At 33.9% G+C, this 144,179-nt stretch overlaps 11 protein-coding genes and 1 long non-coding RNA gene across 17 annotated transcripts; 4 read left to right on the top strand and 8 right to left on the bottom strand.

The window, feature by feature from the left end:
• Nucleotides 1-47,711: 47,711 nt before the first annotated feature.
• On the top strand, nt 47,712-50,051 carry LOC25489717 (stilbene synthase 4). The gene is made up of 3 exons (XM_013605872.3): nt 47,712-47,974; nt 48,714-49,289; nt 49,391-50,051. Exons 1-3 carry the CDS (start codon nt 47,797-47,799, stop codon nt 49,816-49,818), a joined length of 1,182 nt encoding a protein of 393 aa, XP_013461326.1. The 5' UTR covers nt 47,712-47,796; the 3' UTR covers nt 49,819-50,051.
• An 8,107-nt stretch (nt 50,052-58,158) lies between these two features.
• Nucleotides 58,159-59,932, top strand: LOC25489716 (chalcone synthase). Its single transcript, XM_013605871.3, has 2 exons — nt 58,159-58,364; nt 58,766-59,932. The coding sequence occupies exons 1-2, from the start codon at nt 58,205-58,207 to the stop codon at nt 59,782-59,784; spliced, it is 1,179 nt and encodes a 392-aa protein (XP_013461325.1). The 5' UTR covers nt 58,159-58,204; the 3' UTR covers nt 59,785-59,932.
• A 2,959-nt stretch (nt 59,933-62,891) lies between these two features.
• Nucleotides 62,892-68,745, bottom strand: LOC25489715 (PHD finger protein EHD3). Of its 3 annotated transcripts, XM_039831650.1 has the most exons (7): nt 68,617-68,745; nt 67,330-68,210; nt 66,142-66,321; nt 65,709-66,044; nt 65,240-65,329; nt 65,101-65,145; nt 62,892-64,252 (listed from the first exon to the last, which is right to left on the bottom strand). In XM_039831650.1, the coding sequence occupies exons 2-7, from the start codon at nt 68,095-68,097 to the stop codon at nt 63,377-63,379; spliced, it is 2,295 nt and encodes a 764-aa protein (XP_039687584.1). In that variant the 5' UTR covers nt 68,098-68,210; nt 68,617-68,745; the 3' UTR covers nt 62,892-63,376. The 3 variants fall into 3 exon arrangements, with proteins under 3 accessions (XP_039687584.1, XP_024635041.2, XP_024635042.2); XM_024779273.2 differs by having other exon boundaries at nt 67,330-68,713; XM_024779274.2 differs by having other exon boundaries at nt 65,709-66,041; nt 67,330-68,713.
• Nucleotides 68,746-70,666: 1,921 nt separating this feature from the next.
• LOC25489714 (BTB/POZ domain-containing protein At4g08455) lies at nt 70,667-72,241 on the top strand. Its single transcript, XM_013605869.3, has 2 exons — nt 70,667-71,098; nt 71,515-72,241. The coding sequence occupies exons 1-2, from the start codon at nt 70,793-70,795 to the stop codon at nt 71,968-71,970; spliced, it is 762 nt and encodes a 253-aa protein (XP_013461323.1). The 5' UTR covers nt 70,667-70,792; the 3' UTR covers nt 71,971-72,241.
• A 3,657-nt stretch (nt 72,242-75,898) lies between these two features.
• On the bottom strand, nt 75,899-76,772 carry LOC25489713 (probable calcium-binding protein CML44). The gene has a single exon (XM_013605868.3). The coding sequence runs from the start codon at nt 76,643-76,645 to the stop codon at nt 76,151-76,153; it is 495 nt and encodes a 164-aa protein (XP_013461322.2). The 5' UTR covers nt 76,646-76,772; the 3' UTR covers nt 75,899-76,150.
• A 2,956-nt stretch (nt 76,773-79,728) lies between these two features.
• LOC25489712 (UDP-sugar pyrophospharylase) lies at nt 79,729-87,838 on the bottom strand. Its single transcript, XM_013605867.3, has 17 exons — nt 87,640-87,838; nt 87,465-87,569; nt 87,214-87,330; nt 86,807-86,947; nt 85,817-85,907; nt 85,092-85,219; nt 84,944-85,015; nt 84,753-84,817; nt 84,241-84,301; nt 84,038-84,155; nt 83,382-83,506; nt 83,000-83,076; nt 82,549-82,654; nt 82,311-82,370; nt 81,706-81,786; nt 80,842-81,081; nt 79,729-80,242 (listed from the first exon to the last, which is right to left on the bottom strand). The coding sequence occupies exons 1-17, from the start codon at nt 87,685-87,687 to the stop codon at nt 80,075-80,077; spliced, it is 1,803 nt and encodes a 600-aa protein (XP_013461321.1). The 5' UTR covers nt 87,688-87,838; the 3' UTR covers nt 79,729-80,074.
• Nucleotides 87,839-88,934: 1,096 nt separating this feature from the next.
• On the bottom strand, nt 88,935-90,438 carry LOC25489711 (NAD(P)H-quinone oxidoreductase subunit M, chloroplastic). The gene is made up of 2 exons (XM_013605866.3): nt 89,870-90,438; nt 88,935-89,268 (listed from the first exon to the last, which is right to left on the bottom strand). The coding sequence occupies exons 1-2, from the start codon at nt 90,326-90,328 to the stop codon at nt 89,083-89,085; spliced, it is 645 nt and encodes a 214-aa protein (XP_013461320.1). The 5' UTR covers nt 90,329-90,438; the 3' UTR covers nt 88,935-89,082.
• A 466-nt stretch (nt 90,439-90,904) lies between these two features.
• Nucleotides 90,905-95,158, bottom strand: LOC25489710 (probable receptor-like serine/threonine-protein kinase At5g57670). Its single transcript, XM_013605865.3, has 10 exons — nt 94,676-95,158; nt 94,502-94,599; nt 94,042-94,294; nt 93,222-93,944; nt 92,882-93,130; nt 92,624-92,787; nt 92,452-92,531; nt 92,195-92,342; nt 91,968-92,117; nt 90,905-91,557 (listed from the first exon to the last, which is right to left on the bottom strand). The coding sequence occupies exons 1-10, from the start codon at nt 94,830-94,832 to the stop codon at nt 91,315-91,317; spliced, it is 2,265 nt and encodes a 754-aa protein (XP_013461319.1). The 5' UTR covers nt 94,833-95,158; the 3' UTR covers nt 90,905-91,314.
• A 4,015-nt stretch (nt 95,159-99,173) lies between these two features.
• LOC112419780 (uncharacterized) lies at nt 99,174-99,793 on the bottom strand. The gene is made up of 3 exons (XR_003009829.2): nt 99,702-99,793; nt 99,496-99,601; nt 99,174-99,378 (listed from the first exon to the last, which is right to left on the bottom strand). It is a non-coding gene; the product is annotated as an uncharacterized lncRNA (long non-coding RNA).
• Nucleotides 99,794-111,504: 11,711 nt separating this feature from the next.
• LOC25489709 (glutathione S-transferase TCHQD) lies at nt 111,505-114,171 on the top strand. 2 transcript variants are annotated; one of them, XM_013605864.3, is made up of 4 exons: nt 111,505-111,657; nt 112,439-112,580; nt 112,674-112,747; nt 113,148-114,171. In XM_013605864.3, the coding sequence occupies exons 2-4, from the start codon at nt 112,539-112,541 to the stop codon at nt 113,740-113,742; spliced, it is 711 nt and encodes a 236-aa protein (XP_013461318.1). In that variant the 5' UTR covers nt 111,505-111,657; nt 112,439-112,538; the 3' UTR covers nt 113,743-114,171. The 2 variants fall into 2 exon arrangements, with proteins under 2 accessions (XP_013461318.1, XP_013461317.1); XM_013605863.3 differs by having other exon boundaries at nt 112,439-112,747.
• An 8,345-nt stretch (nt 114,172-122,516) lies between these two features.
• Nucleotides 122,517-137,526, bottom strand: LOC25489708 (histone-lysine N-methyltransferase ASHH2). 3 transcript variants are annotated; one of them, XM_024778587.2, is made up of 19 exons: nt 137,302-137,526; nt 137,029-137,090; nt 133,509-136,934; nt 133,120-133,342; nt 132,540-132,706; nt 132,315-132,394; nt 130,952-131,083; nt 130,747-130,863; nt 129,655-129,747; nt 128,259-128,336; nt 127,863-127,919; nt 126,256-126,991; nt 126,123-126,178; nt 125,452-125,531; nt 125,223-125,305; nt 125,029-125,108; nt 124,381-124,460; nt 124,001-124,046; nt 122,517-123,796 (listed from the first exon to the last, which is right to left on the bottom strand). In XM_024778587.2, the coding sequence occupies exons 3-19, from the start codon at nt 136,858-136,860 to the stop codon at nt 122,702-122,704; spliced, it is 6,555 nt and encodes a 2,184-aa protein (XP_024634355.1). In that variant the 5' UTR covers nt 136,861-136,934; nt 137,029-137,090; nt 137,302-137,526; the 3' UTR covers nt 122,517-122,701. The 3 variants fall into 3 exon arrangements, with proteins under 3 accessions (XP_024634355.1, XP_024634356.1, XP_024634357.1); XM_024778588.2 differs by having other exon boundaries at nt 133,509-136,915; XM_024778589.2 differs by having other exon boundaries at nt 133,120-133,339; nt 137,302-137,525.
• A 2,283-nt stretch (nt 137,527-139,809) lies between these two features.
• Nucleotides 139,810-142,419, bottom strand: LOC25489707 (agamous-like MADS-box protein MADS9). The gene is made up of 7 exons (XM_013605860.3): nt 142,095-142,419; nt 141,949-142,015; nt 141,463-141,524; nt 141,262-141,361; nt 141,124-141,153; nt 140,850-140,894; nt 139,810-140,132 (listed from the first exon to the last, which is right to left on the bottom strand). Exons 1-7 carry the CDS (start codon nt 142,355-142,357, stop codon nt 140,079-140,081), a joined length of 621 nt encoding a protein of 206 aa, XP_013461314.2. The 5' UTR covers nt 142,358-142,419; the 3' UTR covers nt 139,810-140,078.
• Between the last annotated feature and the right edge of the window lie 1,760 nt (nt 142,420-144,179).

The following is a 144,179-nucleotide window of genomic DNA, read 5'->3' as shown; positions in this document are numbered from 1 at the left end:
AGTAATTCAATTGAGTCCAAAACAAGGATCGTCCTACCAACAGAACTCATATGAATTGCACGCATATTTAGTTATGACGAGCATAAAATTGTTATTACGAAAAATTTTGTTCATGCGTCGAAAGAGCGAAAATGATATGTTACAGATTAAAATAAAAATGATTTTGACATTGAATAATTTAGAGCTCATTTGTTATAGCTCATGTAAGAAAAAAAAAAATCACTTTTAAAAATAAAGTTATTTTTAAGAGTATTGCATCCGATTGTTACAGTTTCTTAAAAAAATCTGAATTTAAAAACAGTTTCGAATGAGAAGTTGTTAAGAGCAACTTCTCAATTCTCAAAAAATAGATTTTTTTAGAGGAGAGAGAAAATATGAAAAAATAATTTTTATAATAGTAAACAAACGCAAAATAGATTTTGATTTTTCATAAAATCTATTTTATTTTATTTTAATCTGTAACAAACGAGCCCTTAGAGATTATTGAGATTATTTTTTTAGAGATTTTATAAAAAAATTAGTATTTATTTTGCGTTTGTTTATCGCAGTAAAAATCATTTTTTTTAAAATAAATATTTTAGTTTGTTTGGCCACATCTTGGGTTTATATAGATTGTAGGTAGCGTTGATAATAGGTCAAGCCGGCCATCAGGGGCCTACGGTCTGGCTTATTTATGAAAAAGCTTATTTAAGTAAATAGGTCAGACATAGGCTATTAAAAAAAGCTTACGAAGCCTGATAGGCCGGTCTATTTATGCGTATTATTAAAATATAATTTATATTAGACTTTTTAAATAGGCTTTGAGGTCTTATGGTAAAATAGGTTTTTAAGGCCTTATAGCAATAGACATGCCTTACAAAGAAATAGGCTTTATGGCCAATTTGGCCTATTTAGAAGTACACAAAATTGAATATTTAATTACTTTAATATGGAGTATGCCTGTAAATAGGCTTTCAAGCTAGGTTAGGATTTTAAATAGGTCAAGTTAGACAAAAAAAAATAGGTCTATGAAAGGTCATAAGCCAGGCCTAGGCTTGCAAAAAAATTCGTAGGTCAGGCTCAGGCCTATCATGACCCGGCCTGACCTATTCCCATCCCTAATTGTAGGGTAAATTACTTTAATAGTCATTTACCTTATTTATTTGTAACAGTTTTGTCCTTTATCTTTTTATTTTGTCCCATTCGAATCCTTTATCTCTTGAAATGTTTGCAAGTTAGTAATTTTTTTCATTTTTATTAAAAAACATTGATGAGGCTAGTTACATATGATTATTAGGGTTGGTGCTTTCTATGTTTTGATTTGAGACACTAAAATTTGGTGTTTTGATTTGAATTTTATTGGGTTTGATAAAAAAATATGACGATGGTGAAGATGATGAGCATATGAAAAAGATGAATATCTGTTTCTTTTTATTTTCTTTAACAATAAAAATTATTTATGATAAAAACTATTATTAATAATCATAAGTGGCAAGCCAACTTGACACTTTTTTTAAATAAAAAAAGAAAAAGAAATGATTAACTTGTACAGTTCTTAACATATAAAGGATTTGAACGGAATAAATAATAAGATAAATGACTCAAGTGTAACAAATAAATAAAATAACAGATTTGAACGGGACAAAAAAAGATAAATGACTAATTAATAATTACAAATAAATAAGATAAATGACATCTGAAGTAATTTTGACATGGTCTATTTAAAGTTTGGCTCAACTTAACCCAGATATGTAAAAAAGATAAGTTCAAACTTTTTTAAATGCATATTTACTTAAACATGTCAAACGTAGATTATCTGAACAATATATTAGGCATGTCAAATAGACATTGTAATTGCAGCGTGTACAATCTATAAAACTAGAGATTAGTCTGTTTAGGTCATGCCTTGAGAATGATCTCAAGGTGGGTATTTATAGCCTTTTTTGGGCTTGTATTCGCGTGACTTACGCCCTAAGTAACTTAGAGCCCAAGTCACACCTTATAACGCTTCTGGATGCTTCTATAAGCCATTTGAGGCGATGATTGGAGAAGGGTGCGCCCTAGGGCTTTTTGGCCTCTACGAAGGGATGGTAGGCTCTTAATGTTATATTGGCGGTCAACAACCCCCAAGCACGAGTCTTAGGATAAGATGAAGTGGTTCTAGCATTTGATCCGGGCGTAATTAGTGTGTTGTTGGGCGAGGTCTACGAGATCGCCCGTTTTAATCTGATGGCTGACGTTTGATGATTTTATAGTTTTGTTGATGTGTTCGAATCTCTTCCAAACTATGGCACATGTTCCAATCAGTTTCGGAATCGTTTAGGGTTCCCAAGGCGACATTTATGATGGGTCCATTAAGTAGGTTACTTTTTCAAGATTGTTCAGGACGGGGACTTGAAAGATGAACCTTGAGCGGCGTTTATGTTTGTAACTTATTTGTAGCTTGATTTTGTAACTCGATTGTGTAACTTTTATCTTGTAATGACTTTAAGTAGGGGAATCCTGCTTTTTATTTATGTTAAATGTCTCCTTGCTGTGTTTATCTCTTTCCTTGCTATTTTTTTTATTCTAATGACTCCTTTGTTTATGCCAAGTATTTTCTTGCCTTGTTCTTCTACGAGTCTTGTTTTTCTCTTTCTCCTTCTGAGAGAAGGAGGCTTCCCCTTTGGGAAAGGCGTTTACAAGATTCGTTCTAGTCTTGCTCTCCTTCTCCTTCTAAGACAAGGCGGCTTCCTTTTTGGGGAAGGTGTTTACGAGATTTAGTGTTAAACTTGCTCTCCTTCTCCCTATAAGAGAAGGTGGATTCCTCTTTGGGGAAGGCGTTTAAGTTTTTTATATTCTTTTTGCTGGGGAAAGTTCATTAAGTGCTATGGTATTATTTTGATGAAGATGACGCTTTGATGTAAAACTGCAAACATAAAATTTTAGAAAATAAGACGCTGAAATTGAAAAACACAAGAAGGGGGGGTTGAATTGTGTTTTCTTTTTCTCTTAAAAAATACTTCTTCTGATAAAACTTCAGAAGCAGTTTGATTGCTTCTGATGAAATGATCAGAGTCAGATTGCAGCGGAAAAGAACAGAGCAGAGAAAAGAAAGACAAAGACACAGGCAGTTATCCTGGTTCCTTCCACAACACGGAAGTAGTCCAGTCCCCCTTGCACTTCCAAGGAGATTTCACTATAATCACAAGATTACAACTGCTCAATACTTTCTAAGTATGAGACTTCACAAAACTATGCTCAAGCACACACGCAAGAGTCTTCCAATGCTCAAGCACTAAGCAAGAGACTTCTAATGCTCAAGCACGCAGGCAAGAGACTTCTAATCAAACAAAAATACAGAGAATTGAGTTTGAATTGAACACTTGATATACAATCAGTGGTGTTCACAATACAATACAGAAAAGACTCTAGACTTTGAATTTCTAAGATGTATCAAATCAGTGCAGAAATTCAGTGTGCTTTGTAGAATCAAATTGACAGAGTTTTGGCGCTTTTAAACTTATGTATCTCTATATACAATCTTCAAGTCTTCACTCCTTTATATAGAGGCGTGAAAGAGACGTTGAGATAATCAGCACGTCTAAAGAGTCGTTTGAAATCCTTTGATTATCCACCAGTGATCCTTTGCCTGATTTGGGTGTAGTCCTTTGAAGAATAAGCTTCAAATTCATTCCCATCTTGAGTGTACAAATTCTGCAGGCATGGCTGTTGTTTTGTCTTGTAGCGTAGACAGAAAACAGAGTAGTGGAGGTAGTGGTTGTACACTTGTACTTTGTCAACTCTATTAATGAGAGACAAGTGCTCAGTGCTATCCATATATCCGTTGATACCTCCCTTTCAATTCTTTGTTCTTCTTTGATAAGACTGAATTGAGAATCAGCTACTTTGAATCTTCAGTTTGATTAAAGGATCAAATGTAGCTTCTGGTGAAGATATTGCTTCTGATGAAAACTTTTGCTTCTGATGACTTTCTGCTTCTGATGACGTCATCTCTTCAGGAGCAGTTTAGCTTCAGGAGCAGTTTTCTTCAGATGCTCAGAATTTCTTTTTCTTTCCATTGTTCTTCCAAGACCTATTGAAATAACTTGAGTAGCCTTTGGTCCTGTACACTTGAACAATTATTAGTAATAACCAATTGACAATTTTTAATACCTTGTTATCATCAAAACTTAATAAGGTTCATTGTGAAACACATTTTGTTCCAACAGACGCCTCGTTAAAAACCTGCAAAACAACTCTCAAAAATAAAATAAAAAAGGTTAGGATAACTCCGCGTTTTATCTTCGTGTCTGTAATGGTGGGATTGTTGCTTCCATATGCTTTCATGGTTTTATTTTCGAAGTGTTGTTTGGGGAGCTCTATTTTAATCTAGCCCATGACGAGCTTGTTCGTATCATGTTTATGATTTATCTGAAACATAACATTACTTCTGAACTTCAAAGTAACCAATATAAATAAAGGAGTCTTAATTGTATGCAATCATATTCAATGTGAACTAACTACTCTTTGTTCATGATTCTTCTGCTCAAATTTATTCTTCTACGTGGGTCCATTTTCTCTTTATTCTAGTATGTCCATTATTTATGTTTTTACTAAACAATTAGTTCAGTTCGCAAAGTAAATGGTACATGAAAAAGGTTATCAGGAAAGAGTGATGGGTCACTTGGACCTTTTAATATCAAGACTTTCCTCACCAGAATCCCTTCCATGCGACCTTTTAACAATAGTACACTTTACTTTAGACAAGGGTTATCTAGAGTAGCTTTTCTTCTATTAAGTTGGTACTACCTCTTTAATTATCTTGTGTTCTCCTTAACTTTCTTTTTCTACTAAATTGTAACTAACTCGCCCACTTCATTAATTTTACTCTTTTTTCTACTCACTTGACCATCAGAATAAATGCAAAAGTATTGTTGCTAAAATTACGGACTAGAGAAATGATATTTGAACATCCATTTTTTGATAATTTTTGTGACAACTTTCTCTCATACTCACGTTATTTTTTTACTTTATCTCTCTATTATTTTGGTTTTCGTGCAAATATCCATTTTTTCTTTGTAAATTATGGTTGTCCCATAATTTTGAAACAAATGTATTTGTTTGTTCAAATAACACTCCTCCAAGAAATAATAACAAGTGAAATCAATTAAGCCAAAACTAATTGTCCATATATTATGCAAAACTTATTGGTGACATTTCACATGAGAAGGTATAAAGCTTTTCCACCATGGGAAAGTTTTTTTGACCATTAGATCAAATGAAAATCACAACATTATCATACTTGTTATCATGGTTTTTGGGTGCCAAGCCATTAATTGGACTTGAACCTTTTGACCGTTGATATCTCTCTTTTTTCTTGGGAAGGGTAAAAGGAGAAAAACCCTTGAGTTTCCGAATTCGGGGGTCGTTTTCGCTACGGGAAGGTGTTAGGCACCCGGAGCGATTATGGTATTCCATAAGAACCGCTCTCCTAAGTTTATTTCTACGCTTTAGTTTTATTGCTTATTTGTGAAAAAGAAGGTATGATTAGTTAAGAATGGGGGGTGAGAAGAAGTAGAATTTGATTTTATTTCGGCTTGGATGAGTTTTGACTCATTGCCTACGTACCGTTTTACGGGATCAAAACCGGCGTAGTTCTTGCTCAAAGATGGTTTTTGTTTTTATTGGTTGATTTTAGGTTTGAAAAGAGATTTTGAAGAATAGAGATGAGAGGCCTCAAGGGCATTAGATTTAGCAAAAAGTGAGGCTTGATTAGTGATTAAAAAGAAAGTCTAAATGATTAAGATGAATTGAATTTTTCTTAAGAAAAAGAAAAGGAAAAAAAATGAAGTATTGACTTCATATTTATTATGAAAATTTTTGAAGTGAAATTCAATTGTTTTTTTTTGAAAAAAAAGATGGATTTTCTCTAAGTGTTTAAAACCTAAACGCTTAATTAACCATACAATCCTATGCATACATCTAAGGTGAGTGTGTGCGTGTCGGTGCGTCATAGTGTCCATAGTCCATATTACAAAAATTGCCTAAATACATTCTATGGCCTCTTTGCCAAGCTACAAACCAATGATAACAAATTACATTACCAAATGAATTAAAACTTGCAAAAAAAATAAATGCTAAGCTAAAGAAAGTGGAGAGAGTGGTGGAATGCTATGAAATGTATGGCACATGAGATGAAATGGTTAGTAATCATAAAGCACACAATAGTAGGAAGTAATTAAAAGGAAATGCATAAAGATGGCAAAGAAAAAGTAATAAAGTGGTAATAAACCTAAAAGACATTTGATATGATACCTAAAGATGCTAGTGGCCCATAATCATCACATCATGGCAATTTAGAAAGAAATTTTGTTTCAAGCCATGACATGCAATTAATGGAGGCATATGCATGCAAAATATCACACCAAGTTCATAGAGAAATTTGCCACTTTATTCCTTAAAACTAAACTTGTTGCTTGCAAAACAAGAAATTCATAAAATCATATTCAAAAACAGCAAACAAAAACACATTTCCAGAGGCATATTCATCATCATATTAGGCATCCTTTATCCATGTCATAATATCAAAATGTCAAGAACAAAACATAGCAAAATGCATACCAAAAGTGTAAAAACACATGGAATTAGTTCATGCCACTTTAACATCTTTTTTTATGCAAGAAACACCATAGAAATGCCAAAAATATACCAAGAAATAACCAGGATTTTTAGGATTTTTTTTTATAAAAAAAGTGAGCAAGAAACAGGTGCAAGTAGCAAAGAAATACGGTGCAAATAGCAAAAAAAACAAAAAAACGTGAAAGAAAACTAAGCCCAAACCCAAAGCCCACACTCAAAACTCAGACTGCACAGGAGCCACACGATTGATCTAGGATTCTGAAACCCTAGATCAAACGGCCAGGAATCAAAGGGGACTGGACCGGAAATAAACCGGTCCGGTTCACTGGCTATATAAACACAAAGGCTCCGGTTTTTTTCATTTTTTCCTCTCCTTCTCTCTCTTCTCTCATCCTAGTGAGAGAAGCTCCCACTTCTCTCTAGAAATCCGGTTGTCTTCTCCGGCATGGCTTAGCTCCTCCGGCGCGGTGGCCGGCCACCTCCAGGTAGCGGCGCCGCCGCCGGAAAAACTTCCTTGCTCCGATTCAAAATTTTTTTTACGTTTTTAAACATCCTTTTTCGTGCTATTCATGAATCCGAGCTTGGTTTTTTGAAAAAGATTTTCAACCGGAGTAGATCTAAGTTTGAAGTTGCGGTTTTGAATGAAGTTTTTCTTTGTTCTTTGTGCTTTTTGGCTACGTGCTTCTAGAATCCTACATGTTTATACTTGATTCTCCTTTTTATCCATTTTTTGCGAAAAAAAAGGAAGTTTGAGTTTTACCTGTGGTTTTCTTGGTGGTTCCGATCCGGATCTTCAAGGAAAGCTTGATTTTAGTCTTGTTCCGTTGATTCTGGTTTGGTTCCCTGCTGTTCTGATCCGCTCTTCTTCTTCACAGGTTCGGTATATGGATTTTCGTCCCTCTTCTTCGTCTCCGGGAAAGCCTCTGCGATCGTGCTGGAGTTCGCCGCTTTCAGTGGTGGACTCGCACTCGAATTGCAGAGCAACGATTCAATGATGATGATTCCTTGGCGAATCTCTGAGAATCGTGGAAAATTCAATGAATTTCTTGATGATTTTGTGATTCTGGTGATTTAGGGTTTTTGATTTTTCTCTGTGTTCTTGATGATTTCTCTGTGATTCTGGTTTTGATCTAACTGACAAGAGAGAGAAAAATTGATTCTGTTTTTCTTCTTTGGTGAAGTGGCGTGTGATTAATTGCTTTGAATCTGACTCACTGTTTATATAGTTGACATGTGTACACTTGAGCCAATGGATTTGTGACATCTGGACATGGAGAAAAATGGCACGGCCTTGTAATTTTGGACCTTGAGGACCTCCCTGCAATTTTGTAAAATATAGGACTGGACTGCAATTTTAAAAACAGAACTAAAAAAATAAAAAAAATATAAAATTGGACAATTTGGACTTAAATGTAATTTTAACAAAATTAAGGGGCTAAAATGCAAAGTAAAAAAAAAAAAAATGAATTAAAATTTGTAATTTTGACCAAACGTAAAGTGAAACAAAAATAAAACTGACAAAACGGACTAAAACGAACCAATGGCTTAAATGAGGTACTTCAAAGTAACCTCCCTATGCCAAAATTTCGTGTGAAATGACCAAAATGCCCCTAGGGCTAAAAACGACCTAAACAGATTGAAATTGACTCAACACTGACTCAGACGCAAGTTTGAAATGAATTTTAACAAGGTTTACTGATGAAATGTAAAAAACAATCCGAAAAGACTCAGAGATAGTCACAAGGATAAAAATGGGTCCCACTGCAGGAAATGGCCAAAATACCCTTCTGTATGACTTTTTGCAAATTTTGAAATAAACTGTAGAAAAAGCAATGCAATGATCCAGAGACACTTTTGAATGACTTACAAGACAAGTAAAGACATTTTGAAAGGTTTTATGCAAGAAAAACATAGGTAAAATTGTGATTGAAAATACTGCGAGGCAGAGACAAATTGAACTGTGCAGTTGAAATTTGATAATTGACAAAGTTTGAAATGAAATTGGGCCCAGTATTTTTAGGTCCAAAAACAGGGTATAACAGCTGCCCCTATTTAAGTTTCTTTGTCTGGAGAGTCAAGAGACGGAGTCTTTGGCTTGACAGGACGAAGATACTTAAATATTAGCATTTGCACTGTGTTTGGACGTAAAAATACGCCTACCCACTTTCAAATAATATGCATGCCATGCATCATTTGGATTATGAATGCAAGTCCTCATGGGGATTGGGATTAACAAAAAACGTCGTATCCATTGCGGGATTGGTAGACGTTGACAAAGATAGTGAACGGCAGAGTAACGGGAAACTAGAAACAAGTTGGACAGGTACAAGCTGTTCTTGGATTCGAACTAGCCACTTGACCGGGGATGAAACAAACAGACAACTGCGAGTTGTTCTTATGGATTCGAACTGGTCACTTCACAGGGGATAGAGGTTACTGGACAAACATGAGTTGTTCTTATGGATTCGAACTGGTAACTCACTTGGGGATATTGGAAAGTGGACAAACATGAGTTGTTCTTATGGATTCGAACTGGTGACCCGACTGGGAAAAAGAGAAAATTGGCAAGTACGAGTTGTTCTCACGGATTCGAACTGGTTACTCGACTGAAAGCAAGGCAAATAGACAGGTGCGAGCTTGTTCTTGGATGCGAACTGGTTACTCCACCGGAGACAAATACAAAATAGACAGGCGCAAGCTGCTCTTGGATCGAGCTAGCCACTTGAGCGAACAGAAACAGATAGACGGGTACAAGCTGCTCTTGGATTGAGCTAGCCACTTGACCAAACGGAAACATGTTAACAGGTACAAGCTGCTCTTGGCTTGAGCTGGGCACTCGACCGATAATATAAGCAAATTGATAGGTACAAGCTGTTCCTGGACTTGAACTAGCCACTTGACCAAACAGAAACATATTCACTGGGGATTAGTTTTTTGACAAAATATAGATTGAGATTGACTTGACGTCGATTTGATTTGAAAGGTAGAAATTGACCGATATTATTGGCTCACAAGGTTTTGACAGAGAACCTGACATGGGTATTGAATTGAGACTGATGTTGACATTGGAAATGCGATATGCATGGATGATATAACAGTTTCATTAAATGCATGGGCACGTAATATGCATGATTATGCATGTATGAATGCTTGTAATGCATGACTGTTGGCAGTTTGTAGGTACGACTTCACGGGGAAGACAAGACATCAGAGTATTGGGCACGTAGTGGCTCGTGCTATGTTACACATTCTTGGAAATCCTCTTTGGAGATGACGTCGTTGGGAGACGTGTCGGAACCATAGCTGAGGGCAGGTAGATATGCAACTTGCTGGAGATAGAATCTTGGAAGACCTGACTGGGGAAAATGTCGTTGTGCTGGGCATTTCAGTGCTGGGTATGTTGTAGACATTGCATATGTGGTCAATGCTTTTTGCATGTTATATTCTTAATTCCATTCATTTTTGCATCCCATTTTTGCCTGGATCGCCCTTTCGGGTTTTCGATCCACCGGGGAAATAAATTCTTTTCAATGCCCCATTTTTGCCTGAACTGCCCTTTCGGGTTGTCAATCCAGCGGGGTGCTCATTTTTGCCTAAGTCGCCTTTTCGGATTTTCAACTTAGCGAGCTCATTTATTTTCATGCATTTTTATTCTGTTTTTTTCATTCTTGCCATTGACCACAGACTATCCTGGAGGAGAACCTGCCTGTAACATATATTGAAATAGACATCAACATACTCTCGTTCATGCATGTTTCATTTGAATGTACCCTGTTGCTCAGGTTTGCTTTTCAAAATAGACAAAAAGTTTTCCATTTTCAAAATGTTTGTTTCAAGCGTTATCATTATCAAAATAGAAAGAAAATGTTTTGTATATAGCTTTGAAAGTAGAAGAACAAAATAGAATTTTCAAACAAAAGCAAAGGCTCAAATTGATGTATAAGAGTGGTGGTCAGCCGAAGGCGTGACTCCACGGATTCACAAAGCTTGGAAAATGGTAATTTTATTGGTTGGTGGTACATTGAACACAGTAATCATGATATTTCCTAGAAACTTTGAATTCGCAAGCATAGGAGTTTTTGATGAAGATGGTCATTAACGGCAGCAGATGCCCCAAGGGGGACGGTGGTTGGCCAGATATAGTTACTTGCCTTTTGTTTCAATCTCATTTTTGCATGAACCGCCCTTCAGGGTTTTCGGCTCATCGAGACGCTCATTCTTGCCTGAGTTGTTTACAATCTCAGCGAGCTTTTCATATTTGTTTTTTTTTTGTCCCTTATTTTTGCCTGGACCGCCCTTTCGGGTTTTCGATCCACCGGGAAGCGCATTTTTGCCTAGGCCGCCCTTTCGGGTTTTCGACCTACCACGCTGTTCTTTTCACATTTCTAGGCGAAGTATTTCTTGACTATATCGGCGTTCACTGGATTTGGAAGTTCTACACCATCCATGTGTGTAAGGATTAAAGCGCCACCGGAGAAGGCCTTCTTGACAACATAAGGACCTTCATAGTTAGGCGTCCACTTGCCCCTTGGGTCGGGTTGCTGGCTTATCCTCCTTTTCAATACAAGTTCCCCTACCTTGAATTCTCGAGGATGGACTTTCTTGTCAAAGGCAGTCTTCATTCTTGCTTGATATGACTGTCCACGAGCCATGGCATCCATACGTTTTTCTTCAATCAAATTCAACTGATCATACCGGCTTTGGCACCATTCAGCCTCAGATAACTTTGCTTCCATAATCACACGGAGAGATGGGATCTCCACTTCCAAAGGAAGAACTGCTTCCATACCATATACAAGAGAGAAAGGGGTTGCCCCGGTTGAACTGCGCACTGTAGTACGGTAACCATGCAGAGCATAGGGTAACATCTCGTGCCAGTCCTTGTAAGTGGTTACCATCTTCTGGACAATCCTCTTGATATTCTTGTTGGCGGCCTCAACTGCACCATTCATCTGAGGTCTATAGGGAGAAGAGTTATGATGCTCAATTTTGAATTCTTCACAAAGAGCTTGCACCACATTGTTGTTCAGGTTGGTACCATTATCGGTAATAATCTTGCTGGGAACACCATATCGACAGATGATATTGTTCTTGATGAACTTAGCTACCACTTGCTTGGTCACATTGGTATAAGATGCTGCTTCAACCCACTTGGTGAAGTAGTCAATTGCCACTAAGATGAAACGATGACCATTCGAAGCCTTCGGTTCAATCCTTCCAATCATGTCGATGCCCCACATTGAGAACGGCCATGGGGATGACATAACATTGAGAGCGTGCGGAGGCACATGAATCTTATCAGCATAGATTTGACATTTGTGGCATTTTCTGGCGTATTGGTAGCAATCATGCTCCATGGCCATCCAGTAGTACCCTGCTCGTAGCAACTTCCTTGACATAGTGTGCCCCGTAGCATGGGTCCCGAAGGTACCGTCATGTACATCATGCATTAACTGCTCTGCTTCATGTTCATCAACACACCTTAACAATACCATGTCATAGTTTCTCTTGTACAGAATATCTCCATCTAACAGGAATCTACCGGCCAATCTTCTCAGGGTCTTCTTATCTTGTTTGGAAGCACCCGGCGGATACTCACGGCTCAGCAAGAACTGCTTGATGTCATAGTACCAGGGTTTATAGTCAACCACATTTTCACCAGCCTGATTGATCACATCCCCAATAGCAAACACATGTGAAGGTCTTTCAAGGCGTTGCATTTTGATTATTGGCACATCATTCCAATGGTTTACTCGAAACATGGAGGATAGAGTAGCAAGAGCATCAGCCATTTGGTTCTCATCACGAGGAATATGGTGCAGCTCAACCTTTGTAAAATATGTCAGCAAACGTCTCGCATAATCACGATAAGGGATCAACTTAGCATGGTGTGTCTCCCATTCTCCCTTTATCTGATTGATGACGAGCGCGGAATCTCCATAGATGTCGAGGTGTTTGATTCTCATGTCAATTGCTTCCTCGATCCCAAAGATACATGCTTCATACTCAGCCATGTTGTTGGTACATTCGAACAGAATTCGGGCGGTAAAAGGAATGTGATGCCCCTGCGGGGATACAATGACTGCCCCAATTCCTTTACCATAAGCATTGACAGCACCATCAAAGATTAAACCCCACTTGCTATTGGGATCTGGACCTTCATCAATCAACGGTTCTTCGCAGTCTTTTGATTTCAAATACATGATCTCTTCATCGGGGAAATCAAACTCAATTGGTTGGTAATCATCAAGAGGTTGGTAGGCAAGATGATCGGCAAGAATGCTACCTTTGATTGCCTTTTGAGTTTTGAACACAATATCATATTCAGACAAAAGCATCTGCCAGCGTGCAATCTTTCCAGTGACGGCAGCTTTCTCGAAGATATACTTTATCGGATCCATTCTGGATATCAACCAAGTTGTGTGATTCACCAAATAATGACGCAGGCGTTTAGCGGCCCAGGCCAAAGCACAACAAGTCTTCTCAAGCATTGTATACCGAGTTTCGCAGTCGGTGAACTTCTTGCTTAGATAGTAGATAGCATGCTCTTTCTTTCCGGTTTCATCTTGTTGACCAAGCACGCATCCCATGGATTCATCAAATACTGCCAAATACATGATCAACGGCCTTCCTTCCACGGGTGGGACAAGGATAGGTGGTTCCAGCAGGTAACTCTTGATGCTATCGAAAGCTTCTTGGCATTCATCATTCCATACAACAGGCTGATTCTTTCTGAGTAGCTTGAAGATCGGCCCGCAGGTTGCGGTCATGTGAGATATGAATCGGGAGATGTAATTCAAACGTCCCAAGAAACCTCTGACTTGCTTCTCTGTCTGTGGAGCTGGCATTTCTCGGATGGCCCGGACTTTATCAGGATCGACTTCAATGCCCTTTTGGCTGACAATGAAGCCTAATAACTTTCCGGACCTGACACCGAATGTACATTTGTTGGGATTCAATCGCAGCTTGTATTTTCTTAACCTTTCAAACATCTTTGTTAAATATTCAACATGCTGCTCCTCATCTGCTGACTTCACAATCATGTCATCCACATATACCTCAACTTCTTTGTGAATCATGTCATGAAACAGAGTGGTCATTCCCCTTTGATAGGTAGCACCAGCATTGATTAGGCCGAATGGCATCACTTTGTAGCAGAAGGTCCCCCATGGAGTGATAAAAGATGTCTTTTCTCTATCTTCAGGAGACATTTTGATCTGATTATAACCAGAAAAACCGTCCATGAAGGAGAACACCTTAGATTGAGCAGTATTATCAACAAGCACATCAATATGAGGTAATGGAAAGTTGTCTTTTGGACTGGCTTTATTCAGGTCTCTGAAGTCAACACACATCCGGACTTTACCATCCTTCTTTGGCACAGGCACAATATTGGCAACCCATTCAGGATACTCAACTGTCATTAGGAAACCCGCATCAATCTGTTTTTGAACCTCGCTCTTAATCTTGAGAGCCATATCGGGATGAGTCCTTCTCAATTTCTGCCTGACGGGAGGGCATTCAGGCTTGGTAGGGATCCGATGCTCCACGATCATAGGGTCTAGACCTGGCATATCTTCATAGGACCATGCAAAAATATCTGGATATTCCCAGAGGAGTTGGATAATCTTCTGCTTAACCCCTTCCTCTAGAGTAGCACCAATCTTGATTTCTTGCTTATTTTCCTCGGTACCTATGTTAATAAGCTCAATCTCTTCCTGGTGAGGCTGAATGGCTTTCTTTTCTTGCTCAAGTAACCGAGTAATCTCATATGGTATGTCATCACCTTCCTCATCTTCAGCTTCATATACAGGGAATTCAAAATTTGGAGGAACCGTAGGATTACTGTGTTCAACGGGTTTGTCATGGTTCAACCTGCATATAATGATTGGATGATTTTAGAAAGAGTTTTTTTTTTCATGCAGATCTTTGAAATTAATAAGAAAATACAGACGTTTTGGTTTTTTCTGGCATTACCATTGTTTCCAAGGGAAAAACACTAAAAAAAAGTAGTCGTGGAAGAAACGACAAAATTTTATTAATCAACGGCAATGCCGAAACAAACATGCCCTTACAGAAAATATCACCCTCGCTTTGGGCAGAGCGAGAGGATTGTTATTTTGAAAACAAAGCACTAAAGCAACAAGACACATTACTCAGAAACATGCATGATTGATGGAATGTCAATGGCATCCCAATCTGTCGCAATGCCTCCTGGTGTAACAAATACAGGCCTGAGACCAGATCCAGTGGCTTCTTCGGAGATAGCATTAACAAACCCAGCACTGTGGAAGACTCCCGAGGAAACCCTTGATGACAGGGAGAACCCGAGACCTTCTTTACGCTTGTTCTCACAGAGCTGTATCACCTTGCCCCAGCCGGCAGTCTGACCCTCTTGGATAACCTTCTGAGCATCTTTCAATGAAGCCATAGCAGCCCCAGCTTTCTTAGGCTCTGCACCTTCAATGGTCAAACCTTGGAAAGCAGTCCCTTCAGCAGACCCTGCTTCAATACAAGAGAAAGAAGTCAGCTGGCTGACTAAATATGCTTCTTCACCATGGATTGTAACGAGTTTTCCATTCTTCACAAATTTCAACTTCTGATGTAAGGTGGAAGTAACCGCACCTGCATCGTGTATCCACGGTCTTCCCAGCAGGCAACTGTAGGATGCATTAATGTCCATCACTTGGAAAGTAACCAAGAAATTCTCAGGGCCAACGGTTATTGGCAAGTCTATCTCCCCCAGCACATTCTTTCGAGATCCATCAAAAGCTTTGACCAAGAAAGTACTTCTCCTCAAAGGGGTCCCACGGTAGCTCAACTGATCTAGAGTTGTCTTGGGCATTACATTGAGTGAGGAACCGGTATCCACCAACACATTTGATATCAAGTCTGATTTACAATTTACCGAGATGTGCAAAGCCAGATTGTGACTCTTTCCCGCTTCCGGCAACTCTTCTTCACTGAACCAGAGGTTGTTACAAGCAGTAATATTTCCCACTATGCCACCAAACCGATCTACCGTAACTTCGTGGTCAACATATGCCTGCTCCAGCACTTTCAACAAGGTATTCCTGTGAGCCTCAGAGCTCAAGAGTAATGACAAGACAGATATCTTCGAAGGAGTCTGCAGCAACTGATCAACGATCTTGTAGTCGCTCCTCTTTATTATCCTCAGAATCTCATCTAAATTTGAATCCTCTATAGATTTGCCTGACTGGTTCACATCTGTAGCAATGGGTGAAACAACGGTTGGAGTTGCTTCTTCAACTGGCGGAATGGTCGGTGTAGCTACTCTCTTCTGAAATAACGGCGGACGGACCTTCCCGCTTCTTAGTGCTGCAGAAGTCCCTTCGGCAATATTGCTTACTGTGGCAAAGGAGGCTAGAGGCACCTCTACTCCATTTTCTATTATAGTAGCATTGTACTTGTATGGCACTGCCTTGTCCGAAACATAAGGAATTGGTCCTGGCAACCTTATCACCAAAGGCTCAGCACACTTCTTCAAAGGTACACTCTTGACAGGCGGATCGTGAAAAACTGGCACGACCACGCAAACATCACTGACAGTCAGAAGATTATCATTCATCAAGCTTTGGATGTCGTCTTGAACAGCATGGCAACCCAAAGGATCACGGAGGCATCCTAGACACTTGGCATGATCATGGTTGAACAGAGAAGCTTTGCACAGCTTGATGTGCAGAGGCACCAGAGGGGTTGCGACGTTGCGGACATCAAGTCTAGGAGCTTCCTCACACACTTCGATCATATTCACAGCGGCATGATTTGGTAGCGGATTGTCGAGGACATGTGGAACATTATTCTCAAAAGTCAGCTTCCCTTGATCGATGAGCTTCTTCACGATATACTTCAAAGCATAACACCCCTCGACGTCATGACCTAAGGCACCCTGATGAAAATCACATTTGAGATCAGACCTGAACCTTGGAGGCAACGGATCAGGTGGAGGCTTGCCCTGTCTAGTTGTACAATGCCCTCTCTGGAGTAAAGTTGGAAGCAACTCAGCATATAACATCGGTATCGGAGGGAAAGTAGGCCTAGCTTGCTGATTTTGTTGTTGTTGTTGTTGAACCGGTATCTGTTGTTTCATCTGTTGGGCAATTGCATTGACGGGCACTTGAGGTTGACCCGGTGGCAGAGGGTACTGATGATAAAATGGCGGGAAGAAAGGATGCTGAGAATACGGCATATATGGGTATGACGGAGGCATTTGAGCTGCATTGATAGGAGCAACAGTAGCCATTGATTGACCGGCTCCAGCTGATACCATCCCCACTTCAGTTTCTTTCTTCTTGTGGTGTCCATTACCATACCTCTTCGATGCGCTCACAGAGGATTCAGCTTTCTCAAACACAATGATCCCATCCCTGACGGCTTCCTCAAGGCGGGTTCCCATGGTGACCATCTCCGAAAAGTTGTTCGGGGCAGCGATGATCATCCTCTCAACATAATCTTTCTTCAACGTCTTTAAGAACGTCTGGGTCATTTCTTCCTCATCTAAAGCAGGAGTGATACGGGCAGCCGCCCCTCTCCACCTTTGCGCATATTCACGGAAACTTTCCTCCTTCTTCTGAGATAGGGACCTGAGAAACTCCCTATTTGGCCTCAGTCGAGTGTTAAACCCATAATGGCTCTTGAAAGCGGTGGCTAACTCATCAAAGGTATGGATGTCATTCTTACTCAAACTAGTATACCACTCTGCGGCATCCTCCATCAGACTATCCTGAAAACAGTGGATCATAAGGGAATCATTGTCTTTGTAATTGCCCATCTTCCGGACGTATTTGATGATGTGATTTTGAGGACAAGTTAGCCCGTTGTACCGGTCGAAGTCCGGAATCTTGAACTTTTTAGGGACATCCACTTTTGACACTAAGCAAAGGTCTTGAGTTTTGACAGAGTCTGCATTCCCTCGGTTGGCCTGGATTTCGTGACGGAGTTCTTTAGCAAGTTCCTCCATCATCTCTTCCATAGTCTTGGTTACGGGGATGCTTCTGTGCTGTGTGTTGATGTTAATACCTTGAGGCAGAGTGTGTACCAGAGGCTCAGTGACAGCTGCTGTTGTTTGTGGCAAAGTAGCAATGATGGAGGCGGCATTTGTTGCAGGGATCAGAACATTGTTAGCAGTGCCCGAGGTGCTTGCTGTAGCAACGGGAGTGAAGAACGGTGGAAGCCCATACGGAAACCCCACTGGCATAGTAAAGCGGTTGTCTGCAGAAGTGGTAGGGAGCACGCTTGTAGTTGTAACGCCCTCTCTAATTATTTGATTAGTTTAAATGAGTTTAGAATATACTTATATGATTTGTGTGATTTATATGATTTATTTTGATAAGTGATATTTTGTTATGATATATGTTATATATATGTTATTTGATTTAAGAAATATATATATGTTATTTGATTTAGAAATATATATATATATATATATATATATGCTATTTGATTTAGAAATATAATATATGTTATTTGGTTCAGAAATATACATGATTTGTTGTAGAAATATATATAATCTGTTATAGAAATATGTATGATTTGTTCTAGAAATATATGCCATTTGTTATAAAAATATATACATGATTTGTTGTAGAAATATATGTCATTTGCTATGGAAATATAAATGATTTATTATGGAAATATATATATGTTATAGAGATATATTTGTTATTTATTATTGTTATAGAAATATTTTATATATATATGTATATATTAGAATAGAATATTAATATTTGGATTTAAGAGAAAAATAAGTAGGTTAAGGATTTATATAAATAGGAGAGACCTAGTTTAGAAAAACATAACGTACGTACGACTGCTTTTGGAGAAAAGGGAGAAAAGCCAAGAGAAGAGGGAGAAGACCTAGAGGAGGGCTGCGATTTTGTGTATTAAGGTAAGGGTGAGACTAACTTTGCAATTCTATTAAGTATGTGAATCAATGGTTAAGTTTAACATGAATTAAGATGAGTTTAAGAAGAATCGGAAATTAGGTCAAATTGATAGAATTGATGATTAAACAGTGGAAACTTGTTAAAAAGATGTAGAAACTGTCCTTAGACCTTAGATAATGATTAAGATGAATTAAGGAATCGAAATTAGGCTTGAGAAAGGATTGAATTGGAGAAAACGAAAACTAGGTCAAAACCTTAGAATTGATGATCAAACGGTGAGAATTGGTTTAATTAATGTAGAAAGTGTCCCTAGACCTTAGATAATGTTTAGGATGAATTCTGGAATCAAAATTAGGCTTTGAACCATGTTGTGTGTTGGATTTTTGAGAAAAACCCTAGTCTGCCCGTGCTTCTGTTCATCGCTCGCCACGGCGAGTGATGATCCTCGCCTCGCGAGTGATGAACTTCATCGCTCGCCACGCGAGCCCCTTTCCTTCGCCTCGCGAGTTGTTTGGTTCAACTCGCCATGGCGAGCAACCTTCCTCGCCTCGCGAGCTTAGGCAGAGAGCATGTCATATTTTGTGTTTCGACCTTTTTAGTTGGACCTTGGATGCCTTAGAGCGCCTGAACATACCTAGTATTGATTAGGATTGAATGTAGGATCAGATTGAACCCAGAACAACACTAGTTTGGGAGATGAGTGGTACTCGCCATGGCGAGTAAGAACTCTCGCCTCGCGAGCACATCCAGAATTGAGTGCTTTTGAGGAATTTGAGACCTGAGTCGTTTGAATGGATTAGGAATGGAACTTTAGGTACTAATGAGACCTATCTAAGATGTTAACTGTTATTTGTGAAGCTATATTGAAATGCTAAGTGTTTATAATGTGATTTATTGATTGATTGCATTACTTGAATTATTATTGAATGATTAGGAAGTTGTTGAAAATGAATTGATATTAAGTTGTTGATATGATCTGATTATGCTGCTATTGTTATTTAACTAAGTTGCATGAGTTGTTGTTGATTATCATTTGATATTGTTATATCCTGAGATGTTTATGTGTCGCCTATGTTGCTGTTGTTGGTTATGTGAAATATTTATATGCCTTATGTGGAAGATGTTTGATGTTTAAGTTGTTGATGCTTCACATTAATATTGTTATGTTGTGAATTGCAATTGATATATTGATATCTCTCTATTGTTGTGTGATTTGACTGTGCTACTGCTGTTATTTAACTAAGTGCATGATGTCTATATATATATATATTATGAAATGATGACGTTTAGCTCCAAATTATTGGATGCATGATGATATGTTGATTACGATGATTACGGTGTCTTGTTGTTAAGAGTCCATGCATAGCATATCATTGAGCTTAGTCCTCACCACGAAAATTAGGAGCTTTGTCCTCCGCACGTTTTATAGGAGCTTTGTCCTCCGCACGATTAAAGTATATTAATACTTATGATGACGATTGGTACCACATGCATATAAGTGTCTAAGTTGCATTGTCGCATATGTCGGGTCAAGGTCGTTGTTGATGAATTATCATTCATGAGTTGTTAAGTTGTCGATGAATTATCATCCACGAGTTTGTCGAGTTGTGTTCTACCTATGTGTTGTTAAAGAAGTACCTACGAAGATTATACGATGTGAATTATATGATGTTGACTAAAATATTGCTATGTTGTTTAACATGTTGATTATGATATTGTTACGTTGCTATGTTGTTTAAGATAATGATTATGATATTGTTAAGATGTTATGATGTTGTGTATAATTGTTACTATTAAGTGATGAATATGTTGTTAATATTATTAAATGAATATTATGTTATGTTATTGATGATGATCGAATGTTGTGATTACTTGGTAATTGTTTATCAAAGATGCTATGATGTTTAAGATGATATTGTTTAAGATGTTTATGTTGAAGATTTATGATGTTGATTTTGGTGTTAGTATGTGTTGATTATATTTTCATAAGATGATGAATACGTTGTTGTTATATTAATACAAGAAGATGAATATGTTGTTGTTATATTATTATATTATGAAGAGATGATGTATATATAATTATTATTATTATTATTAAGTGAATATCATGCTATGTTGTTGTTATATTATTATATTATGAAGAGATGATGTATATATAATTATTATTATTATTATTAAGTGAATATCATGCTATGTTGTTGTTATATTATTATATTATGACGAGATGATGTATATATAATTATTATTATTATTAAGTGAATATCATGTTACGTTGTTGTTATATTATTATAAGAAGATGTTTATGCTATGATGTAGATAATTATTATTATTAATAAGAGATGATTATATTGTGTAGTTTAAGTTATTAGTGATGATGATTACATGATGTTATCTATGAGTTGTTAAATGTACTTGATGATGTTTATGTTAAATTGATAAGTTGTCTTTTATTAATGAATTGATAATGAGATGTTGATGAATAACTATTATTATGAATTAATGATGTTGTTATGTTGTATATGAATTAGGATTAAGATGTTGTTATGCTATATATGAACTATGACTATGATGTGATGATCTATGTTTGTTACGATTTGGTTAATATGTGTTATATGATGATATTTATAATGTGATGAATATAAAGTAAATGATAATTAGAGGTTAGTTGGATTGTTAAGAATTATACATTAAGAAGTATTACTGCTAATAGATGAAGTTATTTGTGTTGTTAAATATAATTATTGAATTATATGCTTGATATTATTGTTTTGTGAAATCTCACCCCTTCTGCTTGAAAATGTTGCTCTTCGTATGAGTAACTTGCAGGTATTACTGATTAGTAGGAGTGGAGGCTCAAGTGTCTTAGGTGCTCTGATACGTAATGGGATGGGAATTTTATTGTTGTCTTTCTATTCCTTACGTATTGTTTTAAGAAGAATTATGACTATGTTTTTAGAATGGATTTTTATGACATAATTGTAAAGAGGCTTTAGTGCAAAAGACCGTTTTTAGTTATTAAAGAAATTCCGCTGCGAAGTATTAAAGACTTTTTAGTTATTGAATTTTAAAGAATAAATAGTTATTTATACAGTTTATGATTTTAAGAAAAGAATGTGACATTCCGTTTAGGTGAATTACTCTGATTAAATAAATGAAATTTTCACGTTGGGAAAACGGGGTGTTACAATTGGTATCAGAGCTGGTCGGTCTGTCCGGCCAATTAGAAGAGTCGTGTCGAGTTTTAGTAATAGTTATATTACTACCTTTATGCTGTTTGAGTAGTTGTTGTTGTGTTTCTGGTTGATAGTTATGTTTATTATGTGATCATGTTTGATTGACTGACTTTGATGTGCATTGCATGTTTTGTTGATGTTTCTATTTAACTATATATGGTTTAGTATGGTTATACAATAATTGAGTTTGTTTCTTGTGTGCTTGAATTTCGAGGACGAAATTCTTTTAAGGGGGGGAGAGTTGTAACGCCCTCTCTAATTATTTGATTAGTTTAAATGAGTTTAGAATATACTTATATGATTTGTGTGATTTATATGATTTATTTTGATAAGTGATATTTTGTTATGATATATGTTATATATATGTTATTTGATTTAAGAAATATATATATGTTATTTGATTTAGAAATATATATATATATATATATATATGCTATTTGATTTAGAAATATAATATATGTTATTTGGTTCAGAAATATACATGATTTGTTGTAGAAATATATATAATCTGTTATAGAAATATGTATGATTTGTTCTAGAAATATATGCCATTTGTTATAAAAATATATACATGATTTGTTGTAGAAATATATGTCATTTGCTATGGAAATATAAATGATTTATTATGGAAATATATATATGTTATAGAGATATATTTGTTATTTATTATTGTTATAGAAATATTTTATATATATATGTATATATTAGAATAGAATATTAATATTTGGATTTAAGAGAAAAATAAGTAGGTTAAGGATTTATATAAATAGGAGAGACCTAGTTTAGAAAAACATAACGTACGTACGACTGCTTTTGGAGAAAAGGGAGAAAAGCCAAGAGAAGAGGGAGAAGACCTAGAGGAGGGCTGCGATTTTGTGTATTAAGGTAAGGGTGAGACTAACTTTGCAATTCTATTAAGTATGTGAATCAATGGTTAAGTTTAACATGAATTAAGATGAGTTTAAGAAGAATCGGAAATTAGGTCAAATTGATAGAATTGATGATTAAACAGTGGAAACTTGTTAAAAAGATGTAGAAACTGTCCTTAGACCTTAGATAATGATTAAGATGAATTAAGGAATCGAAATTAGGCTTGAGAAAGGATTGAATTGGAGAAAACGAAAACTAGGTCAAAACCTTAGAATTGATGATCAAACGGTGAGAATTGGTTTAATTAATGTAGAAAGTGTCCCTAGACCTTAGATAATGTTTAGGATGAATTCTGGAATCAAAATTAGGCTTTGAACCATGTTGTGTGTTGGATTTTTGAGAAAAACCCTAGTCTGCCCGTGCTTCTGTTCATCGCTCGCCACGGCGAGTGATGATCCTCGCCTCGCGAGTGATGAACTTCATCGCTCGCCACGCGAGCCCCTTTCCTTCGCCTCGCGAGTTGTTTGGTTCAACTCGCCATGGCGAGCAACCTTCCTCGCCTCGCGAGCTTAGGCAGAGAGCATGTCATATTTTGTGTTTCGACCTTTTTAGTTGGACCTTGGATGCCTTAGAGCGCCTGAACATACCTAGTATTGATTAGGATTGAATGTAGGATCAGATTGAACCCAGAACAACACTAGTTTGGGAGATGAGTGGTACTCGCCATGGCGAGTAAGAACTCTCGCCTCGCGAGCACATCCAGAATTGAGTGCTTTTGAGGAATTTGAGACCTGAGTCGTTTGAATGGATTAGGAATGGAACTTTAGGTACTAATGAGACCTATCTAAGATGTTAACTGTTATTTGTGAAGCTATATTGAAATGCTAAGTGTTTATAATGTGATTTATTGATTGATTGCATTACTTGAATTATTATTGAATGATTAGGAAGTTGTTGAAAATGAATTGATATTAAGTTGTTGATATGATCTGATTATGCTGCTATTGTTATTTAACTAAGTTGCATGAGTTGTTGTTGATTATCATTTGATATTGTTATATCCTGAGATGTTTATGTGTCGCCTATGTTGCTGTTGTTGGTTATGTGAAATATTTATATGCCTTATGTGGAAGATGTTTGATGTTTAAGTTGTTGATGCTTCACATTAATATTGTTATGTTGTGAATTGCAATTGATATATTGATATCTCTCTATTGTTGTGTGATTTGACTGTGCTACTGCTGTTATTTAACTAAGTGCATGATGTCTATATATATATATATTATGAAATGATGACGTTTAGCTCCAAATTATTGGATGCATGATGATATGTTGATTACGATGATTACGGTGTCTTGTTGTTAAGAGTCCATGCATAGCATATCATTGAGCTTAGTCCTCACCACGAAAATTAGGAGCTTTGTCCTCCGCACGTTTTATAGGAGCTTTGTCCTCCGCACGATTAAAGTATATTAATACTTATGATGACGATTGGTACCACATGCATATAAGTGTCTAAGTTGCATTGTCGCATATGTCGGGTCAAGGTCGTTGTTGATGAATTATCATTCATGAGTTGTTAAGTTGTCGATGAATTATCATCCACGAGTTTGTCGAGTTGTGTTCTACCTATGTGTTGTTAAAGAAGTACCTACGAAGATTATACGATGTGAATTATATGATGTTGACTAAAATATTGCTATGTTGTTTAACATGTTGATTATGATATTGTTACGTTGCTATGTTGTTTAAGATAATGATTATGATATTGTTAAGATGTTATGATGTTGTGTATAATTGTTACTATTAAGTGATGAATATGTTGTTAATATTATTAAATGAATATTATGTTATGTTATTGATGATGATCGAATGTTGTGATTACTTGGTAATTGTTTATCAAAGATGCTATGATGTTTAAGATGATATTGTTTAAGATGTTTATGTTGAAGATTTATGATGTTGATTTTGGTGTTAGTATGTGTTGATTATATTTTCATAAGATGATGAATACGTTGTTGTTATATTAATACAAGAAGATGAATATGTTGTTGTTATATTATTATATTATGAAGAGATGATGTATATATAATTATTATTATTATTATTAAGTGAATATCATGCTATGTTGTTGTTATATTATTATATTATGAAGAGATGATGTATATATAATTATTATTATTATTATTAAGTGAATATCATGCTATGTTGTTGTTATATTATTATATTATGACGAGATGATGTATATATAATTATTATTATTATTAAGTGAATATCATGTTACGTTGTTGTTATATTATTATAAGAAGATGTTTATGCTATGATGTAGATAATTATTATTATTAATAAGAGATGATTATATTGTGTAGTTTAAGTTATTAGTGATGATGATTACATGATGTTATCTATGAGTTGTTAAATGTACTTGATGATGTTTATGTTAAATTGATAAGTTGTCTTTTATTAATGAATTGATAATGAGATGTTGATGAATAACTATTATTATGAATTAATGATGTTGTTATGTTGTATATGAATTAGGATTAAGATGTTGTTATGCTATATATGAACTATGACTATGATGTGATGATCTATGTTTGTTACGATTTGGTTAATATGTGTTATATGATGATATTTATAATGTGATGAATATAAAGTAAATGATAATTAGAGGTTAGTTGGATTGTTAAGAATTATACATTAAGAAGTATTACTGCTAATAGATGAAGTTATTTGTGTTGTTAAATATAATTATTGAATTATATGCTTGATATTATTGTTTTGTGAAATCTCACCCCTTCTGCTTGAAAATGTTGCTCTTCGTATGAGTAACTTGCAGGTATTACTGATTAGTAGGAGTGGAGGCTCAAGTGTCTTAGGTGCTCTGATACGTAATGGGATGGGAATTTTATTGTTGTCTTTCTATTCCTTACGTATTGTTTTAAGAAGAATTATGACTATGTTTTTAGAATGGATTTTTATGACATAATTGTAAAGAGGCTTTAGTGCAAAAGACCGTTTTTAGTTATTAAAGAAATTCCGCTGCGAAGTATTAAAGACTTTTTAGTTATTGAATTTTAAAGAATAAATAGTTATTTATACAGTTTATGATTTTAAGAAAAGAATGTGACATTCCGTTTAGGTGAATTACTCTGATTAAATAAATGAAATTTTCACGTTGGGAAAACGGGGTGTTACAGTAGTCACCTGTGCAGCTGTGGTTGTAGGGATAGCTGTAGCTGATTGCTCTTGAGCAGCTAGTAGAGCAGTCATGACGTCATTAGCTTTAGCCAATTCCTCTTTTAGAGAGACTAACTCGGTGCGAAGCTGAGCGTTCTCTTCTTCCATAGCCCTTTTCTTTCTTCTGTATTCTCTGGTTCGATCAATTCTATCTGGTTCGTAAACTCTCTGAGCACGAGCCACTTTTCACACTGCGGCAGAGGAACCAGGAGATAGTGAGCACTTGGAAGCCTTTGTGACCAATGCATGATGCATATGATGCATGATATGCAAATGCGAATGTAAAAGACTTATTTTTTTCATCGAAGGATTTTAAAACAAATTAGGAATCTTGCAAATAATCAAAATTACACAACATTTTCAACAAGGTAAACAAATAAAGCTCTCAAGCATAGGAAGTAGTCGGAAGATCATCGGACTCGGAATCTGAATCACAGTATCTGTCAAAGAAATCTCGTCGTCCTCGAGCTCTCTTGGAATCCCTCATAAGCAGCTCGTCTTTCTCTTCCAATTCCCTCCGGGCCTTAGCTAGTTCTTTCTTCAACATCAGATTCTCATGAGTCTTCTGCTCATCTCTACCATCCAAAGTCATGATTAGATTCTCGGCTTGATTGTACCGAGCTTTCCACACTTGCTTCTCACGACTCTCCATAGCTAGATGCTCCTGATACATATCCTGAGTTGCGGGAAGTAGAGGTAAAGGCATAGACGGAGTGGATGAAGACACGTATCTCATAGCTGGATAAGGCATACCAATCTCCTCAGCTCGATCTATCACCCACTGAGTATAGGCCTCATGAGCGACACCGGATCTCGCACCTAGATGCTTCACACTTTTCCTTCGAACCTTGGACCAAGCATCCACGAAAGCTTTCCTTTGTCCGGTGGGAGCATTCATGTAGAAGAAGAACTCTGGAGATGTGGCAAGATTGATGGGCTTCGACTTCATAGGGAAACCGAACTGTCTCATAGCAAGCTCGGGGTTGTAGTTGATTCCTCCACGGGTACCAAGAAGAGGTACATTGAGAAAGTCTCCGCAACCCATAATGATTTCCTTCACTTGAGCGGCAGGAGTGAGCCAGACAACCTCATCAGGAGTGAGAGCCATAATCCGCTGAGAGTAGGACCAATTTTCCGAGTTGTCATGGAAGGAACTCGGAAGGTGCGAAATAAACCACCTATACAAAAGAGATGTGCAGCAAAGAATATATCCACGGCCCTTGAGAGTCCTGTCATGGATGGCGTGGTAAGTATCCGCTAGCAAAGTAGGAACCGGGTTCTTGGAATGAAAGATCTCGATAGCATTCATGTCCACGAAGTTGTCGAGGTTCGGAAAGAGGATGAGCCCGTAGATAAGCAAAGCAAGAATAGCCTCGAGTGTATCCTGACGAGTAGTACCGAGATTAGCCTGATCAAGAAGATACTTCGAAGTGAACCCCCGGATGTGAGATTTGGTAATAAGATGGTTGGAGACGTCGGAAGTCTTGAGGTAGAGATCCTTAGCAATAACCAGAGGGGTAAGAGAAGCCCCGGGACCGGTGAAAGGCGTCTTCTCGGCTATAGGTAAACTCACTAGATTGGAGTAAGCCTCGAGAGTAGGAACCAACTGGAAGTCCGGGAAAGTGAAGCAACGGAAGCTCGGATCATAAAATTGTACCAGAGTGTGCACTAGCTTCTCATCTACATCGGTTCGGAGCAAAGTAAGCAAGCCCCCATATCGGAGTCGGAACCCTGTTTGACTCTTGACCTTGAGTGCCAACTCTCTCAAACTAACCAAATCCACTTCCTTGAACTTGTAGCACTTAGTCTTCTTCATACCTGTGATTATTTACAAAAAATTCTCATTTGTTTAAACCCTTCGATGCATGAAAAATGTTTATGCATGAATGCATGTATGCATGATTGTGTTGTTTAGTTACAAAGTGGGTTGAGGTTCAAAGTAACGGATGGACACGGCGTCCGGTGAACTAAGGCTTTGGATAGTAGTAACCAAGGTTCTAACACAGTTCCCAAACTGCAACCTCTCTCACATATATCGTGGTAGTACAGGACAACACCCGTTCCATGATTATTTGTGAGAAGGTCTAGTTTGAGTGTAGTATCGCGTGACGACTAAAGTTTGAGACAACACTCAATTTAGCCACCGCACTACGTCCTAAAAAGGCTAGGATGGGTTTGGTAACTACGGTTCATAGCTTCGTCGAACAATTGAAAGTGAAGTGCCTAAGCATGACAACACACGCCGACAATATCACCTTCAAAATGCCTCAGCTATGTGAGATTGATCGCATAATCCAATACACGAGGCAACCCCCGGATCGAATTGTCGATTATATCTCTACCTAAACATAAGTTCACTCAGCCCGGGTATAGGACTTTTGATATTCTCACCCCACACGTCAAATGAAAATAAACAAGTATTCACATATGTAAGCAATAAAATAAAACATAAATGTAAACTAAGGAAAACTAGGCGCGACCCGCTAAAAAGATTCCCCAGTGAAGTCGCCATTTCTGTTATCATGGTTTTTGGGTGCCAAGCCATTAATTGGACTTGAACCTTTTGACCGTTGATATCTCTCTTTTTTCTTGGGAAGGGTAAAAGGAGAAAAACCCTTGAGTTTCCGAATTCGGGGGTCGTTTTCGCTACGGGAAGGTGTTAGGCACCCGGAGCGATTATGGTATTCCATAAGAACCGCTCTCCTAAGTTTATTTCTACGCTTTAGTTTTATTGCTTATTTGTGAAAAAGAAGGTATGATTAGTTAAGAATGGGGGGTGAGAAGAAGTAGAATTTGATTTTATTTCGGCTTGGATGAGTTTTGACTCATTGCCTACGTACCGTTTTACGGGATCAAAACCGGCGTAGTTCTTGCTCAAAGATGGTTTTTGTTTTTATTGGTTGATTTTAGGTTTGAAAAGAGATTTTGAAGAATAGAGATGAGAGGCCTCAAGGGCATTAGATTTAGCAAAAAGTGAGGCTTGATTAGTGATTAAAAAGAAAGTCTAAATGATTAAGATGAATTGAATTTTTCTTAAGAAAAAGAAAAGGAAAAAAAATGAAGTATTGACTTCATATTTATTATGAAAATTTTTGAAGTGAAATTCAATTGTTTTTTTTTGAAAAAAAAGATGGATTTTCTCTAAGTGTTTAAAACCTAAACGCTTAATTAACCATACAATCCTATGCATACATCTAAGGTGAGTGTGTGCGTGTCGGTGCGTCATAGTGTCCATAGTCCATATTACAAAAATTGCCTAAATACATTCTATGGCCTCTTTGCCAAGCTACAAACCAATGATAACAAATTACATTACCAAATGAATTAAAACTTGCAAAAAAAATAAATGCTAAGCTAAAGAAAGTGGAGAGAGTGGTGGAATGCTATGAAATGTATGGCACATGAGATGAAATGGTTAGTAATCATAAAGCACACAATAGTAGGAAGTAATTAAAAGGAAATGCATAAAGATGGCAAAGAAAAAGTAATAAAGTGGTAATAAACCTAAAAGACATTTGATATGATACCTAAAGATGCTAGTGGCCCATAATCATCACATCATGGCAATTTAGAAAGAAATTTTGTTTCAAGCCATGACATGCAATTAATGGAGGCATATGCATGCAAAATATCACACCAAGTTCATAGAGAAATTTGCCACTTTATTCCTTAAAACTAAACTTGTTGCTTGCAAAACAAGAAATTCATAAAATCATATTCAAAAACAGCAAACAAAAACACATTTCCAGAGGCATATTCATCATCATATTAGGCATCCTTTATCCATGTCATAATATCAAAATGTCAAGAACAAAACATAGCAAAATGCATACCAAAAGTGTAAAAACACATGGAATTAGTTCATGCCACTTTAACATCTTTTTTTATGCAAGAAACACCATAGAAATGCCAAAAATATACCAAGAAATAACCAGGATTTTTAGGATTTTTTTTTATAAAAAAAGTGAGCAAGAAACAGGTGCAAGTAGCAAAGAAATACGGTGCAAATAGCAAAAAAAACAAAAAAACGTGAAAGAAAACTAAGCCCAAACCCAAAGCCCACACTCAAAACTCAGACTGCACAGGAGCCACACGATTGATCTAGGATTCTGAAACCCTAGATCAAACGGCCAGGAATCAAAGGGGACTGGACCGGAAATAAACCGGTCCGGTTCACTGGCTATATAAACACAAAGGCTCCGGTTTTTTTCATTTTTTCCTCTCCTTCTCTCTCTTCTCTCATCCTAGTGAGAGAAGCTCCCACTTCTCTCTAGAAATCCGGTTGTCTTCTCCGGCATGGCTTAGCTCCTCCGGCGCGGTGGCCGGCCACCTCCAGGTAGCGGCGCCGCCGCCGGAAAAACTTCCTTGCTCCGATTCAAAATTTTTTTTACGTTTTTAAACATCCTTTTTCGTGCTATTCATGAATCCGAGCTTGGTTTTTTGAAAAAGATTTTCAACCGGAGTAGATCTAAGTTTGAAGTTGCGGTTTTGAATGAAGTTTTTCTTTGTTCTTTGTGCTTTTTGGCTACGTGCTTCTAGAATCCTACATGTTTATACTTGATTCTCCTTTTTATCCATTTTTTGCGAAAAAAAAGGAAGTTTGAGTTTTACCTGTGGTTTTCTTGGTGGTTCCGATCCGGATCTTCAAGGAAAGCTTGATTTTAGTCTTGTTCCGTTGATTCTGGTTTGGTTCCCTGCTGTTCTGATCCGCTCTTCTTCTTCACAGGTTCGGTATATGGATTTTCGTCCCTCTTCTTCGTCTCCGGGAAAGCCTCTGCGATCGTGCTGGAGTTCGCCGCTTTCAGTGGTGGACTCGCACTCGAATTGCAGAGCAACGATTCAATGATGATGATTCCTTGGCGAATCTCTGAGAATCGTGGAAAATTCAATGAATTTCTTGATGATTTTGTGATTCTGGTGATTTAGGGTTTTTGATTTTTCTCTGTGTTCTTGATGATTTCTCTGTGATTCTGGTTTTGATCTAACTGACAAGAGAGAGAAAAATTGATTCTGTTTTTCTTCTTTGGTGAAGTGGCGTGTGATTAATTGCTTTGAATCTGACTCACTGTTTATATAGTTGACATGTGTACACTTGAGCCAATGGATTTGTGACATCTGGACATGGAGAAAAATGGCACGGCCTTGTAATTTTGGACCTTGAGGACCTCCCTGCAATTTTGTAAAATATAGGACTGGACTGCAATTTTAAAAACAGAACTAAAAAAATAAAAAAATATAAAATTGGACAATTTGGACTTAAATGTAATTTTAACAAAATTAAGGGGCTAAAATGCAAAGTAAAAAAAAAAAAAATGAATTAAAATTTGTAATTTTGACCAAACGTAAAGTGAAACAAAAATAAAACTGACAAAACGGACTAAAACGAACCAATGGCTTAAATGAGGTACTTCAAAGTAACCTCCCTATGCCAAAATTTCGTGTGAAATGACCAAAATGCCCCTAGGGCTAAAAACGACCTAAACAGATTGAAATTGACTCAACACTGACTCAGACGCAAGTTTGAAATGAATTTTAACAAGGTTTACTGATGAAATGTAAAAAACAATCCGAAAAGACTCAGAGATAGTCACAAGGATAAAAATGGGTCCCACTGCAGGAAATGACCAAAATACCCTTCTGTATGACTTTTTGCAAATTTTGAAATAAACTGTAGAAAAAGCAATGCAATGATCCAGAGACACTTTTGAATGACTTACAAGACAAGTAAAGACATTTTGAAAGGTTTTATGCAAGAAAAACATAGGTAAAATTGTGATTGAAAATACTGCGAGGCAGAGACAAATTGAACTGTGCAGTTGAAATTTGATAATTGACAAAGTTTGAAATGAAATTGGGCCCAGTATTTTTAGGTCCAAAAACAGGGTATAACAATACTCTCTCAACACTATATTCTTTTAACACTCTTTCACCAATTTCTCTCTCCTTTGTATCTTCCTTCACGCATCACACTAGTACCACCACCAGCAACCTCTCAAAATTCAATTCCAAGAGCTTGAATCACCATTTTGCAAAACATGAATATATGAATATCTTATTTACCGTTTCTAGCATTTCAACGTGGGTGTGGGAGGTTTAGATTTGTTCCTCTTTGCTGGAATTTTCTCACTTCCATAAACACATAATCACAAATTTCATCTTCCTCACAGCAATTTCGTTTTCCCCTTTCTAATTTTCATTACAAGTAATTTCGTTTTCCCCTAAGTTCTATTCTTATTAATTAAATTTCAATAAAATACTTATAAAATCAAATCAGAAGTATTTAAAAGAAATTTAGAAGTGGTTATAGTAGGGCTCAATGCCTTAAAAAATACTATACATTTACTCCCCCTTTTGTCATCAACAAAAAGAATAGAAACAAAAGAAAGAGTATCAGAGCAAGCAGCATTAAAAACAGTAAATATCATCAGAGTTAAAGCTTGTAAAACATATTGAAGGTGAAAAAGCACAAGATCCAGAAACAATGATAATATATATAAAGAAAGATTAAGATACAAAGACACAGCTACTAAGAACAAAAGTAAAAAACAAGCTAGAGTTGGGTGTGCAACTAAGGTTGGGCTTGCTTATACAACTGTTCTAAGAGATACTTGATCTGATCATCCTTCTTCTGAAGTAGCTCATCCTTTTCCCTCATTCTTCTTTTATATCCAGCCTGAATTCTAGCAGCCCTTGTGATGTACTCTTCTTCTGGATAGAAAGGAGTGATGTCCAGCAGAGGCACAAAATTCAGCTCTTTCTCCTTAGCTGCTTCATGCATATCATCCAAAAGCTTCTTCAGCATAGCAGAGTGAGATGACACACATTTAGTTCTAAGCTGATCCAGCAGCTCATCAAAGCTCTTCTGTAGATCCATCCATTGATCATAATAGTGAATAGGAGGTACAGGAACTGTTCTGCGAAGAATCAGTGCCTGAATCTCATCACTAAGTCTGATCAGTTGTTCCTCTATATACTCAGACTCCAGGATATGGTCAGGGATGGGTGAAGGTTCAGTTTGAGTTGTATTTGATGTGGAAGGTTGGTCAGAGGTTAAGTCTATTATAGTGGGTGAATCTGGTTGTTGTTGTTGTTCTGTTGTTTGGTCAGAAGGTATATGTTGGTCAGAAGTTGTTTGGTCAGGAGCAACTTGTTCAGAAGCAGTTTGCTCCTGAACAGTTTGCTCAGGGATGGTTTGGGTTTCTGTTTGGGTTTCCAAGACAGTCTTTTCAGAAACTGTCTTAGAGGCCTTAGTGGGTGTTGGTTGCATTTCACCACCTAGATGTTTTTCTAAGTTGTGAAGGGTTGAGGATTCTTGGTGTTGGGGGTTTCTGAAGTAGTTGCATCTGAAGCTACTTCAGAGGCTTTTTGTGGAGATTGGTTATTTGGTGAGTTTGTTTGGGTAGGCTCAGGTTGTTGTATACTAACAGGTTCTGGAGTATCTGGATATAGTGGATGAGTAGTAGGCAAATTGAATTTCTCACAAAGTTTTATCCTATTTTTTGAAAATTCTATTTGAGTACTCTCATAGTCAAGTGTTCCAAATTCTGTTAGTTTGGTAGGTTTGGTTTTTAGAAGCTTGTCTATATGTTGGCTAAGGGGTTGGTCATCTGATTCTGTGGATGATGAAGAGGGTGAAGAGGGTAGAGATAGAGACTGAGTATTAGTTGGAGCTTTAGATGGATTACCTGAGGACTGAGCTTCTGGATGAATTGCTTCTGGAGCTTTTGAAACTGGTTCTGATGAAGTTGCTCCTGAAGCTTGCTTATTCTTCAAGGCTTGAGAAAGCAGAGTTGCTCCATACTGAACTGTTTCTTGCTCTAACTCAGAAGCTAAAGCAGCAATGACAGGAGTAGGCACATACCCTGCAGCCTTGAGACGCTCATCCCTTTCTTTTTCATACAAAATCTTCATCCTTTTCTTTTCTGCTATCTTGGATGCAGAAACCTCCCTAGCATACTGCCTCATTTCTTCAGTCATTTCGAAACTGGGCATGACTATGGGCTCAGAAGTTGCAGTCCTTTTTGCCTTCTTGGGGCTTGAGTCTTCATCCCAGTTCTCTTCCAGTTCTTTCAACATTTCTTCCCTTCTTCCTTCAGCTGTCTTCAGATTTCTTGTTAAATAAGACCTCTTCCTTTTGATGGTCTGAAGAGCAGCTTCTCTTTTATTTTTGGGACTTGAAGGCTTTTCAGAAGCAGCTTGATCAGAAGCAGCTTGTTCAGAACCAGTTTGTTCAGAAGCAGGCTGTTCTGCTGTTTCTTGAGTACTCCTTGTCCTTTTACTGATAAGAGGGACATCATCCAAATCCTCCACTTCCTCAAGAATGGTGGACATAGCAGATTTCTCCTTCTTGGCTTTCTTATGCTTCTGAGCACCCACCTCAGTAGCATCTTCAGCAAGGTATTCTTCCTTGGTGATCTGCTTCTTTTTAGATTTTCTGCCTTTGGCCACAGGCAGATCACCACCATACATTTCTTCTGGGATATCTTTCAGGCTGATTTTCTTGCTGTAGCTCTTGTAGTAGTCCAAGATGTAGGCCCTCTGCACATCCAGGGGATCTTTCTTGCAGATGGGAATGTGATGAGTGACTAGATCAGATATGACATCAGATTCATGCATATCTGTATCTAGTTTCCTGCATGTTGAAATCAGCCTCATCTTGACTAGAGTTGCCCCATTGATTATTTTTCCTGTGACTGCTCCCAGCTTCTGATTATCATAAATGCCCACGTCTTTCAGGGCACTTAGGAGTCCTCCTTCTTGAAAGATTATGGAGAACAGCCTTCCATAGGGAACAAACTTCCTGTTCTCCATCTGGCTCTTCTTGAGTTCCTTGATCATGTATTTAAACATATACTTGGGAACGTTCATTGTTGTTTCCTGAGAGATGGTGTGATGCAGAAAGACTTTGTGACCAAGTGAAGGTTGATCATTTCCTCCAACTTTGGGAAAAATGTTTTCATTCTGGATCTTCAGCAGCATTTTCTTTTCCATGCTTAAGGTGCTGTAAGGCTTAGCATCCTTTGATCCGTAGATAGTGTTGTTTACTATTTCCTTCCAAGGGCTTGTTCTGGGGTTAGGAATCTCTTCTCCATCGTATGTCCCAGAAGCATCTCTCCTCATAGCTTGAGCAATCACTTGCTCATTGATTGTTACAGGAATCCCCATGACGTTTGATCTAATCTCAGTCCCAGTGAAGGCGAGTAGACCCATTTCTTCTCTGGTTTTTCCCTCCAAAGTAGGATCAACCAGAATCATCTGAGCTTCTTCCTGTTTAGCAGCAACTTTGTCAAACACTGAAGCTCTTACCCAGAATTGTCTGACAAGCACTTCATAAGTAGGACCGTTGAGAAGACTGAAGTAACTCATTAGCTTCTGCTTCTTGTAGAATCTTACCAAGTCGCACCCATGGTGAGTTAGAGAAGTGAAATCCACAGGATTTTTCGCTTGAATGATTAGCTCCCATTCCTCAATAGACATAGTTCTTCCTTTGATTTCATAAGCAGGAGTATCTATATCCATATTCGATGAAGAACCACCAGCAGAACTTGAAGATGCCATTGATTTGAAGTAGAATTAGGGTTCTAAGGTGTTTTGAGAGGTTGAGAGAATGTGCTTACTTACACAGAGGGTTGAGAAGAAATTAGAAAGTGTTTGTTGTGAAGTGAGAAGTGTGTGAAATGACTTAGTGTTTTTATTAAAACGTTTGTAATTCAGAAGGGACAAACAAACACAGCATTAATGACAAATTGGGGGCGCGTGAAAGTATGTTAAAAAGCGAATAAAAACATCATTGCCCTTTTTGTTATACTCCAATACAAATAGACCACGTCAGAGACTCTTCAGAAAACTACTTTTTGGGTAATGGGACAGCTGTTACATAAAGTAACTACCAACGTTCCCACTAACCAAGCTATTCAGAAGCAAAGAATAACTCTTCTGAAGTTTTAGTGCTGACGTCATCTTCAGAAGCACATTTTCCTCAGAACCTCAGTTAAGAGCTTCTGATGAACCAAAATGCTCCTGAATAAACTTCAGAACCAAACTTCTTATTCAGAGGCAAGCAATTTTTCAATCAGACACAAAATGCATGTTCAAATTTTTCTTAATAAAATCAAATCTTTCAACAGACAAAGGTTTTGTAAATATATCAGCCCATTGATGTTCAGTATCAATGAATTGTATATCTAAAATTCCTTTTTGAACATAGTCTCTGATAAAATGGTGTTTGATTTCAATATGCTTGGCTCTTGAATGTAGAATTGGATTCTTTGACAAACAAATAGCAGCAGTATTATCACAATAAATGGGAATACTGTTAGCATTGATCTGATAGTCTTCCAACTGATGTTTCATCCAAAGTAGTTGTGTGCAACAACTTGCAGCTGAAATGTACTCTGCTTCTGCTGTAGACATAGCAATAGTTGCTTGTCTTTTGCTTGCCCAGGATATCAGATTCTCTCCCAGGAATTGACAATTTCCACTGGTTGATTTTCTTTCAATCCTATCACCAGCATAATCAGCATCACAGAATCCAATCAACTTATAATCTAGGGATTTCCTATACAGGAGTCCAAGATTAGTTGTTCCTTTCAGATACCTGAAGATTCTCTTAACTGCAGTTAAATGAGATTCTCTAGGATCTGATTGAAATCTTGCACACAAGCATACACTGAATAAAATATCAGGTCTAGATGCAGTGAGGTATAACAGAGAACCAATCATACCTCTGTATAGCTTCTGGTCTACTACTGTTCCAGTATCTTCTTTGCTTAAGGTGCAGGTTGGATGCATTGGAGTGTTCATCACTTTACACTCTTCTAGCTTGAACTTCTTCAGAAGCTCCTTTGTATATTTTGTTTGATGAACATATACTCCTTCTTTACTTTGGTTGATTTGAATTCCCAGAAAGAATTTCAATTCTCCCATCATACTCATTTCAAATTCATCCTGCATTAACTTAGAAAATTCTTTGCAAAGAGATGCATTAGTAGAACCAAATATTATATCATCAACATATATTTGCACAATCAAAATATCTTTCTTAAGAGTCCTTCTGAAGAGTGTTGTGTCAACTTGTCCTCTTTCAAAATCATTTTTAATTAAGAAATTACTTAGTCTATCATACCAAGCTCTGGGAGCTTGTTTCAAGCCATATAGTGATTTCTTAAGTTTATAAACATGGTCAGGATGCTTAAGATCCTCAAACCCAGGAGGTTGTTTAACATACACTTCTTCTTCAATGACACCATTAAGAAAGGCACTTTTGACATCCATTTGATATAATATTATGCCATGATTAATTGCGTAGGATAGAAGTAACCTGATTGCTTCCAATCTTGCAACTGGAGCAAATGTTTCAGTGTAATCAATGCCTTCTTGTTGACTGTAGCCTTGAGCAACAAGTCTGGCTTTGTTTCTGGTTACTTCTCCTTGTTCATTCAGCTTGTTTCTGAATACCCATTTTGTTCCAATAATGTTCTTCTGAAAAGGTTTGGGTACCAGATCCCACACATCATTCCTTTGGAATTGATTTAGCTCTTCTTGCATAGCTAATATCCATCCATCATCTGTGAGAGCTTCTTCAACAGTTTTAGGCTCAATTACTGAAAGCAGTCCTATTAATGACTCTTCTTGTCTAAAATGTGATCTTATTCTTCTAGGACTATCTTTGCTTCCAATGATTAGCTCCTCAGGATGTGAAGATTTGTGCTTGAATTTAGGTTGAATAACCTGCTGAATGTTATCTTGAAAGTCCTCAGAAGCAATTTCATTCTGTACTTTTGAGCTAGGTTCTGCTTCTGAATTAGACTCAGCTTCTGGAGTGATTTCAGTTTCTGGACTAGATTCAACTTCTGTATACTTTTCAGAATCAGAAGGTTGATCAGATTCTGATGCATCTTCAGAATCAGTTGTACCTGCATTACTTTCACTTTGCTCTGAAGTTTTACTTCCAGGCTCTCTATCATCAAATTTTACATGCATAGATTCTTCAACACATTGTGTTTCTGAATTATACACTCTGTATGCCTTTGACCTTTCAGAGTAACCTAAAAAGATTCCTCTTTGAGCCTTGGCATCAAATTTCTTCAGATAGTCTTTAGTGTTTAAGATGTAACAAGTACATCCAAACTGATGAAAGTAAGAGATATTGGGTCTTCTTCCTTTAAAGAGTTCATATGCTGTTTTCTCCAACATAGGTCTGATATAGATCCTATTTTGAATATAACATGAAGTATTGACTGCTTCTGCCCAAAAATGTTTAGCTAAGTTGTTTTCATGGATCATGGTTCTGGCCATTTCTTGTAAGGTTCTGTTCTTTCTTTCTACAACCCCATTTTGTTGTGGAGTTCTAGGAGAAGAAAACTCATGGAGAATCCCATGTTTTTCACAAAAAAGTTCAAATGGCTCATTTTCAAATTCTCCACCATGATCACTTCTGACTTTCAAAATTTTCAATTCTTTTTCAGATTGTATTTGAGTGCAGAAGCTGCTAAACACTTCACATGCATAGTCTTTACTTTTAATGAATTTTACCCAAGTCTATCTGCTGTAATCATCAACAATGACTAATCCATATTTACTTCCATATAAGGATGCAGTGTTAACTGGACCAAAAAGATCAATATGGAGTAATTCTAAGGGTCTGGAGGTTGATACAATGTCTTTAGATTTGAAAGAACTTTTCACAATTTTCCCTTTCTGACATGCACCACAAAGTGCATCTGAATGATAATCAATGTTAGGCAATCCTTTGACCAGTTGTAACTTGCTAATTTTAGAAATTAATCTCCAATTAGCATGTCCCAACCTTTTATGCCATACCCATTTTTTATCATTCATTGACAGAAGGCAAACTACCTTCTGATCAGCCAGATCAGAGAAATTTATTTTATAGACATTCTCAACTCTCTTTCCCTTGAATGTAATGGATTTGTCATCCTTGTTGACTAGTGTGCAGTTGGTCTTACTGAACGTTACATCATACCCATTGTCACAAAATTGACTAATGCTCAATAGGTTATGCTTCAGACCATCTACTAGCCACACATTATTAATTGAGATGGAGGAATTACCAATAGTACCTGTACCAATGATCTTTCCAGTTTGGTTGCCACCAAACTTCACTTCTCCTCCATCTTTCATTGTAAGGGTAAGGAACAAAGCTTTCTCTCCAGTCATGTGCCTTGAACATCCGCTGTCTAGGTACCATGACCTTTGTTTCTCTCTTGCCCTTAAGCACACCTGCATTTTTGGCCAATTCAGATTTAGGTACCCATATCTTCATGGGTCCTTTTGGGTTAGTTTTGGAGGTTTTACTTTTCCTCCCTTGTACCTTAGGGTAAATGCTGAGTGGCTTCTGATCATTCAATACTTTAGGTTTGACACCTTTTGGTATTGTTTTCTTAGAAGCAGTAACTGCTTTGTTCTTCTGATCCTTTTGTTTTGGGATTTTAGATTCTGATTTAATCAGATTCTGATAAACAGGTTCTGATCTTTTCAGAATTTTAATCTTTTGACTCTTAGGATCAGATTTTGTCATTACCTTGATCTTAAGGTTTTCTGGCTTTGATGTAATCTTAGCCTGTGAACCAGAAGCTTCAGGTTTTGACTGAACAGCAGTTTTAGCATTTGTACCTTCAGGCACAAAGGTGGATTTCAATCCATCCTTGATACAATCACAGTAGCTCTTGAGACTGTATTCTTTGGATTTCTCCTCAGAATATCCAATCCCTTTGCCTTTGTTCTTGTATGTGCTGTAGATCATAGAAGCAACTTTGCTTCTGTCTATTCCAGCCATAATAAAATCATCCAAGGCAATCTCATGTTTATTGCCTGAACCTTTATCACATTTTTCTTGTAGCTTCTGACAAAGACTCTTGAGTCTATCTTCATATGTTGTTGATATGAGGTTAAACCCTTTGAGTTCTTCTTCAGAAGCTTTTAGTTCCAATAGAGTTGACTTTTGTTGTTTCATCAAATCAACATATTTTTCTTTTAAATCTGTCAACTCATTGGTTCTGTGTTCAAACAGTGATAAAAGTTCTTTTAGAGAATCAACAAGTTCTTGTCTAGGGATTTTGGAATATACCTCATTTTCATCTTCTGAATCTGATTCAGCTTCTGATACTGCTTCTGATGATACTGTTGCCACTAACCCAACGGCTGCCTTAGCATCATCATCAGCTTCTTCTTTATCAGAACCAGATTCACTATCCAAATCTTCCCAGGTCGCCATCAAGCTCTTTTTGATTTGCTTTCTGAATTTACTGGAGTTGAAGCTTGATTTCTTGGATTTGCCTTTAAACTTCTCCTTCTGAAGATCAGGGCAATCAGCAATGAAATGACCAGGCTTCTTACAATTGAAGCATCCCTTCTGATCTTCTTTCTTGAAGTTCTTGTAGCTACCTCTCTTGCTCAAAAATTTCTTCTGCTTCCTTGCCAGATACTCAAGCTTGTTAGACAGCATAGCCATCTTTACAGATTGATCTTCATCAGAATCTCCATCAGGTGATTCTTCTTCAGATTCACTGGCTTTGTAGGCTTTGGAAGACTTTGAGGTCTTTCCTTTAGATGGTAAAGCAACGGATTTACTCTTCTTAGAGGTTTCATGCTCATTTAGACTCATTTCATGCACTTTGAGTGAGCTAACAAGATCTTCAACACTTAGAGTATTTAGATCCTTAGCTTCCTCAATAGCAGTTACTTTGGGTCTCCATCTTGAAGGTAAGCTTCTCAAAATCTTACTAACATGATCAGAAGAAACATAGCTTTTCTTCAGTATTTGCAATCCAGAAACTAAAGTTTGAAATCTTGAGTACATTTCTTCTATACTCTCATCATCCTTCATTCTGAAAAGTTCATACTGATGAACTAGCATCAAAGCTTTAGCCTCTTTTACTTTCTTGCTGCCTTCAAAGTTTGCACATAGAGAAGCAAACATAGCTTTCGCAGTAGATTTGTCACTCATTTTCATGTATTCGGTGCGAGGTATAGAAGCCACAATGATTCCTCTTATCTTGTGGTGTTTCTTATAAAGCTTCTTCTGAGCAGGAGTATGTATTCTTCTGTCTATAGCAGCTCCTTCTTCATCCAAATCCAGATCATCAACTCCATCTTCCAGTATATCCCATAGCTCTTCATCCAATCCCATAATAAAGCTGTACATATTAGTTTTCCACCATGAAAACTCTTCTGGATCTCCATTAAACTTTGGAGCTTTTCTAGAGTCTGTTTTCTTGTCAGCAGTATCATAGTCATGCTTGACACTTGTGTATTTTGTAGTAACTGATTCCTCATCTCCAGACATGTTTTTCTAATAGATCTTGAACTGTAACACGGTTAAGTGCTGTGATAACAGAGCAAGCTCTGATACCAATTGAAGGTGAAAAACACAAGAAGGGGGGGGGGGTTGAATTGTGTTTTCTTTTTCTCTTAAAAAATACTTCTTCTGATAAAACTTCAGAAGCAGTTTGATTGCTTCTGATGAAATGATCAGAGTCAGATTGCAGCGGAAAAGAACAGAGCAGAGAAAAGAAAGACAAAGACACAGGCAGTTATCCTGGTTCCTTCCACAACACGGAAGTAGTCCAGTCCCCCTTGCACTTCCAAGGAGATTTCACTATAATCACAAGATTACAACTGCTCAATACTTTCTAAGTATGAGACTTCACAAAACTATGCTCAAGCACACACGCAAGAGTCTTCCAATGCTCAAGCACTAAGCAAGAGACTTCTAATGCTCAAGCACGCAGGCAAGAGACTTCTAATCAAACAAAAATACAGAGAATTGAGTTTGAATTGAACACTTGATATACAATCAGTGGTGTTCACAATACAATACAGAAAAGACTCTAGACTTTGAATTTCTAAGATGTATCAAATCAGTGCAGAAATTCAGTGTGCTTTGTAGAATCAAATTGACAGAGTTTTGGCGCTTTTAAACTTATGTATCTCTATATACAATCTTCAAGTCTTCACTCCTTTATATAGAGGCGTGAAAGAGACGTTGAGATAATCAGCACGTCTAAAGAGTCGTTTGAAATCCTTTGATTATCCACCAGTGATCCTTTGCCTGATTTGGGTGTAGTCCTTTGAAGAATAAGCTTCAAATTCATTCCCATCTTGAGTGTACAAATTCTGCAGGCATGGCTGTTGTTTTGTCTTGTAGCGTAGACAGAAAACAGAGTAGTGGAGGTAGTGGTTGTACACTTGTACTTTGTCAACTCTATTAATGAGAGACAAGTGCTCAGTGCTATCCATATATCCGTTGATACCTCCCTTTCAATTCTTCGTTCTTCTTTGATAAGACTGAATTGAGAATCAGCTACTTTGAATCTTCAGTTTGATTAAAGGATCAAATGTAGCTTCTGGTGAAGATATTGCTTCTGATGAAAAATTTTGCTTCTGATGACTTTCTGCTTCTGATGACGTCATCTCTTCAGGAGCAGTTTAGCTTCAGGAGCAGTTTTCTTCAGATGCTCAGAATTTCTTTTTCTTTCCATTGTTCTTCCAAGACCTATTGAAATAACTTGAGTAGCCTTTGGTCCTGTACACTTGAACAATTATTAGTAATAACCAATTGACAATTTTTAATACCTTGTTATCATCAAAACTTAATAAGGTTCATTGTGAAACACATTTTGTTCCAACAGACGCCTCGTTAAAAACCTGCAAAACAACTCTCAAAAATAAAATAAAAAAGGTTAGGATAACTCCGCGTTTCATCTTCGTGTCTGTAATGGTGGGATTGTTGCTTCCATATGCTTTCATGGTTTTATTTTCGAAGTGTTGTTTGGGGAGCTCTATTTTAATCTAGCCCATGACGAGCTTGTTCGTATCATGTTTATGATTTATCTGAAACATAACATTACTTCTGAACTTCAAAGTAACCAATATAAATAAAGGAGTCTTAATTGTATGCAATCATATTCAATGTGAACTAACTACTCTTTGTTCATGATTCTTCTGCTCAAATTTATTCTTCTACGTGGGTCCATTTTCTCTTTATTCTAGTATGTCCATTATTTATGTTTTTACTAAACAATTAGTTCAGTTCGCAAAGTAAATGGTACATGAAAAAGGTTATCAGGAAAGAGTGATGGGTCACTTGGACCTTTTAATATCAAGACTTTCCTCACCAGAATCCCTTCCATGCGACCTTTTAACAATAGTACACTTTACTTTAGACAAGGGTTATCTAGAGTAGCTTTTCTTCTATTAAGTTGGTACTACCTCTTTAATTATCTTGTGTTCTCCTTAACTTTCTTTTTCTACTAAATTGTAACTAACTCGCCCACTTCATTAATTTTACTCTTTTTTCTACTCACTTGACCATCAGAATAAATGCAAAAGTATTGTTGCTAAAATTACGGACTAGAGAAATGATATTTGAACATCCATTTTTTGATAATTTTTGTGACAACTTTCTCTCATACTCACGTTATTTTTTTACTTTATCTCTCTATTATTTTGGTTTTCGTGCAAATATCCATTTTTTCTTTGTAAATTATGGTTGTCCCATAATTTTGAAACAAATGTATTTGTTTGTTCAAATAACACTCCTCCAAGAAATAATAACAAGTGAAATCAATTAAGCCAAAACTAATTGTCCATATATTATGCAAAACTTATTGGTGACATTTCACATGAGAAGGTATAAAGCTTTTCCACCATGGGAAAGTTTTTTTGACCATTAGATCAAATGAAAATCACAACATTATCATACTCTCTCAACACTATATTCTTTTAACACTCTTTCACCAATTTCTCTCTCCTTTGTATCTTCCTTCACGCATCACACTAGTACCACCACCAGCAACCTCTCAAAATTCAATTCCAAGAGCTTGAATCACCATTTTGCAAAACATGAATATATGAATATCTTATTTACCGTTTCTAGCATTTCAACGTGGGTGTGGGAGGTTTAGATTTGTTCCTCTTTGCTGGAATTTTCTCACTTCCATAAACACATAATCACAAATTTCATCTTCCTCACAGCAATTTCGTTTTCCCCTTTCTAATTTTCATTACAAGTAATTTCTTGTTCTTGCAGTTTTCTTTTCATTTACGGTTTTCTTTTCTTTTCATTCACCATTATTATTAATGGGTGTTGAGTCATATTTTGAATCACACTTAATAAATAAAGTGCACTTTTCCCCCCTTAACTTTAAAAAAGTTGCAAATTTCGGCCCCTTATATACAAAAATTACAATTTTGGCCCCCTATGATTTAGCTCCTTTGTGTCTTTGGTCCTTTTGGTTAATTTTGACCAAGTCAACGCATATGTGGCATGTCACATGTGCAAATAATGAATTAAAAAAATAAAAAAAATACCTCATAATCATTTTATAAATTAAAAAAAAAATTTAAAATATTATAAAAAAAAACCCAAAACAATAAATGTTCATTCTCATGTAATTTCACCAAACAAACACGAAATAACCCAAAAAAAATATGGGTTCGTGTTTTGAATCTTCCTTCTTATTCTTCTTATTCTTTTGAGTATGAACAAACAGTTCCATTCTTATTCATACCCAAAACAATAAATGTTCATATCCATTTTCACTTGATCTGTGTTTGTGTTTCAGATGATTGTTCATACTCATGTAATTTCACCAAACAAACAGTTTCAAGGTCATGCCTTGAGAATGATCTTAAGGTGGGCATTTATAGTCTTTTTTGGGCTCGTATTCGCATGACTTAGGCAATAAGTAACTTAGAGCCCATGTCAAGTCTTTCCTATTATAGATCGCTTCTGGATGCTTCTAGAAGCCATTTGAGGCGGTGATGGGAGAAAGGCGCTCCCAGGTCCTTTTAGCTCTTACAAAGGGATGGTAGTAGGCCCTTAATATTATATTGGCGGTCCAGGCATGTATATATCTCATTTTAGCCGCCAGGGCCATTTGAAACATGTAATTGAAATATACCTCTAAAAAAATGTAACTGAACCTCTCAAAACAAATGTAATTGAAGTATTATATTTAGGGGGTCATGTTAACTTATGCATTAAACGCACATGATAAGGTTTCCAAAAAAAGAAAATATTTATTGAAGAAAATTAAATTCCAATCTTCTAAAAATTAAATTGATGCAATTTCCAATACAAAATTTTTATTTTTGATATCTTAATACATGTCCATAGACCACATGTTAGCATTTCCCTTATATAGAATAAATAAAGCATTAAAACAAAATTCAGACTAGTTTCCCTAAAAAAAAAAATAATCAGACTATTTATTACTACTAGCTTATTAACCTTTAAAAAAAAATATTTTCATTCTTAAAAAAAAACTTCTCAAAATGCTAATTTGGCGGACAATACTTTTAAAAAGATCATATCAAACTTAAAATAAAGACTTTAACATATATTCAATTATAATAATTTTAATTTTTTAAATTAGGCTATTACCACTCCTAAGTCCTACCCACATCCCCTAAGAAGGGTGGAACATGCAAGGATACCCATCTATGAAGAATTGAAAAATGCATGGAAATTGCAAGGTTGGAAAATGCATGGATACCGCCCCCAGCCTAAATAAATATGTTTGAAGAGTTGAATATCATCATATAATTAATTGCACAAATGCTAACACTATAGTTGACTTCTGTATGGTTTTCTTGTAACTTTACTATTTTTAGAGAAAAGGGGGTGTTGAGAATATAACTATATAAGATTGTGATCAGTGTTTTCTTCAACAAAAAAAAAATATTGTTATCAGTGTTATTTTAAGCAGTACATGTAACATGACAGACTAATTTCCACTATGTTGTTAACAAGTGCCTTGACACTCTTTAAGAACTATTAATAGTAAGTTTTTATAAAAAAATTTGTAATCAATGTATTGGAATTTGTAACATTTAACATTTTTAAGAAATATTTTCTAAATTTGGGATCTTTAAAGAGTGCCCCGAAAGCACTTGTTAACAAGACCCTTACCAAAAATTAAAGTATTAGTTATTGAATTTCGATATAATCACATGACCTTATAGTTACAAACAATTGATAAATTTCATGTTGAAAATGTTATTTTTTAATATTTTAATATGTTTGAATATACAACAACCTATGAAACAAAAATTTTATTTTAAACTTTCGTATCAAGTGTCTTAAAGGGTTTTTTTTCTAGATTATCTCTTTTGTTTATAAGGTATTTACCCTTCCATGATATCAGCCAATAAAAATGTAAATATACATTGACAACATTAAATGTAATAAATGAGTCAATTTTTTCTAAAAAAAAAAATCAATTATAATCATAAGGTAACTTTTAATACTTTTAATTTTTATTTAATTATAGACATGATTAGTCCTTTATCTTATTTATTTGTAACACTTTGGTCCTTTATCTTTATTTTTTTCCGTTTAGGTCTTTTATCTCTTATAAAAGCACGTATACATCATTTTTCTCATATTTTTTTTTTAAAAAAAATACATAATTTATTTTTTAAAACATATTTTTATTAAAAATGAAAAAATCCAGAAATATGATGAAGTTCTTCCTTTGAATCTTCATCATCTTCATTGAATTAAAAAAAATTCTACACAAATATCATGAATTAATGTTATATTCACCTCAAATCTTCGTTTGATTCCAAATATCGTGAGAATTGTCGTTATTTTCAGTACCACGTTAGGTATGGTGACTTGATTTTTCTTTTTGATTTGATTTTTCTTGGTTGTGAAGTAGTTAATTATAACAATTGAGTAAGTCATCTGTTGTAATTTGAGGGCTGATGGCAGGTGTTGTCGCTGTGATGTTGTGGGAGTCTGCTAGCATTTTTTTGGTTGCTGCTGAAATGGTTATGTGATGAGGCTTTTGTTCTTTTATTTGGACTTAAAGACTTTGGCTGATAGTGAGGCAGGTTTATGCGTGTTATCAGATTTTATTAGGTTGACTGCTTAAATAAAAAAAAATAAGTCACGATACCTGACGTAGTTCTAGAAACAACGACAATTCTCACTATAATTGGAAACTGCGGCAGTTTGGAACGACAAAATTGAACAATCAAAATGGGAAGAAGAATGAAAAGAAACAAGAATTGATCAATAGGAATTAAAGAATAAAGAAGAAGAAATTTGAATGAATGAGATATTTTTGTTCTCACGTTCGGGGTTATGGAAGAAATTTTATGAATGTAAGTGAGGAATTTAAGGACATCCAGATGAAAGAAACTCGATGTAAAATTTTATTTGTTATAAGTCTTGTGGTGTAAATTAATTAAGATTGAACACCTTAATATAAAAAATAAAAAAAAAATCAATTGCTCTTTCAAAATAAAATTAAATAAATTTTTTTTTGAACAAAAATATTAAATAAAAATTAAAAGTATTAAAAGTTACCTTATGATTAAGATTAACTCTCCTTAAAAAAAATTTAAGATTAACTCTTTATTTTTAGAAAAAATCTACTCATTTATTTGACATTTAATGTTACTTATGTATATTACATTTTGATTGGTTTATATCATGAGAGGTAATTACCTTCTAAACAAGAGAGGGTAACGTAGGTCTCACTGTCTCAAAGACATTTATTAAAAATTTCCTTTTTTAAAATACTTATTAGGTAAAAAATTTAAAGTTCAAAATTCAACTTCTACTTCCTCACGAAAAACCAACGCATACATAATCGGCCAATGACATACATGAAGTAAAGCTATGCCATTTTTAGTCTAATTAAAACTTCATTTCTTTCTGATATATTTTTTTTGTTGATCAATTTTATAAGTAAACATTTTATTGAAGCTATATACAATAAAGATATATAATGTCAACGACCTCATGGAGCACGTGGTGGCCAACAACCCCTTAAGCCAAATTAAGTCTGTATAAATAGGTACTCATGAAAACATCTTCAATATTGCATTTCTCATACAAACATTGTGCACTCTATCAATAATATTTCTTTGTTTGTGATATTGATAATTTCAAACCCCCACTCCCCAACGAAATGGCATACTTAGAGGGAATAAGAGAGTCACAAAGAGCTCGTGGTCCAGCCACAATACTAGCCATTGGTACTGCAACTCCAGTCAATTGCATTTACCAATCTGATTTTACTGATTATTACTTTCGAGTTACCAAAAGCGAACACATGACTCAACTCAAGGCCAAATTGAAGCGTATATGTAAGCTAACTCATTGGGGATTATTATTATCCTCTATCTATAGACACTCTTTGCCAATATATATAAGAATAATCATACAAATCCACTAAAATCTTATACTAATAGTAATAGTGTGTATCTTCATCTTTTGATTAATGGTACTTCTTTATTTAATTGTTGTATTACAATCGATACCCCAAAAGGCACATATACATGCATGCGGTCATGCACGTACCAATTCATGCTTTCATGCATTTGCTTAAAAGTCAAAAGTTGTATGAAATATGATTTCCATTTATTTGTCATGTCCATTATTTTTCTATATTACACGATAACAGTATTTTTTTTTTTTTTTACTCAATGCCAATATTTAAAACTAAGACATGCCAATTCGATTTGGGCTGCAATAGGATGCATTGTTTATTATGTGAAAATATTCTCTACTTTTATTTTTATAAAGCAGGTACTATAAATTTTAACTTCAAATTGATGATAAGAACATGTGAAACTACTGATGTGAACAATTGTGTTGAAGAAAAAGATTGTGAAATCCTTCATGAATTCATCAATAAATTTATTGTATTAATTTGTTTCTTACAGTAACTTTTGTCACTGATTTTATGGCTTCTAGGAAACCTAATTCCTTCTATTTTTTTGACCCAAAGTAAACCGAATTCCTATTGTCAAAAAATAAATAAAGTAAAAGCTTATTCCTTAATTAGTTGACTAATACATATTTTTCTTTATTGGTTCTGAATAGGTGAGAAGTCAATGATAAAGAAACGTTACATACACCTAACTGAAGAAATTCTAAAAGAACACCCCAACATATCCACTTACGAAGAACCATCCCTCAACGTACGCCAAGACATATTAGTTGAAGAAGTACCAAAGCTAGGCGAAAAAGCAGCATTAAAAGCCATAAAAGAATGGGGAAGACCAAAATCAGAGATAACCCATCTCATATTTTGTTCAACTTCTGGTGTTGACATGCCTGGTGCTGATTATCAACTCATCAAACTCTTGAATCTAAATCCATCCACTAAAAGGTTCATGTTATACCACCAAGGTTGTTATGCTGGTGGAACCGTTCTTCGTCTTGCCAAAGATCTAGCTGAGAATAACATTGGTGCACGTGTCCTCGTTGTGTGTTCTGAAATAACTGTTGTTACTTTTCGTGGGCCCAATGAAACACACTTGGATTCTTTAGTTGGACAAGCACTTTTTGGTGATGGTGCTTCGTCTGTGATCGTTGGATCAAATCCCAACACAACACTTGAACGTCCATTATTTCATCTTGTTTCTGCTTCTGAAACGATTCTACCAAACTCTGAAGGTACAAATTTATTTTTGGTACACCGAAAATTTTAAGTATACCATAGAATTTGTCTTAATATTGTTGGTAATTGTTAATTTTTTTTTTCTTTTCTTTTGAAGGTGCTATTGAAGGACACTTGCGTGAAGTGGGACTCACTTTTCATTTGAAAGATAATGTTCCAAGTTTGATTGGTGAGAATATTGAGAAGAGTCTAGAAGAAACTTTTCATCCATTGGGAATTACTGATTGGAATTCTTTGTTTTGGGTAACACACCCCGGCGGTCCTGCAATAATCAAGAGGATTGAAGAAACGGTTGGGTTGAATTCAGATAAACTAAATGCAACTAAACATGTTTTGAGTGAGTATGGAAACATGTCAAGTGCTTGTGTGATATTTATATTGGATGAGATGAGAAGAAGGTCTATGGAAGAGGGGAAAACAACAACTGGTGAAGGACTTAAATGGGGTGTTTTGTTTGGATTTGGTCCTGGCTTGACCATGGAAACCATTGCTTTGCATAGCGCCAACATAGACCATGGTTACTAAAACTTTTACTATGATGATGATGCATGGAGTGGAGTGGAGTGGAGTGGAGTACACACTCATCATATATATATATATTTATACTATTAAGTAATTTAAAGAATAAAACAAAATCATGTATAACTGATTGTTTGCCTAAGTTTTCATTACTGTCTAATCATATAGCTTAATGTGGATGCATGTTTCTGTAGTACTTTTGTGTGTGAATAAAGAAAGTTTTGGATGAAGATAGAGAATGTGTTTCTTTTTATGGACAACAACATAATTGCTACTCGAGACACCCCTAATGTTCCAACTATGAGGGTCAAACCTAAAATTTATTTTAGAGTTGTAGAATAGATTATGATATGTTTGGTTGTTCCATTTTTTTTTAAGAAGCTAAATTAACTCATCTAAATTGACATTAGAAATAATCGAATATGAGATATTGAGGAGAAACACACTCTCATCTAAGCCTCAAACCTGAAGTGCACTGATTTTGTTATGTGAATCTGTAGAATTGCTTAAAAGAATGGAAATGAAGGCTTATTCCATATTTACATTAAATAGTACATTTAAATGCTTATGACAGTTCGTGCAAGCTAACAAGATTCAGAAGGTAATTTGATGCTGGTTACCCTCCAAAAGGTTCTTTCGTTGCCACCTTTTCGGTTCATCACATTTTGTTGTGTTTATGGGCTTTCTAAAATGTTTTTTTTTTGTGTTTGGGATTCGAACCCCGTGGACCGACTTTCTAAAATGTTTAAGTGCAATAGAAACATTTGTGTTGTGTTTATCCCAAAAAAAACATTATTTTTTTTGTTATTGTGTTTTTTAGTGTTTGATGATGATTTTCTTATGAATATTTCGCTGCAGATTCTAGATCACTTATGTTGCAATTTATCGGCTAATTTTCCATTACTTGTGTTTAACGGAAATAATAGATCCAACTAAAAGCAAATTTGTGAACAGTACCCAAATGTGTTGGCAAATTAATGGCCATTGGATTTCAGTTTTATTTGACTGTTTAGTACAAATATAAAAAATAAGAGGTGACAACTAGGGTACCCATGAAAGAATGGTGAGTAATTTACCCCAATCAATACACATTAGCCACATAAGCACATTTTTAAGTGGTATCCATGAACTATCTTGACCCCACCAACAAATTGCTCATTTTCATTGATTGGTGGGTAAATTACCCATCATTCTTCAAAGGTAATCTAGAAAAAACCAAAATAAGAACCCCACCCACCCATGTTTTGCGCCCAGTAGCAATTTTAATTGGTTGGAATGCTTTTCGGGACTTTCTCGCTATAAAATCCTTCTGTAATGCTATGTGTTTAATATCGTGACAGAAATGATATTTGTACAATCATTTTGTGATAATTTTTAGACAATTTTCTCTCTCATATTCACATGATTTCTTATCCTCTCTCTTCCTTTCTCTCTCTATTGTTTTTGACCAATAAAAAGATAGAAAAACAATGTTGTCATCAATTGGATGTACAAATATCACTACTCGTGACAATAAGGTTCAAAAGAACATTATGGTTAAAAAATTAAAGGTTCAGAAATCTTCAGAGTAGATCTGTGCTTTGAATGCTTATTAAGACTTTTGTGTGTGTTCATGTTGTTTCAAGGTCATCTTTCTTATGCTGCTATACATGTTTTAGGAGCTTGTGTGTTGGATTTAACAAAAGGGGTCAATGTAATGTATGAAGTATGTCTTTGTGTGACTTAGATTTATGAGTTTTTCATCTTTAGTATTGCCAAATAGGTCCTTTCCTACCATTTATAACCACTTTTGTAAGTTTATATCATATCATGAAGTTCTTAATTTTTGCAAAAGGATTATGTTGGTGATAATTTTGAGTTGTCCGAGTAAAATGTTGATGACATTGTTAAGTTTCATTCTGCACAGCATAATTATAGTCCATGTTTAAAATACACAAATATAATTCATGATGCTAAGAAACATGTGTGCAGATTTATTTATTTTTCTTTTCTTTTTTTCTTAGATGTGTGGATTTACTCTGCTGCTACACATGCAATTTTTTTAACATCAATAAATCAATAAAATATAGGCTATAGCATAGATTTCAAGATGTTAATGCATTTAGAAACTAATATTTCTATATGATTTTTGTTATTATTGTTTAAATATAAATCATATGGCGAACAATCAAGAAAAATTTAAATTTAGTATTAAACAAATGAAATCAAAACACTAAGAAAACAATTCATAATAATTTTAAACTTCGGAGAAAGCCTACAATGGATTGGGTAATTAGGAGTGTATGGTTTAATTTATCCGTGAGAGTATAAGAGATAGAGTGAGTTGCTGGTAATTTTATGGGTTTGTTGAAGGAGTTATTTTTTGGGTAATTATTTTATCAAAAAATTTAACTTAATTAAAAAAGGTCACGTCTTTTTAAAATGTCTAATAAATATGTATTTCGTCATCCAGAAGTCCTAGCTCAACAGGAAAAATGCTGAAATTGTTAGGCCAAATGTCATGATCGGGGTTCGAACCCCGGTACCTCCACTTGTGTGTGAGTATATAATGGCGTTGTCATTTCGTCTATCTACAAAAAAAAAAAACATGTATTTCGTCAACTCAATATAACATGTCTGCATTTTTCCACCGACACATTTAACCAAATATTAAATATGTAGAGATTTAAAATGATAGAGGTTGAATAAAAAAACATAGAATGGAAGTGAATGACAACTAAAGACTAAATATTAAGATAAGAAATTAAACAAATGACATCCAAACACTAACAAAATAGTGAGATTAATACCACATTTCACTTAAATATCCAATAAGCATGTATTTTACCACTGTCAGATTACATCAAAAATCAAAAATGAAGGAATTTAAAATAATAGAAGTTTGATAAAAAAAAAATATATATAACATCAACGTGAATTACATCGAAAAACTTACATAAAAAAATATAGCATCAAAGTGAATGACATCGAAAAACTTAAATATAAGATAAAATAATTAAGTAAATTACATTAAAAAAAGTTCATCTTAATATTAGGACTTTCGGGGGACCTAAACTAGGTTATATAATCGCATTATGTTGTGATCAACCACAAAAATGAGATTGACACTACATCTTCATATAAATCGTTAAGGAATTAGGTATATGGGCCATCTCACTTATATGTTTCTCACCATCTACTATTACATTCAACGTTAAACTTAAACTCACATATGACATAAGTGTCGGACTCTCTGCATCTATGATATGGGAACATAACAAAATAATATTAGAGCCTGTTTGATACGCAGGATATGATAGACACGGGATATGATAAGAAGCTGGATAAGGATAGGATATGACAGTGACATGATAACATTTATCATATCATATGTTTGGTGCACGCATGATAAGAAATATGATAGCATTATTTTATCATATCATGTGTTTGACACATATTTGTTATTGACATGATAAGAAACTGCAGAAATCAAATTAAAATATATATCTGTTTTTATTTTAATTTACTGCTCATCTTGTGTGTCATTCTATTTACAATCATAGAAATGAAATCAATTTCATTAACATGCAATCGAAATTAATTTTAACCCAACACAAAGAGAAGGGCACATAGATAATATAAGAAATAGAAAGAAGAAAAAGTAAAACTGATGCGGATTGATTGGGGAAAAAATTGAAATGGTTGGAAATTCGAATCTCCATTCTATTTCAATCCTTGTAATTGATTTCATTCCATCAATTAATTAATCAATTCCTCCATTCCATTTCAATCATTGGAAAGTTCCAATTGATTCCATTCCATTTCAATTGATTGGGAAGAGAGAGAAAAAAATGAAAAAATGAAAAAATTGAAGAAACGTGGGAGTCTTCGATCCATTTCAATTGATTGGGGAGAGAACCAAAAAAAGTGAAAAAAGAAAAAATTGAAGAAACGTGGGAGTCGAAGGAGGTGCTTTGTGGAAATAGGATACACATATGATAATTTTGTGCTATCAGGTTGCTAACCAAACAAAAACCAAGGATAAGAATAATAAAGGGTTGGTAGGATAGGATTAAAAATATATTTAATTTATCATTTTCTGTTGATGCACCAAACAACGGATTGAAGCAGGATATGATAGTTTTTTCATATCCTGTCTTCCTATCATGTGCTCTAAACAGACCCTTAGAGAAAGTATATCATGGTAAAAAGAATGGGTAGATGGTGATTTAATGGAGGGCGTTTTATGTTCCTTTCTTTCACAAGAAGAAAGACATTAAAGAAAAAGAAAGAAGACATCAAATGAATTTGAACATGAGAAAAGTTATGCGAAAAAAAGGAGTGTGTGCTTTGTTTCTGAAAGTGTAGAGAATATAGTGAGTTGCTAGTATTTTACAAGTTTGTTGAAGAAGTTTGAGATTTTTGAATAAATATTTTACTAGTTATACAAAAAAAAATGCCAAAATTCTTAGAACCATGTACGTATGTTATCAACTCACATAGCACATATGCATTTTTCCATGGTCAAATCGCACCAAAGATAAAAAGTGAAGGAATTTGAAATAACAAAACAGTTTTTTATAATGTTCGGATAATGTTTGGACTTCTGAGTGAGTTTAAACTCGGTTGGATCATCATATTTGGTCGATATGACATCACATCTTCATATAAAATCTTAAGACATTAGGTATATGGGTCATCTCGCTTAAATATTATTCAAACTTTACTATTTCATCCAATGTAGAACGTCAACTCATACTTAACACATTAACATCTCTTAATCAAGTGTGTGACTATTGTCTCTATAATTATGTGACATAGTAAAATAAGGGAACAAAGGTACAACATGTTCAAAAATGTTGGTTGAAAATGATTTCATAGAGGAAAAATTATGTTCATTTTTTTCATGAGAAGAGAGAAAATAATTAAAAAAAAAAAACAAATATCTAAAAGGAATTTAAAAATGGAATAAAGGAAAAATATATGAAGTGCATGTTTTGAAGTGAGATTACAAGGAATAAACCAAGTTATTTGTAATTAAAAGAGTTTGTTGAAGGAGTTAATTTTTTGGTAATTATTTTATCAAGAAATCAGACTTAATTAAAAAACGGTCAAATCATTTTAAAATGTCTAATAAACATATATTTTGTCAACTTAGTATAACATATCTTCATTTTTCATTGTTGCATCTCACCAAAGAGCAAATGTTAAAGAATTTAAAATAGTAGAGGCTGATTAAAAAAAAGCATACAAGCAAATGATATAAAAATAAATAAATTTTTAAGATAAAAAATTAAACCTTAGTTGTGTGGTTTAGCCGCCTTTTCGACTTAGCGGTGAATAAGTCGATTTTGGTGGAGGCAATATGTGATTTAGGTTGGGAGGAAGGTGTGGTGACTTGGCAGTGGCGTCGTCGTTTATGGGCATGGGAGGTAAGAGATAATGCATAATATATGTAGGGGGCGTGTTCAAATCTCAGACACCTCACTTATTCACTTTTAAGGTGAATTTCTCTAACAGCTAGACTACTTGACCGAAAAAACAGAAAGAGGTGGGTTCGTTACTATTAGCGTGGAGGGGTATAAGTATTTAGTTCTAAGGTTCAGCAACTATCATTTAGAATGAAGTATGGGATTCGTTACTATTATGCATTCCAAATTACTTTTTATTCAAACAAAATCAACTTATAAGAATTATCTTTAAGTGGGTATATCCAAACATAAATTAATTTACATCCAACTCACTTTTAACTAAAATCGATTCCTTTAAACTCAATTCTATCAAAATCAATTCTCCTAGCCGGCAAACCAAACACATACTAAGATTCAATCGTAGCACTAGAAATCCAAAAGGTTTAACCTTAGAAAGAAGTGCGTGGTTCGTTACTACTCCCTATGTCCCATATTATATGATCTAGTTGACTCTGTCACGTACGTCAATGCATAATTTTAAACTTAAATATCTTTAATAAAATATATTAGAAAAAATTATGAAAATTTGATATTTTAAAAATATTCATCGAGATAAATCCAACAAAATCTTATATGATATATTTTGTCTTTATATATTAGTAGAAAAATAAGATCAAAACATATTATATGAATCATAAACATTTTTAAATTAGATCATTTAATATGAGACGGAATGAGTATTAATTAAGGCATGGGCATTATTTAATTTGAAGGTTCAGCGAGTGCCATTTCGGTATGTTGGAATATTTAATTAAAAAAGGTTGTGCAACTACCATTTGATTTAGGTATGTGCCTTAATGATGTGATATCAATACCATTTCGGTATGTGGGAATATTTAATTGTAAGGTTGTGCAACTACCATTTAGGCATCTGGTTTAATGATATGATATCAATACCATTTCGGTATGTGGCATTTAGGCATCTGGTTTAATGATCTGATATCAATTTTACTTGTGTTATTGTTTTGAGGAGTGTTATCTATACTCTTTTTTAAACATTTTATTTAACATCCATTATCTAATTTGGTTAAATCAACGTGACTCCTACATTTTACAAATGGAACTCATATAAAGTGGCGAGACATAAATTAGTTTCATTAAATAAGAGACTGAGTGTTTAAAAGAGAGTGTTGTTAGCCTTCTTTGTTTGTTTTTAATCTAATATGATGATATAATCTTGGTTAGGCTTCCTTTGTTATCCAATATGATGATGAAATATTTTATTAATGTTTATATGTCATTTGTTTAACTTTTTTTTTTGAAACAAATCAAAATGAGATATATTACGAACAATAGAGTATCCTTAATAGCACAAGGTGTGCTAATAAGGACATCAAAAGTATACAAGCGATCAAGTCACAAAAAAAGCAAAAATACAACAAATAAGTCGATGCCCATACAAACAAATAGTCTCGGCCACCATATATGAAAATTTAGACGAATATTAATATTAGTAGTCTTCATCCACCAAAAAGAATGTAACTTCACTTTATCTAGCAACTGACAAATAGGGCATTCGATGTTCTTAAATATTCGGCTATTCCTTTCATTCCACAAAATCCAAACGCAACAATGCTAAAGAACCTGCAAAAAGAAACGACAAGCTCTCAAACCATCTGAAGAATAAGTAAACTGGATAGCATGGTCTTAAAGATGAGACAGATCGGTCGTAGAAATGCCAAGCCAAGGTCGTGAAAGGCCCCACAGAGAAGCGAAGCAAGGACAAGAAAAAATATATGTTGAGCAATCTCTAACCCTCCACACTGAGTCACACATAACTGGTTATTGTGAGAAATAACGTTGTGCGCCATCAAATTATCTTTCGTCGGTAAACTATTCTGAAGGAGTCTTAAAGCAAAAATTGAAACATTCAAGGAAACCTGTTTATGCCAAATAAAATCTGTAATAACATCAGAGCTTGGGGCCTCCTCGCTAGTAAGCATCTTGTACACACCCGTAACCGCCAATAGGATCAAGCCGCCACTGCCACTGATATGTAGAATTATACTGCAAAGAAATATCGTGAAGTAAAATTCTACACTCCCCTAAAATATCCTCCTCGTTGTTCATTCCCTTGAGCCAGCGGTAGTTAACTCACGCCAACACTATTGAGATCGGTTCAATCACTTTTTAAGTCGGGTCAACCGATCTTAAAATTACCAACGTAATTTAACTACCATTGAAAAATGTCGAACGTGAGTTAACTTCCATAGGTCAAGGAAATGAGCAATTTTGAAAGGGAGAAAACTAATTTTTTGAGTTTGATCATCACAATGGACAAAGAGAATTCAAACAAGTGAGTTTGACACCAAATTTTCAACCTAAAGCCTAAGGAATTAAGTATGGATCATATCACTTATATATTGTTCAATATATCTACTATTGCATCCAATTTTGAACTTTGATTCACACTTAACACATTAACACAAGTGAAGTTTGCAGCAACCATTTAGCAACATGACATTGATTGCAAATATGTTCCATCTCAAATTCAGTTTTTTTAGTTGTATAGGTTTATTAAGAAATTAATAATGTTAATTTAATTGCAAAATGTGTTGCTTTTAACTAAAACACCTTAATAGGGTTATTAAGGATAGTTGTAGTTAGTTGAATAGTTAGTTAATTGAAGTGAATATGAGTATATTAATATGATAAAATGTAAAATATTGTATTGATACTGTTATATAAAGAACAAATAATTTAAGACAGAAAAACGACAAGAGAACGCCTAAATATTAGGAGGATTTGGTTCACCGGCTATGATAAGAGATATAGAAACATAAAAGGCAGCAGTCCATATCCGATATTAACTGATGATGGAGCCTGTTACCTAGAAACAATGAGCAATTTTGCCCTTATTTATATAATTGGATTTTGCCCTTATTTATATAATTGGATTTGGACTCGAAGTAAAATTCTTCAACGAGAATATTAGCATCCAAATGGCACCAAGAGGCAAAGGTGTGGCCACAATTCTAGCCATTGGCACAGCAAATCCACCCAATGTCATCCTTCAGCCAGATTATCCTGACTTATATTTCAAGGAAGTCAATAATGATGATGAGCATCTACAACGCTTGAAGCTAAAGTTCAAAAGCATATGTATGTTTCTTTTCTTACATATATATATATATATATATATATATATAGACACACACTATTTCATTTTATACCTAATATCCTTTTCTTAATATATCACTATTTATTTTTTTTGGTCAAGTACTCTAACGGTTAGAGAAATTCACTTTAAAGGTGAATAAGTGGGATGTCCAAAGTTCGAACCCCGACCTCTGCATATAAATGCATTGTGAGCTAAGCTCACGGGAACCGTATCACTATTTCTATCTCTCTCTTGAAATATGTATACATCGTCCATCAAACATATTCCTTTTTGTTTACGCCCATCGAGCATGCATTTTTTTTTATGTCTCACACCTTAGCAACTTTGTGGACTCTTTTATATTCATTCAAATTAACTAATCTCTTTCCCACTTGGTGAGCAGGTGAGAATTCAAAGATAGAGGAACGACATGTTGCCCTGACAGAAGAATTTCTGAAACAAAACACAGAAGATGGCAAGTATGAATCTCTTCCCTTAGAAAATCTACCAACTGAACAGGTAGTAAACCTAGCCAAAGAAGCATCATTGAAAGCTTTACAAGAATGGGGACAATCCATATCAGAAATCACACACCTCATCTTATGCACAACTTCTTGCTTCGGCAGCGTTCCCGGTCCAGATACTCACCTCGCCAGACTTCTTAATCTCAAACCAACCGTTAACAGACTCATGATTTTTGGTCACGGTTGCCACGCCGGTGGCACCATCCTCCGTATCGCCAAAGACATGGCTGAGAATAATGTCGGTTCACGTGTTCTTGCTGTTTGTTCAGAAACCATGTTAGCTTCGTTTCAAAGACCAACCGATGATTTTGCTCCTGCTACCGATGTTCTTATAGGACATGCTCTTTTCGCAGATGGTGCTGCCGCTATGATCATTGCTGCTGATCCTAATCCTTCTATTGAACATCCACTATTTGAAATTGTTTCAGCTTCACAAACAACTGTTCCTGATACCCAAAACTCAATCAGAGCGCAAATACCTGTTGAAAATGGTAGACTTGTTTATCATTTTGTCAAAGAGATTCCAAATATTGTGTCTAATAATGTTAAGAAGTGTGTGATTGATGCACTTTGTTCAATTGGTTTTGATGAAGATATTGAATGGAACAAGTTGTTTTATGTGGTTCATCCAGGTGGACCACTTGTGTTGAGTAAGGTTGAAGAGAAACTTGGATTGAGTGAAGGGAAGTTGAAGGAAAGTTGGAATGTGTTGAGGCAGTATGGAAACATGTGGAGCTCAACAGTGATTTTTATATTGAATGAGATGAGGAAGAGGTCTAAGATTGAAGGGAAGGGGACCACTGGTGAAGGGTTGGAGTGGGGTGTTTTCTTAGGGTTTGGTCCTGGTGTGGTTACTGAGACTGTGTTGTTGCGCAGTGTAGCATGTGTTGAAAAGTGAGTGTTGTTAGCATTTCTCACTTAATCAATAGATAAATAAAGGAGGCTACGGCTAGTAATACTCGTTGGGTTTGTTATTTCAATAAGTTGTTGGACATTGCGTTGTAATATTTGGTGTTTGCAATAAATATATAGTTGTAACTCTCCAATCTAAGGAAGCCATCATAGAAACTGTGTTGTAATATTTGGTGTTTGCAATAAATTCCAGAAGAAAATGAAGAAAACCTAACGTTTTTTAATTAAAACTAACGGAAATAACCAAAATGTGTAACAAAGAGAAGTTAAGGGACCAAAATAAATCAAATTTTAATTAAGGGACCAAAGCGATACTACCTAAATAGTTAAGGGACCAAAAATGCAATTTAACCTTAATTTTAAGTTTGTATTCCATTTGATGAAATGTAAGACAGAGACTCATTTTGAGTAAGGGGTTTATTGTGGTTCTATTGTCTCTTAAAATAGGGCAGAAACTATTTTATCTTTACGTGGTGCATAATCTAAAAGAGACCAGATCATGGGTCTTGAACATTTGAATAACAACCATTTTATGATGGTCAACTTTTTTTTCTATGTTTTTAGTTTATATTATGAGTATATATGAAAGAGGGGTGTCCAATTCCTTCCATGATGTAGGGCTTTGGGAGCCCAGATATATCCATACAATGATCTAATGAGCTCGGTCGCTTTGTGGGTAATGAGATAATTGGAGATGATGATGTAGTGATAATTGAAAACATTGACAAGGATGAAGGTTACAAGAAGATTGTAAATGGAGTAAATGATTGGGGTAGCATAGATCCCGCCCACAAGATCGACCTAAGAGTAAGGCCACTAAAGCCGCTTCTTAAGGCCTCCAAGCAAAAAAAAAAAATCATTTGTCATTAAATTTTAGGCTTAATTGCACTTTTGGCCCCCTATCTTGTCCAAAAGTTGCGATTTTGGCCCCCTAACTAATAAAAATACAAAACAGCCACTATGTATTGGATCTTTGACAGTTTTGGCCCTCAATGCCAATTTTGACTTGGTCTTCGCTGATGTGGCAATTTAAAATAAATAAATATTATTAAAAAAAAAAATTAATTTATTAAATAAAAAAAACATTTTTTTAATTTTTTTAATATGAAAAATACACGTGTGCATTTACAGATTCAAAATTGGCTTTGGGGGCCAAAACTGCCAAAGATCGAATACATAGGGGGCTGTTTTGTATTTTAATTAGTTAGAGGGCCAAAATCGCAATTTTTGAAAAGATATGGTGTCAGAAGTGCCAAAAAGGCCACATGTAACTAAACATGTTTTAGACCTCACTTATTTTTTTAAGATTATTGGGTCGGCTACGGCCCCACAAGATTAGTTGAGATGTATATCAAAACTTGTCTATGTTTCTGCTGGTTAAATCTTGTAGTTTATGAATGTTTGGTAAATTTCCATAGCTATACATGTTTTTTCGGCATGCACAAAGAGCGCACCTGCATTGTTGCATGTGACACAACACGAAATGGTGTTGTCTTTATGGTCTGTTCTCTCTAGACGGCCTGCAAGTGGTGGGAAAAAGGCAAGGGCAGAGGATAGAGAGTGTTTCAGATGTTGAATTTGGTTTGGCACTAGAGGATGGTGATGAAGAAGACTTTTTGGTGCGTGCAACTAGTAGGAACTGGAGATCCCATGGAGTCAAATGATTATTTTGATTTGTTGAATTTGGTGCCTTTATTGTATCGGTAGAGAGAACTTGGATGGCAAATGTATAAGAACTTGATATATTAAACTGATCATTTTTTTTTTTTTTTTGAGGCAATTAAACCGACCATTAATGAAATATATATTGAGAATCTTGCGTAATGAGTCCAAAAAAAAACATAATCTTCCTGAATTTATTTTTTAATATTGTTGTTATCTTAATAGTAGATTGCAATTATTGAGTAAAATAGTATACTCATGTTTTACTCATGAAAATGCAATAATCAGGAAAATTATTTGTGTACCCATACACATATTTAACACTATGAGATAGGTAGAAATAAAGAGAAAGTTGTGATCGAATTCATGTTGGAAGTTATGGGTGTCAAAATATAAGGGTTGCAATTAAGCCAATTTGTGTTCCTGATACAAGTCTCACGTTGTTGATGCCATAGATTGCATCGATAATGTACACTCTGTTTTGGCATATTCTCTCCTGTGAAAAAAGAGCTGACCAAATAATGTGGAGAAACAATCAAGAAAACCCAAACGGCTAGATCTCCACACATTCTGGTTGTCTAATATCAGCAGCATGTGATGTTTGCATTGACATGTTGACATGAATGTGAAACACTGCGATGGTGAGGAAAATCTCATTCGCAGCTGACAGTGAGAGCAAAGCTGCACGGCACGGCAGTGAATCTTGTCAGTGGTGGGGGGGAGTTTGATGCCCCTTCCCTTTGGTTTATTCCTTCCCCTATATTTTCAACCTTCATATTGATATTTGTTTTACTAAATTTGTATTCATAAGATTGTGAGGAGGAGCTTAATTGACATCGCTGATGGTTAACAGATGCATTTTCTTATTGAATATTCAGAACGTTTGGTAGAATTAAAGTTGGAAGATGTTATGAAAATTTCATTGCATTTGACACTAATTACACCCTTTTCTGTTATAATTTACTTATTAGCATTTCTCTTTTAATATTTTAGGTTCCCGAGTGTTTTTTCTTATGCAATAGGATGTGACAGCGACAATGATGCAGTCCAAGGGAGCAAAAATTGCTGAAGAAAAGTTAGCATGAAATTTCTACCCTATCTAAGACAGATTATTAATGCATCATCGAGTTCAAGGTTTTTTATACAATTACAAAGAGTTCAAATACATGATCACAAACAAATACACGATCGCATGCTGCTGCAATTACAAAGAGTTCACTTAGAATCCATTTGGTTCGAGGGAAGGAGTTATTTTAAATTTAATTGTTTTGAAATCCCTCCTAACCGAATTCCAGTTCCCCTCTAAAAATAGGAAAATTTGAAGAGAAAAACATTAAATAACTAAAGTGAAAAAGAAAAGGAAAAATATACACTTCCTCTCTATTAAAATCCTCCCTCCCCTGTCAAACCAAACACAACACACAAATAAAGAGGAGGGCGGTGCAGAACAGTCTGTATATGGAAATGGTAAATGGTAATGAATGATTGATTTTTAAACTCCTCAATATTTTGTTTTTTCAGCATAGATGAAATTAATTGTACAAGTTTAGAGAAATGTTAGCCTATAACATCCCAAACCAAAATACTACACACTGCATGAAACAAGCAAAGCAGCAAATTAAATTTCAGATCAACCACATTATACTACGGTATCTGACCTACTTGCTCTTGCAGATAGCACTTACAACAATTTCTGATTATGCCTTTTGCTTTTTACCCTCTATAGTCCGGTCTTTCTATGTGATGTATCCAAAAGTCAGGAAATCTATCAAAGTTATACAACCTACCAAAATGTCAGTCATCCAAAAAGTGCACAGAATGTAAAATAGTTGGGTATCAACAGTTAACGAAGTTAAAGTCATTACTAGCAATAACCGGAATGCTCACAAATCCTTCAAGAAAACCCATGTCCTCTTCTACTCAAACTGGTTTTCGGTCAAATTCTCTTCAAAATTCAGAGAATTGGCTGCAGTTAAAAGCATGTCCATTCCACCACAACTTTCCAATTCTTCTACAAATTTATTGTTGCAGTTGTTATTAGCATTTGGCTTTGAAACAGTTTCACCAGTTCTCAGCTGGTTACTCTCATACGCTTTTTTTGCTTGGGATATTGCCTTGATTCCAGCATCACATTTTCTGCAGAACCATTTCCCTTGTGGAATAGAATCCAGTGGAGGTTTCATGCAATAGATGTGATATGCATGATCACAGCCATCACAGAGGACAATCCGTGAATCATCTTGATCGGTGAGGCAAACTTGGCATATACAAGAAGGGCAGTACCACCAATAGCCATATGAATTTAATTGCTTGCTTGTCAAACACCTTGCATGGTAGTATTTACTTGGACAAAAAGGGTGACCACATATTCTTATTTTTTCACCTTTGATGGCTTTATTTCCACACACTTTGCAACTGAGTGTTTCTTTTCCACCTGTCCAAATTTGAATCCCATCATAGCAGTCATTTGAATCATCATCAAATTCATCAAGTGTTTCCTCATTTGTAGGGAGGCTTTCATCACCAATTATTTTCTTCGGCATCTTTGTATCATTCAACCTCGCACATACTACACAATTTTCATGCGGAGAGCCAAAGCCACTTGTGGTGCAATTAGCACAATACCAGCTTTTGTGAGGTATTTCATTAACTGCAAGCTCAATACAGGACAAATGGTACACCTTCTCACATGAATCACAGACCAAACAGTCTGTACCATCTGCCCTTTCTCCACAACTACTGCAACCAGCGCATTCTTCCGTTTGCTCCGGTTTCATGTGAGAGTCCAATTCCTGGTAAAAAGAACTGATTAACAAAGACAAAACCAAAATAATTCCCATTTTCATTTTAGTAAATATCTCAAGCAAAGCCTTAAACATATCAAATGAACTGCATTTGATACTCATAAATGGACAGGCATTTTCCAGTACAACCAGATTATTTGCATCATGGACATAGGACTGTCAGACACATCTAAAAAACCAAACAAGTCCCCATCCTGTCTTATTCAAGCAAATCCTTAAGGCTTGGGAATCGATAACTTAATTCTTCATGTCATTCTCTGTCAACCAGAGAAAAAGTTGAGGTAGAAAAAATCAAAAAATATAGGTCTCAAGTATGTGAGATTTAATTTTTTTCATTCTTGTAGCAGATCCTATAAACACAGTTGGAATCCATTGTTGTAATGATATATACATTTGGAACCAAATATATATAATCACAGTTGTTACTTGTTAGTATTATGTACCATCAGAAAATCTTTTCTGATCCCGTCATGTTCATGTATCTCAGAAAAACCACAAAAAAAAAAAAATTAAATGTACCATTCTATATTAAAATGGACAAGATATTAATAAATATCTAAGATTTCCCGTACAATTAATTGCCTATTCACATTTGATAGTTTTTATGGTGTAATTTCATATTTGCTCAGTATAACAAAGGACACGCATGTATCTCCAATACATGTGGTACGCATAGCTACACAAACTTTATCTCACGATATCCCAACCAAAACAACAGTGTCTGACTGCTGCTATTGATGCACTGTTAGAGGAAAAAAATTAGCTAAATTTTAACATATCTCATACCTGCATAGATCAGCTCGTGAAATATCAAAACAAAATTCTAAAACTCTTACCGCTTGTTTTTCATCTTCAGATGTGCTCTGCGCAGAAATTCCAACCTGAAGGTATGGCAGATTGCTGTTTAGACAAAGGTAAGCAAATAGGAGCAGAGAACAAACTGTGAAACTTAGTGTTTTGACAAAGTTTGTTTACCAGCTTAGAGTAGGAATCTGTTGATATATTGGAAAGGCTATTAGAAAGAGCAACAATTTCCTTAAATGTATCTTGAAGCTTTCCAAAGACCTAAATTACAAATCAGGAATAGCCATACAAAATAAGAACCAGCAACTAACATGGAACATACTATGAAGTACCCTCAAACAATACTATAATAACCCAGTGAACCATATTACGATTTCTACTAGCAGTGATACACAATAAATCAACAGATTTGTATAAATAGCATTAAACATTGAGGAAGAGATAGTCAAAAGAAATAAACATTTTATGCTCAAAATCATCAAACAAACTATGGAGAATAGTCTTAACTCTTAACTCTTATGAGTAGCTTCTAAGTGACATCAAATTTTGGGATTCAGTTGTCTGCGATATCTGACTTGTGTCAAACCACCATATATGAATAAATAAAGTGTCTAATTATAAAGAGACTGCTAAAAACTACCTGTTGAATATCTGACAAGAAAAGTTCAGGTGATTGTTCATAGACTTTCTGCTTCATCCTTAAGGTTATGACACTAAAATCAAATACACTTTCCGGCTTCGTTGCTTGGAAATTATCAAATAAAATCTTGCATAATGAATTGAATTTATCTGAGGTTAATAAATTGCAGAGCACACGCTGACACATCTCAGTCACACCATGGCCATGTGGTTCACTAGAAGATCCATTTTGCATGACATTTGCATGCCCATTATCTTCAGCTCGTGTTCTATGAGATAAACGATCAAATTGTGAAGAGAATTCTTGTCCATCTTTGCCAATTTTAGAAGTTCCCTGCTGTCAAAGTAAGTTGGAACTTAAAATTGAAGGAATCAAAACTGCTTATGATAAGTCAAGTAAGTGCATTACAGGTAGTTGTAGAAGAAGAACCAACCATAACTGTAGTGGCACAACTTTGATGTCGAATTAGTGCTTCCCCTATGCACCCCTTTATGCCACCATTGCTATTGCCTAATGACTGGTATAACTGTTTTAGTACCACGTTTCCCCAATGTCTATGGGCGCAATCATCTGCAGTATTGCCTAAAGTTGCATCTAAGGGTTCCTTCACAACCTGGAATTAAATTTAAAAAAAAAAATACAGATCTTAAGAAATAACTAGGAAAAGGATTTATTGTTCTGCAAAACATCTATCTGCCAGAGACAGAATCTTAATGTCTTGTGATATAGTTGAACCCCATCAGCAGGATTTTTATGAAATTAAAGGAAGTAATACTGTACTTATGATGAAAAGGGAGAAAAATGTAATCTCAACGCTCAAACTAAACACCCAATGCATATCAATATGGCTTAAGATTTAACCTGAATGTTATCTCATGTCATTATCAATGAAATCGTAGATAAATGCAGTGTTTCCTATACAATACAAAGAAACAGCCCCTCGTAAATTGCATCCCCACCATTCTAAATATGCAGGACATAGGTTGCAAGTTGCAACTAGCCTCTATTTAAGCACAGAATAAATTTCCATCAAAACAGAATAGATGCCTGAGGATATTATCATGGCATTGCCCAACATAAATAAAGCAAAAGTAATAAACTAGTGCCATCTTGCAATTGAAGTTTCAACAGATAGCCCCTGATCAATAAGATCAAGTATATCATTTCATTTCCCTAGCATCTGAAATCTGAGTACTTTGGTCTGGATTTGCATGTTAACTAGAATGGCATAGGCGCATCACCGAATCAATGTTACAGAAAACATTAAACATAACATAAAAGACTGATGAACCTAATTTTTGTGTGTGGAAGTTCTCACAATATTTTTGTCTAAGTTCACAAATTTAATTTGCAGGATCCTAAAGTTACCAAAATGTAGCTTAGCTTACTCTTCAGAGCAGAAACAGTGGGCTTATTAAGAAACTTTATAAATATAAGCAACTCTATAAACCATCTAGAAATCAAGAACGTTGAAGAACAAATTGACACATAAATCGCATTCAATTCTAAATAAACATTAGCATTTTTCTGGTTGATATTTCCTCCTTCCAATCACCCATTTTGGAATCATAGGTACAGTGTACACATATTGAAAAAAAACAAACAAAGCAGGAAAGCAAACCTGGTCTGCTATATGACTCGCATTTTCCACGCATTTTCCACAATCCTCCTGCGCTTTGCCTTTTGAACTCGACTTATCATACTTTCGCCTCTTATAAGTTCGAAGACACGTCACTCCACCAGAGCCCCCATCACCAGAATCAAACCCACCTGAACTTGCCACCCCATTGCTAACAGCTTCACTTTTCAAGACTCCAGCCTCTTCAGTAACACCATTTCCATTCACCCCATTATTCAAAACATCACTTTTTAAAACCACAGGCACTTCAGCAACCCCATTTCCATTCGAAAACACCACCCCATCATTCACATCTTCACTTTTCAAGACTCCAACCTCTTCATTAACACCATTTCCATTCGAAAATACCGCCCCATCATTCACAGCTTCACTTATCAATTCTCGAGCCTCTTTAGCAACACGACTTCCATTCACAACCACCCCCCCATCATTTACAGCTTCACTTGTTGATTCTCGAGCCTCTTCAGCAACACAATTTCCATTTGCAACCACCGTTCTATCATTCACAGCTTCACTTATCGATTCTCGAGCCTCTTCAGCAACACAATTTCCATTCACCCCATTACTCAAACTTTTCAAAACCTCAGCTACATCAGCAACACTATTTCCATTGGAAAACACTGCCCCATCATTCACAGCTTCACTTACCGATTCTCGAGCCTCTTCAGCAACACAATTTCCATTCAGCCCATTTTTCAAACTTTTCAAAACCTCGGCCACATCAGCAACACTACTTCCATTGGCAAACATCGCCAAGTCATTCAAAGCTTCACTTTCCGAATGCCTACTCTCTTCAACAACACCATTTCCATTGGAAATTGGCAACCCATCATCAATGGCTTTCCGTTTCAAACACCGAACACCTTCAACACATTCAGTGTTATCAGAATTTTCCATTCCTTCTTCATCAGTTTCCATATCAAAACAACAAAAATACAAAACCCTAATTCTCAACAGAACAAAATTAGGGTTTGAGATTAAAGCCAAAAAAAACTTCCAAGATCCAAGATTTTCACCAGATTTACTGAGACAATAACGTTGCAGAGTGAAAAACCACTCAAAAAAAGAAATTCAAGTTAAAACATACCACTCTTTTACTCCTGAATAAAATGAAGAAAATTGAGAGCAAAGACAAAACAAAAGAAAGAGAGTTGTGTTTGGTTGTGGTGAATGGAGATGAAATTGGTGAGAAGTGAAATTGAGAGTGATGAGTAAAAATGGAAGATGAAATTGGTGAAAAGGGGAGTGTGAGAAAAACGGTGGACTTGCCTGAGTGTGGTGGCGCTGCTACGCCAAAGCTAGTCTTATCTGAGTTGTTGTTGTTTTGGAACCGACGCTGACGCCTATTTCAACTTATTTTCAACTTATTCATATTTCCGCGTTCTGACGGTTAGTATTTTTCTTGGAACAATTTTTTACTCTCTCGCAAAAAGGTAAATGCATTTATCCCCATTTGTTACCACTACTCTATTATCCACCTAATATTGTTTAAATATAAATGATAAATAATCAAGTGATTTTATTCAAGTGAGTAATGAAACACGAATTATTCTGAAGGATTCCAATATTATCTCTAGGTGAAATAAACGTCAAAAAATAAATAAATGAGAAATATTTGACCATACACACAAATATAAAAAAAAATGTGAAAAACATTTTTTGAAGGGATTTATATGTGACAAATATTTACCTTGCTTTCTTCAAAAAAATATTGTCCCTTTTAATATTTATTTCGTGTTTTTTTATTATATTTATCGGTAATTATACTTATCTCTTTTTTATATTTATCAGTTATAAATAGGTGTCTTGTGTTTTCTCTCTTCTCTCCTTCCAATACATTGGCCTTCATCGCCTTCATTCTTTTTGTCTACCGAAGAGAGGTGATTTATCATCAATTTTAACCAAAAATCTCCCATCAAAATTGTTTCAATTAAATAAGTGATTTCCACGTATTTTCAGTCATATTTCGTTTATTTTTATGATTTCGTAGTCTTTAAACGACTTTGTTTGATTTAATTTCTCGTCTTTGTACGGTGTGTTTTTTATTTTCCGTCTTAGAACAATGTTTATTTGATTCAGGTTGAAATATTAACTTTGAGCTGTGTACATCCAATCAATAACTTTGATGTCGTCAACGTTGCAGATTCAAATATATGGAAACTTGAATATGTCATATTTGTAGAGATGGGTACTCCGTCGTTTCATGCGATTAACATATATGATGTGAGTTTGTTTACATATTCATCCTTTTTGTTTTTAGCGGCATTAAATTTGCATTGTATCGATGTACTATATCAATTTGAATGAATATTCTTACAAATCTTGCATCCCATCGAGACATGTGAGGTTGATGTGCTCGTTGCTCTTGTATGAGTGCTTGCAGTTACACCGCCTCATGTCGTTCCAAGCTTACGAGGACAACGACTCACCGCACTGGACATCGTGCAGTTGATCAGGTCAGACCGTAGTAGTCAATAGCGGTCGCGCCTGCCGGAGCGCTACGCAACAAGTCATAATGTTGCGGTGTGAGATAGCGGTGCTATAGCGGCGCAACACTTCGTAGCAGTTTTGCGATTTAGAATCGCTATTTCATTTTAAGAGAAAATACAAAATTGTCCTTGGTTTTTTTAAAAGAAACAAGGGTATTTTTGACATTTTTATCAAACCCTAAAAAGTTCAGCTTCTCTCTTCCTTCTTTTATTCTTACGCAAAATCGTGTTTATCTGCAAAATGCACCTTCTCTCTGCTTTTCTGCTGTTCTGTGAAACTTCTTCACCTTTGCTGTATATCTTCCTCATTTTGTCGTGTTTGCTTTGTTATCCTGTTATTTTTTTGTTTAACAATCTCAAAATTTGTTGTCCTGTTACTTTTTTGTTCTAGTTTTTTTGTTATTATTGATTCCAAACTCCATTATGCTCTCTCTGTTTCTGTTTGTAGTTTGTACAAACAATCCTCTGTTTTGTTTATATAAAACTCTATTTTGCTCTCTATGAAATAGCGGTCATTACGCTATGCGCTATCCTGCTATAGCATTTTTGAGATCGGCCGCTATCCATTATTAACTACTATGGATCAGACCACAATCTAATAAAAATTTTGAACCTCGTACAAAAACTTTGAACTTTGTCTTTAATATTCAAGTGTTCACACAAAATATTTTCTACAAGCATTTCTAGATCGAAATCGTTAATAGTTGCTTCAAGAATTTTAGATACTAGACTACTTGATTAAAAAAAAATTACAAATATCATTTAAATAATGAAATGAGGTAGTGAGCAAAAATTATTTGTTTAACCCAATATTATTTCTCAGATAAAAGGGCAAAAGTGTAAGTGTATATATGTGAAATGAGAGAGACCGTGCGACGCCGAAAGACAGAAAACCCTTTTCAATCCATCCATCATCAATCGTATCGATCGATCGATCGATCAAACAATCAGATAGAATGCCACGGCACCGTTGCACAGTGTACTCCGAGAGCGATTACGACGACGACGACGATAACGTCACCATGAGATGTCTCTCTTGCGAGGACGATTACGACCCCGACGACGCCGGTACCTGCAAAGAATGCTACGACGAAGCCAACGAAACCGAAGAGGAGTTCAAACGTCAGATCCAAGACCTCAAATCCAAAGTCTCCTTCCTCACTCTCGCTTCTCCTCTTGATGCTCCTTCCACCACCGATCTTGTCCTTCTTCCGTCCGGTGATAGTTTCTCTCCTTCCATTCCCGCTCACAAGGCCGTTCTCGTCAGTGCCCTCTCTCTCTCTCTCTCTTCACCTTTTTATTTTTTATTTTTTACTCTTTGATTTTTGATAGTGATGCTGTAAATCATAAAAATGTTAAAAGTAATAATAACCATGTGGTTAGGTTGAAGTAGTTAACGAATTTCTGTTAAGAGTTAAGGACGAATTGTTCCGAAGAATCACATGCTAGGAACTTGAATATGTTAGTTAATTACAGGAAAAATATGTTGATTACCCTTCTATGATGTATTGCTTATCTTGTCCAAAATCAAAATGAGAGTATAATGGATATGGCCTATGGGTTTAAGACTTAATCCACTGATGATTTAATTTGAAGTTTTCTGTTATTTAACCTATGAAAATCTGATAGTAAATGTGCCCTTACTCAATGATTTTAAAGCTGTTAGCTGTTTGAATAGGTTAGTCGCTCTCCAGTTTTCAGAGCCATGCTTGAGAATGATATGGAGGAAAGCCGAAGTGGCACCATCAAGATTGCTGATGTATCGTACGATGCTCTTCGTGCTTTTGTTAACTACTTGTACACTGCTGAAGCATGCCTTGATAACCAAATGGCATGTAACCTATTAGTTTTAGGAGAAAAATATCAGGTGAAGCATCTTAAGGCGTATTGTGAGAAGTATTTGATCTCCAAACTGAATTGGGAGAAAGCTATTGTCAACTTTGCCTTTGCACATCAACACAATGCCAACCAATTGCAAGATGCAGCTTTGGCAGTGATCATGGAGAATATGGACAACCTCACTAAAAATGAAGATTATACGGAGCTGGTGGAAACTAATCCTCGTTTAGTTGTGGAAATATATGAAGCTTATCTTGCCAAACAGGTTAATACTGCAGCCACGCTAGGGTTATAGGAATGCGGTGTAGGAAGTTATTGTAGTCAGCTTTAAGCATGGTAGAAACTTAAGTTTGGATTATATTCTTAGTGGGTGATTACTCTGTGGTAGTATTAAATTGTACATTCCATATACTGCTGTTACTACTACAGTTTAAGATGCATCTAGAGCAGTTGCCTCTCTAAGGCATTGTTTACCCTTTGGATTACCTTTTGATTTCTGTGTTCTAATATCACGGCACTTTGGTTCCGGTGTTGATAAAAAAGTATGAACATTGGCTTAAAAAGTATACACCTGTTTTATAGGGACGATAAAACTAATTTGTAGATGTAATCAGACAATAGGTGCATTCATGTCACAAGTTCATTCCATCACCGTACTTCAAAGGCCTCCTTGCCGAAGGGCAGGGGTTTTGTTGCTGGATTTTTTGCCACCGTCGCCACTCACTGGTTCAATTAAAACGACAACATTGCTGTTTTCCGGTGGCAACACCATGTGATTGTGTCATGATTTTGTGCACCGCCGCATTCTCACTGCTGCGTCTCATGATGTCAGTCCCTGTTTCGTGTTTCCACCTATGCTTCTCTGATTGTTTCTAGCTTTGTTGAGATGTGTAGGTTTTAAGGTTTTATGTTCAGTGTCGGTACCATTTTAATATCTTGTTTCAACCCTTGTTATTGAATTCAGACGGATGTGATATCCTAGTCATTCTATATGTTTGACACATGACTGTTGGGCTCAAAAGAGTTATTGCTTTTTGCCATCGTTGCAAGGAGTTGTTAGTAGGTGAATAGGTTTGTGTTGGCCATTGATTAATTCATCCTCTTGAGAAGTGGAGGCTCACACAAGTCACAACACTTTTTTTTTTTTTTTTTTAGTTTCGCGCCCATATGTGGGTTCGTTAGGTAGTGCCTGTGGTTTCTGCGTGTTTACTTCACTTTCTTTTTAGACCATTTTTCTTGTATTTGACTTGTCTATACATGTTTCGATTGATTATGCGGTTTACTGTGTTAGGTCTATGTCTTCCAGTATTTCGCATTCTCTTTTATTTCATTATTTTAAATGGTGTTGCAGAGGATTTTTATAGGGGTGTCAAAATGGGCTCAAACCGTCGGGTCGGCTCGTTTAGCCCGCTGCTGCTTTACCATCCCTATGATTTCTCATTTGCACCCCCGTTTTCTTAATTTTTTTTGACAGGATAAAAAAAAATTGAATAGTCTTTCTATATGTTTATATTTAATAAAATTATTGTTTAAAGGTTAATAAATTCCAAATAACTTAGCCAATCAATTTTTATAAGTATTTACATGTAGATTTTTAAAAGGAAATGTTAACCAGTACCTTCGGGGCACCGGTTAAGAAAGCCAAATATAGTAATGTTACATTGAAACTTGTGCATTCAAGGTTTTAATAAAAAGTGACATTTTAAATTTAAAACTTTCTCTTTTAACTTCCTTAATCAGTACCCGGGGCACTTAACATGACCCTTTTTTAAATACATAAGTCGTAATCATAAATATTCAATTCCTTCAAACAAACAAAATATTCAATTCAACAAGCAACGAGTTGCATGGTTTTGGCTTTCGTAGAAGACCGGGATTTGTTTAATTTAATTAAAAAAAAAAAATGTAATGGAAGACTTTACCGTACAACTTTGCTTTACAAACAAATCTTATTAATTGCATGTTTTGTTCACACTAAGTTTTATAAAATCATCCGTTTAAACACGTAACATGATAAGGGAAGTTTTTGACTCAAAGATGGAGATGTCAATTCACGTTTTTCATGCATCTTCTACTTGCAGGAAGATGAGAAGTAAATTTGAGAAAATTCATGATAAAAATGACACTGTATTATTGGAGGATCCTATACAAGTTCGGAAAGTGGTACATGATTATTTCCATGAATTTTTCCAAAGTTGGAAAATGTGTATGGTGCATGATCCTATACATTATGGAAGGATTATGTGGGGAGAGGATCCACTCCAGTGGAAATTTTCTCCTGTTTTCTCCTGTGAAATAATCTTAGCCATCCATTCCTTTTAATGACATCTTAATTAATCTTAGTCCTTCATTCATTTTTTTATTTTTTATTTTACAAGTTCATTCGTTTCTTTTATGTCCTTCCTCACGTTGTTTCTTTGCCATTCATTCACTCTTAATTTCAGAAACCCATCTCAACCCACTTTCCTCCCAAACCCATCTCAACAGCGGCGGCGGAATAGTAATGACGGTGGTTGCGCGGTGGAGACGTGTGGCGGCAAACCACAACAACGACGGTTGTCCTTCCTTCTCTATTTTCCATCTTCCTTCAAAATCCTTTTTTCCTTATGTTGTGCGGCGGAGGCGCACCACCATGGTGGATTACGGTGAGTACCAATTTGAAAGTGAGAATGAAACCCTAAACAGAGAAGACAGCGAGAGAATAGGTACGTACGTATTCGCAGAGAAGTTAGAGATCGTATTTGAAAATGTGTTTGCCATTTTAACCTTCAAGATCCGCTGTGAGAAATGTACGTATTCGTGCACGGCCGTGGTTTCAATCGCAACTTCCCCACACCGTCGCAAACCTGTGCAGGATGGAGCAGAAAATGGTTTGTGAAAGAGACAAAATCTGTGATTTAATTGGTTTTAACCGTAGCCGTTGATATATGTCTTTAAAAAGGAAAGACTAAGATTGCACAGGAGAAGACTGGAGAGAAACTTCACGGGAGACAATCCGCTTCCGATTATGTGTATGTTGTAATTAGTATTTCATATGTACAGTAGTTTATCAAAAATATAATTCTTATATTTATATGCTTATGACACTTAATCAATCAACTTAATTTGTTTAGACCACAAAAATTAAATGATGCTAACTCATACAAGTAGCCCAAGAAAAATATACAACTATTCAAACTGATTCTAGATCACACATAATAACATGGAATATATGCATGTCATGTGAGCTGGATGACGTCGAGTTTGTCGAAGTAAATAATGTCATCAAATGAAATCTCCTCATAACTTCTCGATTTTTGTAGACTGGCAAAAAATAGTCAAGTTTGTTTTTCACAAAAATAACATTTGCCACGTACTTCTTAAAAAAAATAAAATTGCCACGTATATATAATACACCGTCCAAGAATTTAGAAGAAAAAAATCACCAATTACTGGTGCAATTTCCTTTATTGATTTCAATCAGTCTTTTGCCAGCCATGACATGTACATATGTACATGAGGGAATGAAGTCTAAGTGATCATCAAGAACAAGTTGAAGTTGGGATGCCCTTTCAATAAGTAATTGGGTTCAATTGACCTTTCAAAATTAATAGCTCTAATTAGATGCAATTTTAATATTTGCCTCCAAAATATGGTCACGGTGTATACTTTTCTCCATGACATGCCATGCCATTTATAATACGTCTTTAGTATTTTTCTTGTAATAATGTTAGGTAGTTATAACTTATAATAGTACGTTTGAAGAACAATAAATTTTGGGCGAGAGAGTTAAGAAGTAGAGTGATAAGAGTGGTTTTGAGTTCAATTCTTACCTCCGGTTAATACCATCATATATCTTCTTTCATTAATTTATTGCTCTAGACAATAATATGCTTTGAATCCATTTCATTTGAATTGATATTTTCTCTATCATTATTATTGTGAAAAAATGTTTACAATAATTAGTCTTACGCAATTTATTTGTGAAAATACACGTATTGCTAAAATGAAAAATGGACTTCATCTAAAACTAAAATCAGGCCAAGTTATAATAATTCAAATGAATTCTGTAATAATAAGATCAATTAATTGTATTTGACGACTCCAACTCCAATAGATTAAACTTGGAGCCTGTAATAATTAGGTCAGCCACCTGATTTCTTGTAGTAGGGATTGACTAATTTAACAAAGTTCTTACTATCCGGTGCCATAAGGATAATGATTAAGGAATTTATTAGTAGAAATTTTATCTTAAAAATGTAAGTTTTTATTTTTATTTTAGTAATAATTACACAACTTTTAGCAGCATTCTCCATTAGCAGTCTTAGACTTTTTTTTTTCTTTCTTGGATGAACAATCTTAGACTTTCATATGCACTGAATATTGATTTTCAATAACATACAACATTTATACGTACACTTGACATAATGATGACATATAATCGAAAAATTAATGACCAGTTATAATTTACATACACAAAAATAATATACCTTTAATCATACACTTGTAATCAACATCATGTTCTTGAATTCCTGAAAATCAAGCCTACCATCCAAATTAGTATCATAAAACCGAATCATACTTCTACAATCCTTCCCACTACTTTCATCCAAGAATCCAAGTCTCTTCAACACACACTCAAGCTCTTGGCTTGTAATGAATCCATCTCCATCCAAATCAAACACTTTGAAAGTCTTCACAAGATCCCTCTCCAACTCATCATTCTCATCTTCATCACCTCCTCTATTCTCTTCATTCTTCTCCTTTGATATAGAGTTGTAAAAGAACAAGAATTCATTGAAGTCTAGGCTCTTCTTTTCTACAAGAGATTCAAGTTCTTCTAAGCTAAATTGTGAACTAGTATTGCATATTCTTTGGAGCACAGAGTTTAGCTCCTCAAGGCTCACAAAACCATCACAATTTGTATCTAGCTTCTCAAAAATACGATGCAAATCAGTGCTAGATAGAATAGACATATTCATAAACAACATGTAATAATTAATAAAAGCAATCAAGGGTATGTTATGAATTTTTGATGCACTGTTTTTTGTTGTTGGTGAAAAGTGTGTATGTTATTCTCTCCTCTTATATACTTTGGTGTTTATTATTTTAATAAGTCATCAAATCACAACATGTTTATTTATATAGACATTACTTGCAAAGACTTTGTTAGACTTTTTTAATTTCTATTTTTTTTTATTAAACGGATGCACATGAATAATTTTATATTAAATAAATATCTAACAAGAGATATATGCAATCATAATAAGTTACCCTTTGTACGAAAGCATAGCTAAAAAAATATGTTGATTGATTGATGACATGGACGAGAATGGTCGAAGGTTGATGCAAATGCAATTTGCAGGAAGTTTCGTAGCATGCGCTTGAAAGCTTCACTTTATTATAAAATAAGGTTTAAATATGTCTTTAGTCCTCGCACTTTTATCAGATTTTGGCATTGGTCCCAACACTTTTTTTTGTTTGAAATTGGTCCATGCACTTTGTAAAAATATTGGTATTGGTCCCTGCACTTTGTAAAAATATTGATATTGGTGCCACGTGGCGTGAAATGATTGGGCCACGTGGCACTCCGTTGGTTTTGTGTTTTTTTTTTTTTTAACAGGACCAATACCAATATTTTTACAAAGTGCAGAGACCAATGCCAAACAAAATAAAAGTGCAGGGACCAATGTCAAAATTTGATGAAAGTGCAGGGATAATGACACATTTAAACCAATATTAAAATGTGTTTCAAAATTAGCACATTGAATATTAGCACATAGAAACTGAAAGTCGTGTAAAAAAGAAAAAACTGATGGCAGTCTAATTTATTTAAGAATTTAAGGAGAACAATTTCTACGGTCTTCTAGTTATATTTTACTATTGATGACAAACAACTATATTACTTATCATCTTTAAAAAAAAAAACTATATTAATGTAGGAAATAGGATTTTCTAATATTAGTTGATGTTTTAAAAAATTAATATAATAAAATGATACAATATAAATCGTGTATTTGCATGTAATTGTAGAGATTAATCTCTAGTCATGAATGATCACAAAAGTCAATAAAACTCTCCTTAAACAACATTCATAGAAATGGATTTAAATCCAAGATCTATGTTCATTAAAATTATTGTGTTTGCAATTTTATTATATTTTATAATATTATTTAAGTTTTAATTAGTTTTGCTTTGTTTAATCTCATTATAAGGGGAAAATTTTCACACAATAGAAATAATATTTTATCAACAAAAAAAACTAAAGAGAGTTTATTTTGATTTATTTAACAAAATTATTTGAGTGTCCTATATAATAAAAATTTATAATCAAATACAATATATAAATATACAATTAAATACAATATTTGCTAAATATAATAATTTAAGTGTAGCGTTTCAAAAAAAAAAAATTAAATGTAGATTTGAAGTTCGAATTCCGACAAAAAAATTGTAAAAGAAAAGCAGACCATCAACATGTTAGTAATTGACAATTTAGTTAGTAGAGTCAATGAAAAATAAAAGTTTGTTGTTTTCTTGGTAATAATGGATTTGGAATCAAATCAGATCCAGAAATGCCTTGTCCTTTCTCTACAAGGGCACAGTATTGACAATTCACTCATATCGTATTCATTGTAATTTCTGATTTAGTAGTTTATGAAAATAAACTGTTAACGAGTGTTCTGAGACACTTTTAAGGAACATAAGTAGTAAATATTTATGAAAATATATGTAATCAATGCATTAGAAATAAAAATATTTAACTTTTTTAAAGAGTAATTACTTTTTTAAAATACTTAAAGAGTGTCTCATGATAGACCCGACTACTAAAGTGCATTCAAATGCGTGTTTGGTGCGTACTGCGTGCATCGTGTCTCTTAACAGAAGGTAGGGAGGGAGACCTTTATTGTAGAGAGCACGTGTAAAGAGCTAATAGCATATTCCTTGTACTTAGATTAGATCCACCACCTTAATTAATGCTACTTTAAAATCAATCATTTGAAACTTTAAAAGTCTTTATCGTTTAGTGATAACTGATCTTTGTTAAAAAACATATTGATAACATAATGTTTGTTGTATTTTCTCAACTGAGTTTTTTCAATATACAAGAGTCAGAAATCCCTCACTACTTGTATAAGGAAGCTCAAATCTCTTACTATTTGAACCATTTATTGTTGGAAAATCATCAAAGGTAAATATTTAGGTACTTTGGAGTTCAGATCGGTAAATATATTCTCTACGCAAAATTTGTTTGATAATTGAGTGTATTTTAAAATAAATTAAATGAAAATATGATATTAACATTGATTGTTTGGATGAAGGGTACATATCTAACCAAACTACATTTTTTTTTTTTAAAGAATCCAACCAAACTACATGGATACCATTATGTTTACCGGAGGATTATGAAATAAACATATTGATAAAAAAAAAAAACTATATAAATAAGAAAAAAAGGACAAAAAAAATGGAAGAATTTGATTTGAAGTCTTTAGTTAATTGCTTCTTTCTTTATATGTTTTTATCCGTTTAGCATTTTCTTTTCAATCGTCCTACAAGGTTGCTCATGGGACAAGACAAGTCTCTTGCTCTTACTATTGCGTATTGCATGGGACCTTCTTGGCCTTGTGCTCAGAATTTGGGAATATTCGTGAGTGTTTCACTCAAACTTGAAAACAAATAACATCCTTGTTAATTATTCTATCACTTTCCTTTATACATGTCTTTTAAAATTATGTTTCCAGTATCCAAATAACTTGTCTTTTTCTCCAAAAACATAAATAATAACTTACCTCTTTTGTTGTTGTTGTTGTTACATTCTAGTGGTTTGAATGTGAGAACATTTTATGTGAAAGGTTCGAACCTAGGTCACTATATTCCCCTTCTCGCGTGCTTTTTGAATATGTGTTGGCTAATAGACGGACCAAATTTGCTGCTGTAATAAAACGATCTTGGTCGTAAATTTTCAATCAGACGACTAACATTAACTACAACGTCATGCTGTGCAACTGCATAAAATCTCATTCCCCACTATACCAATAAAAAAAGAAACTTCTCTCTTCAACCAATTAAGTTAAACATCTAAATCAAACTTATTAAATTTCAAACGTCCCAATATAAAAAGGGGATCATATCATTTACACCTTGCAGACTATAATGCACAAAATTCCCCTTAATCAAAGGTGGAGCTAATCTTATCTTATAAACAAAATAATAATACAGTTACTCCACACAGAAACCTAGGTAGGAGTCCGGTGCCATTGTGCGAAAAACCCTTCAAAACTTTAATGTCACTACTTTGAACATTATTATTACTACTAAAAAGGTATTCCCAAACCCAATTTATAGCTCACATTACAAGAGAATAAAGAATAGATAATGAAGCACGAGGGCTATATATTCTTTACACAAATGCATCTTCAACCCTTGAACTGAAATTTTCCTGGCTTAGAATAATTCTCTTCCACCTGTTCAACTTTGTTAAATTTAAAACCTCTGATTCTCAATACCTCAGGTTCTGAGGAATCTTTGTAGTCAATTGGTTCGATAGTCCAACCCTTGTTCTGAACTGAACCACCTACCTTTACCTATATAATTCATAAAAAAAAGGCGCATTAATTTAAAAGATTCAATCAAACACAGGCATGTGCATTCAAGTGAATAGAATAAGTTTCAAGCTTCATTTACTTTTTGAAGAGATAGTGGTGGGGATAATTTAAGGTAATAAAAGTAATTAAAAATAAGAATGGAATATCTATAGCATGTGCAGTCGTTATTGAGAATTTAGTATAAAAAAAAGGGCAACCCGGTGCACTAAAGCTCCCGCATACGCAGGGTTCGGAGTAAAAGAAAAATAAAATAAGACTTTCTGTATAAATTTGGACAACTGGTTTATCAAGTGTGGATGTATTTATTAGAAGTTAGGTTCCACAGTTGTTATTGACAATTCAACTTATGTTATGTCCAAACCATTTATTAGCACCTATAGACGAAAACCATACCTAGTTTGGATGATAACCTATGCAAAAAATTTGATAACGACACTGAGTAGGGGGTGGTGTAGGAAAAAAGGCTACACTATCGTGCTTTCTTACATCAAGTTGTAACTATTCCTACCAAATAGTTAGTATGCAAATGCAGCAAAACACTCATCATGGTTAAATACCCATAAATTGTATTGGCATACCTCTGCATCGTCGACGGCATCTATGATAACAGCCCCATCTACGGCAAGATTTTCAATGAAAATTTTTTGACCCTTGATTGCAAGTGTAGACTTGTGAGAAATGGAGCAATTTCCACTGACTTTGCTCTTGATTGAAGAGAAAGTCAGACCCCATTTTGGCTTCCATGTGATACGGGGCCAAACTTCAACCTCTTGACCATTGAAATTCTGCAATACTGGATCTGCTACTTGGAAACCAGCCTGGAAGGGAAAAAAGAATGCAGAGAGTTTATTATAACAATTATAGTTTAGCAATTGGTATCTAGGCAGTCAGGACAAAAGCACAAAATAGACATGATGGTTTTAGCAATTGGAAACCAGATCTATTCTCCTTTCTATTGTTTCTAAGGTCTTCTCCGTACATTGCTCAAATCACCTAATACGAAATTCTAGCATCTTCGCTGCAAAGGGGCTTATCAGAAATTTCTCCCTGATAATTTTATCAGCTCGTTCATCTTTGTGACATTAAGTTCAATTTCTAGTTAGTTTTTATATGCAACAGGCAGCAGTAGCAGTATGCAACATTGCTTGTTTTATAGTTGTGCAATAAAATTTTACTTTGAGCTTTGAGTGTTATCTTTTTATCACATTACGCCCAAAGCAATCCAATCCACTCAATTTAGATCTTATGGTCAGCATCTCTCTTTTTCTTCTTTATTCTGTACGATGGACTCAAGGTACTTAAAACATGAATTGAAATTCTATTGCAAATATTTTCACAAAATTAATTCAAATGGAAAGAACATAAAATGATTAAAAGAAAATAAAACACCTGTGTCGCAGCATTCAAGACTTGCAGGTTACAAGGGTAAATCACTTAATTACCTTTTTGAGAATAATGCTATTTGCACGATAGATGGCCATTTCTCCAGAGGTAGCACTATGGTATGGATTTCCTTTTGGCACCTTCAGATAAAAACAAGTACATGAAATTATCCATCGTGAAAACCTTTTAGAAAGTTAAGGGTTTGTTTGTTTTTGTTTCCATTATATGATTTCATTTCTTATTTTCACCTATAGTTACAAAAATGTCACTTTTTTAGTGCATTTCCTATTTTTGAAGTTCTGTACATAAAACACAGAAAACAATTAGAAGTTGTTTCCAAAAAACAATTAGAAGTTGTTTCCAATATTTCTTTAACAAAACATTGAATATTGGGAAATTGTTTTTTGCAAATTTAAATTAAAAAAATGAAAAGTGAAAGAAAAAAAACTAAGCGGGACCTAAGACACCATTACTCAACCTTTATACCATAAAAATTTCAATTCGAATCCAAATTTCTTAATTTCACAAACTTGCAGCAAGACCTTTCCAATCTACTTCAATTGAATACATACACTTAACTAGGAAATCAAACACTTCCACTATTTCTTTTTACTTTCTTTTGTTTCTGCATGTATGAACTTTAGCATTAAAATTTAAGGAGTACCTTAGCAGCATCCTCAGCATTATTCTTCACAGGTGCATAAGCAAACCATGTTTCCATCACCTGCACAACAATTACATAGGACCAGTTAGGTAGCACCAAGCATAACAATCACACAGCCATAAAGCGACATCACAGCATGTATGGACTCCATTTATAACTCAAGATAATCTCAAATGATGAAAGTCAAACTTGATAAGATTCGCTAAAATTATATACTGCTCTCAAATAGATAATTTACCGTGAAGCCAACCCTGGCAGATGGGGGCAATGTTTTAGGATAGTCTTGCATCATACATTCAAGTCGAGTTGACGATTTAAATGCAGTTTTGCTGGAATCTTTATACCTACAGTAGTAAATACAGCATTGTAGATGTGATATATCAGGAGAGAAAAAACCACAGTGAGATAAATTAAGTCAGTGAGATAAACCACAGTGTGATTTATTCTTTAGAGCATGGACTATTCGAATTGGTTTGTAGTTGAACTACAAACCATATGGAATAGTTCATACTGTAAAGAATAACATCAATCATCTATCTAGAAAAAAGAAAGACGAGAGAAAAGAAAATGGTAAAGCAAAATCGGATGCAACAACAAAGCATGGAATGTAATCAAAGAAAATTGAAGCATGCTACACCGAATTGATGAAGTAATAATATAGTATAGCGAGTATTAGAAAGAAGAATTACTTTGGGTTAACAAACTCCTGTATGGCACCTCCGGTTTTTGTGAGCTCTTCAATGTAAGGACCAAGTTCTAAAATCAACTGGAAGAAAAGAAAGAGATTGTCACCATGCAATCATGGCATAATCGTGATGCAGTTCAATTATGTAAGGATATGATGTCATATAACACCAATCACAACTAAAACATTGCTATCAAAGCCTGAAATGTCCAGTATTCAAATTTCCAAACATAATGCACAATGATCTGAAAGCTCACACCAATATGACATGATAATAATGCAGATAAGTAAACTATCAAATCAGCCACACAATAGATAATTAAAAAGAAAAATTCCACGGCTGGGAGGGAGGATGATAACACTGAGATAAGTATGAAAAAGATTACTTGGTTTATATTTCCTGGAAATGGGGAGTAGCCGGTCTCGCTGTTGACGTCACCGTCAGGGTATCCACTTGCTCTCAGAAGAGGATCTAGCTGATTGTACTCCACATTTATCACCATAGACCTTCCTGTCATTTTAATGATCATGTGCTCAACATATGATTCTTGAAAATCCATAAAAAATCTCATTGACATAATGATGTCAGAGATATATTATTTATATAATACTAATAAATTTGAAAAAAACCTCCAAGCATGTAAAAATATAAGTACCATCAAATGATATGGATTTCAAACTGTGATCTAACACCAAATACTTTTTCTCAAAGAAAAGGATCTATCCTAGCAACTATTTACTTGAACTAGGTAGCAATTCAATCCTCAAGAAAATAAGAAAATAGAGTAGTATACACTATACACACAATTGGAGGGTATGAAAAAGCTACTTGGTTCGTTAAGATTTCACAGGCTTACAGTTATAAATTGTATTAGCTCAAGTGAATAGTTTGAAGATCAGCATCAAAATTGTTTCAGCATCATACCTATGTGTTATGATGCAAGTTTATTATTCTCATCCACATTAATATAACATACGCAACTCCAGAATCAGCATTCAGCACTATCGTCTTTGCCTATGAGGGATGAAACAATCAACTTACCATCTGAGTGGGTGAGCCTGGTAATTCCACCAATAGCTTCTTTTGCTTTCCGAGGTACTGCAAGAGAATTAACATGGTACTGCTTGGTAGAACTGACACCCAGTGCTGATGGAATTGCCTGCTTCCACGAATTAATACTTAAAATATACCGATGGGAAATAAGAGAAGATAAGTTGAAAGTATAAAATGGTAAAGCAACTAACCTTGAACAGAAGTCCATTTGTATCTTGGAAAAAGAGAACCCATTTCAACCCAGCATTATACCTAACAAGTATACATTCATCACATCAAATTTACGATCAAAGCATATCACGAAATACAAAGAGCCTTTTAGAATTGGCAACTGATATTTAGGCTTTGTCTAACATGCAAAAACAAAAAGGTTTTGCACCATGCACAAGTGTCTTTTGCACCATTGGATCAAAAGTCACATAATTATTCATTTAATTTAATAGTGAGATTTATTGATCCAATGGTGGAAACTGGCTTGTGCATGATGCAAAACTTGTTACACTTGTGCACCATAGAATTGACCCCGATATTTAGTGTGACATGGCGGTTTTTTTTGTGCCCAAATATATTTGAAACATTCTTAAATTACATAGAAACATGTAATTAAAAGTTCTATCAAATGTCTTTATATATCAGAAAAATGAAATTGAAGAGATATATATATATATAGGTCTTAAAGATCTATAAGCTGCTCGAGTCATACCATACTTTCAGAATACCGCTGGAATGAAGAAGTGAATGCACATCACCATGCCCATGAGGTTTTGTCTACCCAAAGAGAAACGGTTAATAGAACGGACTTTGATTCAAAATCCAATATTTTACCTTAACAGAACACTTTTTTTTCTCTGCCTTTTGTTAAAATAACGCAATCAGACTTATATCCAACAATACCTGAATTCTGTATCTGTTTTTAGGATCCAGTGCAAGCCTGGCATCATTATCGTCTAAGCATGCAACTTTTTCCTGAATCATGTTCAAAATTAATAATTTAAAAAACTTAATGCCAGATTGAACTTTCCGCAAGACATAAAAGACATACCTGCTTTAAGAGTGTTACTTGTGTGGGTTGCATGCCAAAGTAAGAATTTGATTCTAATAGCTCTAAGGTACGCCCATGAGTGTCATCAGAGGTCATAATAACAAAAGGAATTTGTGTCTTGCCTTCGCCTGAAAGTTAAAAAGCACACCCATTACTAGAACATACCTTGAAATATCATAGGTAATTAATATATTATAGCTGATATTAATTACCACAAGAGGATAGGCTATTGTTTGAAAGAGAAAGGAAAAGAAACTCTAAAAGTAGTCTTTCTTTCTCTAGAGTGGAAAATATTTTTTGGAAACCATTTTATGAGAAGTAAAACGGCCTTTTGCTCAAACTCCTATGTTTGTTGTAACAGTCAACTATTACAACTCATATTATGAGAGAATGATTACATGTCATGTCATTTTAAAAATGTTTTCACATAATACATATATTTCTGTAAAAAATGCCTTTTAAGAAAAAATAATTCACCAGAAATGTTTTCTAGGGGGCTACTTTCAAATGATTTTTGTTTATTCCAATATCAAGTCATTTTCCAAAAATAATAGCATATAAAAAGTTATTTTCCGTCATAATGAATGGACCCTCAGTCATAGAAATTCGGTACAATATAGAAAGGCCATTGACACAAGTTTCTCAAAGTCTTTCGTTTTACCATATACTTAACAAAATCGGATGATTAAATATGACTCAATATTGGAAAAACAATTAATAATTACCGTCTGAGCTTGCTTCTTGAAGTGCCAATATGGATTCAATGTAATGTTGTAAGAAACGTGTTCCCGTAGTTGTTTCCGCCGGAAGAGCAACCTAAAATAAGAGGAGAAAAAGCTATGGTTAAGAACTATTCCCTCCATCTCATTATAAGTGTCTCATTTGCAATATTTTTTTGTCTCAAATTAACGGTCACTTTAGAATACCAATGAAACATTACTTATCATTTTCTTTACTAATATACCCTTGTTAATTGCATCTTAGCGCACCTAAATACAATTAATAAAATGAAACTCGTTTTATCATTGAAACCAACACACTTAATCATTTTTTCTTAATAACCGCGCACAACTCAAATGAGACACTTCAAATGAGACAGAGGGAGTAGTAATTAAATCCCTTCTCATGCTTTGTTGTGATGGAGGGAGTCACAAGTTTTTAAAATAAAAATTTATTTATTGGAGAAAAAAAAAAACCTCTGATTCAAGAGGAGAGAGACTTGCAGTGGCAGATGAGAGAGTACACCCCATCAAGAAAATGAAATTGAAATGTTTAATCATGTATGAATTAAAGGAAAGCTAATCAGTGGTACTTTGAATGGGTCTACCGTACACCTAGACTAGATATTGTATTTATTAACAGGGTCATCCTAGTCTAAACACATGGCTTCTTCTCCAGATAATGTAATAATAATGTGTTCGGGAATTAGATTTCTCATCATAACCTTCATTTAATCAAGATCCACCAAAAATATTCCAAATGTAGGTAGCATTTAATTTGGCTCCCTTAAAATTTAGTTTAAGCTAGCTCTATGGCTGCATTGAAAATTTTGGTATTCATAAAATTTAAGTTGATAAGCTCACAATGATCACCAACCAACCTAACACCATAAAATGGATGTTGGTTGATTTTGACAAAACAACAACAAACTTATATATACAAGATGTGATCATCACAGAGAATGATAGAGCAAAAAATTGATAAATGTAGTATACCTTAATCCCATTGTATCCTAGACGCTCACCAAGACCGCCAGCAACAAGAACAAAAGCAGCTCTGCGAGCTTCACGCACACCTGCTTCCTCAAATTTGATGAAATTCTCATCACCAAACGTCAATGTCTCACCAGTTGGAACCTGCAAAATCATTACTAAACAGTCTTACACATTATTCCATTCCACGAACATGCACAAAAGAACAGATCATGTCATACAGATAATTTTGGAGATATTTTAAGAAAAGTGACACTTTGACTGGATGCATGTGTAAAAAGTTTTACACCAACATTGCATGGAAATTAATCTTAAAATTGAATAGTATAGTAATTAAAATGTGGAATGTTGAAAATATAATAAATAAAGAGGAAGAAAGAAATATAAGAAAAGTGATAATTGTGACTTACGGAAGGGGTGAAGCCATCAAAAGGGTTAGTTCCAGCTTTGGAATCAGCCAAGAGTCGTTTGGCGTTATTGATATAAGATTCCAAACCACCAGGGTAGCTAGAATCGAGTAGAACAAGCTAAGAAACAAAAAACGGAGTGTCGTTTAGATAAGATAAGATATATATATATATATATATATATATATATATATATATATATATATATAAAGAACAGATCTATCTATGCTATGGGAATTGAATTGAATTGAAACCTGATCGAAGAATGCTTTCTTCTCATCGTCGTCGACGCCGGGTGCCGGCCAATCGCGGAAGAGATGGTCTTGGCCATTGTTCAATAGTATCTTCACCAACTCTTGCTGATTCGAAGAACGAGAATGAGAAGGGTTACTTGAAATATGAAAAAGATTAGAGAAAATAGAAAGGAACCTGTTTCGGGGAGAGAAGGTTGAAATTGTCGCCGAGGGAGGAAGCCATGGTGGAATTGAGATCGAGAGTGAGAGTGGAAGACGGTCACGGTGGAGAAGAAGAAACAGAATAATAAAAGAGACAAAGACACCAACGTAGGTGATGTCAAATCAAATGTTTTATCAGCGTTGTCGTGCCGGTAGTAATTATGTCGATCTAATTTTTACATTTCACCTCAAGCCACGGTTCACCTTCGGTTGTTAACTGGGCCCATACCACGCACGTGGCACCCTAGTACAAACAACTTAGATAAGTTTTTTTTTTTTTTTTGTCCTTATGACCAAAATTTTAAGGATAAATTATTTTTTCCGCAAACACAGATAAAAAATGGTTAGACACATATATAATTAAAAAAATTGAATAATATGATTAATTTTTTTTCTTCATTTAAGTGGATGTGGCTAAACCTTTTTTATTTATATTTGTGTTCAAGCAAAATTTGGTCAATTTAAGTTATTTTAAAAGATTGTAGATATATCACTACTGCAAAAAGATTTTAGATATATATAAGCAAAATGATAAAAATTAATGAAATCTTGAAAATAAGGTTTGAATCAAATCACAATGTTATGTGTAACCATTTCAATATTTTTATCTTAAAGTTTGAGAACCAATACATTCTCCTTTGTGATGATCTATCATGCCTTCCCTCATGACCCAATAACAATAACAAAGACGATAGTTACTAAAGGATCAAACTCCTTGTATCGAAAGTCTTTCTGACAATAATCGTTCGATGGTCTATTTCATTGATGTTGTGGCAATGGCAATGCAAATGGAATGAAAAAGCTTCCACTTGATAGGAAGATTGTTGTGTAACAAGCGAGTCAGAAACTCCATATTAAATGGATAACTGAATATTGAAAAATATATAAGTTAGAGGACTAATATACATAATACCTTAAGATTTTAAATTAAGATTGGTGTCCAACTTGCTCTTGATCCAATGTGATGTTCCACTAGGGCTCTCCTCTTGACATTTAATAGATGCGCTTTTTGAGATGGATATCAAGTTTGTGGTCGATGACTTTAAGCATTCTCAACAACATATCACCGAGTTTGATTCTTTGATTAATAGTGGAGACCTCTTTACATTGTTTAAACTATTAGGTCAAGTCCACTAAGAGACAAGTTAGCATGAATGCTTATTAGCTAGCTAAGAGGACTATTTTTAATCTTTGTTCATAACTTTTATTATTGATGTTCTTACTTATTTTGAGCATTTGCATTGGTTTTACTCAACCCCAAAAAAAATCTGATATTGGACAAGAGATTTTTATTCTATCTTTGATGATTTACAAATTAAAGAACTAGTAATTGTAATAACATATCTGACTGATTCATCATACACAAAAAACATCAATGATTTGCTCACTTTTCTTGGTGTGTTTCACAAATTATTTCTCAAGTACTTGCATCTTCAGGTTGGATATCATTGTTGTTGAACATGATCCGTGGCTTCCCCATGCTGAAATTCAGAACCCTTGCATTCATATTATACTTGATTACTCCATCATATAACAACTTTCTTATATAATGCTCTATGTCTGAACCAATCAAGCGAAGTGTGTATTCATTCAATGGAGCACCCTGTTTTCAATTATCAAAAAGGTTAATATAATTCTAACACTTAATTGGCTCAAAACTAGCACATACTAACTAAAATCTAATTATATTTTTCCTTCTCCTAGGTTTTTGGATTAACAACTAGCACTGTTACAAAATTTAATAAACCAGATACAGAAAAAATAAAATAGTTCTCCTGTTAATATTTCTAAAACTTAGCAACGGAATTATAAACAAATTTTGTATTTTGTCTTTAATTATGGCCGCCAAGTGTAGAACTTTTTTTTTTATCTTAACCATCCAGAGTTTGCCTGAAAGGTAAATAAAGTGGTCTGACTAAGAATTGTTCTCGTCAGGATTTGAACTCGAATACTTCCGAACAATTCACTTTTAACTAGAGTTCATCAACCACTTGAGCTCTCAATCTTAAATTTAAGCATAGACTATTATCTATCCATGTATTGATAATTTATTTTTGCATCAGTTTTCATGTTTTTTCTACATATTTTGCTAAGCAGAAGCCTACATGCTAGTCTTGAATTATAGTATATGTGAATTCAGTATATATGAAACTATTCTAAGACAAAAACTATTGTATATATTTGACTATGTTTAAGGAAACTACCTCATAGTGATCCACAAGCTCCTGAAAGTAAGAATAAACCAAGTTGCAAGTATCAGGATTCCACACAAACTCATCAGTAGGATCAAGAATAAGAGTAAGTTTATCCATCTGAGTTTGATCAAAAGCACTAGTTTCTGGATCAATATAAGCTGCATAGATCCTCACATGTCGCGTGGCACAACTCAACCACTGTCCTCCGTATTCCCTGGTCATGCCTTGATCTTTTACAATCACCTGAGGTTCAACTGGCCTTGGTTTTGTTCCTTTTGGATTAATTTGTTGATTTTGTGGTATTTCTTTCTCTTCTCCTACTTTCACACCATCTGTTTCCTTAACATCAGATTGTTGTTGAGCTGATATGAAAAATGGAGTTCTGTTTCTTACTTCTTTTCTTCTTCCTCCTGTCCAACCTAGTATGGATAATTTGGTAGAAACCATGTAGGAACAACTTGTGGCCATGTTTGATTTAGTGGTGTTTTTTGCCTTTAATGGCCAACAAGTACTTACAAGTGGGACTTATTAGTGTGCATATTGCTTAGCTTCACTCCTTCTGCTATGGATAAGATTTGTTACATAATAACTGGAAGGAAATGTTTGTGGTCACAGAAGAAATACAGGAAATAAAGAGCAATTTCCAATTTTACCCATGCATATGGTTTATTATGAGTTTTAAAATATACACTGTATATATATCCTTAAATAATCCCACCATTGCATTATTACAATTTTTTTATTTTCTTTCTTTTTTACTTTATTTTGGAAACTACACATTATTTTCTTACAGTTTTGGATTTTTTACCAATTGGCCATTTCTCAACCATTTTGGTGCCCAGCATTGTATAAGTGTACCTGATACGGACATATCTCCAGAGAGAAACTAAATATGCATGAAGAGGTTGCAAGACAAATGATATTTAAGTGCATGTTTGAATGATAGTGAATTTGATGAAATTATGGTAGTACTGTCATTTTATTGAAGCCTCAAAGTATTCTTTTTGTTAAAATCACGGTGACACACACCCTAACTCCGTTAAATTCACAGTAAATCAAAACATGCATTAAGTCAAATTACATTACATATGGAAGAATCCAAGCGACAAAATTGTTGTCGTATTATTAGGATTAAGAGCAATGATCCTAATACTCTAAAATACAACTTCTCATCCTATACAAAACTCAATGGAGCAAAACTAGACAGCATTTGAAGTATAATGAAAAAAGGGGTACTAGCCCAACAAATTGAGGAGGCATAGTTTCCTAATTATTAAGGTAAGGAGGAGGGCACATACAAACAACCTCTCATCCTAAACCCCCCATTTAAGAAAAACCATGAATATGCCAAAGCTATATTAAGATGCAAAGGAAAACAGTATCTACAAGATATTAAAATAAAAAGTATAGAAGAATAAAAAAAATTGTAGCAAGCAATATATGCTGTAATTTGCTCAGTCAAAACTTGATGCTCGGCTCCACCTGCCTCTCAAGTAGTCCTCTAATGAAACACTTTGCTCAACACTGTACATGGAGAGTGAGTCATCATCCACATCAAGCAGTGCAAGATTAAGATGTGACTGTATATTACTTGGTGGACATACTTCATCATCGAGCATTTCATGCGCTTCCAAAGCATTGACTTCTAGTCTTGCCCACTTGATTGCATCAATATCGCCTTGAAGTAGCTTTGAAACCTGTGGTCCAATAGAATACATGAGAATTGCAACGGACAAAGGACTAATGAAGGGAATAAGAATACTTTTGATGGTGCTCGAAGGACTCAATTCCCTGCAGTCAGGGAATCGTAAATTCACACAAGCATGTAAATCACGGCCATTGAAAATAATCAAACAGTTGACAGTTAAAACAAAATTATATGGACCTTCTAAATTTTTTTAAGGGCTGAGATCACTTCTGCAGTCACTTCTGACTGCAGAGAATCCATTACTAGAACAAGAAAATAAAGTTAATAAGTATGCTATAGAATTCAAGTACCACATTATTTAGGAAAAGCTAAACAAAAAAGGAATTTTTCATGTCCATTGTACATGACATGAATGGCTCAATTTGCTATAAAGAATAAAGATGATAGTGGGCCACTTACAATGCTCATTTGTGGCCTAGCTTTTGGAGCACGTTTGATACAAAGAGTGGCTGCTAATACCATTCTTTCCATCTCATCATGATCATAGTTATCACCCAAACTAGGATCTAACAATTGTGACACCTTTCCACTATTTATAAGTGGACTTGCCTGCAAAATATCTTTTCGATTATTTTTGCCATAATACATAATGATTAGGAAGTAAGTACATAACCACTGACACATACCCACATAACAAGATTCTGTTGACCTTTCGGATAATCAACACTTATGGGCTTTCTCCCTGAAAGAAGCTCAAGAAGCACAACACCAAATGCATAGACGTCGATCTTATCATTTACTTTGCCGTACATGAAGTATTCAGGAGCCATATAACTGCATAAACAGGTGCAATACATGATTCAGGATCGCTCTAAAAACGTTTTCTGTAGCATGTATGGATAAGAACGGATGATAAGTTTTTGATGGATTTCAAATTACTAACCCAAAGGTTCCAGCAACATCTGTGCACGTTATATGAGATGATGAAGTTGATGCCCACGTAGCCAATCCAAAATCAGAGAGCTGAATAAAATCAAAGCAGACCAGCATAAGGATTGATTAATACAAATAATTCGAAATATTAAAAGCCAATCAATCGGAAGATAGATAAATACCTGAGGTTCAAAATCTTCAGATAGTAATACATTGGATGATTTTACATCCCGATGAATCACGGGATGATCGTCTTTACAATGCAGATATTCCAAAGCTTCAGCAACGCCTGTTGCAACCTTATATCTCTGTGTCCAACCAAACTCGCGAGGGTTTTTCTTAGTCCCTAATTTAGCATGGAAAAGAAATAAGTATGATGTTATTTGAATTTTGATCACATAGAAAAACTAAAGGGAGTGTTGGAAGGTATATTTGTCTACCATGAATGTTCTCTTCAAGGCTTCCTCTTGATAAGAAATCATAGACCAAGAGTAGATTGCCATTCTCGAAGCAGAACCCGATGAGGGAAATAATGTTTTTGTGATGCAATGTGGTGATGATTTCTATTTCCAAAAGAAACTCTTTCAAAACATCATACGAAGGCTTTAGGATCTTGACAGCAAGTTCTTTGCCATCACGAAGGCAGCCTCGGTAAACCTTACTACTTCCTCCTTTCCCAATAAAATTTTCTGAAATCATATTTGTAATAATCTTGTTAAAAATAAAATGGTTTTGTTAAAACCGAACACAGTCAAACTTAATTAATACTAAGAAACAAACCAGGCAAAAAATTTGATGTTGCTGATACAAGTTCTTGGTACTCAAACAATATGCAAGTTGATGAGTATTTCTCATGAAGGCCCTCCAATTCTTTTGGAATACTTTTTAAATTGCATTCAGGCGACGAATAAGTTTTCCCCATTTCCGAATCTACTGGAATAAGGGCACCACTTTCACTATCTAAAGCCACAGATTGACCCTGAGCTTTATCACAAATACTAACTTGTTTATCATGATCAACATGGTATGAAAGATTTCTACGCGGCAACCTCATTGCCCACTGAACCACAGAGATCTGGTCCCGCGTGAACAGTTTATCAGGTAATTGCCGGTCTGGTAAAAAATTCCGACGTAGTAGTGGCCAACCGGGTTTCAATTCAAGCTGCCCTGCATCAGTTGTCTGTACAGGGACTATTGCCAAAGAATTCTCATTTCCACCATCACCAGATGAGACTTCAGATCCTTCTGAAGGCTCTTCTGCAGATTGATGGCAAGAAGTGTCTTTCAATGAGCCACAAATTGAGCAACTCTGATGTCTAACATTTTCTGTAGAATCCAGTAAAACCTTAGCTAAACTGTGATCCGAAATCCGTCGAGTTCCCTCATCAGTATCAGCATTAAGTACTTTTGTATTCTTACTGAGTGTCAATTGAATCGAACCAAGCAAACCATGTGTCAATTGAATTGAACCAAGCAAACCATTTCCACGTTGACGATCAAACCCTTTCAAAAGCAAAAAAACAAAATCAATAACTGTAAATTAAATTGAGTTCATGAATCATGAGATCCACATTAACCAAAACTAAGAAAAATCCAAAACCTTGTACATCAGCAACAGTTGATGCTGCCAAGCTGTCACGCTTGTACACAACCTTTCCATTATTCACAGCAAGAACACAACAGTCCTTGGATAACTTTTTAGCACAATACTTAGCTACAGAGCTAGATGACCGAATTCTATGAAAACCATGAACACTTCCAACAATAACATGAGATGCAGAATAAGCATTTGCTTCTCGTACCAAAATTCTCTTCACCGATGATCCACGGCAAATTTTTAGTTTAAGATCCACCTACAAAATTGAAAATCAAAAACAAAAACTTAAACAGGAAATAATGTAACTGATTTTTATTTTTTTTGCTTATTAGGATCATAATTGGAGGTGAGAATATTAAATTTTATGCATTAACCATTTGTAATCAATTTGATGACTGAAAATGAATTTTCATATTCATCTTTACAAATTAAAAAAATTCAAAAGAGGAATAAGAAATTGAACCTGCTTCAAATTACAGAATCCTTCATAAACATTAAGAACAGAGTCAAAAGCCTTAACAAGAGAAAGCAACGATGATTTCCCATCTCCATTCACAATTTCTACACAAACCCATTTCACATATCAATCATCATAAAAACCTCAACAAAATAAAAACAAATGAAAATTATCACTCACCATTAGTCCCAAGAACATGCAGAGCAACTACAAGATCACCAGGTTGAGCAACTTTAACCAAAGCCCAAGTAAGAAGCTCTTTGCTTGGTGAATCCATTTTCACTCCCACCACCACCGTCCGGCCATCGGAGCCACCCTCATCACAAGTTTTTTGCATTTTTTTTTTCTTCAGATGATCATGATCAGAGACAAAGTACTATGATGTTTTTTTTGTTTTGTTTTGTTTGTGTGTGTGTGAGTGAACTAGGTTGTGTGATATAGCGTACACAACACAAAGGTTTGTGTCATGAACTAAGGTTTGGTTTTGAAGCTACCACCCTATGCTACAACAACAATAGTTAGGAGGAGGGAAGAAGAGGAGGGACACGCTTCAACCATAACTTTTCGGTTAAAAGCATCATTAAACATGTGACTTTTTTAACAAGATTTTGCTATAACAATGTTTCATTTCATGCTTTTTCAATTTGACCATTGGACCCACTTTTCATGTAATAATAAAATGTTAACATTATTATTAGTTGACGAATGTAAGAAATAAGAAATATATCCCCATTCATTGATTTTTCTTACTTGTTTAATTATCTATATTTTGAGGTAAAAACATTATATAGTTGTATAATTAATATTTGTATTAGATTATGCAGTCTGAATGGGTTAGTGGTGGTCAACTTTGTATAAAAAAAAGGACTGTGTATGGGAGTTAAATTGTGGTAATAATTAATTTTATGGGTGGGTGGGGAATTTAATTTTTGTTAAAACGAGATATTTAGGAAATTTTTCAGATGATGGAATGTTTCGTGTGTGAATAAGAAATTACTACTTGCAACTATTTTATTTGTGTAAGAAGTAATCTTGCAATGTCATTCTCATTTTAATAACATCATGCTTTAATTTGGATCGTTTTCAATGTGTTGTGTTAACATCCATCTATATACTATGTTTTTTGTTGATGAATCTTATCTACGAAAGCTTTGAATACATTTTATAAGTTGTTTGAGCAAGAGGATACACCAAAAGTTAAACAAGTTTTAAGTTCCTATAAATATAGCGTATTTTGTTTTTATTCTTCATAAAAAAAAAGGTTTTAGTCCTTATAAAAAAATTCAACACGTAGTTTTAATTTCTTAAATTAAAAGTTGTTTAATTATATTTGAATAATTTTTTATGGACATCTTAACAACATTATAAGAAACTCTTATATAAAAATTAGAACTTTATAACATGATATGAAGTAAATATGAATTTTTTTTTAAAACTTCAAAATTTCAAGATAAAATAGATGAAAATTTGGACCAAAAAATCAAATTTTAAGTTAATTATTTGCGGGAGAACTTTTTATGATGCTTCTAAACAAGTATGTGAAAAATCATTTAGAAAATTAAAATTATAGGCATAATTCAACAAATTTTAATTTAATAGGGACTAAAAATACGTGTTGAAATTTTTTATAGAAACCCAAACATGTCTTTTTTTTTATGAGGACTAAAAACGAAATTGATTATATTTATAGGGACAAAAAACTTATTTAACCCCGTCCAAAAATAACTAAGTGGTTGTTTAAGGCTGTGTTTGGTAACACAAAAAAGCTAACTTATAGCTTGTTGGACTAGCTTATAAGCTTGTTTTGATAAAATGAGATGTGTTTGGTAAAAAGCTTTTCTCACTAGCTTATAGCGTTTTTTAAGAAGCTAATCCAAGTAGCTTTTTAGCTTATAGCTTGTAGCTTTTTATACTTTCTTCCCATTTTAACCTTTTCTTAATTTTATTTTATTTTATTATAATAAAAAAAAACTACCCACTATCTTCTTAAACTAACTACATTTACCATGTATGGCTTTTTAAATTTTCTTGTCCACTTTTTTGTTTTTTTTTTACTTTGCTCATAATTCATATAATATATAATTTTATATAAAATTTATAATAGTGAAGCAAGTTTAGTTAAATAAAATTCATAAAAATAAAAGAAAAATTGTTAAATAAAAAAATTCGATTGAATTCATAAATACATTTATTATTTTGGAAATGAAAATAATTTGAAATATATTTAAATATTTAAAAATAAACATGTTAAGTAATAAAAATTATATATATGATATTAAAAAAAATTAAACAAGCATGTCCTTTTATGTCATTTTATATTTATAGTCACTTCAACAGCTAATTTTACCAAACACTTTTAATTTTAATCAGCTAACTTTTCAGCTATAAGCTATCAGCTATAAGCTAGCTTTTCAACTATCAGCTATCAGCTAGCTTATAGCTTTTTTTTACCGAACACACCCTAAGATGATTTTGAGTTTTTGGTTTTTTGTTTGAAGAGTTAAATTTTAAAATAAAATATGTTCGGATAAAATGAAGTTGAAATGTTTGTTTTACTTAAATTGAAATTTGTGTTTATTTAAATCTCAAAACCATAAAATTATCTTTTATAATTCTGAGTTTTTATTACGACAACCACTGACTACTTCTTCTACTATTATTAATCATTACTTCGACCACCACTCATGCCGCCTTTGATCAATATTCTCATTACCTCTGACCACCACTCTGATGCTACCTCGACCGTTATGGCCACGTCGACCGATCAACCACCACTAACAACTACTTCAGCCCTTCAATTGTCTATTGGACTACCTGTGAATCCAACACCACTTTGATCATTGCATCTACCTAGCCACCTACCAGTACTATGACCATTGCTGACCAATCCACTCAAGTCATGACTAACCATTACCAACCACAACCCTATTCACCGCAAAACACTATTTCAATGACCCCCCACCACCACACTAATCACCACTTCAACCCCGCCTTTGATTGTTGTGTCACCTACTTGTCGACCAAAATGATAACACCGCCAACCACCACTCATATATTTGGGGTTGTTTATCCACCTACCAACACTATGACTATCGCCAAGCACCACTCGAGCCATCGTTGACCATCATTAACCAATACTTTGATCAATGTCGAACATCACTCTAACTATCTCTAACCACAATCGAACACTACTCTAACCACAAATACGACCACCACCTTTGTATGTTACAACCACATGTTCATAAATCAAATGTTTTGTTTAAGATTGTTGTGAATCCGGTTAAAACTCACACCAATGAAAACAAAGGTGTGTGGAGCAAGAGATAGTGGTAATCAATGGGCAAAATGGTTTCCAAGCAAACAACAGCAAAAAAACAGCCCTAGACTAGTGTAGAGCAAAACCACACAGAGATAACAAAGCAAAACAAGATAAGCAAGAGAGGAAGAACAAAACACCAAGAAGATTGTTGACCCAGTTCAGCCAATATGGCCTAATCTGGGGGAGAGAGCAGCTCTCCAATCCAATATGATGAAAGTGTTACAAAGGGTTACAAGAAACAATAGCCTTCAAGCTTACACAAGAACAAGCCCTAGATTCTACCCATATGTGTTTCCCCACTCTCATAATATGAACCCTAAAAGAGAAGACACTAGAGGAAGCTTTAGATCCTTCCAACTAATGAACTCCTCACTACCCAAGGTGATTACAATGTTTTTCCCAACCCAAGAGACACTCTCTACAAAGACACTCAACCCTTTGGTTCCCTCCTTTGTAATCCAAGTTTCTCTCTCTAAGCTTTTCCAAGCTCTCTTACAAATCTGCACAAGAACACAATATATACTAGTCTTCCTCTGAAGAAATCGTGTCACGATTTCCAGATCGTGGCACGATTTGCGTCCGTTCCCAGGTATGACCAGTCCTTATCAAGGATACTTAACGAGCAAGTTTCTGAATCGTGTCACGATTTCCCAAGATCGTGCCACGATTTGGCGTCCTGCAAACTAGCTCACGGCACCTCGAAATCGTGTCACGATGCCAAAATCGTGTCACGATTTCTCTGTTCTTCCAGACCACAAATTTGAAGCCAATATCAACAAAGATGCTAAACTAACCCACTAAAATTGACATCAAGGAGAATTGAATATGAGACTTTGATAGAAGCACCCTTCAAGGTCCCAAACCAATACCATCAGACCAACCTAAGTGGATTGTTCCTCAATCATATGTTGTGTTAGTGTTTTTGTCAAATTTTATCTTATTATTCTTAAGTTTTTATGAAAAATGAGGGAAAGGGAGGTGAATTAGATATTTAAAATGGAAGGGGAGGGGTGAATGAATGGCTGGAAGAGCGAGGGGAAGGATTTTATTTTTTTTTCCTTTCTAATTTTTCAATTAAACCACTCATAAATCTTAGAAAAGAAAAAAAAAACTTCTTAAAGCCCTAATTCATTTTTACTAGTTAATTTTAGGGTTTTTACTAGAAAGAGTTCAACTTGTCACTAAGACATTAGGCAGACAAATTTTCACTAATAAGTTATCCATATTTTCCTTCCTTTGCTTGTTATAGGTCTTCACCAAAATGTAACCCCTAAATTTGATAACTGAGATTTTATAATATATGAAATAAAAACAAGAGAGTAACTCAAGATTTTTTTTTTTTTTTAGAATTTCCTCTTTAAGTTAAAAGGGTTCATAATTAATCAAATAAAACTTTTTACAATTCAGAAATGAACTTCAACCCATAAATCATACTCTTGACATGATCCGACTATGACTTGACTGGCGAACAATTCGAATACTCCTTAGTCTTAAAATGTCCGTTGTTACTGCATTTATTTATCGATGTAGATGTTTATACACATGTGGTGGCAAGTCTGCAAAGCTGAAAGGTTTAATTAAAATAAATCAAAATGTTAAAGCTATCATAAAAGCGAAAACATTAGATGGGTAAATAAAGTTGTAGACATAGAAGTAAAATATAGGTTATTTCCAACTTAACTTGGAACGCTTCAAACATGTGCATCGATTATTACTACAAAGGTATATTAGAGATAGAGGACAAATGATTAAACATTCTTCATCATTCTTACAAAATGCAATTATTCCTGTAATGTATAACAAGAAGTAAGGAGGTATTAAAAATGAACGAAAAATTATTCATAAGGTAGAGTAGAACATTTGAAAAGGATTAGGAAAATGGCATACCGAAGTTTACAACCCTTGCAAGAAAAAATAGGGAAATAAGGATGAGCATACCATAAATTAACTTGAGAATTTTAATTATGTTTTTCTTCTTTTGATGTGAAAAAACATAACTTATGAAGATGCAAGAAATTATTTTGTAAAAAAAAAAAAAAAAAAATTTTTGTAAACTAGTGTTATTTTTGAAAGTCTTTTACATACATTCATGTGTTGTGCGTGTTCCTTTATGTCACTCGATAAATGATCTAACATAAATATTTTGTATCCAACTTTCATTTCTTGTATAACCTTTCATGATATGCACATAATAACATAAAAACAAAAATATAATAGTATTCAGCGATTATGGTGTAACGGTTCGGATTAGATCGATTTTTGGTAACAAAATGTCCGAACCAAACTTTAATTTCTTTAATAACCTTTTTTTTTTGAAGGATTGTATAACCTTTCTTGATATGCACATAATAACACAAAAACAATATATAACATTATTCGGCGATGACAAGGTTTTATACAAGATCGCTCAAGAAAAAAAAAAGTTTTATACAAGAATAATGAACGGCTAAAATATGGTTTTGGTCCCTGCAAATATGCCTCGTTTTGGTTTTAGTCCCCGCAAAAAAAAAATTGTTGTTTTTGGTCCCTGCAAATATGCCTCATTTTGGTTTTGGTCCCTCGCTCCAATTTTGTGATGATTTGCACACGTGGCACATGATGACTGAACCCATTTATTAGAGAAATAGTCCCTGCAGGGACTATTTTCAAAAATAAGATATTTTGCAGGGACCAAAAACAACAATTTTTTTTTACAGGAACTAAAACTAAAACGAGACATATTTGCAGGGACCAAAATCATATTTTAGCCATAATGAACTGATTAAATGACAAAATATTTATTCATAAACAGAAAGTATTACAGGACCAAAAGTAATGCATATTTAACATGAGAATGACATGATTTATTTTACATTCTCTATAGCATCTATTTTATGATTCGTATCGATTAACATTTACCATTGGGTCAATTACAACAACAAATAGTAAAGTAAAGAGGAGTACCAACATGCTAAATTTACTTCAACTAAATAGCTTTTACCACTTACACAATTGCAAATAAATAAATAAATCATCCTTTGATTAAAGTATATACCAAAGATGTGTCTTGCCTATCTCTTCGGTTCACTCAATAGGTACACATCTAACATAATATGATTTTCCCAATCTTTCCTAGTTTTTATTTCTTTTGTAGCCTTTAATGATAGATAAAGGACAAATGCATGAGGGAAAATTAAAAAAATTTGGTTTGGACTAGGTCAAGACTCAAGTGAAGATCGTCCATCAAACTAAACGAGCAATATCGTGTTTCAGAAATACATCAGATAAATCCCCATGATCAAATCATCGCCATCTAATATAATTACACGTTAGCTTCCAGACGAGTCCGGAATCCAAGCAATAGAATAAAAGTCATAAAACCAAATGCTCCCTCCACCTAAAAGTCCATTAGTGAGAAGTACAATCTCTAATAAAGTTTAACCATTAGATCTTGTATATAAGCCTTGCTTAGTTTAGTGTGAGTGATTTTCACGGCAAAACTATTTGGACAATTGAAGTATTGAAATGGTTATGTCACACCATTGATTGGTTGATAAATGTTATGTTGTGTCCACTGAAATGGACCATATTTCGAATTCAGAGTGTTAATCATACTTATGGAGCTTTAATGCACGTGATGGGCATTAGTGATTAAAGTGGGCTATTAATTTGTGATCACATCTACTCGTGTGGGTCTACCAACACTTATTACTCACACAAATATCAATCACATTCAGAATCAGAATTCAGAACATAAACTCTCGTTGATATCATCCATCCTTATTTGTGTTTGTGCGTGATCCACCAGTAGCCTTCAACTCAAAAATCATTTAATAAATAAATGTCCACCGCAACTAATACTATATGCCCGTGCTTTCCTTTCACGGACCAATTCTCATGTTCCATTTCACTTTTACTAGTAAATAAATAAGTACTCACCACTATATATTCACCACATTAACACTTAATAAAAATATCAACAACAACAAAAATGGAAAAGTTTTATATAGAAACGTGTTGAATATAATAAAAGTTTGTTTATATCAAAGAGTTAGATCACCTTTTATGTAGTTATATATATCAAAGAGTTTTGTACAAATCAATGACAACAAATTTTGCCTCCTTAATTTTGTAGGCATGGTTCTTTTATCCCCCATTCTCTTGTTCTATTCATACCTAATTTTGCATTTCCCTTTTATTAACAGGGAATGTTGTTTTCTATAACCAAAAAAATAGATTTTTATTGATCTTTAAAAATGAAAATATAATCATTGAAAATAAAATTTTAATTTTATAAGTACCATCACCATGAAATTTTGGTGTTTGTAAACGGCAAATGAATTATTTATGAATTGTTTAAGAAATTCATAATTATGGAAAATAAAAATTCATAATTAGTTCGTCCCTAGTCGGAAAAATCTAATTTTTTGTGTAGAGCAATATTTTAATGTCTTAAACATGCTAGAAAAAAAAAATCAACATCTAGATCACTTTTTTGAATTATGCGTATATTATAGGATAAAAAATGATGAGAATCTTAAATTACAAAGTTAGAAACGTGTTTTTTATTTTACAATGTCATTTTTCAAACATTGTGTATATTAAAAGGTCAATTAACTTTGAGGAAGAACAAACTTCAAAGTCCTAGGTTAACACCATCAAACCAATCCAAGTGGGTTTGATTCTTCAATAGTTAGTAGTTTTAGAATCTTTTTAATCAAGTTTTTAGTTTATTTTTAATAATTTAATGTTTAATTTAGAGTTATTTTAAATAAATTACAATTTTTGATTTATTGAATGAATTAGATGTTTATGCTTTTGGTTTATCTACTAACCATATATTTAATAGTTTTTCAATTGTGCAGGTTGATCATTTGAGTGAAACTCTACCACCGAAGTTGTGCAGTTTTTTCAGTTTATCCACCGTTGTTCAGTTTAGGGGAGGATATTATTAGGACTCTTGTATTAGACTAGTAATTAGTCCAAGTTAGGAGTTTACTTGTAATACAAGTTACTGTGAAATCTATCAATTACGGTGTAATAAGCTTATAAGAGCCATATGATAATTTTCACCCTACAGACATATAATAATATATGTTCACTAGATATTGTTTTAGGGATATATAATTATCCAGTTGTTTTAAAGAATTTAGGGTTCGTTCATGCGTTTGATGATATATGTTTTCACCTAAGGGATTAGTTTAATGTGTTTAGATAAAAGGGCCCTTGAGCTACAAGATTGGTCTTGCTCTATTTTGCTAAAGAGGGGTGATATTTGGACAACCAAAATCAAACAACTCTATTGACAACCTTTTTTCCTCTCTTCTTATTGGATAATAACAATAGAGAGAGAAAAAGAAAGAGACAGAATAAAAGTATAATATGAGTATGAGAGAGAAAATTGTCACAAAAATTGTTTAAAAATAGTTATTCAAATATCATTTCTCTTTGCTAAATGATCATGAGTGTAATCAATTATTATGGTTAGAACGTCTATTTTCAAGGAGTGAAAGGAGAGGATTCGAAGGATCCTAATTGTTTTTAATCATCATATGCTAGTATACCAATAGAATCTTTTATTATGTAAAAAATTACAATACCAAGTATTTTTTCGGATAGGATTACAACTTACCAAATTGTATCAAGGATTTCATTTATATATACCATACATGTAAATATTAATTAATCAAAATCGTAATATCATCAAAGCATTTGGTTTAAATACCTACTTATAAAGTCGCGTGTATAACCTTATTAGTTTTTTATCGCTATTTTAATTTTTAAAATCATATTAACTTGTGTCCTAAGGACGTAAGTCAAAGAGCTAAATATGAAATTGAGAAAAAAGTTTTTTATATTGAAAAAATAAATATTCGAAATTTCATGATATTAAATTCACGTTTTCCAATATTTTATTTCTGCATTTGATTATTTAACTTGTGCACTACAAGAAAGTTAGCATCGTATTAATAATGAACTCCAATTTATGTATATTTGATAAATATATATATATATATATATATATATATATATATATATATATATATAACACAGAAAAAGAGCCATTTAGTCTATAATCCAATTCCCTCAACAAAAAAAAAGTCTATAATCCAATTATGATGGTGGAGATCGTATACATTACCAAGACGAAATCGAAATCCATGGAGGTGAATTTGTGGGGTTAATACCCATGTGCTCTAACATGGAGAGGGGGGGCAAACAATCTCACTAAACTTGATATTTTTTACTTGGGAAGTTTGCACCCACCACTTGCTTTACCATAAATTTAGGTTTATGCAAAATACTAATTTTATTTCTCATGAGTTTGTTGTTTTTTATTTTCTAACATTTTTCTTGAAAACCATTCTTTTTCCAAAAAGAATTCAAGTAATTTATAATCTAGAAGATCATGCCCCATCTCTAAAAACAAACCATATGGCTATTTTACTTGCATATTTGACTCACATCAAAACATGGTCCCTTTCACATAGTCTTCAATGCTATAATATTAATGATGAGGGCCTAATTATTAGGATGCTATTGGTACTACTACCTAAATCGGCAATTACAAGCAACACGCGGAGAGGATTAGAGATTAATATAGCATTGCTTACCAAACAAATCAATCTATTCATTCAAACATGAACACAAAATGAAAGGGTCTATCTATCTTTCAATAAAATACTAATTAAAACTTTAATAAAACCACCTGAACAAAAAAATAACAATCCATTAATGAGTTTTTTCATGATAAATTGTTAGGAACAACTCGAGTTTAAATCTCCACTAAAACAATTATTTATTAAACTTTACCTACGGTTGATCGGTAGGTTAAGACAAAAGAATTAAAACATTAATAGGACACAATTAGTTTCTTTTATAGCTTAATTAATCAAGTCTTTCAAACATGGTTTATTTGGACATAGATCACTCTCAACAGTACCCAAATGCAAAGACAATTCTAGGTAACTTGTGGAACAAACAGTACTTGAATGTTGCTCAAGTATCATACCTAATTGAAGGGAAGATAAGCTTAGAATTTACTACTGTGAAGGCAGTTACATGCAATGATATATGTCTAGATGAGTAGTTCCTGGCAATGTAATGACTGTTATGATGGGGTTTGGAAAACCAAAACGACATGTCAACCAAAAAGGAAACGGGTGATAACAGGAATTGCAAACCAAAGTCCCATCGAAACCTCACACTCAATTTTATAAATTTGCAAATTCTCAATGACAGTGAAACTTAGCTTGTCAGTTGGTGTGTTTACTTTCCATGATAATGACACAATGTAATGTAAAGTTATCTTGAGACTAATTTCTTCAAATAGCTAAAATCTATTTAAGGAGTTGGACATCTCTTAAAATATATATATTTTTCTTAGATGTGATATATATTTATTCAAATTGATATAGTACATCGATACAATGCAAATTCGTTAAAAATAAAAAAGGATGCATCTGCGAACAAACTCACAACATCCATGTTAATAGCATAAAACGACAAAGTACAAAATTTTACACATATGATTGTAATCAAATCTCTAAAATATTCATGTCTGATATGCAATATGTAGATGACGCCAAAGTCCATTGATTTGATCTGTATGGATTGAAGCTGATCTGACAATCTAAACTGAACAAATACCTAAACGAATCTAAAAAACAAACAACGCCGTACAAAGACGACAAACAAACCAACGTCGCATTAAGATGACAAAATCACAAAATAAAAAACAAAATAGATGTGAAAATCACTTAGAAGAAAATGGGTTATATGGATGATTTGGGTCAAAAATTGACCATAAACCACCATTCTTTATGTAAAATATAGAAGAAGAAAATTAAAGTTTTGATAACGACTCCGGAAAGGGAAAGAGAAAAGAGAAAAAAAATATATGCAGCATTTTACAATTATATATGTAGCATGATGTTAGTGACTTTTTTATTATTATAGAATAATAAATAATCTTGTAACAAATTCAACTTGATCGCATGGACGGCGTATATTGCATGTTCATCATGATCCATCCAAAACTTTTGGTCAACATATATAATTATATCTGTAAAAAAAATACATATAATTATGGCTTATTAGATCCATTGATCTCTCAATTAATTTCCATTTAATAAAAAGTACATTTTGGTCCTCACTTTTTTCTCTGTTTGTCAAATAAATCTCTTCCGTCAAAACAATAGCCTTTCCGTTAGTAAGAGTCCACGTGGCAAATCCTAAGTGGCTACTATAAAAAGGCAAAATTAATTTCTCTTTTCTTCATCTTCTTCTTCCTCACTATAGTTCATCATCATACATTCAACAACATTATACAAAATCCAGAAAAAAAATTCAAAAACAACAACCTCTTCTTTCGAATTCTACAACACAACTTCTAAAACACCTTCAATTGCTACAAGAACAACAACATTTCAATTGCTAGAAGAACAACAACACAGTACCATCATAATCATCTTGCTTCCTCGTGTACACCGGTCACCAAAATAATTCATCCTTCAATTAATAAAAAAACAACAAATTAAGCCAAGAAATTAATAGGGTCTATGGTGGACTATCTATAATGTTGGTTCACCATAGACATTTTAGGTTAAACTTAACACCGAAGGATTTATTTGGCAAACGGAGAAAAAAATGAGGGACTTAAACGTACATTTTATTAATTTTAGGACCAAAATGAAAACTTGAAATTATTTAGGGAACCATTAGATCAAATAAGCCTATAATTATATATAGTTATTCAATCACTTGGTCCCTTAACTTAATTGATTGTTTCAATTTGGTCTCCTAACTATAATTTGTACCAATTTGATCCCTATGTTTTGTTCCGTTACTAGTTTTAGTGATTTCTGTTAATGTTTTTTTGAGAGAAACTAACAAAAATGACTAAAACTAATAACGGAGCAAAATACAGGGGATCAAATTGATACAAATTATAATTATGGGACCAAATTAAGATAATCAATTAAGTTAAGGGATTGGGTGATCGAATAAGCCTTATATATAAGGAGAGAAAGGTAAAGGCATCTACGGTATCCAAAACAATGATTATTATTAACAAAAAAAAATAATACAGAACAATGAAGAATATATACTCCTCCCACATACTACATCGATTATTGATCTATCTATTTTCTTTTTCTTACCGATTCTATTGACCATCTAGATATTATTCTATCAAGAAGTTTGTAATTGTAAACCCACACTTAAATTTTAAATAATTTAGTTACTTTTTTTAAACAATAGCTCAGTGCATGCTCACTTCAAATTATTCAATTTCCGTGTTTCGTAACAGAAGGTCGTAGAGGACCATTAAACAAGAACTTCAATTTTAGACACAGATTTTCTAATATGAGCTTCTTCTTCTTTTTTTTTCAAATTAAAATAATGTAAAGATGGAGGAACTTATGCAAAAAATAATGTATTCCAATTTGCATCATATGGTATCATTGAAGTGGGGTGGAAGAGAATCTTAAAATGCTACGCATGGAAACTTTCTCAACTTCAGCCAATCAACCTTCAAAAATAAAATGTTGCTTTCCTCCGCTTCGAGAGAATAACCCTACCGTTTAATAATAACTAATCTCAGTTGAAAATAATTTATTGGACAAGCTAAGTTTTTTCCTCTAAATCGAATTGTTTCACTATACAAGGGTCAGAGATTGAACCATAACCTACTTACTTGAAGTGTATGAATCCCTTATTACTATAACCAACCACATATCACTAAAAAAACAAATATTTGTTTCTGATACACAACAAAATAAACAGAAAAGATGAAAAGAAAATATAAAATTTGGTTCTTTCCTTTCTTTTCGAAAGTTTAAAATATAAACACAAGAAAAATGAAAAAAATAAAATAAAAAATTCTTCATTGTTTGTTTATAGTTCCCCACTTCTTATAATTAGTTGATGCCATTATAGTTGTAGGACCAAACAAAGCCGTTTGAGAGATCAAATTGAATGATATGAGAATTTATTTATTTTGAGTAGAATCAAGTTCAAAATTTGGCATCAACTATCAACGGCACCAATTTGAAGGCAAGTTCAAACCCTCACGCACAGCAAACTGCACAAGCCAGTTCCAAATGACATGCATTCAACGTGATTTATTCGAGCTTTTGTTTTCAACAACACAAGACGTGTAAGATAGGTTAGGTAGTGGTTAATTGAGAACATTCATTTTGGTTATAAGTTAAATGTGCATTTTAATGGGACATAAATTTGGATTCCACAAGTTTTCTCACCACTCATCCTATGGATTTAATGAAGGGAAATGCTAACCCGTGCCTCCGGGGCACTGATTAAGGATATGAAAAAAGAAATTATATAGTAGTTAATGCATTAAAATTGTGTAATTAATTGATAATAAAGTCAAAAACAGTTTTCTTTTATGGTAATAATTCTCTTTTATGGTATGCTTAACCAGTGCCCCGGGGGTACCGATTAGCAGGACCCTTTAATGAATATATAGCAGGGAAGGAGTTAGGAATTAAACTTAGGAGGAACCAACTTAAATGTGTAATTTAGTAAAGAAAAAAAAAATTAGTTCAAAAGAAGTAAAAAGATAAATCAAATGAAATAAACATATTGTCTAAAGCTAATGTGTTATTTTTAGAGATTAAACTTGTCAGTGATATGTTAGTTTGTAAAATATCTTTAAAAATATCTATTTGATATGATTTGATTAAATGCATGTGCTAAAAAACATTTACACCGTCGGTTTATGAAAATTAATCTCTTATTCTATATACATATAAAGACGGGTAGGTGTTAGAGAGAGTTTTAAGAATAAAATGTTCATAGCACTCCCTCTTTGGCGATTTTGAATTTTGTTGTATGACCTGTGGAAAAAATCTTACGGATCCATCATGTGCTTAAGCAAGAAAAATCCATAGAAAATTGCCTTTCACATTTCATACAATGCTAAGAAACACCATAAAATGAAAAATTTAACCCCAAATTTCATTGATAGTTAACTACCGTCGGTTAAAATCCATCGACAGTTAACTGCAACTTTTAATAATTTTGTGGTGTTTCCTAGCAACTTTTGATCTGGAAACAGCAATTTTCAAATCCATGTTGCTATTGGGCTTATGCTACTTTCGTTTGGTCTTTATCATCCGGTTTCTTTGCAAAATTTTATTCTATTTCTCTAAGCGCACCCCCCCCCCCCCCACCTCCCCCAATAACTTCCAAGTTCCATGCACCTCAAACCATCAGTTTATTTATTTTTTGTTACACCCACCATCAGTTTATTTCATTTGTATTAATATTTTTAAATGTTTCTGAATTATATTTATAGGTTTAAAAATGGGTCGGGATAGTAATAATAAAGTTAAACTTTTATTTTCCTAGATCATTCATTTATAATAGAGTTTAATAAACATTTTTTTGTTACCATGTTATCCATATGAATTTTCATTGTTGTTTAGTGGCATCTAATCTTCGTTGAAGAATTTATTGCAAATACATCTATGTTCTTGACATGACTAAAAAGTCAAGGATATAAGCTGCAAGAATAAACACACAATTACAAGTTTTTCACATGTTACTAGCAAATTTTAAACAAACAAAGAAATATTAAAAATCTATATTTCCTCAAATTGATACAAATCTTCATTCCTTTAGAAGCATTGATTTGATTTTCTACCTCTTAAAAAAAATTATCCTCAAATTTGGTGGGGAGGCAACCTACATGAAGAAAACAAAGCAAGTCAAGATGGTACTAATAAAATAAAATAAACTCCTCCAGGGTCAAATGAAGATTGAGATAAAACACCAAGTGTATTTGCAAGCATTTATGTATTTGCAAATAATTTGCAAGCATCCTTTTGTGCAACTTCACGACTTAGAAAGTCATGAGTTGTCTCCATCTTTTGCACACCTTTAAGAACTTTTAAAAGTGGATCAACATAATTAGAGAGAAAGTTTTTTTTTTTTAAGGAAATAATTAGAGAGAGAGAGTTAGCATTAGTTTTGAAAAACTATGAATGAACGACCTTATCAACATTGATCCATTTTCCTTAACCTCGTTGTTATTTTCAAATTTTCCTTTTACCTCATTCTTTTATTTTTCTTTAAAGGTACTCTCAAACGCGCATTGAAACATTTGCCTTCGTTTTCTCTTTTTATCTAAAGACTTTCTTACATTTTCGATTTTTTAAAAATAATCATTTGCTTAATCCATTCACTTAGAAATTTTCAAAACTACTAATATTAGTTTCGTTAAAAAACAAGTTAATAATTTATTTATTTTTGAAGGAAGAAGACAAGGAAATAATGTTGCCCACCTATTAGCTAGGGCATCATTTTTTTTTTAAAGAAGATAGGGCATGTTTTTTTATATTAGTTTTCAAATTCATAATTTTATGTCATATTTTATTATTAATGAAATGAGTTTATTTTACTTTACTTCTTTAAAATAAAATAAAAAATCCAACCCCAATATTCACGTGTCAGTGCTTGTCTTTCCGCTCTTTTTATTGTGTTAATGTTTGAAAATTATGAACTTTTGATTGCTATAACGTTTGAAAATTATAAATGATATTTTTTTTTATGAAATTTTGATTTTGATTAAAACTAAAAATATAAAAACTAACCATGATTATCTATTTTAATGACACCAACAATATAAAAAAAAATATAATCTAAATTCTTTTTTTAATGACACCAACAACAATCTTTATTATAGAAAAAATTGTTTAAGGATATAACTTGGATAATGAAAAAGTAAGTATAAATATACTCATCTAGTTTGTTACACTTTTTAAATGATAAAGCAAAAAAACAAACATATGTATTTTTATCGTGTTTGTTATATTTTTTTTAATATTTAAATTTATTCTTATCTATTTATTACATGTGTTATTTGTATTGAAAATTGAGGACATTTGAAAAGAAAAAATTAATATAAAAGAGCTGAAAGTAATTGTTTTTAGATGAACTCATGCCGGCATGCCACATCAATTAATTGTACCACTTTAGCATATATTTAGAAGAAAATTGTAAGCTACTACCAAAATATAAAATGCTGAAAAGTGCCCTGAAAAATAGGGAACCAACTTGGACTTTGAGAGGAATATATTCTTTAGTTAAGTAGTTTATGGCTACAAATTAATTATAGTATTTAGAACTTATGCATTTTAAATATGTAAAAATGAAATCTATGTGAGCTTAGTTTAGTTGGTAAGAACAACGTATGATATATATAAGGTTCGAGGTTTGAACCTCAGATACCACAAAAAAAATAAAAATATGAAGCATTTAAGGTTTAAACATCGATCCTATATAATATTGTTCTTACAATTATCAACTAAGTTGTGTTTACGGGACAATTCCAACCCCTTCATGCCATATCTATCAACTAAATAAATTCATGGAGATAGATATTATAATTAATTTTTTTTCAAGAGATATGTTATTTGAACATTCATTTATACGATAATTTTTTAGACAATCAAAATTTAAAAAAAAAATGAGATATTAGAACAAAAGAGAAAATAAGTAAGAAAATAATGTAAGAGAAAAAGCTGTTAAAAAATAATTATTTAAGTATAAGTAGGAACTAGAATTAATTTATTTTTTTAAAAGAGGAAGGAACTAGAACTGTTATTGAGAGTCAAAGGTGTATTTAAAAGAAGAAGAAGAAAAAAAAAAGAAAAAAATTGCACGACGGTGACAGTTATAATGGTTCGTACACGTACATGTTATATTGCGTAGGTAATTTCCTATTGTCTGTCTCTATATCGCACTTTGTTTCATCGTTTTCTGCCAAACTCAAAAGAAACTTCTTTTTCTCACTCTCTCCACTTTCAATCCCTAAAACCTTTCTTCTTTTTTCTTCTGGGTATGTCTCTCTCTCTCTCTCTCTCTCTCTCTGCTTTTTATCATTTCATACCTATCTTATCTTGTGCTTTCACTTGTGTTTTATCGGTTTTGATTTCTCCAACTTTTTTTATATATTATATAGTTTTCAATCTCTGAATTAATTGTTTTTTGTTTTGCTTGTGAATCCTCTAGATACTTTAACAAACCCTTTATCAGATAATATTATCTTCTTGATGATTTTATTATTATTAACCGTCTTGTTTTTGTAAATTGAAATTACTTTTTCAATTGGATTGATTCAATTTATCAAAGATGTTGAATATTGGATAAGTAGTTGTTTATTGTTCAACGTTCTCAGAAGCTTCTTTAGTGTTCACTTTTCATTACTCTTTATATTAGGTCGTATGTATGTTGAAATTTTAGTTAGTAATGCCCTTTCCATGTTAGTATGTCAAATCAAGATTGCATGTCAAATTTCTGTTATTGGAATTCATAGTACTATTACATATTTGATATTTCAATATGTGGTTTTCACTTTTTCTGTACCATTCATTTATACATCAATTTTTAATTATGATGTCAGTTCTTACTTATAGTTATAAGCTTCTGTCACATTTTGGATCATGTTACAACATTCCTTCCAAATTTCTATTTACTTAGAGTGACTAGTGAAATATGGTTATATCTTTTTCTTGAATCTTTCTTACATTTTCTCGTATTGATTCTCTTGCGCTTTCCTTTATGACCGAAAAGGCGAAAACAGTTTTTTGACAACTTGGATATCGTTCATTGTTTTGCAGATTCCAATGTTCTGAGTGATTTTTGGTGTTGGTTCAGTTATAAAAAATTTAACTCTTAGAACAAATACCTATCAGCAACTTCCTAGGTTGTGATAATAAAATGCAGTTATATCATCATCCGTTTGATTTGGACAGCCAGAAGGTGAGACTTGCATTGGAAGAAAAAGGCATTGATTATACATCTTTCCATACCAATCCTGTAACTGGCAAGAATTTGGATTCCTTATTCTTTCAGATGAATCCGAGTGGAAGCCTCCCTGTTTTCCAAAACGGCTCTCACATCATTTACAAGACTATTGATATAATTCAGTAAGTATGCTCCCTTCAAACCTTCTTCATTATTTTGTCATCACTGACTTGTATAGATATTTATAATTTGATAAACTTCATTTTGAAGATTTATTCATCATTGTAGATTAACCATAGAGTATTTTTTTTTTTTTTTTTTTTTAAAATAAAAAAATCAGAATTTGATTGCTATCAAAGCCGCTTTCTGCATATTCGACTTTACTTTCTAAACGGATTCCCATGACCTTGAAGCAGCCTATTTTGTATATGCTACATTGTATATAAAGTGGTTTCTATTAATTCTCGATAAAAGCTTAATCGCTGAGCGTTCTGCCCACTAAGAATGAAATGTTGAAGTTGAATATATGTTTTAAGTACTTCTGTCACACACAGATGTCTTACAGTGCTATGGATTTTTCAGGTACATAGAAAGAATTGCTGTAGTCTCCGCAGGGTCTGAGGATATCAGTAGCAATAGGAGTGAAGTGATTGAATGGATGAAGAGGATACAAGAGTGGGATCCTAAATATTTTTCCCTCTCCCATATACCAGAGAAACACCGAGTTTACGTTTCCAAGTTCTTAAGGCGTGTGGTGATTGCTCGTATGTCGGAATCCCCTGAATTAGCAGGTGCATACCATAGAAAGTTAAGAGAAGCCTATCAAACTGAAGAAAAGTTGAAAGACCCTCATGTTTTGAGAAGGAGTGAGGAGCATTTGGTTAGATTGCTTGATGATGCGGAAAGACAACTGAGTGAAACACCTTATTTGGCAGGTGAAGAGTTTAGCATGGCTGATGTGATGCTCATTCCGATTTTAGCTCGTTTAAAACTTTTGGATTTAGAGAATGAGTACGTAACTGTGAGGCCAAACATTGCCGAGTATTGGATTTTGGTTCAGCAGAGGCCTAGTTATAGAAAGGTGATTGCTAAACATTTTGATGGCTGGAGAAAGCACAAAACATTGTTCAAAACTTGGTGCTTTGTTCATATTAGAAGTTTGCTTAAGCGGTACTAGTGAGGTACGTACGTACACACATGGTTGCCAAGAAATGGTTGAATAAGTAAATACATGAAAGAAATTTTTGTGTTGTAGATAAAAATTTATGAGAAACCATGCCCTATCTTTTTATTTTTGTTGAAATAGAAGGGGGATTCTTTTTTATTTCTCCCTTACTGCTTGGTGATGTTAGTTATTAGTACTGAGATTGCACTTATTCTAGAATGAGATAGGAGGAAAATCAAGGTGTGCATGTAAGTGGTTTGTCTCCAAAATTTCATTGTACCAAGTACTGAAACAGTCCAGGGTGCCATCTTCCTTCGTTGTCAAAAGAAAAGAAGAGGCAAATTTGTGTGTATTCATTCAATTAGCAAACACTATGCAATGTGTATATTATTGATATTGAAACAATGCTTTCTTGTAAGGATTGTTGCTTGTTATGTGTGACACTAGTTTTGGTTATGTGTAAAACTATTAAAAGCTAAAAATCAATTAGATCAAGAACGTAACCATGGCTACTTTATTTCACCCGTAAGTTATTTGTCCCTCCGCCCCCCGTTGCATATCATGTTTGATAAAGACAATTTCATGACATGTTTTTTGATACAAGAAATTCATTTTAAATCATTGCAATCAAAATTATCTTCAATTAATTTGGAGTCTTTCTAAAATTTCACATGACTATGTAGCATGAATATATTTTTCTTTTAAGGAACTTGTTGTTTATAGCATTTCATTAATAATAATATTGTTAATACAAGGGAACATTAAAATGGATAGTGGGACTAGATGATATTGCAGCCTCTCCTGCAAGAGCTTGAACTATCTTATTTGCTTGTCGGTGAATAAACTCAACCCAAAAGTTTGTAAACTGATTGGTCAGATATAGTTACATAGGGGAATATTTGACACTAGTTAAATATAAGAAATACATTGTTGCAACCTCCTCCTCCTCTCAAATCCAAAGTTCTCTACAATATAGTTTGAGAGTGGTGCGCTAGCCTTCACGGTTGCACCATACATAAACCCCATGTGGATTGGGTTTGGGCTCTCTAAACTTCAGTTGTGTGGATTAATTGGGTCAGGTTTTTACCTCTTAGTCTTTTGAGAATTGCTCTTCTTCCATCTGCTTTTGCTCGTTTTCGTTAAGAAATACATCTGCGTGGGTTAACTCACGCTGAAAATACATCTACATGAGTTAACTCACGCTCGGCTATTTTGACGAAAGTAGATTAAAGAATGAGATTAATGAAGTTGATTGAGTTATGGTTTTGATATTATTATCGGATATTATTGAAAGACCTCAAAAACATGGTGTTAAGAAAATGTGATTCAACATTTTAAACATGTGTTTGATGTTGATAATGATTTTAGAAATTAATTCTAATCAAAACTCATTTCTAATGTACATTAACTTTTATCTACACGGCAATTCATTAAACCCAATGTAACACTCTAAACCCTTAAAACGATAAACCACGCAATAATACAATCATATAAAGGATTTAGATGCTACTTCTTCTATAAGTCCAAACATGCAAAAATAATTTTTCAAAACATTAGAGCGAAATAATATCATAATATCTCATCAAAAAATAATAAAAATCTTCAAAGTAGTCATGCCACATATCTCATAATACATCACCAAAATAAATCTCCAATCTCAACATATTGAGTGAATAAATCTCATAAAGTCATAAAATGTAAATAACAACAGACAAACATCATAATCAGAGCCCGACACACTAAGACTCCAAAAGCAAAAGACGGGGTAGCCCCAAAGCTAGCCTCAAGCATACTCATTGCAAAGCGAAGCAACTAATTATGCACGTCGTCGACCCATACATGCGAATAAGGTAGACGGTCAATCAAACAACCACTGGAGGTTAGATAACATTCCATAATTAAGGTATAACCAAGTAAATAGCATTCAAGGATTTCAAGATACACATAAACATAAACAGTCATATCATTCCTTCAAGCTGTCAACAAGTGGAATAATTAAAATAATCAAATCATCATGTCATTTACAATAATCAAGTGTCCAAGCATCTTCATTCATTAAAGTTCAAGTACACAACTTCACAAGTTACGCCAAATTCACCAACATATAGTTTCACCAAGGCACATATTTCACATAACCCATGTGTATGTAATTCCCTAGACACGACTCTACATGCATGTGGTATCAATGGATGTCGGAGGTAATTTTACCGATTTACCCTCTAATTCATTTGATGTTTTCAAAGGTTTAGAAAGGATAACAACAGTTAAATACATCAAAAGAATCATTTAGGAAGTCCGGATCGACCCCCAAGCACTCAGAAACGGAAAAATCACGGGTGATGTCATTGGACCATAAGGGTGTGCCCAAATTTTGGGTTTCCCTCTCGGGAACCCATCAATTTTTCACTCAAAAACCCCATTTTCGATCTCCTTTGTCGCAAATTCGTTCCTCAAACTTGATTATTAGTTATCATACATCCAAAGGCAATCAAAACAACAACAAACATGAAATCACAACCTCAATTCACATCAAAATCATCATCTAGTTCATTTTTCACCAAAAGTTTGTATTTTCTCATTTTCATTTAAACTTCACAAACAACCACACCAATTCAAACCCCATCAACATATAAACATAAATAAACATTCAAGAAGTGAATTTAAACATGTTCCAACATAAATCACTCATCAATTCATGGTTTACACTTAAATAAGCAAAAATCATCAAAACAACTTATTTACAAGATTTGATGGGAATTCATGGGGTGGTGAGGGATTAAACATTATATGATTAAAATAATAGGGGGGGTGTTTTCTACCACAAAAATTCTACTTCGTCCATAAGGTCAACCATGACCTCCTTTTCAATACATCCTTTAAACTTTTTACCGATTTTTCGAAAGCCTGCAGTTTTTGTGTTTAATCAAACTAAAATGGTTCCACTCAACTACAATTCTTTTTAAAAAGTTCCTATGGAAGTTGAACACCGCTTTGACCTTGAAAGGATTGGAAATTATGGGTATTATATGGAGGAAGAACTAAGAAATGCAGGTTGGTATTATGGGTATTATATATTATATTTAACAATCAACATAATAAATTCGGATCAGTATATCATCACATCAGGATTTTACATGTTTATACTCATGAAAACATAATCTTTTCAACTGTTTTGTATATGCATGTTCGTGTTGATTTATTGTTCATTGCTTAAGCCAATGATTGTGAAAATATTAGATTACCCTAGTACATTTATTGTATAAATAAAAACCCTAATGTAGATTCATTCCTGCTCCATGAAGTTGCGCCCACGGGAGAGCAAGTTGAAGTTGCAACCCAGATGAAAGCAAATCATGGTCTTCTTTATTACTTTATCAAGAAGATATTCATACAATGTGACCAAGATGAATGCCGAGTCTCAAACCTACACAACTTTTGTATTTACAACACTCTAAAGAACAAAAAGGTAAATTTGTCACTGCTGTTTTTGGACACAGTTATGTGTAATTTGAGTAACATAAATATGATCTATTATCCAATAATGTTGAGTAAGATAATGATAGACCAAGGTGTGATAATTTTTTTTTTTACAAATTGTATACGGTTGAACAATGTAAGTTTGATCATAAACTTAGTACAAAATTGTTTGGAGCGGAGCAATCGATGGTACTGAATTTCTTTATTTTTTCAAAAAATTAAGCAGTTGAACTTGAGAGTTCTTCGTATATAGATTATGAAGATAGTGCAGGAAATGAAGAATTGAATTCATTCTAGTGTGTCAATGTCCCTTTATTGTTTATGTTTAATATATTTAATTTTAATTTCCGAAGGTTTGGATATTTTTTTTAGGATATAATGTTAAAGAGATAGATCTACTAAAAAAGCTTGTTAAAATTTCAAAAACTTGGATTCAAACCTCTTTCCTTTTCTCTCTTTAATGTGTTTGGTATTTGTGTTTTGACTCATAATTGTTTGATTGTTGTTGCTTTGATGCAGTGAAATACGTAATGTCTTTAACAATATCTATATTTTTTTTTACAACTAATTTATTCAGATTTATATTATTGTTTCTTTTGTAAGGGTGATCAATGATCGTTGTTACTTCTACAGGAAACAGATCTGTCTATAAGTACAATATTCACTCAGTTTCAGAACCTTTTATTAAAAGATGATTTTGTTATACTAATTGACAAAGACGCCTCGCTAAATTATGGAATTTATCAGGTATGTTAATGCGACAATGACTGTGCTTCATAGAACACTAACATATTCAAATAAAACAACGACAAATACATAATATGACTGCTTCAAAAAGACAAAATACAAAATACGACAATATTGACTCTTAGAACACTAATACATAAAACATGAAAGGAGGTTAGAAGATAACATTGACGTATTTCTTACTACAATCTCCATTTTGCACATGTTAATCTCTGTCAACTTTTACCACATAAATCCGTTTGCACTTGTATTTTCCTGGATGTATTTTCATGTGGTTTTGAAATGTTTTACTAGTGATTGTATATCCACAAACATGACAGTTATAGTTGGTGTCATTTCTAATGCAGTCACGACTTCCTGAAGCCATATTTACGAAGAAATTACCCATACTTTCATCAGTTGAAATTATTAAATGAAGAAGAAAAATTAAGTTCAATGAAGGTGTGTTGAAATTATGAGAATGAGAAGAATATTAAAACGTAGAACGAAAATATGCAGGAAAATGAAGTTGCATGATATATATATATATATATATATATATATATATATATATATATATATATATATATACATACTCTCACATAGAAGCAGGTAGGTTTGTGGAACAATAATTGAATAAACTGATATTGGTATTGGATAATAATGAGTTTTTACCTTTTCAATAGTTATCCACTTTTGACTTTGTAGTGAAGAGATATCAGCAAAAAATTTTAACAAAGTTTAGTTTAGCTAAATAAGTTTTTTTTTCTTTGATCAATAAGTTTTTCTTTGGACCAATAAGTTTTTTTTTACATGGCAAAAGTTTCCATGGATTTTTCTTTGTATTTTTCTTTGATCAAGCTTATTTAAAAAAGTTTTGAAACTTCTTTCTACATGGCAAGATAGTATGATAATTAAAAAAAAATGTTGTTAATGTGCTGAATTATTGTGGTAATATAAAAAAAAAAAAAAATGTAACCTACAAATATTTGTTATAAACATACGTAAACATATGCATGTAAAATTCTTTGCTCGTGATTAATAAGTTCCATCAAAATGCGAATTGTTCAAGAGACTACTAGATAATTTTTTTAGTGAGACCTTCATTAAATTCAAATCGTAAAAATTTAAATTACCAATGACCCTTCCCCTCATAATAAAAGAGTGAACACAAAAAATGGAAAAAATAAATAATATATGGATATACAAAAGAAATTCTCAGTATCGAAGACTCGAACAAAATTGCATTAATTAAATATTTCTTCAAAAGAAATTGTATATTGTTAATGTGAGTTTCGCACGAATGAATAGTACGGGGGAATTTAGAGGGTGGTATGGAATAAAGCGTATTGGTTGGTTGAAATAATAAAATGTATGTTTTCTACCACAAAATAATCATGAATTGCAAGTTTTACATGTTAAATGTTTAAAATATAAAATTCAAATTACATGTTCATTTGTGGATTTCTAGTGGCATAATAGATCAAATAGATTAAAGAAAGAGAATTATAAAGATGATAGAATTATGGGTTCGAGATTATTGATGTATTTAAGATTTTAAAGATTCAAACACATAATACCAAAAAATGTGATTCAACATTTTAAACATATATTTGATAATGAGTTTAATTTTAGAAACAAATTTTCATCCAAACTCAATTCTAAAAGAAAGTTAACATCTACTTACGTAAGAATTGTTTCTACCCCACAACTATCATTGTTTAATATTTTATTGAAACATGAATGTTACCTTTAATTATATTATACGTTATACATACACACATGTTAAATTTTTTTAATCGTAGTGAATGAGATTGACCAAAACCGAATCGTTTACAAGAATATTTGACTTTTGGATTGAATAATTTTTAGTTACACTATACTTATCTTTCGGCTACTGAATTTGATTTGTATGGCCACTTTCCCTGAGACTCACAAGTATCAATATATGACAGTTGCAAAAGAAATTTCCAATATAAAAAAACTCAGATAAAATTGCATAAATAAACTAATATATTATTACTTTGAGTATTGCAACTCCAGTAATGAAAATGAAGCACCTGCAAGATTTTGGAGGAAATTCAAGAGGTGGGGAATAAAACACATTGGATCATTGAAGTAATAATGGTTGTGTTTATACCACAAAATAAACATGAATGATATGTTTTCTATGTTTAACATGTTGTTTGGAATATTAATTCAAGTTGCATGTTCAGCTAGAGATTCACGGTAACATATGAATTGTTATCAGATGTAGGAAAGTAGATTAAGGAAGTAGATTGATACATAAAACAAAGTTATGGGTTTTAAATTATTAAAGTATTTGAGATTATTGAAGAACATCAAACACATTGTGTGATGCTGAGTTTGATTTAAGAAGTCAATGCTCACCGAAACTCATTTCAATTGGCAGTTAGATTCAACCTACATGAGAATCGACTCTTCTAAACAACCATCGTTGCATTTTATTTTATTATAAAATAATTACTAGCTTTAAATATTTGTTATATACATTTCCATGTTAAATTGTATAATTGTGAATGAATTCTAACCAAATACAATCATGTAAGGAACAAAAAACACATGCAATATAAAGAAAGCACTTAACTTGTAGATTCTTGAAAGTAAATACAAGATTTAATTGGGAATCCAAGGTATGACAATGGATAAAATAGATTGAGTGGTTGAAGTAATAAGGGGTGAATTTGATACCACAAAATAATTGTGGATCATATGTTTTTCATGTTTAGCATATTAATGGGTTCACTTTGTTGCCTATAATAATGGATCCATGAGTTAAAATTCTATAAATAAGATTAGTAAAATTATTAAAAACTTGAAGTTGAAAATAGAAGAACAATTCTGATGAAAAAAAGGACATTCAATTATATGTTGATTTGCTAATGATGTTTTTGCATCAATGTTTAAAAATCTGGCAAAGGAGTAATCTTAACATTCAAATCTACGTGACATATTGGTTGAAGCTATAAGTGAAGCCTAAATTTTGATTAAAAGAGTTGGATGAAAGTTAAATTTTGCATAAGTGAAAAACAAAGTTAAATTTTGAATAATGTGAAGTTGGAATAATTTTATTTTATTTTGATTTACAATTATTGAAATATGTGAACAACATTTCGACTATTGACAATTGTTAGTTGTGGGAAAGAGATAGATTGTATGCATAAAAATAGAAATTTGTTGAAAAGAGGAAGAGTGTATAACTTATTTGTTATGGGAGAAAGATAAAGCGTCAAATTTATTAGAAATAGATAGAGTGTGTGGAAAAAAAAAAAAATACTTTCCGTTTTTTCTATTGTGTTCAATTGTATGTTTATTTTATCATATTTGTTTATAATTTTTTTTTTGTAAGATAACAAATATTTTTTCTATTGCAAGGGAATCGTTAAGGGCATGATTGAAAGATAAAAAGCCTGGCAAAAATCATGCATCACCTTTAAATTATGTTTTTTTATAAATTGATACAATATGGAAAAAAAAAAAATATATATCCGTAACATACAAATCCCAAGTAAATAGGTTTTTTTCTTAAATCCTAAACTTGAACTTGTTACTAAACCTATCGAGCCGAGCTAGACCTTAAATAGACTATGCCATAGGTTTATGTCAGACGGCCTGACCTATTTCTATCCCTAGTTCCAAGACACCAAAATTGTCATAGCTTACCCAGCCCATGAGTAGACCGCAAAAACTTTCTAAAAGTCTTAATAAAAAATGTCCAACAGATGCTAATTAAAAAAATCAGAAAGGAGAAATATTCAATGGAGAAAATAGTATATAAGGGAACAGAGCTCAAAAAATGTTCTCGCCTCTGTGGATTGTAAGTTACATACTCTCCAACTAGACCAACCTTCATTGACATATAAAATTGGGCAGATCAAATTCTGCCAAACAAGAGTTGAGAAGGCAAAACCCAAAAAGATGTCAACAATCCAACTGACATCATAAATTTGAAACATCTCCCAATTACATTCACAGGTATACAACTTTGAAGCTTTTGGACTGACTATGCATACATACATTTACAAATAGATAGATGATATAATTGAGACATTAGGTAAATAACTGATCTCTCAAAAGGAGTAAATAACTAACCTTCTCAGTTCAAATAATAAACCAGACAGAAGTAATTTATAGCAAGAGCATCATTCATTATATTCAAATAGATGAATAGTATCAATTTACAACTCCAGCATCACATTCAAATCTTCATCACTCTGACTAAAGCAAAGGAACAACAATGTGGGCAAAACCAACCGTCACGGATTTTCCATTTTCCGAGAGGATTATACAAGTCCATAGAAACACCCTCTTGAAGGTTTAGGGAGATCAGCATCCAGATTCCAGAAAAGCAGGAGTTCCCAGGTACAGAAAGTGGGGAGAGTGAGTATGGTTCAAATAAGTTTGCTTTCATCCACATACAGACAAATTTCTAATAATCAATGATATATTATAAATAGAATAATCCTTATGTCACTGGTTATAAGCCATATCAGAAATTGACTCGCCGTGGAGCAAAACTCATTTGGATTATACAGTGCATCCTAGAAAATGAAGGAGGAATGTTGAAATTGAATGAAATTTTCATTGAATAATGAATCCAGGAACAAATAAATTTTCATTGAATGATAGATCCAGGAACAAATGAATTGACGGTAAATTAATGTATATGGATGAAAAAGAAAACAAAAACAATTTCTTTTTTTTCCTGTGAACAGTATGATTTTGCTGTTGTGAATACTAATAAATATTATTTTCCACCTTTCTCATCTCTAAAGATTGCATCCTCCGAATCACTAGTAACTTTTGATTCTTTTGATGCATCTCCTACATCTATACTGCACATATCACCACTAGAGCTGTTCCCATTAGATCTCCTTGCATTCCTCTTGAACCATGTTCGATGTATTTTTGAATTATTCCACTTCTGCTGTCTAAAGTGATTCTCTCCCAAATCACTAGAGTCGGTCTTCAATCGCTTAGAGTCGTGTTTAGCATCCTCGCATTCAACGTTTGTGTCTTCAGACTTAGCACCAGTTGTGCTGGGACTGGGAGTCGTATGATCTGACTCTGAGCAGCAATTAACTAGACAATTGGCGTCCCTTTGCTTAACTTCAGCAGGCTGGTCAATTTCCATACTATTAGTATTAGAAGGTTGACAGTCTTTGATATCCCGTGGATATGGGGGTAATGGCGGAAATGGGTAGAAAGGTATGCCAGGAGCAGTGGCCCAACACCCTGTGATTTCAGCATGAGGAGTTCCGTATTGCTGAGCAACAGACCATGGCATTCCATATGAGACAGGCAAACGAGAATTGAATTTCTCTTTTGGCTGACCAGTAGTAACTAAACTAGAGGGCCATCCAGAATGGCTTGTATTTTGCAAAGCTGGACCGCCAGAGTTTAGTGCACTGTTTAATGAACGTATTGGACATGAAAACCCAGGTGGAATTTCTTCATTAATCTTCTGGCTTTCATTGGTAGAGCCAATAACAGGACCAGAATATGAATTTGTTTCCGCAGGTTGATCCCATCGGCTTTTGCGCTTACGTTTTTTTGCCTCTTTGATCTCAACTCCATCCAAAGACGGTGTAGAACAGCCCTCCTGGGAGCCAGCATCTGCAGAAGTTGAAGTTGTCACGAGCATTGTCCGCTGACCACAATCAATTTCTTCTTCCTTAGGTCTTAATCCCTGCTCGTGCCTATGATTGTGTGATACTGAATTTCTGTTACAGTTGAAATTTCTGTGAGATTCCAACATATTATCATCCCTGTCCATATAGCCACGTTTTCTGCCTTGTTTTCGAATCCATCTGTCTCGGAAGCTTCGAGCAATTTGATGGACCTAAATGTGCAAACATCAGTGAAAATATTCAAATCCTTACCCATAGACCAGAATAAAAAACAACAATAATATCCCTTTCTAACCGGGTTAAAAAAACAGATACAGCCATAGCTAAAAAGTTATCTAACAGCGCATTTTGGGAAGTGATTATACACATGACTAAGGTAAAATAAATCAATATACAGTAGGTGATCATGGCAATACCTGTTTGTCATCATGCTCTGTCAGAGACAGCATTGAACGCCTAAAACTGAATATTAAAGCAATTATTAGTAAAAGAATGGAAACTTGGAGAGAAACAGAATAATTTCAATTAAGTTATACCAAAGATAATAGTGTAATGAATTTGCAGCACGATAAATCATAAGAAATTGTGTCATATCATGGAGAATAGGAAACATTAGAGTAACACATCATGCTTCTAAGCACTCAACATATTTTTGTAGTTTGCGTTGATCATAATAGCCCAAACAAAATAGGTGATGGAGAAAAAGTCAAATTTAAAACTGTTCCCTAATTCAGCATTTTTTTATAATTGCTTTAATAAATTTTTGGAGAAGGGATAAAATTTGAAAATTCCTGACCTCTCCATTCCACGACAAGGAGGACCGCTGTTGATATGTTCAGGTGTCAAAACCTTGCCTGCTGCCAGGTACTCTAAGACCTGTAAAAGAAAGTTGTTTAGGCACATGATCTATAATCTCTTACCATATTTTAAAATTCGAAATGAATGACAAGGGAAATTAGCCAACATCTAAATGAAGGAAAGAAAATGCATAAACATTACGCAATATCAAAATATGGACATTGAACAGAAGTTACAAAATTTACGTTAGTTTTAAGCGAACATTTCAAACCGCATCATAAAAAAATCATACGAGTGAATATAACGCAAGAATTATGTTGTTCAGAAAGACATTAACAAGGTCTTGTTTCCAACCGCTCCGCAAACCTCCCCAATTTAGTATAATAAGGAAAGGCACACACTCCTTTAGGTAGACAAATACACATCATAATCTAGGGTTTATAAAATTAGAAGATAGAGCACTTCTATCTAAAAAAATTAATGAATAAAAAAATACAGTATTGGTGTCCCTATATCTCGCCTTAGAACCAAAGTGACCTCATATGATACAACTGCTGTCTATTATACAATCTTATGCGAGGATGGAAAACATGAAAAAATGAAGCTAACAAAGAACTAAAATATGAGTAGCTTCCCATCTAAGTACCTTAAGAAGCTTTCGTAGTATTGGAATTTTTTTGAAGTCTTGCCTGTACTGCTTCATGATCTTATGCAACATCTGTAAACCTGAAAGCCAATACTATAGTTATTACTTTGCGGCACAACCAAAGGTGTCATGGGTCTAACGTTCCTGATAAATGGGAGAAAATTTTCATTAAATGCAAAGCAAGTATAGATTACCATTTTTACTAATTATATCATTCAGCACAGCTCTAGATTTTGTTTTGAGAAGAGCGTCAAGGATCATGGAAAGATCTCGATTGCTGCAACAAAGAGATTAAATTTCTTTCAGCAAGTATTTACAGGTCCTTAAATAATGAACAAGTCTAGTACAAGTGTCATAACTATATAACATGTGCTTAATGAAGGAAGAGTGAACTAACTAAGATGAAAAAAGAGAAGAGAGGACCTCTGAATTGCTTCACGGTTGCTTCTATCACCTGAAGCGACGGTGAGAAGCAAAAGTTTCAAGTAGCCTTTGGTGGCATCCTATGACAAGAAAAGGGTGGGGTGAGTCAAATGGTGCAAACCGAGAAACCATAAAACAGACCATGCAACAAGCCCAATAATACATCCACTATTAAGGCATCAAGAAACAAAATTGAAGAAAGGGAATGTGACAGAAGACACAAACTATTTCTCACAAGTGATTATACAGCAAACATAAAATTCAAATACACCCTCCGGTCCTTATTATAAGAAAATGTTCAATTTTTTTTTTGTTCCTATCTATAAGAAAATGTCACAACTTTTAAGGTGTAGTCATTGCTTAAGAGACTTTTATACCCCTCATTTAATATTTGTCTTTTTAATATTAGTGAGTATTTAATGGTTCACAATTTTTTATAAGGGTATATTTGTAAAAATATTCAAAAAGTTGCAATAATCAATGACTGCATTGGTTTTGATGTTTTTTTTATTTTTCTTATAATAAGGACCGGAGGGAGTAATACAGCAGTAAGGTAGAAGTTTCTTGCTTTGTTACAGAACATAGATATGAGCAGGAAGAAAGCACACGAGGCCACCTGTATGGACAAGTTCCAAATAAATGTATCTATTTGGAATATATAAAGTACTTACTTTTCTTTTGCTTATTCCCCCATTTCCATCCAGCAACTCATTAAGTTTCCCCTGAACTGCAGTTGAGGAAAATATTTATCCATTATAACCAGTTTTAATAACCATGATACCAGAATAAATAAGGATGACAAACCTGCTTCAAACCGTCCATTGGAAGCACCTTCGACCACTTTTTTGTGTTTGATAGATGGCACTGGCAATCGATTGGCTGCCACCTCAGCTGTAAGGCGATTTGCAGCATTAGCACTGCCTTTAGCCTTTTTTACAGAAGTGCTAGTTTGAGGAGTCTTCACATGCAGATGTGATTGCGAAAAACCATTTCCGTCTTCAACCATTTCAGACTTGGATTCTTTACTATCAGTAGAATTCGACAGCACCTTGCTGACAGCAGGCATGGGTTTGCTTGTTGTATCCTCCATTTGTTGAGAAATTTCTTCTATTCGATCAGAAGATGGTAAATTGCTTTTTGAGTCTTCCACTTCAACTGAGTGCAAAGGGAAAACGGAAGATGCAGGGTTCATAGAACTATATTTCCCTGGAGAACTATGTTTCCCAGGAGAACCATCTTCATCTATAGCAGTTGTAGACTTGTCCAATACATCCCTGTCCGTCAATAAATGAATAGAAGACTCTGTATCAACATTATCAAAGTACTTGGGCATAGGTGTGCTGTCCTTAACTACACCATCTTCCGTAAGCATCATGGGTTCTGGATATTCATCATCTGAATCACCATGAACTATAACCTCAGCATTAAGTGGATCACCACCGCCTATATAACCTCGACAATGAGGTGAACCACAATAACATTTTTTGGCAGCAGCGCCAAAAACCCTTACATAGTTGTAATCAAACGTCAATTCTTCATCCTGGGGAAGGTGGTCAAAAAAATATCAGCTTGCCACCAATAATTCTCACATGCTTACAGCCATAGAAAGGAATTAACGGCAAAGTTTCATATTCCAAATTCATAAGCTGAGGAAATACCCCAAGCCTCCATACTAACAACACGCGTCATCCAACCCACCCCCTCCCCTAAAAATCCTCACCACTAATCTCTTCAAAGTTTAAAGACATCATATCATATTCTATAAAAAGAGAAACCAAATTGATCTATTCAATTAACTGCATGAATTGTTTTATATCTAATAACGTGCGCAGATGATTATGGATTAGAAACAAATTTACATATATCTACAAAAATGATTAATCTCAGCATGAAGCAAACATTTTTTTCTCTGTTTCAAATATTAAAATTAAGTAAAAACAACAAAGCATAACCAGGGTGCTAACGAGCAATAGCCAGGACAAGTAAGAAATAAAATATATCTGAAATTTTTTGTTAGAATGGAATATTCACACACCTAGACTCTACAAGACTACAGCCAAAAAAGAGAAATTGCAAAATGCGTAGATCAAAGCCTTCTCAATTTAATCAAGCATTTATGTGGAATAAGTTTGGCTCAGCTGACCATACATTCTTATTATTTCAGGGGTAGAGAAGAGGTGAAAAATTCAATTGTTTTTAAACTCCTAGTCTCATAGTAAACAATTTCACATTTTCCTGCATGATTAATAATCATAATGTATAACAGACACAGACACAGGAAAATAAATTGACATAAGACTCAATCAAAATCATATTTGAAACATAACGGCGAAAAAACTCCAAAATACAAAGCTACGAGATTTAATGGAATTAACAAACATAAAAGTAATAATTAGAGGTTGAAAGCACACCTGCTTGATATTCCGCAATGCGAACAGTCCAATACAGATTTCCCCATTTACCATCCACTGTTGAAAAAAGGATGCAACATGAGGTCAAGTGATGTGAAAACAAGAGAAGAATTCTGAATTTCAAGGTCCAGTTACTGTGCAAAATGATATTTAAGGATATGTTCTAAAAAAGCATACATCCATAATGCCTATCATGAGACAAGCGAGAACCAAGATGATGACAGTAGTCACTGTACAACGATGCATGTATTGAAATTTAACGTACACTTGTACGCAAATAGCATGAATATAGTTTCCAATGAAAATGCCAAAAGAATTAAGCTTCTCAGGTATGATAATAATATATATTCAAATTACTTAGAAAACAACAAAACATGCAGATAATAATATACTCACCTTTTCTGTCCGACAATTAGGATCACAACTATGGTTAATGAAACGCCCCAAGTTTCCTTTTGCACTTGCATCGATCACCTGCAAAGAAAGAGAGAATGAAAAAAAAATACTAAATAACAGAATACCTGGAAAAATAATAATAACGACCACAATAACATATCATGTTGAATCAACTAGACAAGTCACAATTTTCCACTGCATGTTCAGAATGATGATGATCATGATCATGATACAAATAGCATGAAATGAAAAAATGTATAATTGTGATAACTATCCAAGTCTTACTCTACATATGTGGCCCAGCATGTGGATACAAGCACAATATAAGATGAGTTCATGCAGTCCACTACAACAGTGGCTAAGGTGGTCTTTGGTTTGTTTCTTGTTTAAATATCTTCTTGAAGATGACTATTTGAGTTATTCATGCAAGTAGTGCTGATTAATCTGGAATGATATTTGTTACAACTTTTTGCCCTAATAGAGAGATGGAAATCAAGAGGATATTCAGTTTGTTTTCTTATTCAACTTCAAATTACGTGCTTTCATTAATAACTACCAAAATGCCAGCTTGTTCTCATTGTGTGTCATGTCATCGGGATTTTTTTAAGGATAAGGTAAAGACACTACATTCATTTGTAAACAATAAACAAAATAAAAACAAGATGGCACTTCTGTAATTAATTATCAGAGAAAGCATATTAATTGGAAATTAAAATGAAAAACCACACCAAATACCCTCTTGATTTCCTCCTCGTATCCAGGATAAAAAGTTAAAACAAAGACATCCCAGATTAATCAACCCTAGAGGCATGAACTACACAAATAGTTATCCCTTACACAATCCATTTTTTGTTGGAATACTATTTCACCAATTACAAAATCTGAACATGCAAAAAACAGGAGATACAAGCAAATAAGATAAAATTCACAATCAATTATTACATGATGACAAAGCAATTTAACCTTTCCTAGATATGGTTTTCACATTGAAGTGAATCCAGGGTTCCCATAATTTTTTTCAAGATATTTTCTTGGGGGGGAGGGATATGGGATACATGTTAGGTTCTTCAAAATTCTAGTAGCACCTGGAAGGTGCAGAGATACAAGGCAAAAGAGAAATCACTTTACTGTTTTTCTTTGAAAGGAAGAGGGGACAATTTTTACTGCATATGAATATGGGATGCATTAAAGACAAAGGTAAACTACAAATACTATCTATCGTTACAAATATTTGCATGATATAATACACCATCAAAGACAAACAAATTCATGTATGTTTCCACTAGGCAACAAAGAACTCAGCAATACTAAAAGTAACAAATTGAAAATTTCTAAGATAAAAAACAAATGAAGTTGTTTCCATTTAAGTATATGCAGAAGGAGGATAAAGTCATACCTCACTGCCGTTCAAGGTCATAAAATAGAAATGTCTATGGCCCTTCACAGCATACTCTCTTTGACGTGCCTCGTATGCAGGCATGTCCAGGACCTGTTTGAAACATAAATCATACATTATAAGCATAAAGATCAATGATTTGCGCAAGATGTGCATCATCAATGCATATATAAATAAATTCATTGCATGATGTCCCTTAGTAGAATAGCCAGCAGTACAAATGCTAACTCTAAGAGGTATAAGAATATAACATTATAAATAAATAAATAAATAAATAAATACAAATCAATCTGCTAAGAATACTCCGTCTTTCCTTAACAAAAAAAGTATGCCAGTAGTCATAGGCTATTCTTTGGCCCTAGGTTACACTGATTTTAAGTAGATCAAACCCATCTTTGCTACATCTATTACTAATACTAGTAATATGTCAAATTTAATACAAAGGTCTTCTTTGTATATAATAGAAGCACAAAAGTCTATCACACGTGTGGCTGCATTAGAGATCAAAACAATATTATTTGATCAATATTCACCTAAATTTTGTAATTACTCTTCTCCGCTATTTAAATTAAAAATCCAATTGATCAAAGAAATAGGTCATACTATCCCTCCTTAATCTCAACAACGCATATCGGTAGTGGTCAACTCAAACTAAATTAGTCCATTACCCACTTATTGCTAATTTGATTTAATTGATCAGCAACATAAAGTCACTTTTCTTTTCAGCAGCAAAAACAAAAGGTCAGAACGACGAGGATTAACAACAATATCTAGGGGGAAGAAAGAAATGAGCAAGAGTAAAGTGAAGTAATACAAATCTAACTTGACCTTTTACCTATGACTTCGTTAAAGTGTAGGGTAATGTTAAGTCTTCCTTCCCCTAAAATTTCAGCTAAAATAAATGAAGTCATAGGTAAAAGGTCAAGTTAGATTTGTATTACTTCACTTTACTAAAATAAATGACCAAACCACAAATATGAGTACAAGATATTAAGGTTCAGCCTCAAAATTCAATATTTCATATATCATACTAAAATAATATGTAAAATTATTACATCAGTATAGAGATAATAAAAAGGAAGAACATGTCACCTCTCCAACGTATTCAATAATAAAGTGGCCTTTAGCTACACGCTCAAGTGCCTTCAGTCCATAACCTTTTTTCCCACATTTAAACCACTTCAATCTGGAATACTCGCGTTTTTGGAACTGAAATTGAACATTTAAATCACAATCATGCTCTTTGGCAAGGCCTCATACTAGTATATTTTAGAGGTAAAATGTATAGTTTATAAACCTGCTGATTGGAGCAACGGTCCCCACATGGGCAAGTTCCTTGCACACATTCAATGTTAAGCATCCGATTTAGACATTCATCCCCACATCCTAACTTGCCTTCTGGAGGTGGCTTGCAATGGCAAACCATTACCTACAAGTTCAGAGGTACAATGAATATAAAATTGATGTTCAAATTTGCAAATTCAGAAAGCTTAGTTGAGATTTCAGTGCAATCCTCATGACTGTATAGATAAATCTTAGACAAAATGAAATATAAAAACTATCAGTAACTGATGTCAGAGCAAAATGAGAAAGCCACATATCTAGCAATTAGATTACTTATGCAAAGCATACAACTCCTCCTCATAAATAATGGAGGGCCAATAATCTATACCATCCTCTGCAAAGCACATCCATTATTCCATTATACACAAGTCCAAATTCAAGAGAATTAAAGTATATGCTCTTTTTATTAATAAAAAGGGGGAACTTAGCATGTATTTGATTCTTCGGCGGTGAAATTGTTTTTGAATTAATTTTGTATAATTGATTCTGTCAAAAAGAGAGCTGAATGTAAAGTGGTTTATGTTTGGATATATTTAGGTAAAAGTGAATTGAACAATAAATTCAAGGCTAAAATCAATTGTAGAAGCAAAAAGCTACAAATTGTAGCTTCAAGTAGAATCAATTCTACTTTAAATCCAAACATATCAAATGACAAAATCAATTATACTCCTCTAGAATCAATTTCGGCCTTTCCAATCAAAACATGTCAAAATCAATTATACTCCTCTAAAATCAATTTTGGCCCTTCCAAAAGTTAAACCAAACATACACTTATTACTCTAAAAAAAGGGGGAAACTAAAAACTATTGTTAAAAGGAGGGAAATTTAAGAGGAGGGGGGGAGAATAAAAAATAGAATGCACATGCAAATAAGAAGAAAGAACATCTGCTCATCGGAGCTCTCAGTCCGCAAGTCTGAGAAAGAGAAACAATCCAACTTGACCAGTTTTGGCATTTAAGTATGTACTCCCTCTATACTCTTATATAAGAAAAGGTAACCAATTGCACACTGATTAAGAATGTTGTTTCGTTAACAACTTAACATCTTTTGATTTTATTGATATAATCAAAAACACAATTGTATTCTCTAAACTGCCATTTCTCTACATTTATTTTTTTATAGAGAAACATGTCTCATGAAAGCATTAATTAGGAATCTCAGACCAAAAATGACTTTTATTTTGGCTAACATTTGATTCCAGAGGGAGTACATATCAATCCAACATAATCATGTGTATGCTAAAACCTATTTTGAACTCAAAATAAAATAATATGATGACTACACGTAACAAACAAAAAGTTAGAACAATTTAGGACCTCGTCAATAGTCTGAGTTTTTGGACTGCGGTGCAGAAACTTATTGGTCAAAATGCGGGTAAAAGTTGACTCTTGGGCAACTGCAATCATAAAGCAAAGTGCATATCAGACAGCAAGAAAGATTAAATGGATTGATATGAGGCTAAAATAGTACAGCTTCAATGCTAGTTCTGTTAAAAAAATTAATAATAATAGTAATAACACTTTCTGGCTAATACCACACACCCGGTGGTAGTCGATATTCCAATTCCTTATGATTTTTGGAGTCTTCACATACATCTTCTTCACCAGAGGCATATGATAATCCTAACTCTGCATTAATCTCTGCATTTGATTTTTCTTGAGGGATAGCACAATCAGCAAAGGCTTTATCACTGCTGTCCTTGCAAGTCCTTCAAAGAAAATCATTCATGACAAGATGCAAGTTATTAAAAGCAAATGGGAATAATATGGAAACGGTATCTACCTTATATACCTCTATTTTAAAAAAAGTTACTACAAATATGAATCGAGCCAGGTAAAACTAAAAATTGTAATTGAAACCCATATTGGGAAAAATACAATAACCCAGATTGAATAGTAAGGCCTGAAATGAGTCTATAAAGTGTGGCATCCCTCACCTTACAAGCCGATTTTGTAAGGATGAGTTAGGCCCAATATAAAACTAATAACCCAGATGTACCACAGTCAATTAATTAAAAATAAAGTGAATCATGAAAAACATTTGTCCTAAATTAACCCTATCATGCATGTTAGCCTCATATTGGAAATGGGTAATAACTAAAATGAATGAAAAATTATATACCAGGTGCAGTTCGTTTCATCAATCCGGTCAGCAAGCAAAGCTGGAATACGCCGCCACTTGTGACAATCATCACAACTCACCCATGCATTACGCGGCGACTGAGGTTGTTCTCCCAAATCAAAACTAGGTGTCATGTCCAAATTAGATACATTGACTGATACTCTGTTGTCACTGGGATTAATTTTTCCAACAGCATCCAACTTATGATTTCCAACTGCATCTGCTGACGCGACACCAAAAACAATTATTGTGAGCAACATGAGAGATTAAGAAATAACACAAAAAAGCAAGATTTAGATGGTCAAAAAGGAAAAAGGAACATCAAAGATGATTCCAAATGCAAGAATAATTTCACATTATGATGCAGTGTATCTGACATATAAAGCTACCTGGATGCGGGTGATCTTCCACTTCGCATGTAACTTTGAGAGAAACGCCTTTACCCCTGGCTTCACTTTTGTTACTTGGCTCTTTCTGTTTCTCCTTGCGTCCAGTAGTAGTCTTTTGACTGCTTGTCGAGTCAGAAACTTTGGATTTGGCCTTGCTAACTTTAGGTTCAAGACTTTTCGGTAGTTTACGACCCAAAGGTCTTCTAGAAGACGGAAAATCCCCAGAACCCTGGAATTCAGAAAATCCATGATCACCAGATGTTTGACCAGCTGTCTTGCCCTTGACTTTCTCCTGACTTCTAACTTTCAAAGCCTTGGTGGAGACTCCAAGTACAATCTCTCCAGAACGGGGCAATGATTCTGCAGCCAACTCTTTACTCATTACAGATTTGATTAGCTCAGTGGAAGTCGGCAATTCTAAAGAGCTAACCATGTCACTGCAGTTCTTCTTACGTCTGTGATTCTTCGAATGCTTGGCTATATTATTCCCTGGTTGATCTTGTGATCCATCTTGAGTGATACAATTTCCTGAACGAATAAGATTGTCTTTCTTCTTCTCTCTCTTCCTGAAGGTAGCATCCATATTAGAATTTAACTCATCAGAAGAACCTAACACAGCAAGATGTGCATCTTCTTCAAGTCTTTCTCCAACCTGGGCTTCAGGAATTGAATCAATAACTTCTGAATCAGGTGATGTTCCTGGATCTATAACTGAATTATTAATTGGCTTAACTAATGCTTCAACCACTCTCTCTGGAGGAACTGCATGACATGTTTCCTCTGCAACCACATCTAACTTCTCCATTATTTTAGAATTTTCTAGCTGGCTATTTACAATTTGTTCATTTACAACAACACAATCCTTGTCCAGGTCATTTCTAAATGATTCTAAACTGTTTACAGCCAACACTTCAGAAAATTTATCTGCAGAATTGCCGGTCACGTTCTGAGAACCTGAATCAGACCCCAAGTAGGAAGCAGAAGCCAAGCCACCAACAGACTCCGGAACATTTGAGCAATGTAAATCATTTTCTTTTCCATACTTGATCTTCAGACGAAAACGAGTAGTTGAAGTTGAAACATTATGCTTTGGAATTGAACTTAATGAGCTAGAACTTGCACCATTCTTGATCGTTGTCCCGCCTTGACTCTTGTTTCTAGCTTTACCCTCATTCTGGCACATGGCTTCACTAACACCAAGCTCATTTTCATATTGGAAAAACTGTTCAACATTGCCGAGCGAGCCCCAGGCACAAGAACGGGCTGGTTTGGATAAACAACTTCTTTTCTTTCTAGCAGCCTCTAAGTTCATCTTCACACCCCCGCCTGGATGTGTCTCACTGACTTTGTTCTTGGATTTTCTAGAAGCCTTTCTGGTTTGTGTCTTGCAACCAAATTTGGTTCTTCGACTGTTCCTTTGAGGAGGTAACGGTATGCTTTCAGTGATACAATCAACTTCAACAGCTTCTTTTCCATCATTATTTGTCTGTCCAGAATCGTCTATAGCACAATTATTGTTGATGGAATCACCGTCACCCTTGGAAAGGAGATCAGGCACATCCTTTGGAGTGCTATTGGTCATTAAAACAGAAGAGGACTGACCTGATTCTGGATAAAATGGTTTTAAATTATCTTCTAATTGAAGTATGCCATTCTTTAATTCACTCCCTGGATCCAGCAAGGTAGGTTGACTTAGTGAATCAATTGCAGGTGAAATCCTCAAGGTTGTATGAAAATATGGCGAGGGCAATGCTTGTACATATGAATTGGCTGTGATTTCTTTCTCAACAACGGCTCTTATCTTTTCTTCACAAGTACTGTCACAATCCTCGCCAGTTTTCTGATCGCGTAGCATATCACTTGTGCTCTCTAGTTTTGCCTCTATAAATAATGCACCTGACGACATTTCCACATCCAACAAAGGAGACTGTGTGATATCATTCTTAACAACGGCTGTTAACTTTTCTTCGCAAGTACTGTCACAATCCTCGCCAGTTTTCTGATTGTGTAGCATATCACTTGTGCTTTCTAGTTTTGTATCGATAAATAATGCACCTGATGGCATTTCCACATCCAAAAAAGGAGACTGTGTGATTTCATTCTTAACAACGGCTCTTATCTTTTCTTCACAAATACTGTCACAATCCTCGCCATTTTTCTGATCGTGTAGCATGTCACTTGTGGTCTCTAGTTTTGTGTCTATACATAAGGCACCTGAAGGTACTTCAGCATCCAACGAAGGAGATATCTGCCTGCAAGAATTGGCTTCCATCCCATCTAAAGCATTACAATCAACCCTTTCCACAACCTTCGGCAAGCTATCTTCACTTTTCGTAATCTCCTCTGGCTCATATTTCTGGTCGCAATCAACTAGCAAGTCTGCAACGAAATCTGATTCCGAAGAGACTTCAGAATGTCTGACGTTAAGCTCACGGTTGACGGCACCTGCTAGTAAATCAGCACCATCATCATTTTTGCCCTCCATGACTTCCAAATCATCTCCTGCCGAGGATAAAACAATGCTTTTCTCATCTTTCTGGTCAGCATGTTCATCACAATGCTCCTGCAAATTATTTGAGGTTATGGACTCCAATTGCAGATCAAAATAGCCTTCATCTGGAAAATTTTCTTCTGAGCACAGTCCACCGCTTTTAATATCAGAAGCTCCAACGTCCTTGAAACGAACCCCCAAAGTATTCTGACAACCATCTTCGTTAGTTTTCTCCAATTGTGACAAATCATCATTTTCACATTCATTTCTCAAAGCATCTTCAGACCTTGCGGTAACATGAGCGTCAACAAAGCTTGCAGAACAACCCACGTGACCCGCTCCCATAGAACCATCAGTCATACCGGATTGGTCTAAAACATTGCAAGGCTCTTCTGAACATGACTCCTGCACAGAATCTAACTGTTCCGGAAACCCCGAGCTCAAAGGTTCCTCCATTACAGACAAGCCAGAGGGATCGCCAACGATTGAGGTTATTGACTCCAACGGCAGGTCAATGTTGCCTTTATCTTGTAAATTTCCTACTGAGCACAATCCACCACTTTTAAGATCAGTAACTTCAATATCCTCAGAAGAAACCCCCAAACTATTCCGACAACCATCTTCATCGATTTTCTCCAATTGTAACGTATCATCATTTTCACATTCATTTTCAACAAAGCTTGCAGAACAACCCACATGAACCTCTTCCACAAAACCATCAACAATGCCATTGCAAGCTTCCTCTAAACATGTCTCCTGCACAGAATCCAACTCTGCCGGAAACTCCGAGCTCAAAGGCTGCTCCATCACAGACAAACCAGATGGATCACCAGCAATTGCAGGTTCACCACACGAACCCATCACAGTCACAGAGAAATTCTTCAAAAATCTACCACACTTCCACTAACTTTTCACTCTGATTAACAAAATCAGAACTTCAAAACAAAAAAAAAACAATAATCACAACCTGAGCTACTAACACAATGCATCAATTTGAAGAATTAATCAAAGCAAAGTTAAAAACACTACCTTTACATGAAAATCATAGCCCAAAATCAAAACCCTAGAAAGTGGCATTATCCTGAATCACTCTGCAAGAAAAAAATCAAATTAAAAATCAAATTTTTACATTAATTAAGAATAAAAAACCCTACTTTCAGAATTTCAGCATAATAATGTAGACAAAACACGGGTTTGTAGCAACAAATTGGAAAAATAAAATGGGAAAATTAAAAATAAAAAATTGAATTAAAAAAAAAAAATGAAAGTAACGAAATTGAAGAGTGGATTGATTACAGATACCTGATGATGAAGAAGATTGAGGATAATGATTATGATTTGGCGTTTTGAAGAATTGAATTGTGAAAAATAAAAATCGAAAATTGATAAATAAAAAATGATTATTCTTTTCTCTCTGAGAGAGCGAGGAGAGAGAAAGAGAGAGTTGGGTCTCCGTCGCGCGCAAAGGGTTACTTCAGAGAAAGAGAGAGAAAGATGGTTGGTGACTTCAACCAAAATAAAATAAAATAAAATAAAACAAAAACATCAAATTGAGTGAAAAACAAAAACAAAAACCGAGTACATGTATATATAATCAAAATTACCTCAATCTTGGTTTTTTTTTTTTTTTGTTATTATTTTAATTTTAAATGAGAAAGTGTTAAAAGTAGTTTCTTTTTTTTGTTTGACAAGTTAAAATAGTTTATTATCAAATATATTTTTTTAGAGCAAAAAAATAATTCTCAAAATATTGAGATAATTTGGTAGCAAAATGTTCTTTTTTTGACAAAATATTCTTTTTATGTAGTTGTATCCAAACAAACTAAATTATTTTTTATAAATATATTTTTATCACATTAACAAATCAAAATAGATTCTAATTTTTAATAAAATCTAAATTATTCGATGTTAAAATCACTTTTATTTTAATTAATAACAAACAGGTCTCAAATCAAGTATAAAATTTGTTGAACTTCATTAAAAAATAAAAATAAATCATTTCAATTTTGATTTCAATTTTTAACCAACCTTTTCAAACATTTTTTTTTTTGCCAAATAGTGTAATGATTAGAAATTCATTTTTTTAAAGTGAATAGGTGAAGTGTCAGGTCTCGAACCCTAACTCCTACCTATACTATACAATGTCTCTACAAACTAAGATAAGTTAAAGGGGACTTCAAACAATTAATTTATATGCTATCAATTAAATTATTTGTTATCCACTATGAATATAAGTTCAATCGTCATTGGTTATTTTATTCATGATCCTCGACTTTTTTTATCAATTGTTTGGAGACTTTTTTATCACTTGTTTTACCTAAGTGAACTAGATATGACTTAACAAGTCACTTTGGGTGTCCATCCAAGCTAAGGTCGAGCTCGAAATATCAACTAGGTCATAATCAACCATATTTCACTCGATCGACCACCGGTCAAGTCATAATCATCTCATCCACACTTATTATTATTAGACGAATATTTTTTGAAATAAAAAATGTTTGAATTAAATTTCAGTCAAAAACGATTTTTGAATAAAACTTAAATTCCAGTCAAAAAAGATTTTTGAATAAAACTGATATCGAAAATTTTTAAAAGCGTTCAACGGTTATTATATTAATAGAATGATTTTTTGAATAAAACTTAAATTTCAGTCAAAAAAGATTTTTGAATAAACCTAATATCGGAATTTTTTCAAAAGCATTCAACACTTAAGCCTCAAAAGTCACATCAACAAGTGTCAGACATCTTCACTCATAATTATTTTTTTGTGAGATTTCACTCACATTTCATCATAACATCATTTGATTCTTTTTAAAATCAAATATTATACCAGTGAATTACTTGACCATGTGACGTGTTAAAAATAATTTAACACTACGCAAAATATGCGACAACAAGAATACAAAAGACACAAGCATATTATTAAGAGCATGTGCAAATGACGCATGCCTTAAAAACGACATCCAACCTCAAAATAGACCTTATAAAATGCAATCAAATGTCATTGACACCTAAGCACTCAATTAGTCGAACACACCACTAATTTAAATTGTATTAAAATCCACCCCTTTAACTTGGACCAACACAACGAAATACTTTTTACGCTTTCAAGTAACTGACTTACAATATACTCTTGTCAATGCATGATGTTGTTTCTCAATTTTTAAATATAACAAATACATGTAATTCAAATCTAATTTAAGTTCTCGCGCAAAAGACTTCCACTCAAGCTCACGCCATAAAATTGTTGGGTGTGATTCGTATCAACATTTGTTTAAGGGACCCTTTTTCTCAACCTTGTCCTAAAACTCATAAAATATTAGAAACGATCCTGACACCGCATTAAGTCTTCGATGATTTACCACCTTTTTATGTATGTGAGTTTTCAATTTCTAAAGTTCGAGTTAGTGTTTAATATTTATCAAATTTATGGTAACTTATAAGGATTAACAAGAGCCTATAACCATTATATTCATTGTGATGTTTGTTTAATTAACTTTTAAGTACATTTTTATATATTGTTTAAAAAAAAAAAAAAACCATTCTTATATTGTGAGTGATATACGTATATTGTATACTGCAATATTGATTGATGATTATGTTCGTTGAATTTCTATTTTTAATTGGTTTGAACTCTGAAAAAAATATAGGTTGAGAATACTTAAAATATTGTTAAGTATTTAACATGCTAATTGTGAATATCTATCTAAGCTTACTGTGTAAATAATTTACATGACTCTGAAATGTAATTAATAAAAAAAGTTGTTAGTTTTAATCATGAATGGTGTAACATTTCAACATACACGCTTATTAAACAGCACCATGAAACCAAATTCAATCACTTCATAACATATTTTGGACAGTTTAGAGTCTACGGTCTCCAAAGACCTTTAATTAACAAATACTACCGAAATTAGAAATGCCAAACATCCCAATACTTAGATAATACATGTATAATTAGACATAGTATAGCAGCCATATTTAAGCAACACACATTCTTTCTAATGATATTTAGGAAACACACGTAAATCAAACTGCATTTGCAAACCAAATCCCTTATGATGGACCTCATGATGTGGTTAAATCCATTGTCCATGCATGTTTCCCACACCTTCAAGTGCCATATGCTGTTGCTGTTGATCAAAAGTGAAAAAAAAGGTCAACAATTAGAAAACAATTTGTTTAATGCTATTGTTGATAATTGGTATTTGATGTTGTAAACTATTAACTTGAGTAACATGATCATAGACAAAAAAAAAAGCTAATTTAAAAAGCAGTTACAAAAATAGTTACTATTTTAAAATAATCAAAGACACATTAACTATTACTTGTGTAACATGATCATAGAAATAGTTTAGCAGCCATAGTAAACTATTGATGTTTGTTTAACATATGCAACATTACGCATGATAAAACAATTAAAAATAGTAACTTTTAATTGAAAACAACAATAATTTATTAAAAAGCGTTTAATATAAAATGAACAAGTTCCAAGATAAAATTACTATTTTAAATTTTTTAACATGTACAAATTCGCACATGATTGAAAAACCCTTAAGTAAAAGCTTTCAACAATTGGTAATTGGGAGAGAAATATTAGAGTTGAAGAGCTAACTTATTGGTATTAAACTCCACTTACTAATTAACATTTTCTAGCTAACAATTGCTAATATTTGTTATTGAAAAATAATAGGGAAATAAAACTAGAATCAAGTATTTGCAGCAGTTATGATAATGAATCCATCATTAGCCTATATCAGGGCTTATTAATCATATTAGAACATAAATATTGATATAAGTAGCTAACATATATCATCATCAATACATACAATACATAGATTACCACTTACCAGAAGAAAATTGAGTTCCTTATTTTCATCCTCCAAGATTTTTCCCTGAGTAATATCAAAGGAATCACATGAGTTAAGCAAAAATAAAAAAGGAATTACATGAGCATTTTCATGTTAAAAGAGTAATTAGATGAGTTAGCATCCCTTTTGATTACTTTTCAAGGGATTTATGTTTTGTTAGACATATAATTACTGCCTTATTTATTTATTTACTTTTTTTTAAAGAATTTATTTACTTATTTATATATACTATAGTAAAAAAAAAAATACATACATTTCTCTTGAACATCCTATGCACTTCCATCTGTAGGACAAACAAAAAGAAAACTGTAAGACAAAAGTTATAAAAATAAAAAAATTATAAACAAGTAATAGTTATTACTATGATTAAACATTAAAAAAAATTAATTACCTTTTTGTCACGGACGCCAGTAAGACCATTTTCAAGGGATTCCTCAAGGGCCATCAGCTCTTTGTAATTCAGTGAGGTAATATCCTCTCCCTTCAAGTGCCTGAAATTAACATATATATGTACCCTTGATCAATGATATTTATAAATTTTGATTATAGCTAGCTAGGGCAATACATATAAATAAAAATGTTTGTATAATACCTGAGATCAATTTGCATGCTATCATTCTCCTTTTTGATTCTATCAATTTCATTGCTAAGGTTCTGTGAGTTCACCCCAAAAAAGAAAAAGGAACAATAAATGAATGAGAAGTCAAAAATGAACATTTTGGTGTAGATCTGGTTCTAAAGCTGGTTACTATATATGTCAGTGAAAAAACACGCAGTCAAGAGGGAGAGTCATCATCTTTTGTTATCTAATACCTAGAAAATTAAGGATTCAGCTTTTGAAATAATCTTAGCAAAGAAAAGGAAGCATGTGAATATTGTTTTATTTCCAGATCTGTTCATATATAGAGACATATATTCACTTTTTCTTCCTTTCCTTTCTGAATAACATATTATATATAAATAACATTATAATATGTATTCCAAATGTAGATCTAGTCACAGAGTTTTTGGTTCTTGTTCCTCAATATATTTTTAGCAAAAATATATAACTATATAAATATTTTTTCTTCAAACCTACCTCATGCTTAGCATCCCATAGGGTTTTCCCAGAGGCTCTCTGGTATCTGTCCAGAATATCAATCAACCTTAACAAAACAAAGAAAAATGAGATGAGTGAGTAAAAAACCCTAACAAAAAAGTTTGAAAGGAAACATAAGCGCTTACGTGGTAGAAGGGCTGATGTATTCATGCATCTTTCCAGAAGCACCAAAGAGAATAAGGGAAACTTGAGCATCACAAAGAACACTTATTTCCTTTGCTTTCTTAAGGATTCCATTCTTTCTCTTTGAATAAGTAACTTGCCTGTTGCTTGAGTTTTCAATCCTCTTGATCTCAATCTTACCTCTTCCCATCTTCTTTTCTAGCTTCTTCTTCTCCTTTTTCTTTCTCTCTGTGTGTTCTTTAAACAATGTTTGAGTATAGAGCATAGAGGGTATATTATAGAAAGAAAGAAAAGTAATAGATGACCATTCTATTTTAGGTTTGTGGATGTGTAACTTTCTGAGTGGCACAGGAAGGAAGTGTTTGTTTAAGGGATTGTGACAAAGCCAATTCAATACTAGTGCTTTTTTTTTTTATTACGTTTGATTAATTACTTTTGATTTCAAGCTGTTGTGTGTTGTTCCATTTTCTTAACCTATGGTTTTCTTCATGCATCCCTCATAGTTAGTTTGAGCATGTATTAAATTAGTTTTGAGATCTTTTTCCTACTATTTTTGTTTCATAAAAGATATTTTTTTTCCTACTAATGCATTTGGAGTTTATAAAAAATCTGTTAAAAAATGAATTTCAACCGATTACGAGTGTATTGTAAGGAAAATGCTAGATATCAAGAATGATTTTATCAAGAAAGATTCAAGAATGACATGACACAATAATCACCCTTAGATTTCAGTCTTATTTATTTACCTTTGATAAAAATAAAAATAAAATACATAACACCCACCACCCTATGATTTCCGGCCAGGTTGAGATTTTATTGGCTAACATTAATTTCAGGACAATTTCTTGATAAAATCTTTCTTGATATATAGCATTGATCGTGTTGTAAATTGGTAATGAAGTGAATTATTAATGAATGTTAGTTTAATTAATAAGGAGTTGACACATATCTAATAGAATTTGAGTTCAACTCCAATTAACGGTATATTTTTGGTGAATAATCTTTTAGTATCATTGTCAATATCCAGGGTCTTGATGCTTGCCCAAAATTTAACAATGAGTCTATGACCTAATTCATATAAACCACTATTCATAAAAAATGGTAATGAAGTCAATTTGATTTACATGTTATGTTTTATTTTGGTTAAAAAACAAACTCATATAAACAATGTTGTGAAAGTGACAAAAAGGCAAGGCAACTTTTTTATTGAGTTTGTTAAACTTTTTAAGGGATTTCATTGCAAGTTAAAGTTGGTAGAATTTTAGGGTATGCTAATTTTTGTTTTGTTTGGATCAGTAGGGTATGCTTATATTTATACGTAAAACAAGGTTTGAAAGAAAGGATATAACGGTGTTTAACTTGTATTGGTGTCCGTGATTTTTAGCTAGGGTTTGAATGTGATGGGTAACTAGAAATATAGTATATGTTATGTTATGTTACAGCCGCTCAACCATCAAATCAAATGAAAAAATGAATTATTATTATTTCCATTTGTAAGCAAAGAAAAGAATAAAAGCTGTATAAAGTAATAAGTGAATGGCATAAGAAAAAAACAATTCAAATGTTCCAATTACAACGGAAATTGCCTAGACTACTAGCCTCAAGGTTTTATCCATCAAACATGTTATCTTATAGTATGTTTTTAATTGGAGTTTGGGCACAACCACTTGTTTTGTTTTTGCTTTTGTTGGTGGTCGTGAATTCTGATTTGAAATGTCTGCACGGAAGTTGCGGTTGGTAGAAACCAAAACCCTCAAATCACTCACTACCTATGGCCGGAAAACTGCATGAAATGACAAACTAATTAAACACTTATGTCTAATCCTCAATGCATAATGTGTCTCTAAACAAAATTCATGAGTCACATCTATACAAATTAATTACCCTTCCCTAGGCTCCTTCCCCTGCAAAAAATATACAATTTATTACTTTACTACACATATTTTAGGTAAAGTACTAATCCATTTAATGATTTGTTATAAATATTAAAAAAAAAAAAAAAAAAACAAATCAATTACAATTAACAATGACTCTCATGTAATATGTAATTGTCATGGAGTTGGTTTATCGGTGAGGAGAGTAAAAAT

The sequence above is a fragment of the Medicago truncatula genome, chromosome 3, assembly GCF_003473485.1.
Source record: "Medicago truncatula cultivar Jemalong A17 chromosome 3, MtrunA17r5.0-ANR, whole genome shotgun sequence".
NCBI lineage: Eukaryota > Viridiplantae > Streptophyta > Magnoliopsida > Fabales > Fabaceae > Medicago > Medicago truncatula.
Note: the sequence above shows the minus strand (reverse complement) of the source record. Positions and strands in the feature narration are given on the sequence as shown.

Bases quoted from the DNA above. Each gene is read 5' to 3' on its own strand.
- LOC25489717 (XM_013605872.3), top strand. From the start codon at position 47,797: ATGGCATACTTAGAGGGAATAAGAGAGTCACAAAGAGCTCGTGGTCCA. The intron at 47,975-48,713 runs GTAAGCTAACTC...GGTTCTGAATAG, and splicing joins GGCCAAATTGAAGCGTATAT to GTGAGAAGTCAATGATAAAG. The intron at 49,290-49,390 runs GTACAAATTTAT...TTTCTTTTGAAG, and splicing joins GATTCTACCAAACTCTGAAG to GTGCTATTGAAGGACACTTG.
- LOC25489716 (XM_013605871.3), top strand. From the start codon at position 58,205: ATGGCACCAAGAGGCAAAGGTGTGGCCACAATTCTAGCCATTGGCACA. The intron at 58,365-58,765 runs GTATGTTTCTTT...CTTGGTGAGCAG, and splicing joins GCTAAAGTTCAAAAGCATAT to GTGAGAATTCAAAGATAGAG.
- LOC25489715 (XM_024779273.2), bottom strand. From the start codon at position 68,265: ATGGAAACTGATGAAGAAGGAATGGAAAATTCTGATAACACTGAATGT. The intron at 66,322-67,329 runs GTTTGCTTTCCT...ATTTAATTCCAG, and splicing joins CGAGTCATATAGCAGACCAG to GTTGTGAAGGAACCCTTAGA. The intron at 65,330-65,708 runs GTAGTTTTTAGC...TTTGTAATTTAG, and splicing joins TCTTGTCAGATATTCAACAG to GTCTTTGGAAAGCTTCAAGA.
- LOC25489714 (XM_013605869.3), top strand. From the start codon at position 70,793: ATGCCACGGCACCGTTGCACAGTGTACTCCGAGAGCGATTACGACGAC. The intron at 71,099-71,514 runs GTCAGTGCCCTC...CTGTTTGAATAG, and splicing joins CCGCTCACAAGGCCGTTCTC to GTTAGTCGCTCTCCAGTTTT.
- LOC25489713 (XM_013605868.3), bottom strand. From the start codon at position 76,645: ATGTTGTTTATGAATATGTCTATTCTATCTAGCACTGATTTGCATCGT.
- LOC25489712 (XM_013605867.3), bottom strand. From the start codon at position 87,687: ATGGCTTCCTCCCTCGGCGACAATTTCAACCTTCTCTCCCCGAAACAG. The intron at 81,787-82,310 runs GTACTCCTTAAA...TTTTATCTGAAG, and splicing joins ATGCTGAGGATGCTGCTAAG to GTGCCAAAAGGAAATCCATA. The intron at 80,243-80,841 runs GTATGCCAATAC...TGAATTATATAG, and splicing joins ATGCCGTCGACGATGCAGAG to GTAAAGGTAGGTGGTTCAGT.
- LOC25489711 (XM_013605866.3), bottom strand. From the start codon at position 90,328: ATGGCCACAAGTTGTTCCTACATGGTTTCTACCAAATTATCCATACTA. The intron at 89,269-89,869 runs GTAGTTTCCTTA...AATTGAAAACAG, and splicing joins AGCTTGTGGATCACTATGAG to GGTGCTCCATTGAATGAATA.
- LOC25489710 (XM_013605865.3), bottom strand. From the start codon at position 94,832: ATGCAAAAAACTTGTGATGAGGGTGGCTCCGATGGCCGGACGGTGGTG. The intron at 93,131-93,221 runs GTTTGTTTCTTA...ATATGATTTCAG, and splicing joins AACATCAAATTTTTTGCCTG to AAAATTTTATTGGGAAAGGA. The intron at 92,118-92,194 runs GTATGTGTCAGT...GATATTTTGCAG, and splicing joins AACAGAATCTTGTTATGTGG to GCAAGTCCACTTATAAATAG.
- LOC25489709 (XM_013605863.3), top strand. From the start codon at position 112,539: ATGCAGTTATATCATCATCCGTTTGATTTGGACAGCCAGAAGGTGAGA. The intron at 112,748-113,147 runs GTAAGTATGCTC...TGGATTTTTCAG, and splicing joins AAGACTATTGATATAATTCA to GTACATAGAAAGAATTGCTG.
- LOC25489708 (XM_024778587.2), bottom strand. From the start codon at position 136,860: ATGGGTTCGTGTGGTGAACCTGCAATTGCTGGTGATCCATCTGGTTTG. The intron at 133,343-133,508 runs GTAGCTTTATAT...GTGTCGCGTCAG, and splicing joins GGAAGATCACCCGCATCCAG to CAGATGCAGTTGGAAATCAT. The intron at 129,748-130,746 runs GTGACATGTTCT...TGTTTCAAACAG, and splicing joins TTATTGAATACGTTGGAGAG to GTCCTGGACATGCCTGCATA.
- LOC25489707 (XM_013605860.3), bottom strand. From the start codon at position 142,357: ATGCTCTATACTCAAACATTGTTTAAAGAACACACAGAGAGAAAGAAA. The intron at 142,016-142,094 runs GTAAGCGCTTAT...TGTTTTGTTAAG, and splicing joins TACATCAGCCCTTCTACCAC to GTTGATTGATATTCTGGACA. The intron at 141,154-141,261 runs GTAATTAATTTT...TTTGTCCTACAG, and splicing joins CTGGCGTCCGTGACAAAAAG to ATGGAAGTGCATAGGATGTT.